Source organism: Clarias gariepinus, chromosome 21 (genome assembly GCF_024256425.1).
Source record: "Clarias gariepinus isolate MV-2021 ecotype Netherlands chromosome 21, CGAR_prim_01v2, whole genome shotgun sequence".
Classification (NCBI taxonomy): domain Eukaryota; kingdom Metazoa; phylum Chordata; class Actinopteri; order Siluriformes; family Clariidae; genus Clarias; species Clarias gariepinus.
This window is the reverse complement of record NC_071120.1, coordinates 25,654,211-25,798,389: the sequence shown is the minus strand read 5'-3', so window position 1 is coordinate 25,798,389 and position 144,179 is coordinate 25,654,211. Positions and strand designations below refer to the sequence as shown.

Sequence of the window (144,179 nt, the reverse complement as noted above, 5' to 3'; positions counted from 1 at the left end):
GATGAGTTAATGACGCCTAATTAGTTCACCGTCCTGCTCTTGTCTTTCCTCATCTGGTCTGCAAAGCAAACAAGACGGAATCATTGGACACCTGCTCTTCACAGCAGGGGTCTCGGAGAAAACCGTCATCATCATCATGACCTTCATCATCATCATCATCATCAACATAACAATAATAATAATACCCTGCCATCTCAGACATTTCCCTCAACAGCGTCTTCCTGCTGCGTCTCCTGGGAGCGATTTTCTTCCTCGTCCGACTCACCACACTGGAAATCGTCGTGTCAGCAGCTCTGTAATCTAATTCGGTTACACAGTATTCCTCCAAATAGACTCCGTCATCCTGCTGTCTGTGTGTTCTAGTCACTAAAGAAACAGTAATCGATCAGTTTGTCTTGCAGATGACATTGTGCTTTGTAGCGAGAGCAGGAAACAGGTGGAAGAAAATTTGGAGAGGTGGAGGTACGCTCTGGAAAGCAGAGAAATGAAGGTTAGCCGCAGTAAGACGGAATACATGTGTGTAAATAAGAGGAACCAAAGAGGAACGGTGAGGCTACAGGAAGCAGAGGTAAAGAAGGTGCAGGACTTTAAGTACTTAGGGTCAACGGTCCAGAGCAACGGAGAGTGTGGAAAGGGTTGAAGAGGCGGGTACAGGCAGGTTGGAATGGGAGGAGAAAAGTGTCAGGTGTGTTGTGCGATAAAAGAGTATCAGCGAGAATGAAAGGAAAGGTGTACAGGACAGTGGTGAGACCAATGATGCTCTACGGCTTAGAGACAGTGGCAGTAGAGGCAGTTGGAGGTAGCAGAGCTGAAGATGTTGAGGTTCTCTTTGGGAGTGACAAGGATGGATAGGATCAAGAATGAGTTCATCAGAGGGACAACCCATGGTGGATGATAAAGTCAGAGAGGCCAGATTGAGGTGGTTTGGACATGTTCAGAGGAAAGATTGTGAATATATTGGTAGAAGGATGCTGAGGTTTGAACTGCCAGGCAGGAGGTCTAGAGGAAGACCAAAGAGGAGATTTATGGATGCAGTGAGAGAGGACATGAAGTTAGTTGGAGTGAGAGAAGAGGATGCAGAGGATAGGGTTAGATGGAGGCAAATGATTCGCTGTGGCGACCCCTGAAAGGGAACAGACGAAAGACAAAGAAGAAGAATCGATCAGTTTGTCTGGCATGTCAGTGTTAGCACCAGAGCTACTGTATGATGCCATAAGCGTATAACAGCTTACTGTATATATGACAGATTTGACATCTGAATAACTTCTGAATGTCTCACCAGGTGGTAAAACTACAGCCAAATCTCTGATTTATTTATTTATTTATTTATTTTATTTTTTTGCTTGATATTGCTGTGATTCTGTTTGTTAGCATTTTTAGCTTTTTCTTCTTTTTTTATTACTAGTGTCAGATTTAATTTTCTTTTTTCCTTCGATGATTTGTTATGTTTTTTGGCCAACATTTTATATTTTTCTTTTTAAGTTTCTTTTAATTTCTTTAGTTTTGTTTAATAAAGGTTAGATAAAAATGTATTTTCTTATACTTTGGGTAACATTTCTTATATAGGTTTTTGTTTGCTTACAGGTGTTGATTTTATATCGTATATATGTTTTTATTGGCATTCGTGAAATGTATTCTTTCTGATTTATGTTCTGAAATGTGAACGACTGTTCTTTGATGGTTTGTTTAAATTTTTCTTTTGCTAACATTTCTTTGTTAAAATTGTTAAAAAAAAATTATTTATTTATTTTTTTACATTTTTTTATTTGTTGTTGTTTGGCAACATGTTTTATTTTATTTCTTTTTTGTTGTTTTGTTTGACAAAATAAATTTTTCTTAGATTTTTATATGTAGATTTTTTGTTTGTTTGCTAACAGTTTTTTCTATTGGTTTTGTTTAATGAAAGTTATCTTTATTTTCTCAGATTTTTGTTTGCTACTATATGTATTAATTTTCCACATTTGTTTGCTAAAATGTTAGATGTTATTTCTTTGATATTTGTTTTTTTTATTTTTAATTCTACATTTTAAAAACAATTGCTTGCTAACATTTCTTTGTTGTTTTGGCTTTATTTAATAAAAAAATCCTCAGCTTTCTGTTTGATAACATTTATTATTTAATTCTGTTTTATTTGCTAACACATTTCTGATTTCATTTAATGTTTTTTTAGCTATGCTTGATTAATTATTTGTTTATTTGTTTGCTTTTAGTTTTTTGCTTAGAACATGATTTTATTTAATGACTTTTAATGTTTGTTTGATACATTTTACATTTGTTTGTTTGTTAGCATTAAAATTACAAATATGTTATCTAATTTTCTTTTTTTTTCTTTAAGTTAAGTTTTGTTTAGTTTTTTAGATTTCTCGAATTATTTTCCTTTGGTTTTTGGTTCCGATTAAAATTTGCCATTCAAGGAGTGAGGGTGTGGGTGTGGGTGTGTGTGTGTGTGTGTGGGGGGGGGGGGGGGGCGGGGGGGGGGTTCACGTGTAGTGTGAAGTGGGCAGACTTGATGAGTCGATGCTGGATGCTGGTTTGTCTGTGGGATACAAATTGTAGCTTTCAATAGTGGAAAAGAGGTGATGTTAAACTCTTATTCTGGATCGAACAAGATACAGATTATATTGAATGTGATCATGTGGCATCAACGCCAGGAAAAGGCCAGGTTGTTATTCCTGATAGCTCTTTGTCTGAGCAGAATACATCTGTGTGTGTGTGTGTGTGTGTGAGAGAGAGAGAGAGAATACATGCTGAGTGGCAAAAAGTGACAAATGGTGCTTTGGTGGGAAAAAATATGACTTCATATAATTTCAGCTCTGTTATTGATCTGATATATAATAATGAAGGCCTGCAGTGTTAACCCTACACCCCACCACTCCACCCCAACCCCGCGAGCTTCTTTTCATTTGCTTTAGTTTTATATTTTAAAACAGAAATAAATGTAACTATTTAAAGTGTTTTGTAGTTGCAGAAGTATTTATACCCCCCAACGCCCGACCCCTCCCTTGGGGGGGTCGAATCATCCTTGCATGACACCACAGCTGCATATCTTCTGGGACGTGTCTCGAACATATTTGCACATCTGGATCCTTGTGGTTTTTGCCAGTTGTTCTTGGTATTATCACTTTGGAAGATGAAATGGAGCAGCACAAGCGTAATAAGTAAACAAAGGGGCAGACGATGCTTGAGGCAGAATAGGTTTATGGCTTTTTTGTCGTATTCACTGGTAGCTACAGTTTGTTGAAAATGTCAGAGAAATGTCTTTACTGTGAATTTTTGTCTAGGAGAAAAATGACAAACTTGTTGTCATTGCTGTTTCTTGTGGAGACATTTTCATTATTTTTTCAGTTCTTTAGACAGATTTTCAAAAGGGATAAATGTTCCATGTTAAACTTCTGAAGCCTATTAATAAGTTGTTTAAAAACTAATTTGAGTAGTTTTTGATAGTGTGTGTGTGTGTGTGTGTGTGTGAGTGTGTGTGTGTGTGTGTGTGTGTCTCAAGATAAAAAGTGGGGTAATGAGCTGAGGAGTTTGATATATGAATAAGAGTGGAAAACAAAAAAGCATTAAAAAAACACTGAAATAAAAAAAAAACATTTAACAAGGAAGGAAATTGAGAAAGGAATAAACATCAATCAGCTTAGTTATGCTTGTGAGAATGGTTTTAATACAAACCTCAAACCTTGATTGATTTATTGATTAATTAATCGCTACAGGAAACAGGAGGGAAAAAAGGTAAAAAAAAAAAATCATTAAGCAAAAAAAAAATTAGAGAGACTCATAAGAAAAAAGGCTTCAGTTTGCTACTGAGCATAAAGATTGGGACGTGCATGAAGCGATCGTGCATGGTTTCCACCGTACAAGCCTCTGGAGACAGTGTTATGACCTGGAGTTGCTTCAGTTGTTCAGGTCTAGACTAAGCAACTTTATGTGGCAATAAGATGAAGTCAGATGACGACCTGAATTTTACTGAATGACCAAGTTATCAGTTGAAAGCATGGCCATACTCCACAAAGTCCTGACCCTCACCCCATTAAAGTCTTTGGGATGTGCCGGAGAAGACTATACTGTACAGTATGTAGCGGTTTGACTCTCAGGTATAAATGATTGCAATTCTACAGTAGATAGAATGAACGCGATGGTGAATGCACACCGTAATCAAAGCTAAGGACGGTCCAGTGAAATATTGGACAGAATTCAAGACTTCACCATTACAGTGGTATAAATATGTATAAAACATAACACAGAGCCGCGTCTCACTTCATTATAGTAACAGTGTAAGGGCTGAGCGTGTTTCAGAGGCTGAACTGCTTCAATTCCAAACACAGAAGTCATAAATCGTTCTCCACCATCACAGGGGAAATGATTGAAATGGGACTCTGGAGAGGCAGATCGATGGTTTGGTTGCTTCAATGGTTTTATTGGTGCTTTAAGGTCTATTTTTAAATTTGCCAAACCATTGGTTCATTTTTTTTTTCGACACTCATGATTCATTACTTTCACCTCTTCACACTCTGATGAACTGGGAATGGTAGAACCAGAAGACGGGACGGCATTGAGTAGAGAAACAGTATATAAGCACAGAATTAGCAAATACAGAAAACTGATTCATTTATTATAACGATAGTATGGACATTCTAATGATTTCATTGTAATTATTCCAAATTATTTATTTACTTCTGGGTGGCATGGTGGCATACTGTTCCCCCGATCTTAGAAGGTTTCCTCCAGGTACTCCTGTTCCCTCCAACAGTCCAAAGACGTGCAGATTAAACTAATTGCCGTTCCCAACAGTGTGTGAGTGTGTGGAAGTGTGTGCAATGGATTAAATCCCCTGGGATAGGCTCCAGACCGTGTCCCTGTATACTGTAGGATATGCGTTATAGAGTGAGTGAGAGTGAATTTACTTCCGATCTATAATTATGGGTTGTACTTTCAATGTGGTCTTGTCAACAATAATAACAAGAGACCATACTCTTCTCGTTCCCATGTTCTTCAACTTCCTGCATCAATCACACTCCTGAAAGTTGATCCCTTATCCCTTTTTGTAGCAGACGGTTTGATTGCATGGTTCCTACCAGGCCCTGACAGCCTTTAACCCTAGAACAGTAATGGAAAGTGATGCGGAAGGCGTGGCTCGAGACATGAGAAGTCCATACTTAGACAAACAAGACAGAATGGATTTGAGAAGAAACAGAGAAAACAAGGCATAAACACGAGTTGGACAAGAACAGCAATGGCAAAAGAAAACAGAGGTTATATGCAAAAGCATACTATAAGGTACAAAAGGGCGTCAAGAAAGACAAACAAAGAAGCAACAGTGGAGCACACCGGTTATAAGAAAAGGTTTGCGAAGCCTATAGAGTTGTTGTTCATTATAAGTGGACTGATATGCCACTGATATGTGAAGTGCAGGCTAGAAAAAGTTTAAATTCAGTAACATGTAGATCCATCTTTATTAAGAACAACCTCCACCAAACATTTCTCCCAACAAAAAGAGAAATTTTGGACCGTTCATCTCACCAAAGTGTTTCACTCACTCACTCACTCATTGTCTGTACCGCTTTATCCTGTATACAGGGTCGAGAGGGACCTGGAGCCTATCCCAGGAGACTTAGGGCATGAGGTGGGGTAGAACCTAGACAGAGTGCCAATTCGTCATAGGGCACACACACACACTCACATGCTCATTTACACACTACAGGCAATTTGGGTACGGCGATTAGCCTAATCTGAATGTTTTTTTGTTTTTTTTTGGATTGTTGGAGGAAACCAGAGTACCTGGAGGAAACCCACCAAGCATGGGGAGAAAATACAAACTCCATGCACACAGACCCTGAAGTGGGAATCGAACCCGAACCATGGAGGTGCAAGGCGAGAGGACTAACTACTATGCCGTCTGATCACTACACATCAAATTGTTGTATTTTGGGTGATTTTAGATACGCATATTTTCAAACCCTTGAATAAAAAAAACTTGGAAAGCCTTAAGTATTTTTAGAGTATTGAAATATTGAAATGAGGATTATGTGACATGGTAAGAGAGATGGAATCCTCAGCCTTATTTCAACACCATGATGTTCCTGCTAGCCCTAAACAGAACTTCTCCAACTGTGCGGTTTTATTGCAAAAAAATCATGTTTTTTTAGCACAACTGGAGAAACCAGCTTGGAATGTTTTCATAAAAGTTCTTTAAAAAAAGTTTAGGATTAAAACGCTCAATTCTGTTAAACCATCAGGAGGATAATGTGTTTGTGAAGTTTCTCAGTCATCCAGGCGAGTTTATCTGGAAGTTGAATCATGTGAACTGGACTTCTTACAGTACTTGTTAGGTTAAAACGTTTTAGTTCTCATAAAAATTGCTTTTTCACTCTAAGGGAAGTTAGAATGTGGAATTTTACATTTTTGTATCCAGGATCAAGGATCTTTCCCTGCCTGAAAAAGATTGTTACGTGAACAGTGGCGAAGGTGAGAGTGATTAGAGAGTAGGGGAGGGCGAGCTGTAAGAAGACCAGTAATAGACAAAGATTAGCGAGAGTTGTTAAGATGAAATGACCTAAATCAATTTCCAGATAGAAAGATAATGTATTAAGAAATTTTTGCCAGAATTGAAGATTTGACACATTTCACCTAACACACTATATTGACCATAATGTAAAACCAAAATGTGCGACTTAATACCTGACTTGATACGACTCTGACTTGATTTTTAGCCATTTTTAAAAATAAAATTAGTATGATTTTGATGATGATGATTTTGTTCATCATCTTGATTCATCAGCCATGTTCTTTTAAGCTCAAGGTCACAACCTGTTCCAAACACAGAAATCACAAATCTTTTTCCACCTTCAGTGTGAAAATGATCGGAAATGTGACTTTGCTTCAACAGTTTTATTGGGGCTGTAAAGTCTATTTTTAAATTTTCCAAACCATTGGTTCATTTTTGTTTTTCAGACACTCTTGATTCATTATTTCCACCTCTTCACACACTACATAAGTATGTCCAGTCTGTAATATGAGGCTGATGGGATGAACTGGGAATGGTAGAACCAGAGGATTGGTTAAAATGTACTATGGCAACAACACATAAGCAAAGAATTAGCAAAAACAGAAAATTTAAAAATTCACATACTGTTACTCTGACATTCTTGTATAAAAATGTCTCGATACAGTTATGAATTCAGTGTCCAGGCTTTAAGGAACCAAAGCAGTTCTACTGTAAATCCTGATGCTCCCAGCACCATGCTTCACCACTGAAAGGAGGGTGTGCATTGCCTATTTTCTTGATTTTTCTTAAACAGTTCGACTTTTGTTTTATCTCTCAATTAAAACATGCTCTCAGAACTACTATGGAACATCTGGATTATTTTGTGAAGCTTGACTTTTTTTTTATTAACAGCGCTGAGTCCTTTGTAGTGTTCTTCCATTAACACCAATCTTGTCCATGTTTTTTTTTGATAGTAACTACATTCATAAAGGCTTTATCTGGAGGTTTATTGTTGCTACACTTGGGTTTTTTTTCACCTCTTTCAGGATTGCCTGATGTGTGATCGTTGCAGGATGCCTATTTTTATTGTGGATTGATGAACTCACAGGTCCTTAGACATCCTGTTAAAGTTGTTGGGATCATGGTATGGTTCACACTAATCAATAGTTCCTGAGAAGAACAGGTAGCTCAGTAACCAGATGTTGTGTGTCCTTATTTAAAAGGCAACGCACCTGTGCAAGCCACATTTTCAACCTAATCTCCTTAAATGAGACACCTGACTCCAATCAGGTTCTGGAGAAGTCGTTAGCGGAGAGGTTCACAGGTGTTTTCCAACCTGCTTTGTGAATGATTACTCAATATGCTTGAAAACCATTACTCTGTGTGAATGTTTTGTTTATTGAAACTGTGGTTGTCTGTAATTGTGACTTAGATGAAGATCAGACCACATTCTATAAGTAATGAATGCAAAAAAACAAAACAAAACCTTGGTTTTTCCAAAGGCGGCTTTTCCTAGCAGCTGTGTATGATGTCGTGTGTGAGCTGGCTAATAAACGTCCAACATCACAGACAAGTGGGGCAAAACACTTACAATATAGGAGGAACCCGAGAACGACAAAGCCATACAAAAGCAGAAGAATAACAAGGCACCAGGCCCAGATGGCAAAAAAGCTGAGTTGCGTCAATTTTTTCGAACAAAATTTGGAAATACTAGAATTTTAATTTTTGGTTAAAATACTACTGACTACAGACCAGAAGGTCACGGGTTCAAACCGCACCGCCACCAACTTGCACCTGTTGGGCTCTTAAGCAAGGCCCATAATCCTCAACTGCTCAGATGTATAATGAAACACTAAATGCAGTAAATATAAATCGATTAGAAACGCTTTAGTGTGTTTTCTGATGAAAAAACTTGGCTAATCATATAATTTACCAACTAGCAATTAAGCAAATTAAGTGTTTATGGGTGATAATGCTGAACTTCATATTTTCCCTTGCACTTTGTTGCTTCTATTTTGCCATTCAGTCCTGAAACACAAACTAATCAAGTGTGCATGTCTTTTATGCAGCAATAGGGCCCTCTAGTGTCCACTTACCTTCTCTACAGAAAAAGTACACCCAATTAGTTCAAACAATATAATGTTTGAATCTTTTTGACATCTCTTTTTTTATTTTATTTTTAATTTTTTTGTGAAAATGTAAATATGTACAGCACAGTTACAGTGAGATTATTATAAAAGCAAATGAATAGCTTTCAGAGCAATATTTAAATCTAAGACCAGACATTGAGAAAAGTTCAGTCCACTGTCCATCTATAGTAATGGAACGTGCATTCACTGATAGGTTTATTAGGAGCCACTGTTTATTAATTTAATCACGTGCATAAAAGGCTGTTTAAAAGCTTTGCTTCCACGCCGAGCATGAACAAAAGGAAGGAAAAAAGTGACTGAAGTGACTTTTTGGTCCCACAGTAGGGTTTGCACCGATTTGTGTAGAAAGAAGCTGCAGAAAAGCATGTCAGAACCTGACAGGCAGTTGTTAATAATCTTATTTTAAAACAAAAGTGCAGACTACTGTGTACTCTTTTTACTAAGTTTTGTAGATTCTTCTGAATTGTGCTTATTTATAGAATAAAAATTAAATGGTGACCAATTAATGGAAGAACTTGTGGCTCAGTTCTGCTCAGTTTCGCATGATGTGGTTTATATTCTATGGCTTACACACCTCAGACAAACTTTATCCATGCACACACAGCCAGCAACAAAACAAGATTAATGTTTAAATAATGAATATATACAGTAAAACCATATGTTAGAAAAGCAGTTTATTATGACTTACGATTGTATTAACACTGTTGTATTAAAGTTTTATGCATTAACATGACACATTGCATTAATGAGACAATCAACAAGTGAAAAAAACACACACAAACAAAATCGGTCTAAATCACTTTAAAACAAAAAGCTCCAAAAGCCAGGATTTGTGTCATTTACCACTTTATCCAGTGTCGATTCTGTACAACACCACTACCGAAGACCAGACATAAATTTTTTTATACTAAAGGAGAATTCTACCCTGAAACACCATTTATACTGCATATATACGTGTTTAAGAACTTCAGTGCTAATGAGTTTGTCTGACAATTGACACTATTATTGCTAGCTACAGTATTTCTAATGCTATTTAACAGGGCAGTAAGTTTAATGCATTAAGATTAATGGAGTGAATTACAAGGGAAAAAGGCATTTAGTCAAAAATCGGTAAATGTAGATTTTTTTTTTTCATAATTGCCTTTGCTTCGCAGACGATACACAAGTCTTTTATGGTGGATTATTTGCATATAATGCAGTTTCCTAACGAAAGGTCTGGCAGCAGCGGTGATAGTTTGTGACATAAACTTAAAATGAAGGCTTAGCAATAATAACAATCCTGGATTTTTATTACAACATACAAACAATAATTGCTGACAGATCTGATCAGTGTCTTCATAAATTTGACAAACAAATTGTATTTTAAAAAAATTGTTAATAAATAACATAGTGATAAAAGTATCAGAGTTATTACTATGTATCAGGGTTCTTACTATGTAGCTTTATTAACTCCAAACAAGGAAGTTTCTTACAATCTATTCAGCAGACTTACTGCCTACTTTCTGGAGAAAAACAAAAACAAACAAACAAACAAACAAAAGAAAAACAACACAACAATCTTTTCCATTATGCCTTTTTTCTCACTAAGTCTCACTAACAAGTGGTTTTCTTATGGACACACAGCTGTTTAGTCCCAATCCAGTAAGTTATCGCTACATGCATCTATACAAAATGTTCAAGTGACCTTCATTCATATTTTTTCTGAAAAAATTCTTTAGCCCAATTTAATTAATCTCAAATCTTCTTAATTGATTTTGATACAGTCCATGAATTCAACCCTTCTTAAATGTTTTATTTTTTTTGGATCAGGTAGTGTATTACAATTCTGTATGAGTCACCCAAGTAAGGATCAAAAATTCCATAGCTTATCCTTTTCTTCTAGGTAATTTCCTGTCAGATCCAGATCCATCTGCTTTGTGGAGGATGAAGCCGACTCTTCGGTTAGATGCTGGCAGTAACTCTTTGTCAGGTGGCACTGCTTTAGACTGTGAGGGGAAATAATGGCAATAGTTCAGACAGCACTTTATTCATAAAATGTTTTATATAAAGCTAATTATTTAGATTATTTATAACTCATACTCACAGTATATAGTTTATAACTATATTGTGATAAAATCTGGTTCTCAAATATGATTGGTTAGAAGGTGTTAATGCAATGGTTCTGATTTACTTTTTTTTGTTATACATATAATACACACAATGTGTTCCAAAAAAGGTGACAAAGTTTATGCAACATAGAAGTGACCAATCTTGTTTCCCTAAAAACTTTCCATTTTTCAGTGTTATACTGTCTCACTTCAAACAATAATAATTTAAAATGCAATTTATTCATATTTCTTTATGAATATTGATACTAAAATCGGAATAAAATTCTAGAAGCATACAGTACAACCTTTAAAAATTGTTACTTAAATTAAAGCATTCCGTGCAAAATTATGCCCCCCCAAAAAAAAAAAATCTGTAGTGTCCGTAACCATGTCGAATTCAAGTTGCAATATCTTAACAATTTTGCATTTTAGAATAATAAAACTGACCATTTTGATTCATACAAATCCACATTTCATACAAACTTAAATAATTCTTTTGATTGTGTAAAGCTGCTTTGCGGCAATGAAAATTGCTAAAAGCGCTATACAAATAAAATTGAATTGATTTGAATTGAATAATAAATTTTTTTAGGTTTATGACTTTTCATGTGAAATCTAAATTGGCTAAGTTTCATCTGAATGACAATTAACATCAGTGAAAAATCATAATTTAAAAAAATTACGTATTATGTATTAACCTAAATATTTGTTTTTATTTTCATCATGCAAAGAATTTATTCTACATACAGTCTTATATATACAATATTCTGAAAACTGATGTAGTTCGAATATTATAATCAGTTCTTACCTCAGTCTTTGCAATTTGCACTTATCACTTCTGAAAAATGGTTCGAGCCTCATCACTCCCGTGTTGGTCAGACGGTTTGAAGAGAGGTCCAGCTCTCGAAGTTTGGACACAGTGCTCTCAAGTGCAGTTGCTAAACTCCCACATGACTTCTCTGTAATCTTGCAGGCTACAAGTCTGTTTAGTACATGATGATATATTCAGAATTGGGAACTTGTGTTTGAAAGTTATGCTTTTGCTTAATCAATAAACCTCATTTTGGATTTTTGTATACTGTACAGTCAGGTACATATTGTTGGACCTTAACAAAGTGGTTGTTGTTTCAGCTGTCTACTACAGTATAGTGGCTTTTTTCTGAATTTTTATATGCAAACTGGTAGAATTTAAAAAACTAAAAAAAACTCATGCAACAATGAAAACAATAAAATGCTTAGCAACAATAGAGACAAATTTCAGAACTTAACCCGATCCTGTCTAATGCCCATTGTGGCTCTTCCACGTTGAGGTCAAGATTCCACAAGACCTCTTAAAGTTTGCTACGGTTTCAGGTACTGAGACATTAGCAACAGATCCTTTAAATCCTCCAAGATGGCCAAGTCCTCTTTGTTATGTTCCTTCAACCATTTCTGAATATTTATTTGCAGTGTAGCAGGGCATGTTTTCCCAAAAAGCTAAAGTGACCACTTGCCATTGCTGTAAATAAGTGTACTGTATTTGTTCTGAAACAATGTTCAGTTAGGCGCCTTTCTATCAAAGCTAGCATTAACTTTTGAAATTATTTGTCATACAGTAGCTTGTCTGTGGAATTGAGCCTGACAGGCTAGCCTCTTACCCTCTTGTGCTCTGGTGGGGAACTGTCCATGATGAATGAGCCATGTAAAGAAAAAACAGAGTACTGTACTATAGTATTGGGAAGCGAAGGAACAGCTCATGGTCTGATGCATACCACTAAATTGTATGCTGTAGGCATGTACTGTATGGCTGCAAATGGATCTGGTCCCATTTCAATAGAATAAACTGGGCATTACTATGAGCTCAGATTTAGCCAAATGCTTTAAGACTCATTAGATAAAGGATATTACGAAGGAAACTCAAGACTTTTTTAAGGAAAATAACTGAATGGCCAGGTCAATGACTTGATGGTAATCTAATTCAGATGGATTTCCTTAGGACAAAACTAAAGGCAATCAAAAGAAACTCAGCTTCTGGTTGACGTCTATGGGTTCCAGACTTCAGCCAGCCATTGGCTGCAAGGGATTTGTTCCCAAGCATTCAAAATAACATTAAATTTTGTGATCAAGGTAATTCGTCTCATACATTTGATCCAAATGGGAAAGCACAAATACACTGTGTATTTGTGCTTTCCTATTTGGATCAAATGTATGAGACGAATTCAAAGGCTGAAATCAAAAGTGATTCTAGAGTTTGTTGGGGTCCTGGGTAAAGATTTGCAGGGGACCCCTCTAACCACTATTCATCACCATTCATTTATAAGTAATAAGTAAGTTTGTCTGGCGTCTGGGGCCCCCTAATGGCCTGGGGCGCCAATCAGTTGCTGGCTTCGCTATTGAGAAGCAGCACCTCTGACTATATTCGATTGGGATGAAAACCTAAAATAAGTTAAAAATGTCCAAATATTTATGTACCTGACTGTGTTTACCAGGAGGTTCCATAAACTTTATCCTCTTTCACAGATCTGTGTGTACCTCAGTATCTCGAGCTGACAGTGTGGACTTTTCAGCCCTTTGCAGAGATCCTCCAGTCCTGCATCTCCTATGCTGTTGCGGCTCAGATCCATTTCTCTAACCGGAGAATTCGGTGTTCGGAGCGCAGATGCCACAACCTCACATGCTTTTTCTGAGAGGTCACAGTCGCAGAGTCTGCAAACATATCAGCAATTACATGACACATGCATTTACAAATGTCAGTTTGTACTTTATTCAACATTTTAAGAACTCTAAATTGCTTACACAGCCTTCTTTGATGCCCTGATGATAGGAAGTAACCTCTGACGACTGGATGCTTCTATTGTTTTGTAGTTTTGTAGATTGAAGCTTTCCATTACGTCCTCTGACATCAGTAATACAAAAGCCAGGGCTGAACATTGCTCGGGATTTAATTTCTTATCAGAGAGTTTACCAGAATTCAAACTCTCCTGGATTTCCTTCACCAAACTATTGTGGCCCATTTCATTCAAGCAATGGAATAGGTTAATCGTCTGGGTCTCAGTTCTGTCTTCCTTACGGATCTTCTCTCTGATAAACTGGACAATTTCATCACTTTGAAGGGACTTTTTTTCTAATTCAGGTAAAAGATGTCGCAGGAGCTTCCTGCTACACTCAGTAGTGAGGCCCAAAAGGAATTGTAGAAATTGGTCAAAATGCCCAATTTTGTTTTCTAAAGCCACGACTACTGCGGTCTTGAGTACGTCTGTCAGTGTCATGGTTTTTTTTTTACTTTCATGTGAAGCAAGAACATTTATGCTCTCGTTCAAAAACTTTTCCAGAACATGAATGGCAGCCAAGTGCTCCTGTACACTTAGGTGTAGGAAGCAGAAGCCTCGTTCTCTGTACAATCCAAACTCTTCCCTGAACAGCTGTGTGACCAGAGAGGAGAACTCTGATGCCTCACTGATGTCAGTCCCACATTCCTTCAGATCATCTTCATACAAGATCAAAGTCTCTTTTTTTAAGCCATGGAAAGCTAATTTCGCCAAGTTCAAGATCATATGTTTGTCACTTTGCGTTAACTCGCGCAGGTCATTGTTAATGGCTTTCTGGTACTTTCTGTTTTTTAAACCAACCTGGATGAATATATAATGTATGTACAACTGAGTCCGATTTTTTGGAAATTCACCCAATTGACTTTCTCTTATGAGTATGTCCAGGACTGTTGCCGTAATCCAGCAGAAAATTGGGATATGGCACATGATGTGCATGCTTCGAGATGACTTCACATGCTTAATCATTGTGTTGGCCATTTGAGCGTCCTTACACTTCTTGTGAAAGTACTGTTCTTTCTGTGGATCTTTGAAGCCTCTAACCTCAGTCACCCTATGTATACACTCAGATGGTATCTGATTGGTCGCAGCTGGACGAGATGTGATCCAGAGGAGAGATCTGGGCAGTAGATTACCTTTTATTAGATTTGTCAGAAGAACATCCATAGACACTGGCTCTATTATATTGCAGCACGCCCTGGTGTTTTGAAAGTCTAAGGGGATTCGACATTCATCCAGACCATCCAGGACCAGCAAAATCTTAATGCCATTCTCAACACTTTCGATATCTTTGAGCTCTGGAAAAAATCTCTGCAGCAGCTCCATCAGACTGCAGGCTACCTTCTCAAGATTGAGATCACGAAAAAATAAAGGAATGATGAGGTCGATGTCTTGATTGGCCTTATCTTCTGCCCAGTCTAGCATGAACTTCTGAACAGACACGGTTTTTCCAATCCCAGCCACACCTTTGGTTAAGACACTTCTAATACAATCATTTGGTGACTTAAAAATGTCTGTTATGTTAACAGGGGTTTCTTGAGCGCTATTATTTTTGTCAGCTTTCTCTATCATTCTTACTTCATGTTCCTCTCTGACTGCTTCACTTCCACCCTCAGTGATGTAGAGCTCTGTGTAAATGTCATGCAACACAACTTGTGTTTTTGGTAGTGCAAGTCCTTCATGAATATGTCGGAATTTCATTCGAAGTTTTTCTTTGATTTTTTCTTGACATTTGGATACTGGCTTGACTGCGAAAATGATCAAAATGGTTAATTTAACATGAGGTGTTACAATGTAATGGCTGTATCAGTTATATCATTTTACATTTACATTTTGTATAATGACATTCGCATTTACTCTCTTGTTCTAATACATTTAGGGTTTCACCAGATTCAAAGATTGGCAGATCGAGAATTACATCAGCACGTTAAAGGAATACGGCGGAGATTGTCAGTCTTAATTGCGGCACGTTTGGACCCATAACATCATTTGTATCTAACACAGTCTAATCTGTTTTATTCTACTAGGTGTCTTCAAGTCAAACCAGGACTTGTGATGAAATTTATGATGAGTGAAGACATAAAGCCCGGCTTGGAGCCAACTGCAGTCGTTCCTGTTGATATTAAGCGAGTGCAATGCTAATAAAAAATTGTAACATTTAGCAATTATTTACAGGACACACCTGATGCCAACTGAATTGTAACTCTAAGAACTTCATCTTCAGAGAAACTTCCCATCATCCTTTCAGCAACATCTTGATTGCTATCAGCTTGCAAAGTCTCAAAGCATTCTGGGTATTCGTAAGCCAAATTTCTTTTAAACTCTCGAAACTCGGAGGCGGTCATGTTACCCAGGAGTTTTTGTAGTGTCATGAGAGTATTGGGAAGTGTTGAGATCTGAAACAAATACACAAAATACATAAAATACACAAAACACAAAAAGTGAACAAGAGGATTTATTTTATATATCTTAAATCCACAATCCACTAATTGTATTTTTAGGTATTTTTGCCCAAAACTATTTACCTTCATGTATTGTTTTTCGTGTTCTCTGTGTTCCTTCACTGCACACTCCGTACAAATGGCTACCTGCTCAGTTTTACAGAACATAACCTGAGCTCGGTGGTGCTCCTGACAGAGTCTTCTTTGAACCTCACCAGTCTCCACATACATACTGTAACAAATAAAGCAATGAATGACTAATAAAAATAAGAACTTTGTTAATGCTAATTTAAAACTGTTATTTAACAAGCCTTCGTGTTTCTGCTAAACTCAATTAGCTCCCTAAGAAAAGTATTCTTATGTTCTCTTTCTTGCAAACAGTTTGACCAACCCTGCAAACTCCTGTAAAAATTTTGGTCTGATCTTTCAATTTTCACCCTGATCATTCATGCCATGCTTTCCTTTTTTTTTTTTGTTAGACCATCTTCAACAAGTGAAAGTAGGCCACAGTTTAAATGGTCAGCTTTCCAGGCATCCTGGTCCTGGCCCCACTGTTTTCACTGGCCATCCTTTACATTGGTGGGTCCCACTTCCCCCTTGTATCACCTTCCCCAAGGGCTCAACAGTAACTTCAACACGGCAGTGGTGGGGGACAATTCTCCAACCCCTAATTCCGCAACCCAGAGCCCCAACTGCCCCAATATCTACCATCCTCCACTGCAGAAAGTTTGACCAAACCTACCTGCCTTCTAGAAATTTTGACTTGTGACTGCCCTCTCCTGTAAGCCTAGGTTTCTCCTATAAAACATCTGACCAATCCTCTAATTTTTGCAGAAAGGTTGACTTCTACAACCTTTAAAAAGTGGGCAAACAAACTTGCACTTATCTTGTCTGTAAAAGGTCTTTAAAACTCGAAACCCCTTGTAAACTCTTTGTGAAGTGAAGTACTGAAGACGTTTTAGCATGATGACTTAAGTAAAGGTATTGAAATTATTCCTTAAGACATCAGGGTTGTTAACATTTTTAAGGTCTTAATTGGGCCTAAAGACCTCATTAATAGGTCTTTATGTCCTGAAGATGTGCTGTTTGTGCCCACTGGATTCCTGCCCTTTCTCTTAGAATGTTTAAACTATCCAGGCCTTTCCAATAGAACGATTGAAACCTCCTGCCCTTTACTGGGAAAATACTGATCAATCCAATCCTTTCTTCAAAAATCCTGACCAATACTTGTTCCAACCTACATAAGATTAAAGACCACCTGCTTTTGTCCTTTAGAATCTTAGTCCTGATGCAATGGGCCTAACCCTGAGCCTAACCTCTACATAGTACTTAAAATGTGCTTAGCTGTAATATTATTACTTGGCCGGTAAATTTCACTTAATAGACATGTGACCTAAACATGACAATAACTAAAATAAATAAAATAATTGCTTGTAATAAAAAAAAGAAAATGGTTCTTCAGCATCATATTAAATATTAAATACCATTCATAGCCATAGCAGACCTTTTGACAGAAGGAAAATGAAGTGGTTGGATCATTGAATCATCACTTTTCAATGAAACATGACTAGGTGAAGACCTCCTGAAAGAAAAAGTGAAAAGTAAGACCAACAACAACTTTTTAGCGTTAATTTAGAAGTAAAGCATTTATTGTGGTCTATTTGTTAATGTTTGTTGATTCCCACGCCCTGAAGGAGAGGTTTACTGTAGGTTGGACTGTTTTTTAAATAATAAAAAAATATTTTCTGCATAATAATATAAATAACATTCCTGCAAACTTTGACCATATCTATTGACTCCAGCAGAAAGTTTCGCCAATCCTATTCTTCCCCAAAACCACTAACCAATGCTGCAGAACGTTTGACCAACCCTACTCTTTCCCATAGGACATTTGTCCAATCCTTTCCTTCTCCAAAAAACAATGACTACTGCTGCAAAAGGTTTTACCAATCATAACTTACACCACAGAATTTACCAATTATACCATCTACTACAGAAAGTTTAACCAATTCTACCCTCTAACACAGAATTTCTGACCAACTATTTCATCAGCCATAGACAGTTTAACCAATTGTACCACTTGTAGAAAGTTGGGCCAATTCTACCTTCTCCCAGAAAAAGATTATGCCTCTCCAACAGGAGTTTGGCCAATTTTGCACTCTCCCTCACAAAGTTGTTTGACAATTTCTACCCTTTCCTAGAGAAAACTTAACCAATTATGCCATCACCCACAGAAAGTTCAACCAATTATACCCTCTCCAGTAGAAAGTTCAACCAATTATACCCTCTCCAGTAGAAAGTTCAACCAATTATACCCTCTCCAGTAGAAAGTTCAACCAATTATACCCTCTCCAGTAGAAAGTTCAACCAATTATACCCTCTCCAGTAGAAAGTTCAACCAATTATACCCTCTCCAGTAGAAAGTTCAACAAATTATGCCCTCTCCAGTAGAAAGTTCAACCAATTATACCCTCTCAAGTAGAAAGTTTGGCCAATTAGACCCTCTCCAGTAGAAAGTTCAACCAATTATACCCACTCCAGTAGAAAGTTTAGCCAATTATACCCTCTCCAGTAGAAAGTTCAACCAACTATACCCTCTCCAGTAGAAAGTTCAACCAATTATACCCTCTCCAGTAGAAAGTTCAACCAATTATACTCTCTCTAGTAGAAAGTTTGGCGAATTATACCCTCTTCCACTAAAATATTGACCTTCTCCCACAGAAGGTTTCTCCACTCTTCCTCAGAAAGACTGACATATCCCAACCTCTCCCACAGAAAGCATGACCAAATCACCCCCTCCTACAGAGTGTTTGATGAATTTACTCCAGGTTTGACCAATTGCATTCTCTCCCACAGATTTTTTTAATCAATCTCTTACACATCATACTAAACATTACTTAATATTCATCCCTGAAGCAGACCTTTTGCCAGAAGCAAAATGAAGTGGTTGGATCATTGAATCATCACTCTTCAATGAAACTTGACTAGGTGAAGAAGACCTCCTGAAAAAAATAATGAAAACAGGAACAGTTTACCACTTACTAACCTTGCAAAACTACACTTGACCTATTTTTCGTGTAATGCCGCTTTTATCTTTAGGGTATTTTTAGTTGCATTTTATTTGAATATAAAAAAAATACATGTTCAAATATGTCAGAAAATATCAGACCGCTTCTGGTGAGTCCCTTTGCCTTGCTCAGTCTGAACTGTCTCCTTTTTGGCACCTTGAGAGCTCTGAGGTTTCTCCATCTCTGGCTTCTTCAACTGTGTAAAAAACAGTATAAGTCTTAGTCATATTACTGCAAATCAAGATCCCTTAATGCTATTTTTACTAATTTGCTCCAATACATGGTGCAAAATTGCAGTAAATTTAGATTACAGTTAATACATATTCGTCTTTTTTCCCATTGCATTTAGTCTAGATCTAGATTTAGTAGTTCTAACACTTACCTGAACACTAGACCTGTTTCCTGTTTACTTTGTATTATTTTTTTTATTTTAAATGTCTCCTCTTGTGGTTTTCTTTCATACACTTTAGTAACTCTAACTGCTTTTAAGCATGCATAATGATTAAAATATTGTTCCCTCTATTTACTGTACTACCTGTATAAATGATAATAATAATTATTTAAATAACTAAATTTAATATTTAGTTTGTCATCCTGCCTTTAAAATACTTTTCATTAGTTTCTAAGACTGCCCTTGAAATGTTACGTGACTTTAAATGCTTTGTTTTAGCTGTTGTAGAATAAAAATACTATTTTATATAATCTTACAGAACCGTTTAATATATATTATGAAATATAAATAAAAATCCATCTGTTATGTAGTCAGACACTTGCATTGTGTATAATTAGTAGAGTAAGGTATATAGTAGGCCTGAGGTGAAAATAAACACAAGTGAAGTGAAAGTAAAATGTGCAGTAATAATTATGTAACGTTTTCTCTTTAACACTGAGAGCTAAAACCAAGAACCACTTCAGTTGAGAATTCACTCAGGCATAAGAAACTTACAGAAGCTGCTTTAGTGATCTTATTTTTGAAGGCGTTGTGTTACACGTTTGATGTTTTGTAACGTCTGACCCCCAACATCATCAAAGCACTTTCACTTTCACTTCAAACAGAGTCGCTTGTCTTTCACTTCCTGAAACGAATCTAAAGAACCGACTAAAGAATGTTCGAGAACATTCACCACCTGATTGATATTAAATCCTATAATAATTATCAAATAACAGTTTTAACAGTTATCAGTTAGCAGATGGAACATTTTTAGAAGATGGAACGAATTTTTAAACTGAATCTAAAATCGATTTAAATGACAGAATGAACCGGAAATGAATCATGAATCACTTATATAATACAATACATAATACAAGTCTAAGTACTGAACCTGTTGTTGACGGATAAAGAGTTTTACACACATTGTACACTTGCACATTTGCACACCTTCTGGACATTTTTTATTCATTTCCATCTTTATTTCCATTTATATTTGCTATTTTGTTCTTTTGTACTGATAGGTTTTATATTTCTTATAATTTGTTGAAAAATTTAATATTTTGTTCTACTTTCTTATAATTTCAGCTATTTATTTCTTTGATCAGCTATTTATTTGTCTTTTTTATTTCTTGTTAGTTGTTAATTTTTAAGGTCACAAGCGGTCGTATCAGCATTTCACTGCATATCGTACTGTGTATGACTGTAAATAAAACTTGAATTTGTAAATCAGCTTAAATTAGCTGATCAGCTTTAATGTAATCAGTGATATTATTTTAAGTTGAAGCCCACGTACATGCCTGTCTGTCTTTCTGTACATCAGAACTCTCTATTTGACTTATTAACACAAATATTGTCCAATTTTGTAAGGTTGAGTATCTAATGCCTTGGTAACACTAATATATAAAACAGAAATTCTCTTTGTGTTTTTCTGTGTGCAGTGTTTGCACAGGTATTCTCACTAAAGTAGGTAGGTGGGGCCTTTTTTGTCATAATGTATGCATGTCCAGGGGTCACTCACTGAATGTTACAGTACGCAGCGATAGGCAGAAGTGCTGATAAAATGTTGGAGCAGTGTGAGGAGCGACGGCGAGTTGACCACACACTCCATTCGCAGATAATGGCAGCGTGACAGCATCAGAATCTTCAAGCGGGCGGAGCCACGGGTAACCACTAGTATTTCGTAAAATTAATTCAAAAGGTCCCATATGTGAAAAATAAATATGTTGGGTGTAAAGGTCACATTTGTGTGTAAAATCAATAATTTGGGGAAAAAATTATTTGAAACTTAGAAAAAAAAACATGCACTAAATGTGAAAATATGTTATTACATGTAGAGCACATTAGTGAAATTGACATATGACTAATCACATAATTCATTTCATTTCATGCTTGTTTTGCATTTGTGATCCTCTGATTTGTACATTTTTGTGAAGACTACTGTAATGCACATTTATGGAAAATAGTTGTAGAAAATAACTTTTAATAGTTTTTCCCTTTCTGATTACCGAGTTGGCAAAAGGTGAAAAACCTTGTTCACTGCTACCATTAATCTTATTTGCACAAAATTCCAAAAACAATTTTACACATACACACACGCGTTTGAATGTTAATTCAAATGTTTATTTGTTTATTTTATACAAATCCTCATGCTGATCCTGATACAATAAAGATCTACTAGATCTATTTAACGTGAAAAATGGGTGTATGAATAGTGAAGTTGTTTTATGGAATATAAAATGTTTCCCTGAAAATCTGTATTGTTTTTAGGTGTTGCATAGATGGTGAACAGTATTTCCCACCACTGATGGACACATATACAGTATCACATGGGATATACATGGCCGGGGTTTCATTCCCCACCTTGTTTTTTTTCAGTTTAATGGCTTGGTAAACATCATGTGTTTCACTTGGTGTGTTTCTGGTAAATAGCGATGTACTCCTTGACATCATCAGGGGAACCCAGGACAACTGGAGCCCTCTGGTGGATGTTCTCAGGCTGGATATCCAACACGTTCATGGGTCCTGTGGTGGCCATTCCTCCAGCCTGCTCCATGATGAAGGCCATGGGGTTGCACTCATAAAGCAGCCTCAGCTAAAAGAAAATTAGACAAAATCAGGATCACAGTTCATGCATGTCAGAACAAGGAAGTACCATAGCACACTCAAATCTCTTTACCAGGGTAGATTCAAAGAACAAAACAGTTTGCAGTTCTTTTGGGAACGTAATACAGAACTAAAAACTTTATGGTTCAGATGTGCAAAGCTAATAGTGAGGGGGCTGGAGATGAATACTTATGCAATCAACATTTTTTTTTATAATAAGTGTTTTATATAAATTTAAATGTACCAAATGCTTGTACAAAAAAAAATGTTAAAAAAAAAAAAAAGGAAACAGAAATTGTTATTATAGCAAAGCTTTGTCTAAAAAAAAAAAATCTGAGAATAAATGTGTTTGTTTATAATTCAAAAAAATAAAAAGGCAAAATGATATCTGCCTCTACCTACCATTGACTGAGGTGGATACTTATGCAAATAAAAAATGTTATGTTGAAATAAAAAATATATATTTTATATGTTAGACCTATTTTGTGTGTTAATCAATTTTTTTAAACTTCCAGTGCGTGGGGTTAAATACTTTTGCAAGCCACTTTAAAGCAGCTCAAACAAGTCTCAGATTTTAACCATATATCAGACTTGGTGCTCGTAAGTTCCCTTTAATTATGCTATGATCATTATTGTTGGGAGATTTTCCCACCTTTCCCTTCGGACTCTTGACATTCGCCGGGTACAGGAAGATTCCTCCATAGACCAGCGTCCGGTGCACGTCAGCCACCATGGAGCCCACGTAGCGGCCTCCGTACGGCGCGCTGCCATCCTGCAGACGGAACAGCACGAGCTCATGACTCTCACAAACATCTCCAGGAGTACGGTTTTACATTTCATTACAAAGAGCACAAATTCCAATCTAACATAATTTTTCTCTACTAGATTCAAATAAAGTGATGGTTAGAGACGAGGAGAAAAAACTTAATTCAGTGGTTCAGTATTTTGATTTGTATCGCCACATACAGAATCATTCTTTGTACTTCTTATTTTTTAATTCATATATGTTTGCATTTAATGTTTTAGTCTGTACTTAAAGAATGACCGTTTTACCTCTGGGAATTTCTTCTTCTGTAGGTATTCCGTGACATCTGGGAAAAAATACTGAGCGTATCCCTCATTAAGACTGTAGATTTTTCCTTTCTTTTTAATCCTCACATCACGGTCCACCAGAATGAACTCCCCTATAGCCTAGTCAAGAGGGACCAAAGGGAACCAATGAATCAGACTAGCTGGGAAAAGATTATCGAAACTATTATACTGTAATCTGTAGGAACAGGATCCTTTTCTTGGTAGTCCTGGTAAAGTAAATCATCTGCTAAATGAAGAATGAAGCAGTTTCTTTCTTTCAGTGTGGTGTAAAGAAGCAGAGTTACTGTTACCACCCTGAAGACGAGCATTTTCCATTCATTCTGATGTACGTATATCATCAAATTAATCACATTTTAATATGTTTCATCGTATTTTACAATTTATAGTTATATATGGGGTTGATTTTTTTTCTTTTGAAGGTATTGAAACAGCATTTATTAAGATTGTCTTGTTTCTAAGAAACACAAAGTGTTTATTTGATGTCCTTTGTCTAAAATCTTAGACTAGTGCTGCACACCTAACTGGATAAAAATTGAAATCGCAATATAGACCTGTACAATTATTTAATCACATAATTTATTCCAGACAATACACACATAGTCTGGGATTTTTGTCAATAATTAATACTTTTTAAAATATTGTTTATGTAATAAATAAATAGTGGCAAAACTATCATCTTAATAGGATTAATTGTCAAACTATTTAGATAAGTATATTTAAATACAAAATAATGCATTAAGTAGTTAATTATTACAGGTTTAAATCTTCACTGCAATATGAGACAAAATTATTGCAATTAGATTTTTTGATGAAATCCTGAGTTTACACTGGAGACTCCTTCCATAAATGGCGAAAAAAACATCTCTTAAGGAAGAACTGCACAGTTAAAACTAGATAAACTAGATTATGTGAAAACAATAGAAATAGTAGAAGAAGTGCATTTACAGTCGATAAACCTGGGATTAGCCTTGCTTACAGTTCGACCAATCAGAAAGAAGAACTGAAAAAGTGCTGCATCAAAAATGAAAGATAAAATGAAAGTGTTTATTTTGCATTTCTGTGGGGGATGTGAGCTGTTGTAGGCATTCTTTCTAGGAATTTCATTACTTGTTTAATTTGCTTATTTAAATTATTATTATTATTATTATTATTATTATTATTATTATTATTATTATAAAAAATAATAATAAGGTTCCTGCAGAGTTTTTGAAAGATTTTCAGCTTTTTAAAGAAATTCCAAAAAAGAAATCCTATGCTAAACAAATTTTTTTTCAATAAACTAAACTTTACTAAACTTTTTTCTCTCTAAGACTATAGATATTACAGTTTAAAACATAATTAAAAAAGTGTACAGTGTCACATGGCTGTATGAGGAGACTCACAGGATCCAGCATGAAGCAGTTGACTCCTTGCCCTGTAGACAGGACCAGCATGGTGGCACTGCCATAAAGGGCGTAACCCGCGGCAACAATCTTTCTACCTGGCAGCAAGGCATCCTTCTCAGTCGGCTCACTGTCATTGTCCTAAAACATGCACACATGCACACACAGCTATTATCATAACATTCTACTGACTTTCAGCCCTCCTACGTAGCATCTAGACTATTCTTTGACTATATCTTGGAAATGTCTATATGCTTTTTTCTCCTCCATCATTTTTTTTATGCTTTCCTATTCTTATAAGCCAAGCATCTAGGTTTTGCTAGAAAAGTATAACAGTAATGAGCAGGATGCTTTGCCAAGCCTCCAGCCTTGTTGCATTAACAAGTGGTGTTCAAGTCAAACCAGGACATGTACAGAAGACATCAAGCACCGTGAACGGTGCAAACATTTTAAAGAAAGCTGTCCATCAAGTCCATGAATGATGTTCTCAGGCATGGTGGCTCGGAGCCCACTGCAGTCATTCCCAATCATTCCCATTTAGGGAACGGAACATGTGATTGTTGAATATCTACAGATGACGTGTCACCAACTTGCAAAAGAGATGCATCTGTCTGTGGGAACTGTACACATGATCAATTACCAACACCACTTGGCCATTACAGGAACTCAGCTGGAAGTTATTACCACATTCCCCATACAGTCCTGACTTTGCTTAATGCCACACTTGGATACTAGACCATGTATGAAGCCTTGCTAATTATTTGAATTTCTTGTGATATTCTGAGCGTCCTTGATAGATATTCTGTGTATGAGCTCTGGTTTGGATTTGCCCCTGAAACTACTGTGTGTATTCTGTGTGTGTGTGTGTGTGTGTGTGTGTGGCCTTGGATTGTATTTGAATTCTTGCTTTTACAACCAGATTGAAACTTTGCATGAAAAATCACTCTGTATTATGGTGTTACCAAGACTGTTTATCAGTGGAGTATGAAAGAGTGTATGTAATGACTCAGACTGCAACCGTGAACCTTCTGAAGCACGGGGTGAACCAAGTATACAAACTATGAAAACTGTGCTATGAAAAAAATACCTTTCTGTAAATGGCAAAAATAGTTCCAATAGAAGCCAGACAGTCGATGTTGGAGGAGCCGTCCAGCGGATCGAAGCAGACCACATATTTACCCTGGAAAAGAAGATAAATAACAAGAAATAAATAAGTAAAATAGTGTGATGTGGACATATACAGTAAAGCATTTTTTAAAAACCTGCTCATACTCACTCTTTGATCGGGCTCAATGATGATCGCTTTTTCATCCTCCTCACTGACCAGCACGCAGGACGTGAACGAGGACTTAATCATGTTAACGACCAGATCATTGGACAAGACATCTAGCTTCTTCACCTGGTCCCCTGTTACATTTGTGTTTCCCGCGATTCCATACCTTGTGTGAGAAAGAGAGAGAGAGAGAGAGAGAGAGAGAGAGAGATTAAAGTGGGCACAAATTGTTGCAATCTTGTGGTTTTCTTTCAAAGCAGACTCTGATCTGTTGCACAAGACCCTAAACACTGTCTCGGCTATCAGTATTAGATGTCAACAAGTGGATAATGAAGTGATTAGGTCAGCATTATCAGCTCTGTTATTTGTAGCACCGTGCAAGTAAAGAGCTGATGAAGGATAATGAACACTGAATACGTTCTGTAATCTGAAGCTATGTTAATAATTACATTAGAAAGATAATTAACTGTAAGTTGGTAACAGTAACTCTGCTTCATCAATCGGTCAGTTATTGATTATTTATTTTTAAAAGCATGTTATACTTAATTTAATTTCCTTCATATTAATGCCATCTTACATAGCACATTCATCTTTATAAACACCACATCATTTCATTTTAGTGCTTCATGATATTTACAATGAAATACTATATTTTCTGTCATTGTTTAGAAGCACAATCAATTAAATTGATTTTTGTATTTAATGGCTACTAGCAGTATTGGGGGACATTACTTCTTGAAGTAACTAATTGGATTACTGTCTTTAAAAAGTAATCAGTTACATTACAGCGTTACTTTCTGATAAAAGTAACTAGTTCGAGTACTTTTCCACTGCAGAAAATGAAAACTCCTTTGTGATTCCTCATGCATGTTGTTTTAGTCAAGACCTTTATAATTATTCTACCATCATCACTCAGCAAAGTTTGGCGCATAATCTGTTAACTACTAATACCCCTATCTCACCTACGCGGTTTCGTGCAGTGGCCGTAAGTACAGTTCATCATGATTCACCGCGAGTTTTGGCGCTGTGATTAGGTTTCCATCTTTCCCACGCGTCGGTCCTGGCGGAACCTCGTGGACATTGCAGAACTTTACGGAATGTCTCACAGTGCCTAACACTGCTTCTCATCGCGAGTCAAACCGCATAGGTGACATAGGGGTATAACAGGAGAAATAACAGATGGGGGCGGGTTATCGGGGGCGGGGCTTGTAGGATGACTTTCATATACACATCAACGGAATGATTGCTGTCTGGCTCACGGATTACAAAAATTGGCTAAATAACGGATTAAGTTTTTGAAAATATAACTAAATAGCTAAGTTCTTAAATGGCGGACCTAATGCGTTAGATTGCTAATTACATCAAAAAAGTAATCCTAGTACTCTAACACGTTACTTCGTTGCACCCAACACTGGCTACTAATCTTTAAATCTTAGCTCAAGCATATTTTGCTAAGCTAGCTAATAATTAATCAATTTGAAATATTAACTTATGCATATTTTGCTAAGCTAGCTAACGTTAAGTCCATTTGAAAGCTTAGCTTAAGAACATTCAGCTTGCTAATGGCAAGTCTATTTGAAATCTTAGTTCAAGCATATTTGGCTAAGCTAGCTAATGTTCAATCCATTTGAAATTTTAGCTTCAGCATGTTTGGTTAAGCTAGCTAATATATTTGGTTAAGCTAGCTAATGCTAATGTATAACTGATCACAGGTGGAATGCTATGCAAGTCGAATGCAGTAGCAAGTAAACATGACTAAGTAGTTTTAAAATACTTTTTTGTTTTGAGAAAATTATCCATTTAACAAGCTTAAAAATATTAATTGCAAATGTTGACTTTTTATCCACAATGAAAGATGTTGCAGCTTTAGACCGACTTTGCTTTTTGTTGTTGTTTTTTTTCTCGATCTGATGGATATTGCAGTACATTTAAAGTTTTACAAAGACTGCATTATCTGTACCTGAGTTTACAAATCTCATCACACAATAGAAGGTTACAATAAGAAAGTCAGAAAGTGGGAAGAATGTATGCAGAGAAATATGAGCAATGAGCATCCTGCTACATGTCTAAAAATGGTAGATTTTTTGTAAACAAAAAAAATCTACTGCAGAAACAAACAAATAAATAAATAAATCCGATCCGCATCAGATATACAGTACATAAGCTAATGTGTGTTTATAAAACAATAATGTGTATATAAAACAATATATACACTACTCTGCAGGACTGCATGCGCTTTTTATGAGATAAAAGGTGAAGCTTGAATGTGTTAATCAATAACAGTATTTGGCAAAGAGAAGTGCAGTCAGAAAACATCCTCAACACTAATAACATTACACGGCCCGTGAACTGGTTAACAGTCATACTGTATGTTCATTTCTGTCCATTTACTTGCTATAATAAGCTTATTGTATAACCTGAATGTATAATCATGTTGTATTAATACCAGTCTTATACATGATTGATTCAGGTGCTTCGGTCTATGTAATATTATAATGAAAAATAAAAAAGATAACAATTTATTACTTTATATTTGAATGCTAATGAAGATTGTTTTGATATGTCTGTTATTTGTGTATTACATGTTAAGTTTAGTGAGATATCACTCTCTGCTATTACACTGACATCCAAGTACGAATCAAAAGTTTGAATACACTTTCTAATTATTATTATTATTATTATTACTATTATTATTATTATTATTATTATTTTGCTTATTAATTTATTTCTAAATTCTAGAGAAGTTCATTTAGAGTTACCAGCCTCAAGAATCTCCAATTTACAAACATCAGCTCGGATTAGAGCCATTATGAAGGGTTTACAGAGCATCATTAGCAGACGATGTGCTAAATAATAACCAATTTTTAACCAACAATCATTTTTTTTTATATCAACAAAATAGTTTTGATCGGTTCCTAATTCCTAAAGCATCTCACAAAACATTGCACTATGCACAGTCCCTCCCTCACCAGCTTGTCTCTATTATTATTATTATTATTGTCTATATTATTATTGCCCTGAAGTTACTAGGACGAAACAAAATCAAAACAAACAAAAAAATCTTGACATGTTATTGAGAAACCGAAAACCCACAACGTGACTCTCTCTACACCCATGGTAAAAACCTCACTAACTCGTACTGGAGACTTTTTCAATAGATGTTAAATAAATATCTATTTATTCTGTTTGCTCGATTTAGATTACGTGGTGCATCTATTATGCAAGTCCACATGATCTTGCAGCTAATCTACAGTTAAGGCCTCTGTTACAGAAGATAAATCAGCACCTCCTGATAGCACTGTGGTCCTGTACTGTTTCCCTTTTATTAAAAACAAAAATAAAATAAAATCCATGCACCTGAATGTTTTCAGGTTTCACCAGAACTACCTTGTAAAACTTACAGGTTTGCAATTCCTGCTTTCCTGACTGCAGAAGAAATGGCTTTGATGGCCGTGCACATGGAGTTGAGAAGCGTCGTCAGCTCTCCGGTCGCTTTGGCTTTCCGTCCTTCCTCCAGGACGAACCTGGTCAGGGTGATCACGTTGGTATCGAAGGCTCCTCTGTCTGACATTGTGAGTCGAGCTACTGTACAGTATGTGCAGGTTCAGGTAGACAGAACGGCTGAATGCGAGCCTGGTGCAAGAGTTAGAGGGGCCTTTAAGGGGGGTGTGTGGGCAGGTAAACCAATCAGACGAGGGATTTACACACATCTGGTTAGGCAAGATATTGGTCTGATCAAAGTTCAGCGACTGTAGCACTAGCAGCACATTTTAATCAGTTAAGTATTGTTATGGTAATATACACACTATATTCAGCTAAAAATTAGATGACCACAATTATGAACCATTTTAGAGGCCACACTAAAATAATAAATAGAAAATATACAGGAAACACTGAGATGTGTGTGGATGTTCGTGCATTTCTGAAGCTTCCAAAAACAAAATAAGATTAAAAGGTTAAAGTTCACAGAGAGCAACCTTGCACGTCACTCAGTGTCTCTAGGACTGGGTCTGCAGTCAATGAGATAAAAGCTTTATTTGTTTAAAGTGGTTTTGTTTGTGCATTTGAAATGTGACTGACGCAAATGTATGGGTGACCACAGTGATCACAAAGCCCTAATCTAAATCTAATCATACATAGAAAGTGCAGTGCGTCTGTTTGTGAGTATTCATGAAAAAGTACACATTTTTGTACTTTGCAAAAATCTAACTAAAGCCTCTAAGGTATGAATCAGCATGGGATGGCATTTTACTGGGCTGATGAGGTTTTCAAACTGGGTGTGTTTACTGTACATGGACCGTAATGTTTCTTAAATAATGCAGCCAGGATAAAAATTAAAAAAAAGCTTATTTTAAAAGGTTATATATTTAAACTTCCTTTCTTTACTGGTTTAAGCAATGCACTCCACATATACAGTATAGAGCCACTAGTACTAAATACTAAGGATAAAGAGTTTGTAGAAATAGTTAAAAGGTTAAAGCTTAAGATAATCTGATCAGCTTTAATGTAATCAGTGATGTTATTATTTCAGGTTAAAGCCCATGTACATGTCTGTCTGTCTTTCTGCATGGGAGAACTTTCTGTCTAACTTATTAATACAAAGAATTCTTTTTTTTTTTGTAAGGTTGAGTATCTTATGCCTTACTTTTTGAAGTCATCAGCCAAATACTGTACACTTCCTGTTCGGTAATCGGAGAGTGAATGTCATGAACGGGGTGTAATGGCTGGTGTTGATCGCCGTGGGCGGAAGGAGCAGGCATAAAGCAGAGGGGTTGTGTAACCAAAAAAAAGAGTCTTTTAATGATGGTAAACACAAAAGTATAAATAAAGACACAAAAACAAAAGAACAACCAAACTCAAACAATACTTAACTTTGTGCTAACAAGGACTCTGTGGCAGGACACAGGCTGAAGCACGAATAACACACATCCTGTGGCGTAACACAGGCAGAAGGACGAACACACATCCTGTGGCGTAACACAGGCAGAAGGACGAACACACATCCTGTGGCGTAACACAGGCAGAAGGACGAAAACACATCCTGTGGCGTAACACAGGCAGAAGGACGAAACATGGAAAAGAACACACAAACTACGCGTGGAGCTGAAACTGGACACAACAAGACAAGACACGTAGAGACTAGGGGGGACACGTAGAGACTAGGGGGGACACGTAGAGACTAGAGACAAGACTAGGGCTAAAGACATGGCAATCAGCTAGGCACTCCCAGGCTAGGCTAGGCAAGGCGAGGCGGCACTCCCAGGCTAGGCTAGGCGAGGCGAGGCGGCACTCCCAGGCTAGGCTAGGCGGCACTCCCAGGCTAGGCTAGGCGAGGCGAGGCGGCACTCCCAGGCTAGGCTAGGCGAGGCGAGGCGGCACTCCCAGGCTAGGCTAGGCGAGGCGAGGGCACTCCCAGGCTAGGCGAGGCGAGGCGGCACTCTAAGGCACTTGAGGCGGCACTCCCAGGCTAGGCTAGGCGAGGCGAGGCGGCACTCCCAGGCTGGGCTAGGCGAGGCGGGACTCCCAGGCTAGTCGAGGCGAGGCGGCACTCCCAGACTAGGCGAGGCGGCACTCGGGGCGGCACTCCCAGGCTAGGCGAGGCGAGGCGGCACTCCCAGGCTAGGCGGGGCGAAGCGGCACTCGCAGGCAAGGCGAGGCAAGGCGGCACTCCCAGGCTAGGAGAGGCGAGGGCCACTCCCAGGCTAGGCGAGGCGGCACTCCCAGGCTAGGCGAGGCGAGGCGGCACTCCCAGGCTAGGCGAGGCGGCACTCCCGGGCTAGTCGAGGCGGCACTCCCGGGCTAGGCGAGGCGGCACTCGAGGTGGCACTCCCAGGCTAGGGGAGGCGAGGCGGCACTCCCAGGCTAGGCGAGGCGAGGCGACACTCCCAGGCTAGGGGAGGCGAGGCGGCACTCCCAGGCTAGGCGAGGCGAGGCGACACTCCCAGGCTAGGCGAGGCGAGGCGGCACTCCCAGGCTAGGCGAGGCGAGGCGGCACTCCCAGGCTAGGCGAGGCGGCACTCCCAGACTAGGCGAGGCGGCACTCGAGGCGGCACTCCCAGGCTAGGCGAGGCGAGGCGGCACTCCCAGGCGAGGCGAGGCGGCACTCCCACGCTAGGCGAGGCGGCACTCCCACGCTAGGCGAGGCGGCACTCCCACGCTAGGCGAGGCGAGGCGGCACTCCCAGGCTGGGCAAGGCGAGGCGGCATTCCCAGGCTAGGCGAAGTGAGGCGGCACTCCCAGGCTAGGCGAAGTGAGGCGGCACTCCCAGGCTAGGCGAAGCGGCACTCCCAGGCGAGGCGAGGCTGCACTCCTAGGCGAGGCGAGGCTGCACTCCCAGGCGAGGCGAGGCGAGGCGGCACTCCCAGGCTAGGCGAGGCGAGGCGGCACTCCCAGGCTAGGCTAGGCGGCACTCCCAGGCTAGGCGAGGCGGCACTCCCAGGCTAGGCTAGGCGAGGCGGCACTCCCAGGCTAGGCGAGGCGAGGCGGCACTCCCAGGCTAGGCTAGGCGAGGCGAGGCGGCACTCCCAGGCTAGGCGAGGCGGCACTCGAGGCGGCACTCCCAGGCTAGGCGGGGCGAAGCGGCACTCGCAGGCAAGGCGAGGCAAGGCGGCACTCCCAGGCTAGGAGAGGCGAGGGGCACTCCCAGGCTAGGCGAGGCGGCAATCCCAGGCTAGGCGAGGCGAGGCGGCACTCCCAGGCTAGGCGAGGCGGCACGCCCGGGCGCGTCGAGGCGGCACTCCCGGGCTAGGCGAGGCGGCACTCGAGGTGGCACTCCCAGGCTAGGGGAGGCGAGGCGGCACTCCCAGGCTAGGCTAGGCGAGGCGAGGCGGCACTCCCAGGCTAGGCGAGGCGGCACTCCCACGCTAGGCGAGGCGGCACTCCCACGCGAGGCGAGGCGGCACTCCCACGCTAGGCGAGGCGGCACTCCCACGCGAGGCGAGGCGGCACTCCCAGGCTAGGCGAGGCGGCAATCCCAGGCGAGGCGAGGCGGCACTCCCGGGCTAGTCGAGGCGGCACTCCCAGGCTAGGCGAGGCGGCACTCGAGGTGGCACTCCCAGGCTAGGCGAGGCGAGGCGGCACTCCCAGGCGAGGCGAGGCGGCACTCCCAGGCTAGGCGAGGCGAGGCGACACTCCCAGGCTAGGCGAGGCGAGGCGGCACTCCCAGGCTAGGCGAGGCGGCACTCCCAGGCTAGGCGAGGCGGACTCGAGGCGGCACTCCCAGGCTAGGCGAGGCGAGGCGGCACTCCCAGGCTAGGCGAGGAGAGGCGGCACTCCCAGGCTAGGCTAGGCGGCACTCCCAGGCTAGGCTAGGCGGCACTCCCAGGCTAGGCTAGGCGAGGCGGCACTCCCAGGCTAGGCTAGGCGAGGCGAGGCGGCACTCCCAGGCTAGGCGAGGCGGCACTCCCAGGCTAGGCGAAGCGAGGCGGCACTCCCAGGCTAGGCGAAGCGGCACTCCCAGGCGAGGCGAGGCGGCACTCCCAGGCGAGGCGAGGCGGCACTCCCGGGCTAGTCGAGGCGGCACTCCCAGGCTAGGCGAGGCGGCACTCGAGGCGGCACTCCCAGGCTAGGCGAGGCGAGGCGGCACTCCCAGGCGAGGCGAGGCGGCACTCCCAGGCTAAGCCAGGCGAGGCGGCACTCCCAGGCCAAGCCAGGCGAGGCGGCACTCCCAGGCTAGGCGAGGCGGCACTCCCAGACTAGGCGAGGCGGCACTCGAGGCGGCACTCCCAGGCTAGGCGAGGCGGCACTCCCAGGCTAGGCGTGGCGAGGCGGCACTCCCAGGCTAGGCGAGGCGAGGCGGCACTCCCAGGCTAGGCGAGGAGAGGCGGCACTCCCAGGCTAGGCTAGGCGGCACTCTCAGGCGAGGCGAGGCGGCACTCCCGGGCTAGTCGAGGCGGCACTCCCAGGCTAGGCGAGGCGGCACTCGAGGCGGCACTCCCAGGCGAGGCGGCACTAAAAGGCGAGGCGAGGCGGCACTAAGAGGCGAGGCGAGGCGGCACTAAGAGGCGAGGCGAGGCGGCACTCCCACGCTAGGCGAGGCGGCACTCCCAGGCTAGGCGAGGCGACACTCCCAGGCTAGGCGAGGCGAGGCGGCACTCCCAGGCTAGGCGAGGCGGCACTCTAAGGCACTCGAGGCGGCACTCCCAGGCTAGGCGAGGCGAGGCGGCACTCCCAGGCAAAGCGAGGTGAGGCGGCACTCCCAGGCTAGGCGAGGCGGCACTCTAAGGCTAAGCTAGGCGGCACTAAAAAAGCTAGGCGGCACTCCAAAGCTAGGAGAGGCGGCACTCTAAGGCTCGACGCACTGGGACACTAGGGAGGCAGAAAACACTGAACAGCTAGAGACACAAAGGGGCTATGGCTAGAAGCATGTTAGTTAGCTCAACAAAGATTTTAGCTTAACACACTCCTAGCCAAACACACACCTAGCTACTTACCTGACTCTAGCTAAACACATAAGAACACAGAAGGACGAAAACCACAGTACTTACATACACTTAGGACAGGACTTAGAATCAGCTCCACTAACACAAACACACAGAACATACACAGAAACATTGCCAATATGAGAGCCCAAGTCAACACAACTTAAATCAAAATATAACCTAAACAAAGAACAAGACAAACCAAAACAAAATGCCCACACAAATGACAGTGGTTAAACCCAAAAATGCTCGACCCAGCATTAGCTAAACAGCTATTAGCTAAATAGCTATACAGCTATTTATAGTTAGATTAATGGCTACCTCGGCTCAGGTGTGCACTCGCATCACCTAACCGAGGTGCCTTCTGGGAAACTGAGTCAGCCAACAAAAACTACAACTAAAAAACAGCGACCTCTGGTGGTGGACCCTTACAGTGAATCACAGATGAGAAATTGAAAAAGTAGTCGGATAACGATGAAGTTTTGTCTTAAAACGACTACAATGCGTTAAAAATCACTTATACCACTTCAGCACTGTTATTTCAGCGGTGAAAATATGAACTTATCCCAGTAAAAATATTCAATTTAGCTGTTCTAATTAATATCTATTGGTGCAGGTGTTTGTTTACATTGAGCCACTAGCGCATTGGAAGATTATTTTAAATTAGATTATGAAATCTGGCACGTAACTGTTGATAACATTGTTTTTACTCAACATTTTGATTTCATGGTGCAGGTTAAATTTCAGGCAGATATCCAAGTCCTGCAAAAGTCTTATTAAATTCTGTCCAGCGGTCGATTTAAGACACGCCCACAGTTTGACGCATGTGCAGTACGCCGTCAAAACTTGCGGCTTATAATTATTTGTTGGCTGACTCATAACTGCTCATAACTTCACTTCTACTCAATAAGTTTTGATTTCATTTGAACAGGTTTACCTTCATGCAAATACTGAAGTACTGGCAAATTTTTATTCAATTCTGTTCAGCCAGTTAAGCGTGATGCTTTAACACAATCTGGCTGGACAGACAAACTTGCAGACAGACAAAATTTTTCATTTTTTCTTTTTCGGGTCCTCCAATGTATGAAACTTAAAGATATCATTGAAAGAGTGAGCTCTGTCCAATGTACAGACAAAACCTTTTTTTTATTTATATACAGTAGATCATGCATGCATGTGTGTTTTTAGACTCACCTGTACATCAAGCAATGATTATTCTTCTTCTTCTTCTTTTAATTCATCTTAAAACTTTTTGGGGAATTTGGACACTTAAACTTAACACTTATCCTTTATTTTTATTTATTTATTTTTTTGCTCTATGATTTGATTTACTGCCTTGTTGCTAATTGTATATATTTATACATTTCTTGAGCATTTTGTATTGATGTAAATGTCGCAGATGTGTTTTAAAGACTTTATTGTTCCTTTAAGAAGCCAGAGGAATGTAAATCTCCTCCACACTCTTTGCTAGCTTCTCCTTTGCTAGCGTTGGTTGCTAGGGGCGCTTGTTGCTAGGAACCCAGGCGCGCGCTTGGCTTAAATGTCACTCATACTCCACAGTGCTGTCTCGCGCGACACTGAACCGGGCTTCTTTCTATCTGAAGCTAAGCTAACCGTGAGTACTGATATAAGTCAGTTTGACGCGTTATAAACGACTTATTAACGGAAAAGTAACGATATTACATTAGGAGAAAGGAAACAGGACAGATATTTTGGACGTCATACTGCGTTAGATGCATCCCGTGCGCTCTGTAACGGGGAAAAGTGAACTAGAATTAGCTAAACATATCTATCTAACTTATTTAGTTTAGTAAATATATTTATTTTTATTCATAAGACACATTTGTTTTTTTTTAGACGCATTAGGAGTGAAATTTACGAGCTGCTTTTGTAAACCTGTTTGTGGAATCTCTTCCTTCCGCTTGTGTGAGCCGTTTCCATAGTAACGCCAACACCACTAACCTTGGGGGGCTGATGGGACCCTAAAAACTTGTGCTTTTTTAAAATTAGTTTTGGTATTATATTTTCGATATTTTAATTCATAACCAATAGAAGGACAGAGTAATTATTATGTTATTAAGTAAGTATTTAAACTAGGCTATTTATTATTAATAATATTAACATTCTATTTTTATATAATTTTTCATATATTTTTAAGAATTGTATATATTTTTTATAACTTTTTATATTATTATTTGTATTTATTTATTATTTTTTAAAATTATGAATATATGTAAGCCAGTGTGGGGTTTATCCCCCCTACATTTTTATACACTACAAATCATACCGTTATCATTTTTATATATTGTTTTTATATTTACATTTATGTATCTAACTGTCATTGAATATAGTAAGAAGAAAAATCATGTAGAATTAATTTTGACCAAAGCGTTCTTTTAATACTAGGCAAAATCAGTCCAGTCGTTAGTAAGTTTATATATTTCTTAAATTTTTATATTATTATTCAAAACATTTTTATTATAATTATTAATATATGTAAAGCCAGTGTGGGGTTTATCCCCCCTCCTACATCTTTATACACTACAAGTCATACCGCTATCATTATATATTTTTATATTCACATTTATGTATCAACCTGTCATTGAATATAGTAAAAAGAAAAAACATGTAGAATTAACATTTGACCAAAGCGTTCTTTTAATAGTGGCAAAATCAGTTCTTTCCTCAAAAAACATCAACTGGGCTTCAATAAAAAAAAAGAAAACAATGGCAAATGAAACCAAAAAAAAGTACATATTCACACAATCAAGAATTGTGAGTTATTACTCATTTTGTTATCATCACCTAACCATTTATGTACTCTCTGATAGATAGGTCATGGAAGACACCAACCATGATGGTGCTGATGACACTGATGAACTACTTTGTACGGGTAAGAAGTGTTAATCCAAAAAAGTCATTCTAATTTCAGAGCCTTCTCATGACTTTCACTGGTTTTTGTATAAAAGTGCGGGATTTTGGTTCATGTCTTCAGTAAAGGTGCATTATTTAAAATTGTGAGGTAGTGATTATCATTGTGGCCTGAATTGAATTGAATTGAACTGCATTCTTACAGTAGTACTTCTTTTGTTTTTGCTCACTTTTCTCAGAGGTGATCAGTGATTTCGGAGTCGGGGCATCTCCTCTCCACCGAGACCACTGCGATTTCCTCCTGGATGCCATTGACGCTCAACTCAGTCGTCTACAGGTTAGAGAGACACTGCTGTCCGTCTGGTTCTTAATGAATAGTTAATCATAGTTAGAAATCAGTCCAAACTATGAACAAATGTCTGAATTAAATAAAAACTGCATTTGTGCATCTTGTTAATGTATTAAGCATGATATAGTTATTATCAAAGGTTAAGTATTCGACAAATTAACCTTTAAATAAATACAAAATAATTGGAAAGATAAATGTAAAATATTTTGTGTCCTTAGAGTTGCAGTTATGTCCAGGCAAATGGAGGAAATGGAAAACGAGAAGATATTCTTGGTTTAGGTGAAGTCAGACAAGGTATAATGCCGGCCATGTGTTGTTCTTTTACGACTCTCTCTCCACATTCAGATTAGCAAGTGGCACAACGATAGACAAAAATCAAATTTCTACGTTGCTTTTATTCAATTCAGTGCAAATTTGAAGGCAGGGTTTCAACCTCAGAGTTTTATCCTATTTTATGATTTGAGTACATTCTTTTAAGAAAAAAATTAAATGATGAAAAATTATGACAAAAAAAAAATAATTTTGTGCATTTTTGTTTCTATACAACTAATGTTGATTTTGTCAGCTATTTTAGTCTTAGCCTTAAGATAAATGTCCCTTGCGTTCTTTTTTTTTTATTTTTTATCGTATTTAGTTATTCTTATCCTATTTTTGTGTAGTCAGGTTTCGGTAGAAAGTCTGGAAATTTTAGGCTAGATTTAGTCAGAGTGTCACAAGTGCTGTATGTGGGCTTTAGATAAGGCATAATGGCAGAGGTGAGTTACTCGGAAGTCTTTTAATGAAGAAAACAGAACATGAACCCAATACTCTTACTTTGGAGCTAAGAATGAACAAAACAATGAAACTGGGCAAAAACCAAAAGAGCAGTAAGACATGGGACTAAACAAAACAGGAACTAAAGAAATTGGCTTTTACGCCGAAGCATGGTTTAAATACACAACATCTTAATCCAAAACAAAACAGGTCAGTACTTTTTACAGGAACTCAACCAAATTAAAGCTACACAGACCAGGAGCTAAACAGACAGGGAGCTAAACCTGACAGGAGCTAAAAATGATAGGAGCTAACCAAAACAGAAGATACACAGACCAGGAGATACACAGAACTGTATAAAATAACAGCACTTTAACAAAACAATATCTCACAATATCTTAAATATGTACATTTTAGGTTTCTGAACCACTAAAAATGAACTAGGGAAATGTAAAGAGTTTTGTACTGTAGCCAAAGTGTGTTCTGTGACCTCATTCTTGGGTGCTATAGATTGCAGTGGTGCAAAGCTGGTGTTGATTAAAAGCTAATCTTGTTCTTCTTTTGGCTTCCCGTTAGGGGTCGCCAAAGTGGACCATTTGTCTCCATCTAACTCTGTCTACCACATCTTCCTTCGTCACTCCAGCCTCCCGCATTTCCTCCGTCACCACATCCATTAACCTCCTCTTGGGTCTTCCTCTTCTCCTCCTGCCTGGCAGTTCCACCTCTAACATTCATCTTACAATATTCCCCTCATCCCACCTCTGCACACGTCCAAAACATCTTAACCTGCCCTCTCGGACTTTCTGGTCTCACTACCACCCTGTAAACCTTAAACTTTTGTAAAGAGCTTTTTTTTAACTCTTTGGTATCAGTCATCATACCCAGCACATGGTCATTATATCTAAGATTGGGACAACCTCTGGTATTCATAGAGTGCAGTTCCATGAAATGCACAATGACTAACATTCCCACCTCTTTCATGATGTAAATCATCACTTTTTTTGTGTTTTTACACCTGAATAAATTATTTATTTAAAGCAAAACAAAAAAACAAAAAAAAATCTAAATCTTAAATGCCTTAAATTATTTTTTACACAATTCAATTAGTCGCCGTCTGCAGTTCGCGTCTCACTTGACATATACAGTAGTTTCAGGTTATGTCACCATATATGGCATATGATTAAACTTTATAAAGATGTTATGAAAAAATGCATGTGTAAAAACAAAAAAAAGAGCGTCTTAACTAGTTGCTAGCTTATTTCTCTTTAAAAATATTCAAACACCTTTTGGCCATGAAATCAGTGTTAAAGTTTGGAAAACACTGTTATTTGCAACCATAGACATTTGTCTTAATTTTTTTTTTCATTTCCTTTATGATTTGCTCCAGTGTTTCTTGACAGAAGCACATCTGCGAGTAAAGACACCGGTCTCGGCACAGATAAAGCAAGCTCCGCTCCTGAAGGGTTGAACTCAGATCATGCAGATCTGACCGCAGGTGATCTCAGAGATGTCTGTAGATTCCAGACGGGTATCTGATACAGTACAAGCTGTTATCCTGAAGTGCTGTCTGGTTTTATTTCCCGCAGTGGAGCTCAGCAGGAGTGGCATGGAGCTCGGTGGACGTCAGGGGGAGGAGTGTGAGGAGCGGGTAGGGGTGGGTACTGCTGCTCTGAAAGACTCCAAGAGGGATCAGTGTCTGTGGAGACTGGAGAGACTGCTGGGAGCTGGCACTGGGGTATAATCATCATCATCATCATGATCTTTAATAAAATCGAACACAAACAATATTTTTGAACAGTTAAACCTTGGATTGCAAGCACAATTCATTCCAGAAGCATGCTTGTATATCAAAACACTTGTAAATCAAGGCAAAAGCAAACAAATAACTATCCAAAAAGAATTCATACAAAATATTAAGTAAAAATAAAACAAATTCACCTGCATGCACATTACCTTTGAAAAAAGTAAAAATGAATCCCGACAGATAAGTTGTTCCATTAGTGTTTGTGTGTGTGTTTGTGTGTGTGAAGCTAAAATAAGACAAGAGTAAGATTGACTCCCTTCCCTCTCTCTCCTCTCGTCTTACATAGTAGCCCATCCTCCCCTTTTATTTTTCTTTTATTAGAATTGCAACAGAGCAGTGTTTCTGAGTGTTTGGAGGAGACACACACACACACTTACAAAATCAGTGCTTTTTGACACAGAGAAAGAAACAGGATCTTTAACAAGGAAGATCTCTACAAAACACATGCAAAATAAAAGATGCTTTTATGCGCATACATGGGGTCACAGTTTTATATTAAACAGTACACACGCACACGGATGTTGACTATATGAGTGGCGCACAAGCACTGAGTCCGAGCATGGGAGACGATTACCCACAATTCCACAGCGCGAGAGACAGAAGAACCAATGACTCAGTTGTGATCATGTAAAGCAAGCGCGCTACATGATACTTGATGATACTTGGTACTCGTTTTTTTTGCTCGTCTTTCGGAACACTCACAAACCAAGTTGCTCGCAATCCACAGTTCTGCTGTACTTTTACAAATCTAGTTACAAGGGATGATTAATTAAATAAATAAATAAACAGATGATCAAAAGCTGCTTATGATCTTATAAACTGAAGGGTGTTGATTTGTTTTCTATAACAGCAGCTCTGACAGTAGTTCAGTCTGCAAATCACAGGTTTATAATAAAGCGCTTCGTCTAATACTGTACATTTGCTTCAATGTCAGACGCACAACATAACACAATGTTCAGTACCAGTCAAAAGTTTGGACACACCTTCTAATGCAGTGTTTTTTTAATTAGTGGTTTATTTTTTTTACAATTTAGAACAATACTGGACATTTTAAAAATATGAAATAGCTGCATTTATAAAACCCATCAAGCACCATCAACTCTTAGACTAAACTTTGTAATGGGAACAGGGTCTCAGCCTTGGAACAGCTTGATTAATTTCCTCTAGTGTTTTTTTTCCTTTTGTAATATTTAAACGAAGCAGGTAACGAGAAAGGAGGAGGCCGACGAGGAGGACAGTGTGCGCACTGAGGATTTCAGCGCTAGATTCATACAGGAAATGCTCGAACCCACTAAGCTGAACACAGCTGAATCTAGTAAGATGAATTTGCTGTGATGTATGGGGGATTGTTTTTTTTAGAGGTTTCTGATGATGTTCAGAGAAGCACAAACAAGTGAAAAAGGTGGTGCTGAGCTTGTTTCTGGGAGGCGGGGCTTATTTATGGGCTGAACAACTGTAAAAGAAAGTTTAGAAGATCTATAAAAGTGCAACATTGCACATCTTTTAAAGTTTATTAAGTATGTTTACACTTGATTGTTGATTATTATAAACACTTTGGAACATTACACATGGCACCTTTTAATAAACCTTTTTTCAAAGTTTGCCTAGGTTTGGGTTTATTGTAGTGCGCTTATTCTTAGCTTTAGATAAAAAAGTTTTCTAAATTCCTGCTAAAATAAATATCATTTTACAACAAACTTTGTTGGATTTTTTTCCCCCTAGTTTTAGACTTTGATGTTCCAGATTCTGTGAGTATCAGCAGCGATACCACACTCCTCACCGAACCTCGGGTATCAAGCAGCCGGAACACAGAGCAGAACCCCAGTCTGCTTTCTTATAAATCTCCCAGCAGACAACTAGCAGGTATCTCAAACCTCTCGTGGTTAGACTCTTCATTACTGTACTGACTGTTACTTTAATTAAGGTAGTTAAAATGAATGTGCGTGTTAATGTGTTTTGTGTGTCCTTGGTATAATTATGAGCCTAAATATGTATTGGTACATATAAACATTTTGTACTACTCACAGACCTCACAGGCTGCACTTCACACTTTTTCCGCTTGTAGGCGTTCCACTGAAGTGTTTTGACCTGGTCAGTATAGACAGCGATCTGGACTCTGTGTGTACGGAGCAAGTACGAGAACACCTCCAGGGTACTCTCGCCAACAGGATAGGTACTGTGTGTGTGTGGAAGTGGGAAGTGGGCTCGTATTCCAAAACACTCATAAATCAAATCAGATTTTCCCATAAGAAATAATGGGAACTCAAATTATTCATTCCACAGCCCAAAAAAATAAATAAACATAAAAATAATGAACACAAAATATAAAGTAAAAATAAAACAAATTAACCTGCACTTTACCTCTAAAAAAGAGTAAAAATAAATCCCGACAGATAAGTGTTTCCGTTTTTTAAGTGTTTCCACAGGCACTGCGTGTGTGTGTGTGTGTGTGTGTGTGTGTGTGTGTGAATCTAAAGTAAGCGGATAGGAGGAATCAGCCCCTCCCGTCCCCTCCTTCTCATCTTACACAGTAAAATAAAAAACAAAAAGCAAACCTGCACTTTACCTTTGAAAATAATCCCTTTATAAAGCAAATATAAATCGCTTTAGACATTATGTGTATGTAGATGGATTATTACAGTATCAATAAAAAGAAATTAACAACAATTGTCCTACTTATTGTTGTATCCAAGAAACACCTAATTTCTTGTGTGCTGATCATAAAGATTTGCGAGGACTGAAAGAGATTTTTAAATTTCATATTGGGCCTCAGCTTTCTTAACTTTGGGAATGGCTGCTCTAGTGTAATTTTTAATTTTTTATTATTTATATGATGTGACATGTGCCGTCAATGCAAATGCTTTTCTGTAAATTTTTATTACAGCACAGGAAGGGCTCTTAGACAATCGATCAGGTGAAGAAAGAACGAGCGCAAAAACCACACAGCAAGCAGAAAGTCAAACAGTCAGGTATATTCTGCAAAGTGTTTAATAACACCTTATCAAGCAAATAAATAAATATAAAACCTAAATGAATTAATCTGAATCCCAAGCAAAGATATTTCTCGCTCTCTTTCTCTCTCTCTCTGTTAGCTCTGAAGACGAGCCAACCACTGTGAGTGTAAGGTGTTACAGAGTGCCGAGATCTCCAGCCAGCTTCCAGCGAAGAGAGAAAAGGACCCAAGGCAGGAGGAACGACACCTCCACCAGCTCTACAGCCTCCACAGCTGTGAGGCGCTGCACAGAACACGCTTACTACTTCTTCACATCCAGTTCACTTTATATGTCATATATCCTGAAAATAAAAAAATCTGAACTTCAATATTTGGGATTTTTTTATTTGGTGTAGATTTCCTACTATAAGTGTGTGTCTGTTTTAGAGCAAAGCGAAGACTGAGGACAAAATCAAATCAGAACTTATCTGCGTGGGATTGTCGCTTGCGGATCTTAAGAAGGAAAAAGAGGTAGGTATGCTCTCTCTCTCACACACACACACACACACACACATACACACACACACACACATACACTTACTCACTCATCATCTATACCGCTTTATCTTGTATACCCTCCAGACGGGTTTGGATAGCCGTTTGGACCCTATCCCAGGATTACACACTCATACTGTATTCACACACTACAGGCAATTTGGGAACACCAATTAGATCTTTGGACTGTGGGAGGAAACTTATCTTAATCCTAGAAACCATAAGATAACCTTTTGCTTATTTGATTGTATTTTATTTTAAATAAAAGCAGTAGCTGATTGTCCCCATTCCTTTCCTCGCATGGACATTTGGATACTTGTGTTGACATTTGGCAAGCATGCAAACTCTATACACACAGAGGTGGGAATTGAACCCAGATCCTGGAGGTGCTAGGCGACAGTGCTAACCATTACACCACCGTGGCTCAGTGTGTTAAGGCTCTGAGTTACTGATCCGACGGTCGGCGTTTCCCAAGGTTGCCGGTTTGGGGTCCTTGAGCAAGGCCCTTAACCCTGTCTTCTCCAGAGGCACTGTAAAAAAGGCTGCGCTCTGACCCCTGCCTACTAACAAAGGCTGCGATATGCAAAGAATCAAGAATTTCACTGTGCAGTAATGTATATGTGACGAATAAAGGCTAAACTTAACTTAAAAATCCTACAGTGTTACTGCTGTGGTTTGAAATCAGACCTGGCCTGCGCTGATCTGATTCCTTAAAGTTATTCTTTGTAAAAATTCCTACGTCACATTCATTTGATGTCCAGCATGGCTGACGATGAGGTCAGTTTAGCGCCCCTAGTGGCTGTAACGGCATAGACATTTCAAAATAAAGTGATTGGGTTGGACACTAGGTAAGAGAACTCATAAGATTTGTTGAGATCTTGATTCACTCGTTTACAGAACTAGCAGTGATCCAAAAAAAATAAAAATAATCTTAGCTTTATATTTAGATATTACTCTAATTGCCACTAGAGGGCACTAAAGTGGAACGTGATCAGAAAAAGAAACACTGGTCATGTATAAAGTGACAATTAATTTATTAATTAAGATAATCTTGTCAGATAAGTAGCCAACAACTGTACATTTTAAGTGTGTGTGTGTGTGTGTGTGTGTCCTCCAGACAGCTGCACATGGAGTGGAGAGATTGAGACAGGAGGTCGAGGAGGCTGAGAAAGAGCAACACACGCTGCATCTTAGTGTCGCACACACCAGGACACACACTGAGCTCCTTAGGTACACATCAAGTCCACACACACTTACACACACACACTTCAATAGATTATGCCATTGATCATTTACTGTCTGCTGCAAAATGCTGCAAAGAGCAGCAGTCTTTGGTGTTACTTTTGAAAGTGTGTGTGTGCGTGTGTGTGTGTGTGTGTGTGTGTGTGTGTGTGTGTGTGTGTGTTTTAGGAGCGAGCTGCAAAAACTCCAAGCTCAGCGGGACTCTTACGCTCAGGAGGTCAAGGCTCTGCAGGAGAGCCAGGCTGCACTCCAGAGACACATAACTAATGTTCACCAGGATTCCAGGGTACACACACACACACACACACACACCAGCTTCATTCACTGAGATTTTACTAAGAACATGGACTTTATTAAGCTATCTTATTATTTTTTTTCATTCCTTCCATCTCTAGCATGTGCACTCCGGGTGTGCGTCCGCGCTGGAGAGGGAGGAGATGGACCGGCTTCTGGACAACGCCAAATCCGAGCTGTTCTCTGAGCAGCGGCGTTTCAGACACACGCTGGACTCCATGCAAGATGTAAAAAATAAAATAAATAACACAAACTCATAAACTCAGAGCAAGATTCTTGTCGTGTTCTTGACTTCCTTTCTGTTGTTTATTTACCTGATTTTCCTACTCGCTTAGAGATTGGAGGAAGTGACCCAGGAGCTGGAGCAGAAGCAGGAAGAGAACAGGAAGCTCAGAGACAAATGCACTCAACTGAAGGAAAAGCTGAGCACAACCACCAAAACAAGACAGGAGCTACAGGAAGTAGGTTCCCTCCATTTCTCAGGCGTGCCCCTGTCTTGTATTTGGTTTGTCAGCTGTGTGTGTTTGTCCGTCTGTGTGTGTGTTTGTCAGTGTGTACGGAGAGAACGAGTGGAGCAGGAGGGTCGGATTGGGGCTCTGGAGAAGATTGTTGCGCAGAAGGAGCTGGTTCTCCTGGCCACGCAGCAGGAGAAGAGTCATCTGGAGATGGAGATCAGGACTGTCCGAGAGGAGCACAGGGCGAAGCTGACGGCAGCGCTGGAGCATGCTCAAAAGCAAAAGGTGTTCACACTAACAGAGGGGATAATCTGGATTTGTATCTTGTGTCAAATGTACTTTATATTATGCTTTAAAGAATAAGACTTTTTTTTTTTTTTTTGCAAATACAGGTATTCCCCAACTTACGAACAAGTTCCGCTTTGGGAGCATGTTCGTAAGTCAGATTTGTTCTTAAGTCCAACAAAGTGAGGTTTATACACCGTTGACACGAATATACAATGTAAAGCATACCAATCATACCAGAGACTAAATCACTGTCTCCTTTCTCCACACTGACATCATGTGGCCTAAAACCGTAACCGGTTGACGTGACAGGTTGAATAAAGTTAAAGTATATTAAAATATTTATTACATTTATTAACACTCATAGACCAAATTACTTGACATTTTATACATTCACTTAATTACACACTGAAAACATTGTATATTATCCTCCTGAGACCTGGCAAATAATTTTTGTCCTCTGTGGGGGACATGATACTGTGGCCTTTATTTCAAACACCATGCATGCAGTGTGTTTGTGTCCATATGTACTGCAAAGAGTATGTACTTGACTTTTTATTGATGTCACAAACGTGGGGGTGTGGCCAACAGATCACATGTTGTGTCTTGCTAAAATAGTGGCAATTGCAGCAAGCACATTCTATGGCAGTAAGGGATTTAAATTATTACATTTTTAAAAACAGTGGGTAGTTATTTTTTTTTATGATATATTTTATAAGGGGTTTTAACTATATTATATCACATTTTTATAAGGGTATGTTCATTTTAAGCCTTTGAAAATACATGCATTACTTTATGTCCTTTGTAGGGGAAAGCGGGACGGGCTTTTTCAAATTTCAACCATTGCCCTGTCTAGGGCAATACATACACTAGGCTTTATATGTATTGGGCAGGAAAGACAAGGGTGCCCATTACTGCCAAGTATCCAGGGACAGATTCGTTAAACTTTGCCAGTCCATCAAATGACCTTATCTTTCTAGATGACCAGAAAAAAAAGGATGCTTTCTGGAAGGTCAGGTCTCGACCAAGATCCCTGAAAGCTGGTATAGATGAGCAAATGATTCCTTTTACAGGCCAGTGTGCCAGTTTGTAATTGGGAAACCAAAACTCACAATTCGCAGGGCCTTTGTGTTCGCCAGTTCCAGTGGTTTGATGCTTGATTTTGAAGTCTACAGGGGTCGAAATACATTTCAAGACAAGCAGGTGGACACTGGAGGAAATGCTGCTGTTTCCATGGCAGAGTCGCTACCAGAAGGATCCCACCTATACCTATACTGGTATTTTACCTTTATCGAAGTGCTGGATCTCTTAAAGGAAAAACGCACTTCTGGCAACAGGGACTATTATGTAAAATCGAATTTTTTTTTTTTTTTCAATATGTAAGTCTAAAATGTCCAGTGACAATGAGCTTCAGCAACAGGAGAAAGGTGCATCTGAGATGATAGTCAAGAAACCCTCAGAGTTGCTATAACAAGATGGCTGGACAACAAGAAAGTTCTCTTGGCATCTTCCATCCATGGAATAGAGCCCCAAGATATCTGGCCAAGATGGTCAACATTGGTCAACACAAGCTCCATGTTACTGTGTCAAACTGCACAAGGAAATGGACTGTCCACAACCATCCTACATTTCTTTGATCTGGCTGCCACAAACAGTTGGATCCAGTATAGATCAGACCACCAGGCCTCTGGGAGACTCGCAAAAGACCAGACTTTTTGTATTCATATGTTATATTTGTTTTGATGTTCATCAAACAAGGAAAGCTAGAACAGAAATTAATTGAATCATATTGGTTATCACTGACTTCATTGTACTTCTATCAACAAAAAAGGACCCAGTGTACATTACAAGGGACATGTAATAACTAAAAAATAAATTTAAATGTTTTTTAAAAAAAATCTGTGAGACATGTTTCTGACATCTCACAGACTTATGTTCTATTAAAAAAATCAAAATGTGAAAACCTTTTTTCTTCCGTGTCTCAGGAGGAATTGTAAATATTGGTATCTGTTGCACTGCAAGGTGTATTTTTTGTTTGATAAGCATGAGCTACTTGCGCAAAATACGAATGTTTGTAGAACGATCGTATTTGTTGAAATTTGTTCGTAAGTCGGGGACTACATGTACTTTATTTATTTCTCCACATGTCTCTTTCAGGAAGTGGAAGTGGAGCAGCTCAGGACTCAGATGACTCTCACGCAAGCAGAAGAGTTACAGCGGGTAATACCAACACACACACACACACACTAACACACACACACACACACACAATGGTAGCCATCACTATTAACATCAAACTAATGCAGTGTGTGTGTGTGTGTGTACAGGTCCGTATTCAGGTGCACGAGTTAAAAGAGGCTGCGCTCAGAGAGCAAGCTGTAGCACACACACGCCACACCGAGTCCTTACATACCCGCATCCAGGTCAGAGGTCACCGTCATACAGTGCATACACACAATATAGAACTACTATTATACAATTATAGAACACATTTATATAACATACAGTAAATTCTCTCCCTTTCTCCTATCTGTCTGTTCTTTTCTCTAATCTCTCTCTTCTCTGTCAGATGAAAGACGAAGAAGTGACCAGGTTACAGGAGTCTCTAAAGCAGCAGCAGGAGGAAATGAGAAGGAGAGAGGAGGAGCTGAGAGGAGAAACTCAGGAGCAGGTTCTCCACAGTTGATTATTTTCCTAGAACAGCTTGATAACATCTATATATTATATCTATATTAGTGTTTTATTGGCTTTATACCACAGCAGTCTTTCAGCAAATGTAGCTTTTACTACAGATGCAACGACTGCAGTTTTCTCTGCCTGATATTGATTTGCGCTTTTTAGTAATAATAATATATCCCTTTAAACGCAAGAGGCACAGATACGTGCCGGCAACACAGCACAGGTCAGTGATGATTAAATAATATATATGCATGTGTTTATGTGGAAGTCTTGCCAGTGTGTGTTAATGGGGAGGCTTCAGACTTTAAACAGTGTATTTGGGTTTTCGGATATGTCAGGAAGAACAAAAGTTATTGTTACTTTTATAACTAGTAAATTTTACCACTAAGAAAATAAGGGATGACATTGCAAAAATGTAGAACTTTCAAAATGAGAATATTATTATTATTATTATTATTATTATTATTATAATTTTGGTCACAGAAACAACCAAAAACAACCATAAAAAAACACGTGATTATGTGTATCTGTTATTCTTTTGCCTCTGTGACCCATTTTTACATTTTGTTTTTTGCTCAGTCATGTTTGTATAGTTGGTTAAAATTTGATAAAATTCTGTTCATTATATTGCCTACAGTAGGTTGTGCTGAAAAAAAGGATAAATCACTTTGTACTGCACAATTCTGAGCCCTAAATATGTTTATTAAAAAAAAACAGCAAAACAAAAAAAATGGCTTAAATGCTCTTTTTATAATTTTCATATTTGATGGCATACATTTTTTTTTTTCTAACGTAAATGAAAACTTTAGTTATATGCAGAGGTGGACGGTATGTCACGTACCCTACTTTACTTGAGTAATTAAAAAAAACAAAAAAACTTTTACTTTTACTCCACTACATCATACAGCAAATACCTGTACTTCTACTTAACCATTTTTCTGCATGGCGCTGCGTTACCTAACCTCAGTGGTGTGTAGTATTTAAAGCAGGATTTTCCCTTAAGATGGTTTGGCACCCTGTCCACGGTGTACCCCGCTTCGTGCCCCAAGTCTCCTGGGATTCAGGATAAAGCGGGAAAAACAATGAGAATTTCGCCATCTGCTGACTATTATGTGCATGACTTGCATTTCCTTCGAGACAATACGCCTAATAACGCAATAGGTGTTTAAAGTCAGAAGTGCGGCTCTTTGCAACAGTACGTGTGTGTGTGCAGGTGAGGAGGGGGGAGGAGCAGAGGGCGGAGTCTTTGCGAGAGCTGCAGGTCAGACTGGAGAAGCAGATGCAGGAGGTGGAGAGGAGAGGCAGAGCGGAGGTGGAGAGGGAGAAGAGAAGCACGCTGGCTCTGCAGAATAAAGTGCTGGAGCTGCAGAAGGTAAGAACGAGGACACACACACACTCCGACCAGGATACAGACTCAGCAACTCAATCACAAACTCAATCTTACACACGCTGTCTTCCTCTTTCTTTCCTCCTTCACTCCTAATTCAATTCTCTCTCTCACTCACACACACGCACACACTCTCTCTCTCACAATTCAACTCACTTCTATTCTATCTCTTTCTCAGACTGTGGATGAGTTAGACAGTGCAGCATCCAAGCAGACGGCCGTGATCAGAGCTCTGAGAGACGAGCACCAGACAGAGTTATTCAAATTGCGCAGACGGCTGCTGCAGGTGGGTGTAGGCCGTCAAGAGCAACAAACATCACGCTCCGTGTCTTTACACGCACACACCATCATCTCTCCTCTTTGAATTGCTAACAGGAGGCTGAAAGTGAAGCCGTGCGTCTGAGAGAGTGTGTGAAGCGGAGCGAGCAGGAGCTGCAGGCCATGAGAGCACAGCTTGCAGAGAGTGAGCGTCTCCAGCAGGGGGCGGCGATGAAACATGAACAGCAGGACGCCAGCTGGGCTCAGGATATACACACTGAGTGTGTGTGTCTGCACGAGCTGCTGGTTCAGAATGGCTGCAATGCGGACAACACACACCTCACACACAGGTACCTATACGGGTTCTACAGTCGTGTCTTCAGGAAGGGAGAGTACGGCGTGTTCTGTAACTGTTTGACTTGGATAATAAAACCTTTTCTTTCGCCTTTATTATGATAATAAATTATGATTGCTAAATGACGACATATAAAATGTGCTCTGCTTTTAAAAATAAGTTGGATACAAGAAAATAATCTAGAATTTAAATCCTATACTTTTAATAAATACACTGCCTGACCAAAAAAAAAAAAAAAGTCAACAACTAAGGAAATCTGAAATAACTGGAACTGGGTGAAGAACACTTTAAGCTTGTGGAAAAAAGCATGACTGGAGATCACTTAAACACTTAGTGAAGTTGTCTGGTGAAAAAATTAACAGTAAAAAACAGAGTTACTGTATGTTTAATAGTGAAAGTAAGGGCATTTCCACACACACTCACACACACACAATGTGATGAGAACTCACAGGATTATTGGGACTGAACAGCTGTGTGTCCAAAACAAAACCACTTGTTAGTAAGACTTAACAGAAAAAAATAGGCCTCAGTTTGCTATGGAGAATAAAGATTAGACGTTGGAGCGATGGAAAAAGGTCATGTGATCTGATGAGTCCAGATTGATTTTATTCCAGTGCGATGGGCGTGTCAGGGTAAATATTCAATTCAATTCAATTCAATTTTATTTGTATCGCACTTTTAACAATTGTCATTGTTGCAAAGCAGCTTTACACAATTAAAAGAATTATTTAAGTCTGTATGGAATATACGTGTGCATGAATCAAAATGAGCAGATTGTCCAAATGGGGAAGTGCTTGAAGCGATCATGCATAGTGTCCACTGTACAAGCCTCTGGCGTTCGGCTAACAAACATGTTACTGTCTCTGTAGTGTAACGTTAGGTTGGCAAACACATAATACTCTCTCTGTAGTGTAGCTTTCGGCTAACAAACACATATTACTCTCTCTGTAGTGTAGCTTTCGGCTAATAAACACATATTATTGTCTCTGTAGTGCAACGTTCGGCTAACAAACACATATTATTGTCTCTGTAGTGCAACGTTCGGCTAACAAACACATATAACTCTCTCTGTAGTGTAGCTTTCGGCTAACAAACACATCTGTAACTTTCAGATAACAAACACATATTACTGTCTCTGTACTGTAACTTTCAGATAACAAACACATATTACTCTTTCTGTAGTGTAGCATTCGGCTAGCAAACACATATTACTATCTATGTAGTTGCGCTTAGCTAGCAAACATATATTACTGTCTCTGTACAATGTTACATTCGACTAGCAAACACATACTGCATTACTGTCTCTGTAGTGTAGCGTTCATTCTAAACATGTGTCTAACTCTATAAATAGTGTTTAAGGTTTTACAGAAAAAAAAGGTATATTTATTGAGTTTAAGCAGTGGAGACACATGTGTGTGTGTGTGTGTGTGTGTGTAAGATTTGCTCACAAGCACCCAAAGGCTGCAGCATGCATTTGTAAACCACTCAACACACCCAGCAAACCACAGCGATGAGGTACGAGCCGAGGTACAGAAACGTTTTCGAGTTTCGATGATAGCTGCTTTTCTGGTTAATCAGACACCTGTCTCGCTTCTTGTTTTTTTTTTCTGTTTTTTTTTTTGTTATCATTTGTCATTCTTTGCAAACACTTTTCATTTTAAATAGATTCCTGACTCTCTAACTTTTTTTAAATACTTTATACTCCATCACTTAAAATACTTTAATCTATTGAAGGTGAAACATTATTTCACCTTCAGCTGTATGGTTTAGAAAAGCATTTAACCAAACCCAGATCTAGTATTCATTTTAATTACAGTGGAACCATAGATTACGAGCATAATTCGTTCCAGAAGCGGCTCGTATTCCAAAACACTTATAAATCAAATAGAATTTTCCCATAAGAAATAATAGAAACTAAAATAAAATTTTCCACACCCCAAAAAAATAAATACATAAAAATAATGAATACAAAATATAAAGTAGAAATAAAACAAATTAACCTGCACTTTACCTTAAAAAAAATACAAATAAGATAAGTGTTTCCGTTTTTGCTCGCAGTGTGTGTGTGTGTGTGTTTGTGAATTTAGTGAAGGAATTAGCCTCCCTCTTTTCATCTAACACAGTAAACCTTTCTCCTCTCTTATTTGAATTTCACACACACACACACAAACACACACCCACACACACACACACATTAACGGAAAGACTGTTTTGTCGGATAGCGCATACTAACGGAATCACTGCTGTAAAGTGATTAGAGAAAGTAAAAGACGCGCACTAAGACCCAAAAGGGGAGATGATTACCCAAAAATTCAGCAGCGCAAGAGAGAAAAAAACCGTTAGCTCAGTTGTGATCACATGACGCTTGGCGTCAAAACAAGAACAAGAACATGCGTGATACATGATATTCGGTACTCGTAAACCGAGACTTTTTCAAACCTCGTTTTTTAAGTCAAAATTTATTAAAAATCTTTGCTCATCTTGCGGAACACTCACAAACCGTGTTACTCGCAATCAAAGGTTTCACTGTATTAATGGCATAATAACAGGTATTAATTATACAGAATTTACTTATATGTTGAATGAATTACAAGATAGTAATGGGTTAACAGGTTGGATATATTAGAGAGCAACTGAATAGTTATTTCTCAAAGCTGATGTGTCGATGTAAACCAACTCAAACAAGCACTACATATAGACAAGTTCATCAACTTAATGAGGTTCAGGTGAAAGTCATTACAACCATGTGACTATTGTAGTGTGGGCTGGAAAAAAAGAGAGTCAGGAACAAGCTTTAACATAAAAGTCTCACAAAACAAAAGTTAAGAGTCCTCCTGAGGAAGCCTTTCTGAATGTCTTTGAGAACTTGCCACAGTTTCTGCTTTCAGTTTCTGCAGCTTTCTTTTACATTATTTAAAAAAAGGGTCTTCTACTACATAATACGTTACTTTCTTTTTCTGATGATTTGTAATAACACAAATAACACTAAGCTATAAAATAATTTAACAACAGCACGTCTAACAGTACAAAACCTAAACTAGACAAGGCTTTCAGGTTGCTGCAGAAAAAAAAGACAGAGTGGATTTTTACACCATGGACAATTTATCATCCGGTTTATATGAGAAATAGTGTGTTTGGGTTTGTGTGTTTGTGTTTGTGTGTGTGCTGTAGCGGTACAGTGAGTGAGGCGGTGCAGGTGCTGCAGTCTCTCAGGAAGTCCCTCCAACACCTCATCAGCAACCTGCAGAATCACATCAGCTCACTGACACGTGCCAAACAACAGCTCAGTGCTGATAAAGTGGGTAAACACACACACACACACAGACACACATACACACATTGCTCTCACATGTCTCCGTACTATACTGCTTGTGTGTGTGTGTGTGTGTGTGTGTGTGTTTCAGGACGAGGAGCTGCGTGTGCAAAGGGAGCAGTTAACTGCTGAGAAGGAAAAAGCCATAAACACATTAAGGGAAAAACTCATCCAGGTGTGAAGCTGCCCTCTCAGAACCCAACTGATTTAATGTTAGCTACCAATCCCAGGATGTATATAGTTTGAATAGAAAATTTGCGTAGCCTATTTTAAAATGTTTTATTCTTTACTCCAGGTGAGACCTGGAAACTCACTGCCTATCTGCATTTTTGCTCTCACAGCTAAAGCAGCAGTCTAGCCAGAAATGTGTAGATATAGCATGTACAGATAGTCTCCAACTTGTGAACGAGTTCCGTTCCGGGGGCATGTTCGTAATTCTGATTTGTTCTTAAGTCCGACAAAGTGAGTTTTATACACCTTTAATATGAATATATAATGTAAAGCATACCAGTCCACTTGACTAAATCTCTGACCCCTTTCTCCATTGCCATCTTGTGACCAAAATCCACAATCACGCCTAAGGAAATAAATCTCACAGTGAAATTTTGTCTCTGCGCCTTTAAATCGCGAGGGGAATTGCCAGACGCCATTTTGTCTCTTAGCTGTTCTCCACTGTATTGGACCGTGAATTCTGTTTTGCTGAGGATTCTCGCAAATTAGGATTATTCAGCATCAGGACAGCTGTACAGGACAGACATTTTCTATCATCGTGCTTCCAGGCTGATTTAATGAAACCGACAAGGCCGACTCATTTCTCCCACACATACACACACACACATACAATATACCATTATTATAGACTTTAGACATTTTATACATTCACTTACACACTGAAAATGTTGTATATAATTGTAAATATTGGTATCTGGTGCACTGCAGTATCTTTTTTTTGTACAATACATTTTTGAACTAGAAGTACAGTAGAACCCGTGGTCCATTCGTATCTGTGGAAATGCGTAACTTAAATGTTTGTAAGTTGGGGACTACCAGTACTTTTTTCTTGTATCTGCAAAAAATGGAAGGGAAAGTTTACCAGACTCTAGTGAGACCATCAATGTTGTACAGTTTGGAGAGGAGAAATGCCCATGAGGAGGTTTATGGGTGTGGTGAAGGAGGACATGCAGGAGATTGGAGTGACAATGGAAGATGTAAACAGAGTTAGATTGAGACAAATGGTTTGCTGTGGCGATCCCTAACGTGAGCAACCGAAAGTAGAAGTTCTTCTGACACAAAAGTCTGGATCCAGGGACATACATGGCTCTTATATGAAAAATTGATTTTAAACCAAAAAACTGCTTTAAAATGAACAACAGGATATCAAATATTTAAATTCAACTTTTATTTGTCCCAAACAAACAAAAATGAAACGCTTTTTACGACTGTAAAAGTAAATAAAATCCACAGATTTGAACTAAAAATAAAGTTCACATGTAAGTCAAATTTACACTAAGGATAAAATTTTCACAAATTAACATATAAAGACTGAAATAAGAATAGAATTAGCAAAGAAAATCTTTCGCGCTTCGGCACTCTTTTTATCTGGATATTCTTTGGACCTAGATATATCCAACCCATTGTACCCTGTTGTAACCAGTAGTCTCTGTTTCTAAGCTTTAGACTTTTGATGTATCACTGCTTGTCTTTTAAATAATTTGTTTTACTGAGTGTGTGTGTTTGTGTGTGTTTTGTTGTCCAGGATCACATCGAGGAGCTGAGCAGTCTGAGCAGGGTGCATCTGCATGATGATGACGAGCGTGAAGGCGTGGCTGCGCGTCTGCGCAGACAGCTCCGGGCTAAGGACGAAGAGCTGCGTCAGGTGCAGAGGAGCATGGCGCAGTGGAAGGAGAAAACCGCGGCACGCCTCGCACGCAAGTTCGAACAGGAGGTCACGTCCGAGCTGGAGAGGTTCGGACACTTTATACACACACTTACAGATATATTTCCTGACCTAATCCTAAATCAGAAAAATCACCAAAAGTCTGCACCAAATGTTCACTTCGTAAGAGTCTACACACACTTTCAGATCTCTTAACAGAAATACACAAATATTTATAGACGCTGTGTAAAAGTGTGATGCTAGACTTACAGTCATGTGAAAAAATTAGGACACCCTTTGAAAGCATGTGGTTTTTTGTAACATTTTTAATAAATGGTTATTTCATCTCCGTTTCAACAATACAGAGAGATTAAAGTAATCCAACTAAACAAAGAAAACTGAAGAAAAGTCTTTTCAAGATCTTCTGTAAATGTCATTCTACAAAAATGCCTATTCTAACTGAGGAAAAAGATAGGACACCCTCACATGTATTCCCGATTTAAATTGGCTCAGATCTCACACAGGTATATCACACCAGGTGCACATAATTAGTAGATCGTTACTCTGCATGTTGAATGAGGCTTGCCCTATTTAAACCTCAGACATTTAGTTTGGTGTGCTCCTGACTGTTGAAGTGAGAGTGAGCACCATGGTGAGAACAAAAGAGCTGTCAGAGGACTTCAGAAAAAAGATTGTAGCAGCCTATGAGTCTGGGAAGGGATTTAAAAAGATCTCAAAAGATTTTGAAATCAGCCATTCCACTGTCCGGAAGATAGTCTACAAGTGGAGGGCTTTCAAAACAACTGCCAACATGCCCAGGACTGGTCGCCCCAGCAAGTTCACCCCAAGAGCAGACCGCAAGATGCTAAAAGAGGTCTCCAAAAACCCTAAAGTGTCATCTCGAGAACTACAGCAGGCTCTGACTACTGTTGATGTAGAAGTACATGCCTCTACAATCAGAAAGAGACTGTACAAGTTTAACTTGCATGGGAGGTGTGCAAGGAGGAAACCTTTGCTTTCCAAGAGAAACATCGAAGCCAGACTGACATTTGCCAGAGATAAAGTTGACAAAGACCAGGACTTCTGGAATAATGTTCTTTGGACAGATGAGTCCAAAATTGAATTATTTGGACACAACAGCAGAGGACATGTTTGGCGTAAACCAAACACAGCATTCCAAGAAAAGAACCTCATACCAACTGTGAAGCATGGAGGTGGAAGTGTCATGGTTTGGGGCTGCTTTGCTGCAGCAGGACCTGGTCAGCTCACCATCATAGAATCCACGATGAATTCTACTGTGTATCAGAAGGTGCTTGAAGAACATGTGAGACCATCAGTTAGAAAATTAAAGCTGAAGCGGAACTGGACCATGCAACATGACAATGACCCAAAACATACTAGTAAATCAACCAAAGATTGGCTGAAAAAGAAGAAATGGAGAGTCCTGGAATGGCCAAGTCAAAGTCCAGATTTGAATCCCATTGAGATGCTGTGGGGTGACTTGAAAAGGGCTGTACGCGCAAGAAACCCCTCAAACATCTCACAGCTGAAAAAGTTCTGCATTGAGGAGTGGGGTAAAATTTCCTCAGACCGATGTCGAAGACTGGTTGATGGCTACAAGAACCGTCTCACTGCAGTTATTTCAGCCAAAGGAGGTAACACTCGCTATTAGGGGCAAGGGTGTCCTATCTTTTTCCTCAGTTAGAATAGGCATTTTTGTAGAATGACATTTACAGAAGATCTTGAAAAGACTTTTCTTCAGTTTTCTTTGTTTAGTTGGATTACTTTAATCTATCTGTATTGTTGAAACGGAGATGAAATAACCATTTATTAAAAATGTTACAAAAAACCACATGCTTTCAAAGGGTGTCCTAATTTTTTCACATGACTGTATATGACATCATTAAAGCTGATGTTCCAGGTGCTTAAGGTGTGTTTTGTTGCCTGCAGATGGAAAGTAGACTGGTTGAGGAAAAGGTAATAGAGATACTCCTGCGCAGATTGTTGTAGCTTAGAGGCTCGGCGTGTCAGTGTGCTGATCCAGGATCAGATCTCAAATGATTTTTTTTTAATTTACAGCAAGATACTAAACAAAAAAATAAAAAAAGTAAACAGTTGTATGAGGATATTAAATAAGATATATTAAGAAAAACAACTTTTGGAACTTAAAAAAATTATATAAATAAAAATAATGAAATACCACTTATTATGGCAAATCAAATTAAACATAAATAGTATGTAGCATTGAATATGTAATAAAAATAAAAGCAAAACTTTACTCTACTGTATATAAAGTGAATGATGATAGAATTAAAATATTAATTTCACTAGGAAAACACTTACATTTTCAGTTTTTTATTTATTATTATTTATTGTTTAGTCAAGAATACTGTACTATGAATACTGTACTTTTATACTTTCACAAAATTGTCTTTTTTTATATTAAATCGAACATAAATTCAACAATTTTAAGGATTTCTCTGAAATGTTCTGCCAATTTGTGATGGGGTATACAAATGTAAAAATGTATGATGTCAGAAGATTATCTAAAATTTGGTTCTTAATAGAGAGAAAACTAAATATTTTAAGGACTTAAATTCATTAATTAGAATAACACATAATTTTTGCTAAGAAAATTTACATATACAGTGCCATGCAAATGTCTTGAGTCACCAATCATACAGTATTAAATTTAAACTAATCATGTAGATAAAATAATAAAAAAAAATGGTTGTTTATGTTACAACCTCAACAGCAACCTCATTTCCCCTCTCGTCTGTCCCAACCATATTGAAGATATTGGGATATATAAATATATCATAGTACCAAGTGGGTATAAATTCCAGTGTTTTATTTTCTAATGTCGTATTAAAAAATCTATTTTATTTAATAGTTATTATTAATACATTTAAAGAGTCGATGATATACAGTAGATGTTTATGGCTGTCATTTGTTCCAGAATCTGTGATTAAAAGCGATACTCATTGTTCTTGTTGGTTTAATGGGGAACTGATCCTTGATCAGCACTCTGGGAAGATTGGTTCGTCTATTAGAAGTCTTTCTGCAGTTACTAAAACACTAATACAACCTAGAGTTGAAGAATCTAATTCCTTTAACTTTCCAATAAAATAAGTTTAGGTCTTTACTGTAGCTTAGATTTTAGACTGACAGTTTGTGTTAGAACTGGTGTTTGCTTACCATCAACATTATAATAAAAATAACATTATAAGCGTTTGGTTTCTTAATATGGTTGCATCGAAATCAGTATGTTGCTATGCTAATGAACAGACAACACAAAATGAGAGCGATCTGGACATATTTTTGAAATAATAATGAAAACTATATATCAAGACGACAAACTACAGCGCCTTTATATAATCCGAGTAATATAATAAAAGTTCTTAAACCTCAAACTGAGTAAAAGTACTTAAATGTTTGAAAATATTCTGATTCTGAATTCAATCAGAAATGTTAATGATTATTTATCAATCCATCAGTTGCCTAAAAGAGTAACCAGTTATAAATGTATTAACTAATAATGTTTGTTTTGCATCATGTTTCTCACATACATGTACCATAGAATCTCACACATAAACGCACTTAAAGCTCATGTGTCATTTGTCATTTTAGATCATTTTAAATAGAAGAAATGTTCTACTATTAGAAAATAGATTGTAGTAGATGAACTGCAAGTGCATGCCAATATACAAAAAAAATATATATAAATAAATAAATAATAAAATCAAAGCATACTATGTGTTAGATGTACAAGATGCTGATGTTTTTTTGCTCAGGAAAGCCTGCAGACAAAAATCAGAGCAACATCGGAGGCTGGAGCAGCTGGAGGAAGAGATGAGACACCTGACTGCGGTAAAATCACTCATTAGACCATGTTATCTGTAAAAGATAAAATATTTTAATGGATTTTTAGGCGCAGATTTAGAACACCTATTTCAACTTTTGATTATTTAAGATTGTTACTTTTACTGAAAAGAATACAGCAGCAGACAAAAGAAAAGAAATGTGTTGGAAAAAACAGTCACATAAAATAGAACCAAGTCATGATATTCTAGGAAAATAATCAATAACGACATGCTGTGATTAAGCGACTCGAGTTTTCAATAACAGCCGGTCTACAAGGAATGTTTTTCAGGATTTTTTAAAAATTAATGTTTGTTGCGTTTGAGATTCAATTGGAAACCATTTTTTAAGGTTTTTTTTATATTTTCGTTTATTTAGAATTAAAGATGACCTATTATACAAATTTTACTTTTAAGTAATTTGTAGACATTCAGAAAAAACTATTCTCACAGGCTGGAGTTTATAAAAGCTGTTTAGTTTTTGACCTCAAAAACACGACCTGTAAAAGTCTTGACACCCCCTTTTCGTCCCTGGTCTTTCCTCATTTTTATTTCTTTCTAAATTGTAAAACAAGACTGAAGGCGTCCAAAATACAGTATGCAATAATCTCTTTTGAGTAGTTGATGTTGAGATGTGTGTCTAGTACTTATATTCTGTATTGAATATTCACAATTTGCAATCAATATGCAATATTTAGGGTTTACTTTGCTTACTGTTCTCTTCTGATTTCAACTTGAGTCAATATTAAGTTGTATGATAAGCTATTAAAGCTATAAAAAATGTGTTTCTATAAACTTTAGAAAATGTGTTTTAATACTGATATTTTAGCTACAATGGTGTGACATACAGTATTTGTCTTACGCACTTATTAGAAACCATTCTTTGAACTATAAATTTTGAGCTTTTCCCTGGTAGCTATCTGTGGTCTGATACTCTCTTGTGATAAGTAAGTTAAGTGTTCTGGACATGTTTGAGGGACTCTAGGCCAAGCTATGATGTTCAATTATGTTATTCTGGGATGTAAAGTTCAAAACAGGGAACGTTAACACTCGAACAGGCGACGCAAGCTCTGAGTTACAGAGCCGCAAAATAGACGAGCCAGTCGTGTTCTAATACTTAAATGTCCTGATAATATAAAGAGTACGTATATCTTTACAAGAGGCGGAAGGGTTTCTGTCAGATTTGTGTTGGTATAAAGTCTGGGTTGAGTCACAGCCAATTCAGTTCAATTTTATTTATACAGTAATTTTAAACATAGACATCTTTTAAAACACATTCTGTAGATACATTAAGAAGAAAATAAACGTATAAATGTTTACATTTATAGCTGGATATTTGATTCTGTATGAGGGAAAATAACTTCAGCACTAATTTTAGTTGACTTCAATTATAATGTATTTTTTTATTATTTGCTCAATAATTCCAGAGCTCGAGTGAAATCGCAAACGTCTCCACGTCCTCTGCGTCCTCAGCTCACGTCCCAGACGCCGCTATGAGCAGCCACGATCTGGACTCGTACAAACTACTGCGGCACCTCCAGAGCCGCATCCGGCTGCTTCAGGCGGACACACAGAGCCAGACACACACTTACACACTCAGCGCTGCGCGTCTACACCGAGACCGGGGGAACAGGGAACGGGAGTTGGCTGGATCCTATCTGGAGACAGTATGTGACATCATACATGGCGTTTGATAAACAGTACCAAACCTCATTTATACTACCTGCTAAAATTGATTTTAACTATAACAATAGTTAATAATGCCTTTTTTTCCCCTCTAGATTTCTCAAGCACGGGACAGCAGTGTGACGCGACAGCGCTCTGATTTAAAAACAGCCCTAAAACCTGACCTTTAACCCTGTATTACATTTTTTTTTATTTTAAAATTTTTTTTTATTAAGTGTGATTCTGAGAACATTATAAAAATTATGTGATTTTACACCTTTCTGTTTTTTCGTCCCAGAATTACATACAGAGTCAGCCAACAAAAAAATTATACACACTTCAGGAAAAGAAAAACTTTTCTAAATATTTTAATACTGAATTTATTTATGTAAGCTGTATATTGATATACTGTATATATTAATTTTTAATTATAATGATATAATATTATTAATATTATACGAATACAGTATAATATACTGTACGTCATACTCTTTTTCTTTTCATGAAGTGTGCGTAGATTTCTTTGGCTGACTCTGTATATAAATAAAATTAATATAATAATTATATTTTAAAAAATTGATTTATTCAGTAGAAGACCAAGATGAAACCGCATGGTTTGCATTTTATTTAGAATTCATTTATTTATTTAGAATGAAAGGACTTATTAATCAAATTTAACTTTTTTGTCATGTTTAGACATACACATGTGTGTGTGTGTGTGCACGCAAACAAACAACGTTCCTTGCTTTTTGTCCTTTTTCAATTTGGTTTTTATAGGCTGGGGTTTAAACAAGCTGATTAAATTTTTTTTCCCCTAATCTGACCAGTCAAAAATTTGAACACACCTCCTAATTCCATGGCCTTTCCTGATTTTTTTTGTTTTCTTACACAATAAAATACACAATAATCTCCTTTAAACAGTTGATATTGAGATGTATCTGCTACTTCTGCTCTGTAAAGCTTTATAATCTGAGGTGCTGGTTGTTAATTGGTGATTTATGAGGCTGGTGACTCTAAATGAACTTCTCCTCTGCAGCAGAGCTCAGTTTTGGTCTCACTTTCCTGGGAAGGTCTTCATGAGGGACATTTTCATCATCATGGTGCTTGATAGGTTTTGACAATACTGTTCTTGCAAGAACTGTTCCAGAAACAACTGACTCTTATTGTTACTTAATTACCGAATGCCGGCTGTGTTATTCCATAGGAAACTTCAGGATTGTTCTAGAAGGTTGAAAATAAATCCAGACCTTTGACTGGTTCTGTAAGGAGAGCCCCTCCCTTGCATGTTTCTTTAAAGGGGCGTGGCTCAGGAGTAACTCATTTACATACACACTGAAATGGCGCATTCGGAAAAGGAGTGAAATAAAGGTATAAAAAACAATGTGACCTAATGTATGTTAACAAATAGTTAACAAATATTAAGAAGATTCTTAAACAAAAGAAGAGTGCAAGAGGACCTTTACAGACGATCAAGAATGTTAAATTTCCCTCAACAAATGTGCAACTAGCATGCGCAGGAAGAATCTATTTATTCCAACAAAGGGGAGGAAACAACTAGATGTGGAGGAAACAACTAGATGAAATGCTTTCACAGCTGATATTCACCTATTGAGTGGATTATCAAAGGTTAATTCCGATCAGGTCGTATTAAAGTGGTTACATGATGCAGATTTATTCTGATTAAGGTGTAGCTTATAGATATGAATCGAAAATGGTTAGTTAAAAAAAAAAATCAGCCCAAAAAAATTTATACACACTTCACACAATATTAATAATATTCATATTATCATATTATATATATATATATATATATATATATATACACACACACTATACAGTATAACAAAATCATAAAATTTTCATACATAATATATAATGTACAAGCATTTATGTAAAGCAAAAAATAAAGCAAAAAAATAAGATTAAATTAGTGATGAATTTAATAAATTTAGTATTAAAATATTTAGACAAGTTTTTCTTTTCCTAAAATGTGTATAAATTTTTTTGGCTGACTTTGTGTGTGTATATAATTATAATAAATTACTTTTTAATTCTGCATTACGTTTACATTTTTCCCTCTATGTACTGTATCTTTTACATCGACTGTTTATTGTTGATTATTTTACACGTTGTTTGTTTTAAAAAATTATAATAAAAACACATTCCCAACTTTAAGTTCATTCTTAGTTTTATTGAAAAACAAAAATTAAACAGGTGCGACTTAACACATCTTTGTACATTCAAAAAAGCTGAAAAGCCAACAGAATCAAGAACAGACGCAATGTCTTTATTTGGACGTATAACAGAACGCTCCAGGTTTGGCGTGGTGATGTTTCTCAGTATGAAATCCGATACTATATAATGCTGTATATATAATGATGGGAATTTCATGAGCGCAGAAACGGCGTGAAAGTCACGACTTGTGTGCAGACGTGTGAGAAAGTGTATTAATCCACTGCCTTGTCGAGACATCGAACATTGGTGCTTTATTCTCTAATGAATTTTAATATCTAACACCAGCTGTCAAATTCGATCTGTTTAACATTAACTTTATAAAAATAATTGCTCGCAACTAAAGAAAGTTTTTAATCTTTAGTTCACTCTTAAATCACAGGTTAATACGAGTCGATGCGGTCGTTACGGATGTTATAGCTAATAAAGAAGCACTTTGTTCACTGCGAACTGTTGCGCTTATGTGAACGAGGATGACACGAACATTTCTGTCAGGAGATTAAGGAGCGATTTTAAAATTAGTAGTCTCCTGAGTATGGAGAATTATTATTATTTAAAAAACAACAATAACTTAAAGGCTGTCCATAGGGGGAAACAAATCGATGTGAAAAGGCCCTGAACTTCAAAGGAAGAAGTCTCCAGTATCACCGCCTCGTACCAACCTACGGTAAAACTGTAACTTTTTTTTTTTATTAATAATAATAAAACTAATAATACAGCTGTTTTTTCCTGAAAGAGAAAAAAAAACGTGACAGTTAAACAAACGACTGTAAACGAGAACATGAACACAATTTTCCACAAAATTTATTGTATCTATAAATGAATGGAAAAAAAGATGATGTCATTCTTTTAAAATAAGAGTATGTGAGGAACAGAACAGCTCAGGAAGTAAAAGGGGAAGCTATAAATCTGCTTCGATCAACCCGCCGTAGTTGGTTAGTTTCCTGTTTCGGCATTGACACCTGGCGTGAGAGGTGATTCACTTTTGTACGAGTCAAGCTTATTATTATTTTTTATTTTTATGAACAGTTAACAAGAAATTGGCGCGACTGGCGTCATGACGACCTGAAAGCGTGAATACTGGTTAATATCCTACGTCACATAGAATCACTGGAAGGGTTGGCAATGAACAGCCATGATGTCACACGGTGATGCATGTACATCGTACTGTATCTGCGGTACGTGTATGAGAGACGTGTACGGTATCTGCTAACCAAAGACAGGCCCAGTATAATATGATGCATGAGACATTGGTACCAAAAAGACAACCCTCGCGTTCCACCTCCGTAGTGCAAAACTAAGAGCTCGACTTGCTGGCGTTTTGGCAGAACTCTAAGCTCTCCGGTCGAACCTCTGGAGAGGAAGTCTCTATACACTCTATAGCTCCATGTCCTCCTCTGTGGAGCCGGAAACCGAGACAGGGCTGAATAGGTGCTCATCCGGCGGCACTTTGATGTTTACGGGTGTCTGGGTCGGTGTCTGTTTGGACGCTGGCTGCTGTTTGCACTGCTGTCTCTGGAGAGAGTCCTTCAGCTGCTGAGTGAGCGGGTCCTCCAGGGGGCGCCACAGCACCAGCTCCATACACGAACGGCTCCTGCATGGGGCGAGGGACACATCAGACGTTTTTTTTTTTTTGACAATAAAACAATGCAAAGTTTTGTTTTCTGTCTTTGATCTTGACTTACATGTTCCACATACTGTACACTCCCAACTGTCACTATATGAGCGGGATTTAATGACCTATTATTTAGAAAATCCTTAGAACAGACCGTTTTGGTTTTATAGGTTTAAAGAGATTAAAAAAATAAAAAAAAACTCTAAATCAAGGCCGGTGAGTTTATAGCTGCTAAAACAGGAACTAACTTTTCTTATTTCTTTACAACATTAAACATAAATATAAAATGAACCTTGAGGACATCATTCTTTAAGCATTTTTTTTTTTTAAATAATAATTTTGGAACACGTCCCCAGTGTCAGCGTTTCATAACAGTAAGAATTATAACTTAAGAGAATTAAAGAGAATTTTTTTTTTGTCATGTTATCTAAAAACAAAAACGAACAAACAAAAACTGGCAAACAGAGAGTCCGGTTTCTAAGGCCTGTTTGTAAGTAAGAACAGAACAGAAACTTCCTTTTTTTTTTAAAGCATTAAATGTAATTATAAATGGAAAAACTGGACGTCATTCTTTAATCATTATTAAAATAAATAAATCAATAAATAAACAAATTCTGTGGTATAAGAATAATAAGGACGTCAGGGTGGGTTAGGGTTAGCTCTTTCAGATACTGACCATGTGAATTCCACATTATATGGACACACACAACCTGCTCCAGATTAATCAGTGTGAATGTGAGAGATTTGGTCGGAAATCAGTATACCAAGTAATAACAATAATAATAATATCATAAAAAAATGTAACATTTTAAAATGTTAAAAACACATATATATTTTTTTAACTCCATAAAAAATATGTTGTTTTTTGGACACTCACACTGATTGTGCTACTGTGTGAGGGAGGATGTCGGCGATGCCGTGCTGTAGGCCCTCCCTCAGGCTCTCGGACAGCACGAGCACGGGTCTGCGCTGGACCGGCTCCACGTCCAGATCCTCATCGCTGTCATCCTCCAGAGTGATTCTGAACACACACACACACATGCACAAACACACACAAGCAGCATCGGCGTGAAATCCAGTCCTCAGCTAGTTTGTATGCATAAAGAAAAACAGAGCAACACGATTATTAAAACGTTATTAAAATCTGACTGGAGCTGATTTAGCTGCTGAAGTGCGTCAATAATACAGCGTTAAAAGAACAAGTTCATGAACGTCACTTTCTTCTGAATAAGTTTCTAATATAAAACTCACTTGCGATCTCAACAAAAAATCTGAACGCTGAATTTACTGGTAAAGGTTTTGATTCTGGAATGTACATTACCAGTCAAAAGTTTTAAAACCCCTTCTAAATCATGACATTTTTCTTTCTTTCTACATTATCGTCAAAAACAATGCTGACGTTATTTATCAAAAATCTACAATAATCTCAAACAGTTGATATTGAGATGTTTCTGCTACTCCTGCTCTGTGCTGTTTGTTAATTGGTGATTTCTGAGGCTGGTGACTCTAAATGAATTTCTTCTCTACAGCAGATATATGTTTTGGTCTTGCTTCCCTGGGAAGGTCTTCATGAGACCTTCAAGGTTTCATCATCAAGGTGCTTGATGGGTTTTACAAATGCACTCGACACAATACTGTTCCTGAATTTCTTAAATGACCTTCACGTCTTAAAATAACAACTGACTGTTTTTCTTGTTGTTACTTAATGCCATCCAGTATGTAGTATTGTTCTAGAATGCTAGAATTTAGAATATAAATAACTAAAAAAACAACAACAACAAAATGGAATGAAAAGGTGTGTCCACACTTTTGACTGGTACTGAACATACATACAAAGAACTACAAAAGGCGGATTTCTTTCCTTCTATGGAGATCTTATGCAACTGATAAAAAGTGTGCATTTAAGCCGCTGAGAAACTAATGCTCTTTCGGATCTGAACATCCCGGCTTCAAGTAAGACCTGGTGGTTTTATTATTACTATTTTTTTTTTCAGAATATAATGTAATGACGCAGGGTGTAGATACTGTACATACTATATAACGGGCCTAGAAAGTGATGGTTGAAAAGTTGGGTTGCCAGATCATGCAGTGCTCGCGATCGCCATCAAGCAAATTATTATCCAATTTAATCCAATTTGAGATGAAAGAAAAGGGGCGGTGCTTCCAGGGTGTCAGGTAATAACTGGTGCGTCCAAAACACCTCTGTCAATCAGTCCTCGTTCACACTCCTACACTTCTTTTTTTCAGACAATTTCTGCTGAGTTATTTATTTATTTTTTATAAAGCGTACTCCAATGTTACAGTGTTAATGTGTCACTTCTGGGCAAAATAATACGTAAAGGATCTTTTAACACTTGTATTTCCTAAAACATAAGTGTGTGGCTGATTCAGATAACGATTTAAATAAAAACACCCTGATTATCGACTACGGTTAAACAAACACCACAAATAAAAAAGTAAATAAATAAATCTTCAAGTCATGCAGTTGGGAATAATTATTAATTCTTGGATTGTTGGAGATATTTGTGCTGTCTAGTCGGACTCTCAACTGTGTGTTTAAGAGATTCTCTGTTCGACAGATTTAGTTTTTTATCATTTTATCTATTTTTATTTCCTGACTGAGAACTGGTACTGAATTCTTTACTCCGCTCAGGCGTCTCATGTGTCTCACCTGTCCTCGATCTCCTGCAGCTTCCTCTGCGCCTCCTCCACCTCCATACAGGAGCTCTCTGTCTCCGCCCTTTTTATCTATTTTTATTTCCTGACTGAGAACTGGTACTGAATTCTTTACTCCGCTCAGGCGTCTCATGTGTCTCACCTGTCCTCGATCTCCTGCAGCTTCCTCTGCGCCGCCTCCACCTCCATACAGGAGCCCTCTGTCTCCGCCCTGGTGGACGCAGGCGAAGCACTCTGACTGTACTGTATCTGTACTGTGTTGTTCGATGACGAGGAGATGGCCGGAGCAGAGTGCTGAATCGTCGGAGAAACTGTCGCACAGCCCCTCAACCACCTCGGGTCTGATCGGGAGCTTGTGTCCTCTAAGGGATCGGATTCGCCCTCGTCCATCATCTTCGGCCTTTTTGCGGTGCAGTCTCTAAAAAAAAAAAAAGATTCATACCAAAAAAATTATAATAATAAAATGTATGTGAATCCATATATTGTACAGTACTGAACTGCTGTGTCTCCCTCAGTGGTAGAATATAAAATCCCAATGTCACCCTCCATATGTACTGTAACTCATAACACAAGCGTGTTGGTATCAGTACTGTAGGGTAAACGCAGTAATAATTCACCAAGCTGCGTTTTCCTCTACAGTTGCTTTGTGTTCTCTCTACAGTACTAAAAAAATTTATCAGTATTATATTTTCGTAATTTTTATTACTATTTATATTTTTAGTAATCAGTATTATATTTTATATGGAAATTTAGCTGAATTTAAATTAATATTTACGTTACAAAATTAGTAAATTATATTGTTGTTAATAGTTTAGCATTAAAATGCATGAAAAAAAAAAAGACATTAAAAAATTGAGAAAGATATTTCTGTGAAATAGTGCGGGTTTCCACGAACAATATCTAGTTGGGTTTTGATGAAAAAAAATTGCAAACTCCGAACCTTGTCTCTGTGCGGGGGTCGACTGTACAAGTGTCTATTGTGTTACTACCCTTGCTAGTGTATGTTTGAAATTTCTTTCAAGATCACCAAAATTAATAAGAAAGCATCTACTGTATCTATAAACATTTCTCATATTCAAACAATATTCCACCTAAAAAAATTTTTTTTTAAGTTTCAGAAAAATAATTGTACGGCAGAAAACTAATTAGCACATCAAATAATCGCCTACTTTTCAGACCAACATGCACAAAAAAATTCTGTACCACTTACTATTTGTATACAAACATTGGCTAGATATCATAAAATAGTTTGTCGCTCTCTTTTACTTTTTCTGGTTTTCTGTTAGTTTCACCTTTCCTGGGTTATTCCGAAGGAGAATTGTGACATATTATTTGGACGTGGCCGTGCGTCCACCGAGTTTAGTGGCGATATCGCTGCTCATGGAATGTCTCCTGTATAATCAGAAATCAGTAACAGTTTGATCAGAATGAACTGTAACATTTCAGTCAGTTTTATTTATATAGCGCTTTTTACAATAGTTACTATCGAGTTTAGTAAAATAAAAAAAATTCTTTTAATTCTGTAAAGCTGTTTTACGATAGTTTTAACTATAGTTAAAATAAAAAAATGAGAATGAAATGTGTGAATCAAAATGATCAGAGTGTCCCTGATGAACAAGAGACACAGGGGACACCCTGAGATTCATCAATAAAGTTAGAATTAATAGAGTAGTAAAGCTCTGTGACGTCACTTCGAACCTCGGACATGTTTATACTAGAGAATTTCCTAACTTTGCACATACAGAATATGTTGTTTTGTCAAACATGATTTTTCCAACTTGCAGTTTATGCAGATTTATTCAGTTACACAAAGACTTTAATACGTTCACAGTAAATTGACCACAGACATTGTTTATTTTGCTGAACAGTGTGTAGTTAATAGGCAATATTTAAAATAAAACAAACCAGAAAGCAAGTGTTCGATGCATTACAGTACTGTGTATTAACAAGTGCCCTAACAAACAAAAAGGAAGCTGATGGATTTTGTAAGCAAAAAAAAAAAAAGCAGGTTACCTTATGGAACTGCACAAAACTGTATGACTAAGACGTCCTCAAAGAATCGTCACACCAAATACTCACTTTGTTTCATGAATCAAACTACTCCAGATATGCCGCGCGCCGTAACCCGGGTAATACCACTGTTCACGCCATAAAAAATGAACACCATATCCCAGCGGACTGTGACAAAAATTAAGACATGTTTTCGATTTTATTTTTTTTTTAATCACATTTTAGTCTCGTCTTTTTTCGTCAGCGATATCGCAAGCTGATTCCGTTACTGTCACTGATCATTGATATCTGTGACGTCTCATCAGATCAAATTTTTCATTACTGTGCGGACATAAAACCCTGCCCACAATGCCTGTGTGACCAATTAGAGCGCAGTACGGTGCCATTTCCCAAAGAACAAGACGCACAGGGAATACATACTCGTCATCTGTCCTTCTCCTGTGCTTCCTCAGACTTCTCCTCTCACAGCTACTGAAACAAAAAACAAAACAGAATATTCATTAAACTTTTATACAAACAACAGCTTAGAAAGATATATAAAGAATCTGCTTCTGGGCTTAGAGAAGAGAGTAATGTCTGCAGTGTGTCTTTTAGGGGCACATACTGTGTGTAGGAGATTGTATAATCAGACTATCCTCTACTTACGAGCGAGTTTCGTTCCAGGAGCATGTTCGTAAGTCGAATTTGTTCTTAAGTCCAACAAAGTGAGTCTTATACAGTACGCCTTTGACATGAATATACAATATAAAGCATACCAATCCGCTTGACTAAGTGGCCGCACCCGGGGGGGCTCATGTTCAGCGGGAGAGATCGTCGTCATTAGAGCGTGCAGGAGCGCTACCTCCGCTACCTATGCTCCATCCTACCACTTTGCCCGCCTTTCCCCAGCCGTGTGACCGCATGCTAGTTGGGCATTGCCAACGGACCTGAACGTGCACACCTTTACTCTCTTTCCTTCCCTTTAACCCTTTCCTTCCCCATTTATTCCCCCAAAAAGTATCCTTTTCCCATAAGACCTCGCCTTGTGTCATGTCTTTTGATCAGATCAGTTTCTGTTTGTAGGAAAAAATACAAATATTAAACACGGAACAAAGAAAAATGTAAAAATTAGGTTCTGTTTTAAAATTTTTTAAATTATGTATTATTTTCAACAACACATTAGCTGCGTGCTGTGAGTAGGTAATTATGTACCAATAATTTAAAAAAAGAGCCCGGAGTAACGACTCAGACCCACATCTCTGACACTCACGAGTTGGTCATGGAGCTTCCCGGCAGGTGGAGCGAGCCGCCAGTTTGTCCCTTTGAGATGCTCATATCAGGAACGGTGAAGTGTGGAAAGGAAGTGTACATGGAAGGAAAGTACCTCAGATCCCCGCTCCCAGAACTGGCACTCTGCATTCTGTCTGTCTGTTTGTCTGTAAACAATAACAACAACAACAATCAATAAAGCTCAATAATAAATCACACAACTGGGCAGTAGGATGATCCATTATATTTATGAATAGATAAATCAAGACACAATACACCTTTCTGAGACTCTACAGGTATTTAAATTAATGAACTACGTAATTGCGTTAGGATAAAATAACATCTTCCTACTGAAATTTTATTTTTAAATGTAATAGAATAATATTTAAAAGTGTAGCAAGATGAGTATTTTCAGCTTGTCCTTGCTAATAGTCAGAGGTGGAAAGTAATGAATTACATTTACTTGCATTACTGTAATTGTGTAGATTTTTTGTGTACTTCTACTTTTAAAAGTAGTTTTTAAAATCTGTAATTTTACTTTTACTTTGTTTTTGTATTGTACTTTACTACATTTTAAATCATATTCACTACTGAGTAAAAAATAAATGAATGAAAATGAAAAATAATACAAATAATACAACGGAAAAGAAAAAAAATTGCACCCCGGAAACCTCTGCACTGATTGATCGATAAAAAACAAACGCACCAAATTCACAAGAACGATGGAGACAAAACAAATATCAATAATACAGACACAGCTGAAAGTAAAATGGCAACAAATTCTTTTAAGTGACCAATTTGATTTTAAGCACAACAAAGGGAACAGATTTATTATGCAAAGGTGTTCTATCGCCCACCCCCACCGTTAAAAAAAAAAAGTAACTCAGTAACTTTTACTCTGAGTAAATTACTTTTTACTTTTAATTGAGTAGATTTTTATGATAGTAACTTTACTTGTACTTCAGTAAATGTTCACTAAAGTAACAGTACTTTTACTTAAGTACTAAATTTTATTACTCTTTTCACCTCTGCTAATAATGCTACCTCTACAGAAACCTCTAATTTTTCGAGGCGGAGCTTTATGAGTAAAAATGTGGGAGGAGTCAATGAGAGAAGGGGGAAAAAAACATTATTCATATCTTATTCATGTCCACACCAAAAACCCTAACACACTGTCTGAGCCTTCCTTACCTAATATACTGTTCAAGTCAAACTGGGACTAAAAAAAATAGTTAAAAAAAATAATAATAATAACATTTACAGAACAATTTAAGCACAGTATTTGAACATATTTATATAAACAAAAAGAAGGTTTCATCTGTAGACTGGTCAGAACTCGCTCTTTCAACGATATGCGTCAAACTGTGCGTGTGTCATAAATCGACCACTGGACAGCATGTAATGAAACTTTTGCAGTACTTGTATATCTGTCTGAATATCGGTGATTCACTCTCCGATTATCGAACAAGGATTGTATTTGGCTGACTTATTGTAAACAAGGCGTAAGATACTCAAACTTACAAAATTTTACTTCTTTGTATCAATAAGTTAGAGAGAGTTCTGCCTAACAGAAAGACAGACAGGCAGCTTTAAAGCTTATTTTAGCTTTAACCTTATACTCGAACATATCGCGTGAGTGTAACGATATTTCGATATATCGCCCTGCACTCAGCTGTGAGAATGAGCAAGCAGCAAAAAGACAGCCGTAAGAGTTCTTTATTAATGAAAAAATGCACTTTATTACAGATATCTCAGCTAATACTGCATTTAATAAACATGATAAATTATTATTTCAGCCAAATTATGACTATTACCCCAGATTTGTAGCTGAAGTAGTGATAATAATACTCTGCAGCGCCTCACAAATACAGTGTTTAAAGTCGAAAACTTACAAATCTTTCTGTAATTTGACAAATAATCATAATGCCGTAAAAAACTATAGTATCTAAGTCATTAATTCGAGCTATAAACTCCTACCTGAGTGGAATTCCACAGAGACGACGCTGAAGCTAACTACTTAGCCACTACGTTCAAAACACTCACAGGCGTCTGCGCGTGAACACCCGAGAGCACGCGATAACGTTCTAGAACGCGCGCGACCTCATGGGATTTGTAGTCACGGTAAATGACGGTTTGTAGTTCACTTCCGGGTTTAGGCAAACATGAGAAAACATTTACAATTCAAACACCTGAATATTATGTGTTTTTATTATTATTATTATTATTATTATTATTAGAAGTGGTGATCCTTACTGCGATAAGATTGTATTTTATTTACTTTTAAATGTATTTTAAGCTTGTTATATGACAAGCTTTGTTAGTTTGTTAGTTTTTGTTTGTTTGTAGGCGCAATCCTGCACAACATAGGCATGAAGTTTAAAAAGGGCAGCAAGTAATCACAAAACAGTAAAGGAACACCACGGGTTAAAACTAAAAGTTAATACCACAAAAGAAGAACAAATGTCATAAAATGATTATTATAATAATACATGTATCATTATTATATGACTATTATTAATGAATTCATTAATTAATTCATCTACTATACAGTATATCCTGGGTCGCAGGGGGCCTGGAGCCTATCACAGAAGACTTAGGGTCCAAAATTCATCACAGGGCACACACATATACACACACACTACGGGCAATTTGGGAATGCCAGTTAGACTAATCTGCATGGCCTTATGCTGTGCAAGGAACCCAGAGTACACGGAGGAAACCCACTCGGGAGAACATGCAAACTCCATGCACAATCAAACCTGGACCCTGGAGGTGAAAGGCGACAGTGCTAAGCACAAACTGAATAAAAACAAGAATATTGTTGCAATTCCAGTGTCAGGAGCAGAGTTACTGAAAGAACGACTAGTGTCTAAAATGGCGGATTTCACTTTCAGCTGCTCTTACTTTGACTTTTCTTATGAAACCATTGTGCATGTGTTTTAGACATCTGATTGTACAGAATCATTTTGGGATATTCTTGTTTTTATCCAGATTTTTTTTACCTGAGTTTAGTTTTTCTACAAGGAGAAGGATTCATATTTTATAATAAATTTAATCTTTATACTTGCTTTATACTTTATACTTTTTTTATTTATTAAATTAAATTTAATAATAACTCTTTCTTATATTTAAAAATGACACTATAAGTTATTTAACAAGTATTAAGTTTTCAAAAAAAGCAAAAACCTGGGGTAAAATATGGGATATTTGTTTAGTTTGTACTTCTGGTGCTCCTTCACATTTCTTTTTCCATGGTGTTATTTTAAATCTTTTGTTTAAATCTATTTGTTTTTAATCTTCTGTTAGTTTATATGTTATTGTTTTAGACAATATAGGTAAGGTTTGTGCTTCACTTCCGAGTAAGACAAACAAATTTAATATTAAACTACACAAAAGAATGATATATTAATTTATTAATGATTATCCTGATGTTTAATAACAACAAGCATAACATTAAAGCGAAAACCCCGCTAATAAAGAGCGCTTATTTGCACTTCCGGTAATATAAACCCCGCCCCCTTGTTTTGATACTTTGTAACATGCTGAAATTAAAAAGTGCAGTCTGAAGCAGTAAATCACTCAGAGTTACTGCGTCCATTCACAGAACTTCATCCCTGACAGCACGGTGAGTTTGACGGATAAGGTGTGTGTGTGTGTGTGTGTGTGTGATTTCCTGGGTGCAGTGAATAAAACATGTCGTGTGTTTATTTTGTAGCTGAACACAGATGAAGATGATTCTCTGCTTTATAGCCGCTCTAATTACTATAACTGCAGCAGATACATCATGCGGTAATCATCATCATCATCATCATCTCTCTCTCTCTCTTAATACTTATAACTTATAGTTCAAAGCATGTTTCAGCATGTTGTTAAAGCTATCTAATAATTAAACAATAACTATATTATAAGTCTAATTATAACAAGAACTATATAACTAAAATGATATATTATTATATAACTAAAAAAGCAACTGAGAATAAGTTAATATAATTTAACCATATTAACTATAATATTACTCTATTAATAATTATAAATATATTAATAACTAATATAACTATATTAAAAACTATAACTATATTAATAACAATAACTACATAAATAACTATAATATAACTCTATGAATAACAATAATGAAACTGTATTAATAACTACAATATAACTACACTAATCAGTATAATATTAGCCAACAAAGTTCGTTTCTGTAACACAAATTTAGGTGTGAAAATGAAACTAATTTTAATTGATTAATTCACTTGGTAATATTTAAGCAGTTGGAATATATGCATTAACAGATTAAAAATATATAATTATTATTATATAAATAATATATTATGATGATTATTATTATTATACAAATCATTTTACAAAATATTATACAAAAGCAATATTAAAAAGAAACTAAAAATACATAAATTACTACTCTTAGTACTACTATCACTACTACTACTAATAATTATTATTATTATTTATTTATTAGATTTTTTTAATGTTCCTTCTGGTGGTCCCACATAGGCCAGGGAAAGTTCAAAATTACATCATCGTGGACATTTTTCGATGTACTTTGCTCTCTGAGTTTATTTAGCAGTGTTTGTAGAGACAGCCACATGTTACAGAGAGATAGATACTGTACAGAGACTTGTGGAGGGCCATGAACCGCTTGATATTTATCCACTTCTTTTCGTGATGCATGAGCTTCGGATAGTTTCTTATTGTATGTTGCTTGACATCACAAGATAGATAGATAGATAGATAGATAGATAGAACAAAAGCTACAATATATAGAAGAAGCATATAAATAAAGCATAGTATTCATAGTCACAGTAATAATAATTTAAAGAAAAAAGGCAAAAATTAATAATACTAATAAGTGAAATTCATTGGACAGTTTCATGGAAAGACGATTTCATCATCGTGGACATTTTTCTATGTACTTTGCTCTCTGAGTTTATTTAGCAGTGTTTGTAGAGACGGCCACATGTTTCAGAGAGAGAGGAGAGATACTGTACAGAGCCTTGTGGAAGGTCATGAACCATTTATCAAGTTTTTTTTTCGTGATGCATGAGCTTCGGAAAAGTTTCTTACTGTATTTCGAAATCCTGACACACAAGGGTCAAATGTTTTTCAGCGCAGTATGTCATGTGTTGCACATCTGTGAAAACACTCACTCTCTCACTCACTCATCGTCTATACCGCTTTGTCCTGTATACAGGGCCGGGTTGCAGGGCGACTTAGGGCATGAGGCAGGGTACTCACCTCTGCCAATCCAGTCCATCGCAGGGCACATATGCAATTAGCCTAATCTGCATGTCTTTGAACTGTGTGAGGAAACCGTTGTACACGGAGGAAACCCACCAAGCACGGGGAGAACATGCAAACTCCGTGCACACAGACCCCGAGGTGACCCGGATCCTGGAGGTGCAAGGTGACACATCTGATAAAAAAAATAATAAGAGAGGGGAAAATGCGTGTGCATGAAGGAGTGCACAAAGTAGGGCTTTTAAAATCAATAATTTCCAATAATGTTCCAAATTTGGAACAGGAATATTAGTGGGGAAAAAAGGAAGAAAATATTGAAAACATTTTGGTGGCCTCACATAGTCCAGGGAAAGTTTAAAATTACATAACTGTGAAAAAAATTTTATGTATACTTTGCTCTCTGAGTTTATTTAGAAGTGTTTGTAGAGACAGCCACATGTTACAGAGAGGGAGGAGAGATACTGTACTGAGACTTGTGGAGGGTCATGAACCGCTTGGTATTTATCCATTTTTTTTCGTGATCCATGAGCTTCGGGGAGGTTCTTACTGTATTGCAAAATCCTGATACAAAACATGAGTGCACAAAGTAGGGCTTTTGAAATCAATCATTTCCAGTAATGTTCCAAGTTAAAATTAAATCTGAATTAAAACTAACAGCATTGTGTTTGAAACTGAGGGGAAATTAAAGGAAGGAAGTCCTGAAAAAATAAAATTAAATGCTATACTATAACACTATTGTTATGACTACTACTACTTAAAATAAAATAATAAAAAAAATAAAAATAAAAATAATAATAATAATAATACTGACCAGTGCAGTTACGGAAACCCCACGCATTTTAAATGTCTTTTAACCTAAAATGAGAAAATTATAATTACAGATTTAAAACATTCTTATTATAGGATATAAGGTACACTGGGTTTTTCGAATGACAGACCTGTAAAGAAAAGTAGCTTTTTGGATATGAGAAATAATTTTTTATATGAAATTAATTATTTATTATGAATTAATTATTTATTATTATTATTTTAAACGATTTTTTATTGTTGTCACTGTATGTTGGCACACTCTCCTAGCAGGCTCGGATCACGAAACTCTCCTGCTGCAGCTGAATCAGGATCTGCTGCGCGCCACTGAAAACCAGGAGTCGCTTCCCAACCCGAGCATACACATCGCCCTGCGTCTCTCCACTCGGCACAACCTGCTCAAAGAGACGCAGTACCTCAACCAGCTTAAGACCAAGTTCTTTGAGGACATTGAGAGGTGTTCTTTTATTTTGTCTCTCAATTTCAGTCCAGTCCCTGTACCTGAGCAGTTTTAGATGCATGTTTTTTGTTTGTTAAGCCACGAACAAGTGACTTATGAATAATTTAAGCATAAAACATCATCTAACCTAAGGCATGGACCAGTGAGAAACAGGTGCAGATAATAACAGATTAGTACACTGGTGAACAGACGAGCGGGGAAACGAGGTCGCTGCTGAGGTGTTACATAAACAATCAATTTTTTATTTTTGTAATCTTTAATCTTTAATCTTTAATCCTAATTGTATCTTTAGGCATTTTGCAGCCTGTCACAGTAAAATACTTGTTCCATCATATTACTTTAATGTAATATGAAGAAATGAGGTGGGCTCAGACTTTTGCATGACAGATCAGTGTTAAAGTGTAATTCAGTATGAAAGCTATCTTATTCATCACCATACCTGATATCCTAACATCCTCATCCTTACGTAGCACTAAATATCACTTTTTATTTTTTATCTCTCTTCATGTCAGAACTCTAAACAGGAATGAGCCTGTGGTGGGCCGCCTCGCCCTCTACGTGATGGCGTTAAAATCTTCCTGTGATGACCTACACAATGCATCACTCACGGTGGGTGGAAAGAGCCAACCTTTGCTCACACATTTGAAGAAACAGCTAGAGCTGGAAAAGGAACACATTGCATGTGAGTTGATTCTCTTGTTCTTTCTGTTTTTACTTCTTCTTGTGTCAGACATACAGTATATATACTGATTATAGACAATAAAAGGGATAAAATTTTACAGGGTATATAAATAAAAATAGGAATGCCTTTGCCGGGTATTAAAAATGTAAAAACAGGAAATAAAATGAGAAATTGAACCAAAGAGCATAGAGCATGGACAGCAGCTTCTGCACATTATGCAACCCATACCACGGTTTAACTGAACTGAACCCTGGAGATTCCTGAGCTCAAACTGCTCAAACAACTGTTACGTAGGTCTTAGTAAATACAGGGTTTAAAGTCCTATTAGTAGCTCGGCTGTACCTGATAAACCCCACAATTTGACCTGCTAAGTGAGTACATGAGGTACCATTTGTAATCTTGTGAACTGTTTGTGTGTTTGTATTTTCCCCCCAGCCGGAAATCGGCCCCTGACCAACTACTACCAGTACTCCCTGGGAATTCTGGCTCTGTGTTTAAGCGGGGTGAGAGTGAACCCGCATGTCGGTCACAAGCTTATCCACGCCTCCCTGAAGAGCCTTTTCATACACGGTGACTCCGAAAGTGTGGGTGAGTTCACCCACACTTTTTTAATCACTGTATACACATTTTGTTTAGATTCTACTGTATATTTGGAGGGTTGACCCGAAAAGAAAAATGTACTATAAAGGCTTTAAATGTGCTGCTCTCTCTGACTCTTCCCAGACACGGTTGCGATGGCAGGCATGGCCCTGCAGTGTCTCAAAGAAGCTGACGCAGTTCAACCGAATGAGGAGCTGGACAAGGCCCTGGAAAAGATCAAACAGAAGCTTGTGAACTCTCAGCGAGATGATGGCCACCTGGGCAATGAGTTCAGCACTGGCCTGGCTGTACAGGTGAGACTCATGGTGATCCTAATAGATCAGACTTTTGCAAAGTGCTCATCTGGGGGCTGGCTGTTTAAAGAACAGGAATCCAAAATATGCAAATCTCAGTGAAGGTGGTGTGTGCCTGTAGAAGGTGTAGCCTCTGTGTTTGATAGTCCCACTGTAGAAAGTGTGGCCTCTGTCTCTGATAGTCCCACTAATGGAGGTGTGATTTCTTCGTATGTCAGATTCATTAATGACACCTCCATTAATGAATCTGACATAGAAAGAAATCACACCTCCATTAGTGGGACTATCAGAGACAGAGGCCACACTTTCTACAGTGGCTTCTCTGTGTATCAGTCCCACTAATAGTGGTGTGGCCTCTGTGTCTGATTTTTCAACTGTAAGAAACGTAGCTTTGTTGCATTTTAGTCCCACCAATGGAGGTGCTAGCTGTAGGAGGTGTGGTCTCTGGGTCTGATGGTCCTGCTTTAGGAGGTCTGGCCTCTGTGTCTTGAAGTCCCCTTATAGGAGGTATGGCCTCTTTGCCTTATAGTTTAGCTGTAGAAGGTGTGGCCTCGTGTCTGATAGTCCTGCTGTAGGACATGTTTCCTATGTGGCCGATAGTCCTGCTGTAGGAGGTGCGGCCTCTGTGTCTTGAAGTCACTCTGTAGGAGGTGTGGTCTCTTTGTCTGATAGTCCTGCTGTAGGAGGTGTGGCCTCTGTGTCTGATAGTCCTGCTGTAAGAGGTGCGGCCTCTGTGTCTTGAAGTCACCTTATAGGAGGTATGGCCTCGTTGCCTAATAGTTTATCTGTAGGAGGTGTGGCCGCTGTGTCTGATAGTCCTGCTGTAGGACATGTTTCCTATGTGGCCGATAGTCCTGCTGTAGAAGGTGCGGCCTCTGTGTCTTGAAGTCACCCTGTAGGAGGTGTGGCCTCTTTGTCTGATAGTCCTGCTTTAGGAGGCGTGGCTTCTGTGTCTTAAAGTCACTCTGTAGGAAGTGTGGCCTCTGTGTCTGATAGTCCTGCTGTAGGAGGTGTGGCCTCTGTGTCTTAAAGTCCCTCTGTAGGAAGTATTGCCTCTTTGTCTCATTGTCTAGCTGTAGGAGATGTGGCCTAGCTGACTTCTGTGCATGTCAGTCCCATTAACGGATTTGTGACCGCTGTGTCTGAGGCATGACTTTCAGTCCCAGTAAGGAAAGTGTGGAAGTATCCACCCATTTCCAGCTCAACTCAGAACTCTTAGTCTAACCTCACAATTGTCTCTTCATCTTACAACTTTCTCGACGTTCAGCAACATGGTTGCACACAACTTAAGCTTCAAACCTAGCAGTGCTTCCTACCTTCATGAGCGTCCTTGTTACGTCCCGCTTTGAAGCATGAACACACAGAGCATTAAAGAGTGAACTGCAGATTATATGTTAGTTCCAGAGTTTGTAGCGAAGAAGTAAGAAGTGCAGGTCTAATGTGATAAGACAACCAAGAACCTTGAGTGAAGGTAAGCCACAGAGAAGTCATTATCACTATTTTTCTGTTTTAGGCATTACTGGCGATGGGCAATAAAGTAGATGAGTGCGATAAATCTATGAAGGCTTTGTGGTCTGCTGCCAGAAATGGTTCCTACCACAACCCCATGGCAATCTCTCAGACCTTGCCCGCTCTCCAACAACGCTCGTATCTCAACCTGAAGAACAAGTTATGTCTCAATGAGGATGGTTCGTACAGCGAATACACTCAGTTTAGTTATACCAGTAGGAACATATCACAAAGTAAAAGCCGAAACATTACAGATAAACTGTTTCAGTATGTTATCATTTGGCATTTTTTCTCTACAGTTGTACAATTGTTTAAAAAAATGTAGCTACTTTGTACCAAACAAAACACTGGGCTCGTGACGATATTTTAAAATGTCCACAACGTAGTGTTGAAATTTGCTGATGCTATGTTTTTTTTCTTTTTCTTGCACAGACACTCTGACTCTGGGTCCTACTCCAGTTGTCCTGCCAGGCCAGACAGTTACTGTGCAGGTGGAGATCGAGGTCATAAAAGCAGACGGCTCGTCATCAAGTTTTCAGATCAGAGTTCCCAGCGGCACCTCGCTGCTCGAGACTATGACACTGCTTCAGCAAAAGCGGAACGACTTCAAGTCAGTCTTGTTTTTTCGGCCGTTCAACCACAATGGAACAAAAATGCTCAAAAATTCTAATTGCAGTAACATCAGAACCAGTACAGTTGATGAAAAATCTTATGTAATTTTTTATTTTTAAACGGACATTAAAATATTATTTAATGTTAAAAAAATTCAACAAAAGCTAAAAAAATTGTGCCTTCAAAATTCAAAATTAACTTTTGCGATAAAAATTCCCTACGACAATTGTAAACATTTAGCTAGTTTATGAAGATGAAACAGTTTGCTAGGGAGCTAGCAGCATCGCATGAGCTTATGAGCATATGCTAGCTGACTATCTTTAAGAATTTATTACAACCTGAATAAAGCTATATAAGCTGTTAAAAAGAAAGTACTATACTAAGAAATATAAATTTAAGATTTGAAAATTAAATTAACTTTATTGATCCCAAAGGGACCATGCTTTGAGTTGTTACAGTTGCTCACTGTTCAAAAAGAAAGGAAAACAGGAACAACTCAATCACTCGCTCACTCATCATCTATACCGCTTTAGCCTGTATACAGGGTCGCGGGTGGCCTGGAGCCTATCCCAGGAGACTTAGGGCATGAGGTGCGGTATACCCTGGATTTTACAATCCAACGCAGGGCACGCAAATATACACAAACACACTCACACACACATTATGGGCAATTTGGGACAGTCAATTAACTTAATCGGCATGTCTTTGAACAGTGGGAAGACTCTGAGCAAACCCACCAAGCCTGGCGGAGGAACATGCAAACTCTATGCGCTCAGGCCTGAAGTGGGAATCGAGCCCTGACCCTGTAGGTGCAATGCGACAGTGCTAACTTCTAAGCTACTGTGCTGCATTTAAAGGAACCACATCAACACAATTTCCTATTGAGGAAAAAACTATGAAAAAGCGATACAAGTGAGGATCACAGTTTACAGCTGTGTTATACAGCAGCGTCAACGTGAAGTGAAATGGCATGAGAAACGTGGTGTATAATAGTAGCCAAGGGATGAGTGTAAGAAATAGGACTAATTGCAAGTGTACTAACACAGTGCCGTAATTGTACAGTGAGTATTACATGTGAATATCGGTAGTAAATTGATTTAAATTTAAAATTCAAGTATTTTACATTTTGCAAAAGGTCAAGTTTAGTTTTAGAGAGAAGAGTTGTGTAGTTTATTGCATCTTCTACAGTTGCTAACAGGATAAAGACTCTTATTATCTAAAGTGACTAAATTCTGTGACTAAAGTTAAATCTATTTCCACCCTAAAAACTTTGTTAACTTTGAATTATCTATGAATTAAAGTCCCTGAACAAAGAAGCTGTAAGTACGAGGTGAAAGGCTCAGCTGACTGCATGTTGAAGCTGATATTTCGCTTCCAGTGGTTGACTCACTGATATGATCATCTGTGTGAAGGCCATTTTGTAAGTTTGGTTTTACATACTGTGTGTTCTTTTCTGCTGTAGGTTTAAGACGGAGGACAGTCTGTGGGGGCCGTTCCTTAGTGTACTGAACGGAGAACAGGCACGACAGAGCGACCGGAGATACTGGCACATTGCCTCAGACGGGAAATCACTGAGTCAGGGTAAGGCACACACACACTTACACACATACATAGATTTCTTTTGTAGAATTTTGTAGAATTTTGGGGAAAATAATGAATCTAATCCATGGAATAAGGCTGTAACATATTAAATTAGAGTGGAGACTGTAAGCCAGAACTTCTCGTCCAACATCAGCGTCTGACCTCACAAATGCGCTTCTGGAAGAATGGTCAAAAAATTCCCAAAAACACACTCCTAGACCTTGTGGGTAGCCGTCCCAGAAGAGTTTAGCCTGTTATAGCTGCAAAGGGGGCGGGGCCAACATCTCATTAAACACTATGGACTGAGAATTGGATGTTACTCAAGTTCATATGCATGTGAAGGCAGGCGATATATAATATTATATTGACGAAAGTATACCCTCTATATACACACGCTAAACATTGTTTACAGTAGTGCAGGCAGGTAAAAATGTTGCAAAATCATATGAATATACTGTTTCTATATACATAAAGATTGTTGACACATACAGTATGACATGTAGAAGCAATGATATCTGCGATGAATTATTACAAAACATCTACACACTTTAAGCTGTCAGAACACTGTTGCTAGGCAACTAGGGTATGGTAACTGCAAACGTCCGGTGCTAGCATTCTTTTCAGTCGGGATGTAGGTTAGCTTTTAAGTCTTACAGTATACAGAAGACGTAAAGGTGGTGTGACAATTAGGCCTTGTTCACACGGGCGTAAAATTTTTGGATTAACGAACGCGCTCTGAACGTCCTAGATGTTTATGTTGCGTTTTGTAGTGGCGATCGATTGACTTCTGCACCGGCGTTCGTTTGTCTCTGTCTAACGTCAGCCTGCAGCCCAAATTGTAGTTTGTGTGTTAACCTGTGGGGGCAGTGTGTCGGGAACTGGATATGAAAACCCGCCGCTACTGGGTTCACTCTCTGACTGCACGACGTCGGATTAAAGGAATTTTTTTTTGTGGTTTATGAAGAAATGCGAAAAATTCCGCGTATGTTTTTCAACAATTTATTTTATTTTATTTTGCCTTTTCCCGCATTTTCCTATTTATAGCGTAGGATTATGGGATATTTCCGGTCCTCCGAAGCGTAAAATGAACAAAAGGCCTTATAACACTAGAAGCGTTTTCCTTGCGTTTGTTGTGATTTGAACGGCAAGAAAAATCTGCATGCAACGTTTTTTTTGATGCCGTATAAACGCACAGCCGGACAAACGCACGTCACCAAAGCCCGTGTAAACACTTTCATTGACTCCTATGTGTAGAAAACAGTATGCGCTTGATCCGCGCTCACCGGAGCCTATGCCAGGAGGCTTAGGGTATAAGGCAGGGTACACCCTGGACAGGGTGCCAATCTATCGCAGGGCACAGACACTCACACACCCATTCACACACTACGGGCAAATTGTGGGAGAAAACCCACCAAGCTTTATTTTGTTTCTTATAAAAGCACGGGGAAATATGCAAACTCCTTGCACACAGAGACGGGAATCGAGCCTGGCCGGGAATCGAACCCGGACCCTGGAGATGCAAGGCGACAGTGCTAACCGCTACTCCACCATACCGCCTAAACTGTTTTAATAAAGATGTATTTTTACTTATAGCTCACTTAAGTTTCTTATAACATCCTTACAGGCTACATTATTTGAATGTAGAGTTAGCTTACGTTAAGTGAAATCTGATTATCTCTGGAAAACAATGAATACACACCTTGTTTCCTGGAAAAACTGTCACTTGTTGTTAACACCTTGAATTACAAACTTATAAAATTAGTAAAATTATTTTTATTATTATTATTATTATTATTATACAAAATGAATTTATGGCCATTTAAGACTTTTGTATACTCTAAATTAATTGGTTAATTTAACAACTTTTGTTTCCAGGCGTAAAGGACTACAAGATTGAAGCAGCTCAGAAAATCACCTTCAAGAACACAGTCTACTGATCTGGGTCCAAAACGAGACATAGGAACTTTAAATGAGAATGATTTTAGTAATTTTTAGTGCTCTTCTGTTATAGAACAGGTAGTTACATTCAGCTAATCTGACATGTTGTGCAGCATCCCGAGTGCTGATATTCAGTATGTAAGCACTGTGTCATGTCTCTGTGTGAATCACACCACTTTTGTCTGTGTTTGTTACAAATAAAATTCCAACTCTAGCGTTATTACACTGAAATTTTTTACTAGGTTTACAACTGGCCAGCTTCCCTTCCTGTTTACAAAGCAAAAATAATCGCAGTATTTTCTCCTGTTATGTCAGTTACTCAGTATTAGTTTATCGTTTATAAAACTGTTGTATAAAAGCAACAGCACACTCACAGTCCTGCCTTTGAACTGAATACCTCTGACTCGTGCCTACAGAAGGATCGCAGGTGTGCTGATATTCACTTCAACTGCACAGCTGTGAATGTGATATTGCATAGTTACAGTATATACAGTAGTGTGATTATTGGAACAATTGTTAAAACAAATTTTAGTGTCAGAATATGTCATAATTTCTGTTTTGATGATTTGTGTTTGGGAAAGTCAACAGATAATTATAAATAAAAACAAGATCAAAAAGGTTACTGAAAAAAAAAACTTTTTTCTTTTTGATTTGCAGATAAAAGTTAAACAAATGTGCATACATTTTTAAAGCAATTTAACAATTATGGCTAAAAAGTTGTTTGTTCCTTCCTGACATTTGAATACATCAAATAAATAAAGCAAATAAAATGCAATGTTTGTGTAAGTTTTATTCTTGTACATGTACATGTAAATGAATTATATATGAATTAGACTGGCCAAATTCTCCTTGATTTAAATATTTTGTTTATGGATCTGACTATGTATTGCTATATAAAATTATTTAAGCAAATTATCTAATATAAGGGGCGATTAAGTCAAACCAGGACTGAACTTTCTGGATGAAATTTCTGGTGAATGAAGTTGTAAAAAGTGATTGACATTTATCTTATTTATCTTAGATGTAGTAAAACATCTCAACAGCGCAAACGTTATAAAGAAGGCCGTACGCCCGAGTAATGACGATCACGGCCGAGGTGGTTCGGAGCTCACTGCAGTCCTTCAGCGAGTGGAACGCCTGATCCTTGAAAATCGATGGCGGCCAATTTCTGAAGAAATGCATCTGTCTGTGGGAACTTTACACACAATCATTCACCAACATCATTTGCACATTAAAGGAACTTGGCTGGGAGTTATTGCCCCGTACAGTTCTGACCTCACTCGAAGCCATTTCCATAAGGAGTTCCTGGGGGGCCAGCATTTCAGATGTGAGACAGGCAGCTGATTTCTAAAGTCCAAGCACTAGTGAAATTGCATAAATTTAGCAGGGGATTGTATAGAGAAATAAAAGGGAGTTTTTAGTCTTTTAACTATGTACTGTTTATCTGTGCAATCAAAATTCCAGATTTGACTTGAAAAATAAAAATGTTAAATTGATTTTTTAAAACAACATGCAATAATATTAATAATAATAATAATGTTTGTATATAAATTATTATAATAATTATATATATATATATATATATATATATATATATTTTTTTTTTATTTTTTATATGTAATGTTTTTTTATTAGGACTTTAATTTTGACTGGGGATGTTTTTCACTAAATCCCGCCCCCTTTCCTATGATTGGCTAGATGTATATAGTCTTACTGATCTAGCTTGGTATTTTTAAACATGCATTAATGTTAATTTATTTTAGCTTTGTTCATTTTAAGACACAGAATATTTCCTTAGTAACCGCTATGCTATGCTAGCCACGTCTCTCTTATCCATCTCGTTTTCACGGCTGCTAAACTGGCGTTCGTACGGGCCAATTAGCGGACAGCTTGTGATTCTATTGGACAATTGACGCGAGGGAGGCGGGATCTGTTTTGCAGTACGTATTCACGCTTTACGCATTAGCCCCGCCCCCTTGCTCGTCTACAGGCATTTGTATGCTGATGTGTTCGTAGTGGAAATATGGATCATTCTTTAGGAGAATCAAAAATATGAACTCGAGCTGTGCTCTTGACGTGAGTATAACTTCATATTGATTACTATGTAGTTACGTTAATAAACGGTAATAATGAATCGTTGTGTATTGCTAGTCTAGCTAGCTCGGTTTAGCGTATTGCTCCTGGGCCGAAACCCATACGACGGCATCGTGGATAAGTAGTGCACTAGGTAGGTTGCTACAGTCGTGATATTTGGCGCTACATAGCCCACGTACGTAGTGAGGCAAGAGCGATTTGGGACGCAGCCCACTTCCTGTATAGTCTTAATGTAAATGTGTATTTTAATGATATTTTTAAAACTAATACACGTTATTATTCTAAATTATGAACCATGCATAATATAGAATATGTTTAGTAAATATAATATACTTGTATATCTAACAGAAAAGTCATGTTAGTAGTAAAGAAGGAGTCCAGTTACAGTATAGGGTCACTGCACTGCAGAGGTGTAGTGTTATTTTCTTTACCTAAATCATCATTAGTTCAGCTTTATAAATGATATCTATACATGCAATTGTTAATTTTAAAACAAAAAAATATATATGCATAACGCTGTCTGTCATGTTAAGTGTCTGCTTTAATTTCTGTGTACTCTGTATATCTAGTACCTTTTATGTTCCTTTTATGTTTTAACACTGTAAAAGCTAATTAAAGGTGAACTTTTATTTGTGCAGTCTTTAATAAACTTCAGAAATTTTAAAATCAGCTCAGAGAAGAAACCTCAGTTTTAATCGGACACCCTGTTTTAGAGAAAACAGTAAATATGTGTACTTTCAGTATTCGACTAATCAGGATGATGAGTTGCCTGTCAGTTCAGAAAGCCCCGCCTCTTGAATGATCATGGCTTTTGAGCCTTAACGACGTATTTGTGTTGTCTTATCAAATCATCTTCTATACCTCTTATACTGTACATAGTCGGGGGGAGGGGGGGAGGGGGGGGAGCCTATCCCAGAATACTTCATGCACAATGACATCATAGGGCACACACACACTCACACACACACTCACACACACACATGCAATACGGGCAATTTGGGAACACCAATTAACTGTGGGAGGAAACCGGAGTACCTGATCCCTAATCGTTTTGAAACACCACTGACCCAAACAGAGTGAACCTACTACTCCTGGAGATACCAGGCTGATGCGTAGATCAGATGGACGGAGAAAGCTCCTGTTCCAGCTCTATTATCTAAAAATCTGTTTAATATAAGGTTTTTGTACAAAAGACGTGTCAAATATTTAATTGATAAGAACAGATACAACACTTTATCTTAGCCAAAAGTCCGAGAAGTGTTACGCAGTGAAAGGATTAGTCTCAAAGCAAGTCATCTGGAAAATGACAAATTAACCCCGTTTGCCTCCTCTTAGTTTGTTGTTTTTTGTCACTTTGTTTGTTTAAACACTTGTGTGAGTTTCAGAGAGCCAATTTGTACAAAAAACAAACCAGTGTTTCCTACACTTTTACTTCTTTTTCACCAAAGCGAACCAGGTGCTAGTTCATGTCAGGTGCTAGCGCGGGGTCAATAGCAAACCTTCCTAAGAACTGGCTTGTTTTTCCATGAGCTAGAGAGTCAGTTACATCACTGTATACGTCCATGTATGTCTCTACTTTCCCAGCAATGCTAACAGTGATGTTAGCGGTAAAACAGCCCCTGATGTGGGCGGCGCGATAAAGCCGTCTTTTTTAGGCTGAGCTCCAAACTAGCTCCAGTACCTGTTTATTTCGCTACCATGAAAGCGGTGTAACGAGAGGCAGTAAATGCAGCCGCCGTAAAAAAAAAAACTATAAGAAAGGCATACTGTCAGTCATACACGCTCTGTAGAGAGGCGCAGTTTCACATGGTGAACAGGCTCGTCTTTAAAAACCAAGGAGGATTAACTCTTAAAACTTAATCAGCACGGAGGCCAACACAGCATTGGTCAATGACCAGTTAAAAAAAACTAAACAAAACAAGGAAGTCTTGCTGGTGTGTATCGATGCTGGGTTTTTATATATTTTATGTGGAATCGGAGTTATTATTACTTAGAAAATGCTTATACTATTATAATGGTTATTCAGTCACAGAATCACTGATGAACAAAATGAAGGCGGCTTTATTCATGTACATTACAGCATAGTTAAACTCTTTTTCTTCTCTGCGTGTTCCCTCTCAGTACTGCTTTGGTTGGAATCCTGTTACATTTCCACCATCTATAGATCATTTCACATATCACAATATCAATTGCATATGGATGGTGGTGATGAACCATCTGGGGCTTGAGCCTCCATCCTTCTGATCAGGAACACTAATGTACAGTACATGTTGTTCACTCGTTCCTCAGACTTTTCACCCTACAAAGTGCACTTCGCAGGGTACTTCAGGCCAATCGGAATGCGCCTTAAGAAACAGCCATCTGATTCTTGGTGAACATTGCAGCGCACAGCTATGCTAGGTAGATTTTTACACGCTAATAATTTGTGTCAAGTTCATGTGTGAAAATAATTCCTCATGCTTCCAAAATCTTTATATTTTCTAGCAAATTTGTGTATTTTTTCTGGTTAGTCTCACTTACAAGTAGTTTTATAATGGACACTATTGAAAATATGAAAATGAAAATATTTTTTTAATTTATCTATTTATAGATTGATTTATTTCTCGTTACAGATTTCATCATCTGAGGTCAATGGAGGCACTGTGGGAAATCCATCCAAGAAGATAAAGCCACGGTTTCCTCACGGTTATGTTTCTCTACGAGTTCTTGAAGCCCAGGATGGACGGTAAACAGTGAAAAGTCCGCAGTCGAAGCGTGCGAGTTAAACCCTGATTGACACCCGTTAAGTCGAACCCCAAGCCGCCGAGATGTTCTCCGCTCTGAAGAAGCTGGTCGGTTCGGAGACTCCTATCCAGCCGCGGGAGAAGAACATTCCCGCGGGACTGCAGTCGATGAATCAGAGTCTGCAGAGACGGTTCGCCAAAGGCGTTCAGTACAACAGTGAGTTTTTTTTTTCCTCTAATATGATAACGACACACAGTATTTTATAAAATTGTGTGTGGAGCAGTTGAGTCGAGGTGTGGAAAGGATTTGGGGCAGATTATCTCTGCTGAGGGAACGGTTCACCCTGAGGCCGAGCTGGACAAAAATGTGGGTCGGCCTTTGTGTGAGAAGCAGACATTTTTTATTATTATTTTTTTTTCAATGATTACACCGATTATAGTGCTGCGCATCATTCTTGTCATATGCCTCGCACAGGATTCATAAAAACACTTCTGGTGTGTCGTTATAGGGAAACAATTAAGGTCAGGTGTGACATGAAGTATTAAAAGTCTCTAACAACATTCGAAATGCTCAAAAGAAGAAGCAGCGATATTTTTGTAAAATACAGGAATTTTGTGAGTACTTTGCGGAAGAATTGGTTTTTATGAGAGGCTTTTGATTGTGCAGAATAACAGAACTCAGTTATGACTAGTCAATTGCTTTATTTACACAAATCAAGGTAGAAAGTTTTTTTTTATTACACCAGAGCCACGATCAGACTGACTATTCGATTCACGTCTGAAACGCCGGCCTCCCAAGAACTCCAGAAACATGTGGATATTACTTGGAGCGAGGTTAGGACTGTTTGGGAATGTGGCAATAACTCCCTGCTAAGTTCCTGTAACGTGCAAGTGGTGTTAGTGAATGATTGTGTGTACAGTTCCCATAGACAGATGCGTCTCCTCTGCAATTCAGTGACAAGGTATCTGTTGAATTTTCAAGGATCAGGTGTTCCACTCGCTGAATGTTGCACACACGTGGTCACAGTATTATAGTAAACAAACAGTACACGTGTGCACGGATGTTGATTATTCCAGTAAGAAACGCGCACTAAGACCCAGCATGAGAGATGATTACCCACAATTTTGCAGCGCAAGAGAAAGAGAAAACGTTGGCTCATTTGTGATCACGTGACGCTCGGCATCAAAACAAGAAGTGCAGGCCTGATACATGATACTTGCAAACCAAGACTTGTTCGTTTTCTAAGTCCAAATTTATAAAAAATCTTTGAACGTCTTGCGGAACACTCGCAAACCGCGTTACTCACAATCCGAGGTTTAACTGTAGTTAAAACACAAGGGGGTGTAAACAAATGAATTGCATTCCAGGAGCACGTTCATAAGTTAAATTTGTTCGTAAGTCAGGGACAAACTGAATCTTATACAAATTGATGCAAATATTTGACACAAATATACAATATAAAGCATACCAATCCACTTGACTGAATCTGTCCTCGTTCCCAACACAGCTGTTCAGTAATGTGGCCAAAAAAACGTAACCGCGCCTTTGTAACTCAAATGTTCGTAAGTCGGGTACTACCTGTACTTTTAAATACTGGCCATCATCACGCTTTCTTACACACTGTTCAGGGTTAAATTCTGATCCCTAACGAATATGCATTTGCACAGTGAATCAAAAACGCATGTCACATGTTAGATATATGGATAGTATTAAACCTGAGTCAGGATGGCCATGGGATTAAAATCTGTTTGGTGTTTGTGTGTGTGTGGTGTAGTGAAGATCGTGATCCGCGGGGACAGGAACACAGGGAAGAGCACACTGTGGCAGCGCCTGCAGGGAGGGAAGTTCCAGGAGGAGTACATCCCCACACAGGAGATCCAGGTCACCAGCATCCACTGGAACTATAAGAGTAAGTGTTTGATCCGGCATCATTAAAGTTAAACTTTATGTTTAAATATTTCATTCAGTCAAAGCACAATTAAGGTATAAAACTAACACCCATTTATACACATCTGTACAATACTTACACAAGTCCGAAAATGTTTTTTTTTTTTTTTATCTTCCTATCCATTATCCTTAGATGTTGCAATTTACACAGTCTCAGAAAAGATAAAGCGCTAATAAATATTTTACACCTTTAAAAAAATAAATAAATTCTATTGACGGTGTATTTAACAAACCTATAAAAAAAAAAAAATCCTGAAATTATGCACATTGTTTTTGTTTTCTAGTTCCTTATTTCTCATTTATGTCCAATTAAAAATAAATAATATTCTTATTTTTTAATTATTGTAGATTTTCAAGAAGTTTTAGATCAAACCTTAATAACACAAAAAACAAATCACTTGAAAACTCCCTTTGTATGCTGATTATATCTATTCCTGTTTGGTCAAAGTCCAAGCTCGGCCAGTGACATCATTATAAGTACATGTACATTGCAGAAGTCTTGGGTACATATAAGTAAGTGCTATACAGCAAGGACGTCTCTAAAACCTTTTTTGTTTCTGCATTGAAAAAAACGTCTATAAAAAGCAGTAATTAATGAAGCAAGTCAATAATCGTTGTGACAAGCCTTTGCTTGAAGTACGGTCCCAGGTACAAGTTGTGCAGGAAATAAGCTGCTTAGTTTTAATGAGTCCTTCTGAACACTTGGTCGCACCTGCAACTTTTTTTTTTTTGTTTTTTTTGTTTTTACATGCAGCAAAACCCTTTTGCTTCGTTTCTATATGTCTAAAAAGTCAGCCTTTTTACATAATATACAGATATGTTTTTAGGACTGACTTAATAATAAAGTTATAAAAGAAGCTAACATGTGTAACAAAGTTTGTACTAAACCAAAAAAAAAAGTGACCTAAGACTTTTGCACATACAGTGGTACCTCGGCATACGAACGCCCCACCTCACAAATCTTCGCCAAATAAGAACTAAGATTTCGCAAGCAATTTGCCCTGGCGTACGAAGCATTTTTGGCATACGAGCGACCGAGTCGAACCGAACGCCAGCTAAGTTTCCATATGTCCCGGAGCCGTTCAAAACTTGTTTACATCAGTAGAAAGCCAAGCGAGTGCATTTATATATTTGTTTTGTGGGTTTTTTACATTTTGTGCAAGATTTGGTGAACTCATAGTAGCATGGGGTCCCAAGAATGTTGGGACCCCACTTTCAGTTTTGGTTTTTAAAGAGCCAGGAGGAATCATAAATTAAGATCAAGCAAGGTTTAATGTCTGTTTATTGCATATTTTACTTCATTTACATGTCTGTTCTGAATGCTTTAATTGTTTTCATATGCAAAAAACATGATTATAGTGTTGGAAATGGGTAAAATTTTTGGTAAATCATTTGGGTAGCTGGAACGGATTATCTGCAGTTACATTATTTCCTATGAGACAAATTCATTTGTCACATACACAGTCATACACAGTACGATATTTAGTGAAATGCTTAAACGACCGCCCGTGACCTTAAAAATGTAAAAACAATTAACAAGAAATAAACAGTGTAAAAAAAAAAAGAATAAGTTTAGCTATAGAAGCCTAGCTGTAGAAAATAGAACAAAAGATAAAAAAATATATAAAAAAATTATATATACAAAATATAAAAAAACTTATCTATACAATGTTGAAAAAAATATAACGATGAATTTGAATGGGAATAAATGGAAATAAATGGAAAATATCCAGGAAAAAAGACAAAAGCGAAGTAAAAAAGGTCGGAGCAGTCGTGACGGCAGCTGACCTCACCAGCGACATTTTGGATCCCAAGATACATTAAGATACATTTTAATGTATGAATTTCACCTTAGGAACTTTTCTCCGGCGACGGATTAAATTCATATGCCGAGGTATTGCTGTAGTTAGTAATGTTTGTTATATGCATAAGCAGGCGTGTGACGAATTAAATGGAAACCCAACAAGTCAAGATTCAACACGTCTTTGAACTGTCCTGGAACAATATACAACATTTATCCAAAACGATTTTTCCCTGATTAGTGTTTACATAACGGTAGAACGAGTTTTCCTTTAAAAACCAATAACATTGTAGAGTCTGCTTATGACCAGTGATTTATAATATATATTATATATGTTTCATATTTATTCTTTGGCTTTTTTTGTGCAATTATTATCTGCTTTAGGCACCAAACCAGGTAAAGAAACACTCTTGGGTGTTTATTTGTATCCTTTATTAAATTAAATTAGATTAGATTAGATTAGATCAGTAGCTTCTAGACAGATCACTGAGATAAGAAGACAAACAAAATGAATACAACACGTACCCCGATGTGTAGCGGTGTGAGTTACATGTTACAGTAGATGGTGTACGGTGTGCTAGAACCCGTCTCCTCATACGCATTTATCAGTCTTAACAGTTTCGTGCACTGCATCTGCTTTGGTTTGCATTTCGTAACCCAGAGTGAATCGGACACAGACGGAGGAGTGACTCAGCCCTCTGGAGAAGATGCAAGGCCTAACCGACGTGCACGAAAGCGCAAGCTTGTGCTCACTTTCATTTCACACTTTTGAGTTGATATAAATGCTGCAGGCGGTTTCAATCAGTGGTACAATTCGTCAGATATCATTCGCTGAATTAATGCGCATGCTTCAAGAATGAAGCGACTAATACTAACTTTCCTGTTAACTTGCAAAAAAATAAAATGCACTAATACCAACAATCTACCTACACGATGTAATCCTAGCATGGTTCAGAAACACAGCTTTAAATATATCAAGAGGAACTGGAGCATCTTTTGCCTGTACATATAACCTGATTGTAGACATAAAGATTAGCACAAGGTGGTCATCGCGAGCAGCAAACGAATGCTAGTCAAGGAAGAAATGTCTACAGACACCGCTAGGTGAAAGGAATGACGCATTTCCCTGTGCTCGATATAGCTATCTAATGCACTTTATTTAAAACCAACTAGGTAGTGATATCTGGTAGACGATAGTAGAAGTACATGAACATGCACAAGTTTGAATCTTATGGCTGAGGAGCTAAATTGGATAAATTTACAGCATCAGTCATTCGCTGAATTTTCCTTAGAACCTAACTAATAACTGTTTGCGGAAACCTGTGCAATTTCTTCGCTTGTATGAATTACAGTACGTATAGAGGTGTAACATCAGTATTTTAAATTCTAGCTCTGAGGTAGAGACAGCAGTACAGTACTGTACAGTATACAGGTTTATCTTTACATTTTTTTTTATTATTATTTAAGGGTAATGTGTTAAGCTTAATGAGTTTGAAATGAAAGTGTTTTGAGGGCATATTTAGGGTTTAAAATGCCTAGCAATACCTTTTCCCTTTTCCCCTCACATGTGCAATATCTGTATATAGAATTATGTTTAGTGTGCAACTAGAGATGTTTTTTTTTTGTCTAATTTATTACTCTTTTCCTTTTCTCCTGGAAAATAAGCAACAGTAAGCAAGAATGAGCAATTTCCCTCTGGGATTAATAAATTTCTTTGAATCTTGAATCTCAAACTATAAAAATAGGCTTTTTTTTGACAACATCCAAAATTCATATTTTTTTTTACAATTCACAAACTTGCAATTATTTGTGCTTAAAACAATCAAGCAAAAAAGGCATCATGGATCTCGTGCTGTATATCGTGTCTATAATTTAGCGGCAGCAACTTCTCTCTCACTCAGCATGAACTCTAGAAAGGTAGAGAGGGTCTAGGGAAGGTAAAGAGGTGTGATGTGTAAACATGAGAGAATTCCCCTGATTCCTGTGGTGTCGTCTTCGCAGCTACTGACGACGTGGTGAAAGTGGAGGTGTGGGACGTCGTGGATAAAGGTGAGGCTAAAAGAATCTGCATGCTCTTTCGATTTCTTTCCTGCATTTTTTGGGGGGATTAAAAAAAAAAAGTTGAGAGATTATGTTGTTTAACATTAGTTGTTTAGTTGAAAAACAAAAAAAAAATACTGAATTCAAAAAATCTCTACAGGTATGTGCCGATAATCGCTTAGACAGTAAATCGAGATACGTCTTTGCTTAGACATTGAGTCTCAAATTTACATGCACTGCAATAATAATCTAATAAAAACGCTCTTAGTCTGAAATTAAGCAGTTTTAAACTAGATAATAAACAATTAATTGATTTCAGAGCAGTTATTGTTTAGTTTAGTTGTTAAGTCATGTCCGACTCTTCGTGACCCCATGGACCATAGGTTGCCGGACTGTCCTAGATGCTGTCTGTGGGGTTTTCTTGACCAGGATACTGGATGTGGGCTGCCTTTCATTCTCTAGAGCATCATCCACGGGAACACCAATTAACCTAATCTGCATATCTTTGGACTGTGGAAGGAAACCGGAGAGCCTGGAGGAAACCCACCAAGCATAGGGAGAACATGCGAGCTCCATGCAGGCGTTAGAACCAACCACAATTACCTCGAGATAAAGCAACATATTACCACCTCGAATGCAAACATATATAAATTAAAAAATGATTTGAAAAAATCCATCAGTCATGGCGGAGTCAGTACAGTGATAGATGAACTACCCCAGAAAAGAATCACAATATATCACTTAATTAGTTTTTTCCCTGTTGAAAACCTGTTGATTATCGAATTCAGATGTTTCAATAAATCACGCCCCTGATCTCTAGTGAAGGACAATTTTAACGCTTCAGTATACCGAGACATCTTGGACAATGCTACGCTTCCGTGCAACTTTGTAGCAACAGTTTGTTGAAGGCCCTTTTCTATTAGAACATGACTTCGCCCCAGTGCACAAAGCAAGGACTATAAACACATGGTGTGGAAGAACTCGACTGGCCCCAACACAGAGCCTTGACCTCAACCCCATTAAGCACCTTTGGGATGAACTGGAACAGAGACTGCGAAGAGCCAGGTCTTCTCTTCCAACATCAGTGCCTGGCCTCATAAACGCTCTTCAGAATAAATGGACCATGGAAACACTCCAAAATCTTGTGGAAACTGTTATAGCTGCAAAATGGGGACCGACTCCATATCGAAGCAGGTGTATTTGGATACAGTGTCATTGCAGGTTTGGACAAATGCGTCATCTCCAGTGAAGATTTTTAGTGACGCAAAATTGGATTAACTCGAACGCAAAATTTGTAAAAGTTAGTTGTTTATTCATTTGGACTCACGATAACGCCGTAGCTTAGCCAATAAACGGTGATATAAAAATCTTATCGGCACATACCTGCATACTTCCAGACTATATACAGTACGGTCACTGTGTTTATCTTTATGTCCAGTCTTTTGGAGACAAACTTACCTTCTGCATGCTCGTATTACACCCATCCCCATTGCCATGCTTTCATCAGATGCATTATTAAAGCACGGCCCGGTTTAACCGAGCCGCTCGGCCCACGCACGCCGACTCGCCGTGTGTATTAATGTTGTCTCTCTTGCTCTGCTCTCACTGTGCACCCAGGCCAAAAAATCCCACTTCCTGAAGGTGTAGGTGAGAAACCACTTCTGCATAGAGATTGTTAGACCTTAGGTCTTAGTTATGTGTGTGTGTTTATCTAACGGGTGTGTGTCAGTGCGTTTGCTGTGTGTGTGTGTGTGTATGTGCATATGTGTAATCTCGGTGCAAACACAGCTGCCACGTTTCACTCATTGCATTAAGTTTTGGATTAAGGTGGATTGAGCTAAATGTGACGTAAGGCATAAAGAGTATTATAAGGCAACCGCTCTGATTAAGGAGACTGAACATGCTTTTTAACCTGAAGCTCAAATCGTTTTTATAAAAAATAAATAAATAAATAAAAGAATACACATACTTACACTGAGTTTTTTTTTTTTTTTTTATTGTCCCGAGTCAGTTGATCAGCTGAGATGTTTGGTGTCTGTTAGCATCTTCATGGAGTCACAAGACTAATCACACAAATACGAACTCTCTCATCATCTATACCGCTTTATCCTGTATAAAGTCACTGGGGCCTGAAGCCTATCCCAGGGGATTTGAGCCACGATGCTAGGTACACCCTGGACGAGGTCACACACATTAACACACTATGGGCAATTAGCCTAATCTGCATGTCTTCAGATTCAACCTTCCAAGCATCAAGACGAGAACATGCAAGTTCCATGCTCGCACAGCGACCCCGAGGCGGAAATCGAACCCAGACCATTAAGGTGCGAGACGACAGCACTAACCACTAAGCCACCATGCTGCCTAACAATCATTCTTGGAAAGGATGCCCTTCCTGCTGCAACCATCCCATTTTTTTTTTATCCACGGCACATTATCCAGTGGCTGGAGTTTGGCCACTGGGTGAGAATCAAACCCGCGCCTTCTATTTGGCATGTGGAGCTAGAAACCTACCACTGAGCCACTAATGCTCCATCTGAGAGAGCAGATATTACAACAGATGGTTATAAATAATCGATTCACACAGGATACAACAGCCGGACTTCCTCTATTATTGTTTCGCAACTTGACCAAGTAGCTTCTTCAGGCTGAGAAAGGGTTAGGATAGGGACCAAAGGGTTTCTTTTTTTTTTCCTCGATTAGCCTCACTAAGCAGCAAGCTGTTTACTCTAAATCCTGCGGGTTGTTAAAAGATGGAAATGCTTGCACTTTCACTAAGTGATTTCCGTTGGCCTTATCTTCTCATATCGTCCAATCCAAATGAGATCTTCAGCATCGTCTGGATTCGGACCTGCTCTCTCTCTTTTTCTCAGTAAGGTTACGGTCACTCAGCAACTTTTGATCAATGTTACATTTACATTATTTTGGTGGACTATTATCCAGATAGTTGAGGGGCTCATTTAAGGGCCCAACAGTGGCAACTTAGTGATAGTGAGGTTTAACCACGTGACCTTCCAGTCAGGACTCCCAACGCCTTAACCCATGCTCCCTGCCTAGATCTAATAATAATAAAATAAACAATTCACGCTTTGACTCTCAGACTCCAAATTACATCTCAGCTGATCGACTAAAATCACAAAGAATTAAAAGCTTCAGGTTTTTGCCGAGCCATTCCATCAAGTTTTGGTTTTCATCACAGCTTGATATGGCTATTGAATGATGCTCACTGTCCTGTTCTTTTTTGTGTGTGTGTATTTCCGCTGAGTGTCTGCTAACACTGACTGTTTCTGCTTAATGGACTTGTTTTGTCTCATCCGTCTTGTTTTTGTCTGTGTAGGCAGGGGTAAAAAGCGAGGAGACACCCTGAAGCTAGAGAATGATCCTCAGGAGGTAAAATGAATCACTCGTAACAACAGGGCTGTTAATCATGATTACTGTCAGGGGGGGACATTAACTAATCTAATATGCTACTGCTCCTTGCTGTTTAATTTCTGTATTTCCACTTTTTTTTACTTTTAATACATAAATATGAGGGTGAGTCAAAAATTATCCACACTCTTGTTATATTAATAGTTTATCAGCGTTTTTCCGTTCAAGGCTACCGTCTCCCCGGTCACTGCTGTTCAGGTGTGAAATTAATAGATCAGTTCTGTTTATTTGTAACTGCGGTGCAAGCAAAAATGGTGCCCCGCTTAAGGTTTGCCCGAAAGAAGAGCCGCGTGCAATAATTTTTTTAATTTATTGATTTTTTCGTGGTGTGAGGGGGTACCCGTTGCCGAAACAGCTCACAGAAGAGTATTAACCGATGCGAGTACGGAACAGAAACATCATCAATCGCCGACTGGGAAAAAGTTCAAAAATCAAAACCATTAGGTGGAAAATTCATCAACACTTACAGCTTTCTGGGATTTGTATTGGAACACTATCAGGGCAAAAAATGTCCAACAAATTAACAGTGCTCGTTACAGTGAGACGGTTTTTAAAGAGTTAAAGAATAAATTTCGGATTAAACACAGAGGACTGATTTTGAAGGGCGTCATAATCTCGTGACGATGCACGTCTGCACGCTTCTAATTGAGTCTTCGTTTTAAGGTGTTAACGCATCCTCAGTATAGTCCTGATCTCACTCTATTAGACTTTTTGACGCTTTTGGTTCCCTGAAAGCAAAACTACGAGGACAAAGATTCACTTCTGATGAAGAAGTGCAGACAGCGGCGCACTCGTGGCTTTAAAACATTTTTTTATGAGGAAATACGAAAGCTTGTTGACAGACGGACAAAGTGTCTTGAAAAGCAAGTCGAAAAATGAGGTATTTGTCGTTTCTAAAGGTTAATTAAAATAAATTGACCAGATCTGCCAGAGTGCAGATCATTTTTGACTCACCTGGAATTTAAATCTATTATTGTGTGCTTTCAGTGTATTCTTAAAATATGAGTAAGCTATGTTGGGAATAAAAGACTTGGGCCTGTAGTGTTCTAGGAAAATAATCAACAATGTTTGGTGTAATGTTACTGAAATAACCTAAGAGTTGATTATATGTCTACAATTGCATGTTTGAAATAGTTTTCTTTGTTCTGCTTAAATCACAAAATTTCAGATTAATAATTACAGATGTTTTTTCTGTTCATAATTATACATAGTGCATTTCATATTGTGGAAGATAAAAATCTCCTTCTCTTAGAAACCATCGTATTAACATTGTTACTTCAGAAAAGTGAATTAATCAACAGCATCTGACCAATCAGAACTAAACATTCAATGATTCTGTGTGTTGGGATTGTAATAAAATGTACAGTATATGTATTATAATCTATTTTAAAACGGTATGTTATTTTGCCTCAATGTATGTGTGTGTTTGTGTATATGTGTGTGTGTGTGTTTCCAGGCTGAGAACGAGATGGCCCTGGACGCTGAGTTTTTGGACGTCTATAAGAACTGTAACGGCGTCATCATGATGTTCGACATCACAAAGCAATGGTAAAAAATAAATTATATATATATATATATTTTAAAAATATTTGTTAGATAGTGTTCATTATTGTGTCATGTCATTTCGTTTTTAATTATAATTTTAATGTTATAAAGTAACTGAGTTCCCAATTATGTACATCATTTACACATTAAACGTTATTACACATTAAATAATAATTAAATAGGTTACTGAGACCTGCTTGAAAAGTTTAAGAAATGGATCAACAGGTTAATATCATTCAGAATCCAAGATAAACAGAATCTCAGGATTGTGAACCATAGGAACGCTTTCTAGGTTTTCTAACGTTTTCTACAGATGAGCGATTAATTCCAAGTAAGACCTTGGAAATGCTAAAGTCGTGTAGTACTTGTGGTCATCGCGTTGTGTTCTCCACAGTCCTCCTATAAAGCTCTGAGGATGCATGGAAATGGATTTTACAAACAGGGACACATGGTTGTCTTCATTTCAATCACTTTTCTTTTCTTCTTCGCAGGACTTATAACTACATTTTGCGCGAGCTGCCCAGAGTGCCGACCCACGTGCCGGTGTGTGTGCTGGGGAATCATCGAGACATGGGCGAGCACAGGGTCATCCTTCCTGATGACATCAGAGACTTCATCAACAGCCTTAACAGGTATGGATGAGACGCCAGGACCAAGAGTGATGTGTGTTTATTCTTTATTACCTTAAAAGGCTTGTTATGTTTAATATCTATAAGAAAATGTATCGTTACATACATGCTCTTTTTTTGTATTGGTATTAATGTGAGGTTTTTTCATTGGCGTAATACTTTATATAATGCGAGTTCTTAAGGCGAATTAAGGCATTTACCGCGATAGGAAATAATGAAACTGCAGATAAATCGTTCCAGCCACCCAAATATGTTACTAATATTACAATTTCCAAGACTATAATCATATTTTTATTTAGCATATAAAAACTCAATTTTTCAAAAACATTTAGAAAAGACACAAAGTAAATTATGAAATAAATAGACATGAAACCTCATTTAGCCTTCATTTCTGATTCCTCTTGGCACCAACTACTTTAAAAACCAAAAAAAAGTGAAAGCGGCTCCCTTTTCTTCTTGCTACCTACTTTGGCACTCATGGTTTTGTGTTCATTAAATCTTGCACAAAATGCCCAAAAAAATATGTAAACTCGCTTTTTACGTTTCGAACGGCTCCCAGGCGTACCCACAACTTAGCCAGCGTTCGGTTCGGGTTCGGTCGCTCACGTGTCGAAAATGCGTCATATCCCGAGGCATATTTTAGTTCTTAAGGCGAAAATTCCTAAGGCGGAGCGCTTGTATGTCAAGGTAATACTTGTATACTGGAGATACACTTACAACTATGATTTCTTGCTTTTTTTTCTTGTGGTTAGAAACCAGACAGAATCATTGTATCATTCCTTTTCACACACTCACTCACACCTTGGGACAAGTTTAACGTAGACAGTCCACCACAATCCATAAAATGTTTTTATTTTTTGGAGGTTGGAATAAACCAGAGATTCTGGAGGAAACTGCAGACAGACAGGAACTCCATCTCAGGAGCAAAGCACGGACTCTGGAGGTGCTGGGACGCTTAAGGCCGAATCCGCTAGTCGGTTTTAGTCGGAGGTTAAAGTGATGTAGCGTAACACCTCGACATGATGAAATAACATGCAAGAGATCCATGTTAAGATTAAGATCTTGTGGATTGTCGAGAAACCAGAGTGGATTCATTCTTTCTAACTTTTCTAATGCTTTCCGCCTTTTAAAACCGTGATTTATAAGTTTAGATGATGTGCTTCGCATCGAGTGCATCATTATCGGATCGGATCAGAGGACGTACGAACTGTTTTATGACTTTGCTCTTCTTCCCAAACAGGCCACTGGGTTCTTCCTACATCCACTACGCCGAGTCTTCCATGAAAAATGGCTTCGGCCTCAAATACCTGCACCGATTTTTCAACATTCCTTTCCTGCAGCTCCAGGTGAGTGATTCTCAAACTCCAGCAGCGACGCACAGAGACACCCAATCGCTCCCAGACCGACTCCGTAGTCTCCAGAGGATCGATTCGGGTTCATTGTTGTGCCGCTCACTTAATATTTTATCCGTGTGTGTGTGTGTGTACGAGAGTCTTGAGTGTCTCAAGTGTCTAGCAGTAATTAGATCAGCGGTGTCAGACTGCAGCCCTGGAGCGCGGCGTCGAGTCTAACCAACTCATCATCATCTCGTTACAGTGCACTTTATTACTGGGGCAAACTTTCAAACTTTAAACTGTACACGCTACAAAGTCTCCAGGTCGCAGGTTTACGTCTTTACGCGTGTTTGTTAGATTGTAATGTAATCAGACAGACCGCAGCCGTACCTTCACCTCTTAGCTCTGAGTGGCGTCAGTCGTAGTAAGTTGAGCGAGTTGATGTTTATTAACACTTGGTTGAATTTAAAAACAATTTTATCTGTATTGAATAACGTTTTTTCTAATGCGTTGTTATTGTCGTATCCATGGTAACGGCTCGTTCGCAAGGATTCAAAGGTGTAGCGTAATTTTAGCCTTGATTGGAAAAAAACATGAGGCTATTTCAACTGATTTTTTTCTATGTTGGAATCAGAATATAGCGGTTCACATTTATTTTATTGAGTATACATGGAGTTATTATTAGAAACCAGGAAATTCGGTGATTTAAATAGTGACGAGGTCAGACCAAGGTCAGATATCTGAAATAGTTCGTCTTCATTAGCTTCCGGCCTGCCTGGTCAAGTTTCTAAAATCTTAAAAAAATTTTCATGATCAGTTTGTCCGTCTGTTCGTCTTGAATACTTTGTTTTGGTTTTGTGTAACTCGTATCATGATTAGTTGTGTTATTTTTTTTCGCCCGCAGAGAGAGACGCTCTTACGGCAGCTGGAGACCAACCAACTGGACATCGATGCCACGCTGGAGGAGCTGACGGTCCAGCAGGAGACCGAGGATCAAAATTACGAAATGTAAAACTTTTTCGCACGTCTTTAACACACGAATAAATCATCGCTAATCCCCTGTAGTCTGTACTGTGTACCTTAATGGAACTCATGGTGTTTCTCAGAGGGGTGGACTGTAGGATTAGCGGATGTTTGGATGGGACGTGTAAAGGAATAAACAGATATTGATGTATTGAGGAAACTTTACAAACCATTTTCATTAAAGCTATGTTTGTTTTTTTTGTTTTTCTTGGGTATGGTTTCAAATTGGTCTTTGATCTTTGCTTCATTAAATTAACACTGCAATACGAATACTTTCCAAAAATAACCAATCTAGATGTTATGAATCTAATCCTTAACCGTCATCCTCGCAGATTCCTAGAGATGATGGAAGCGCGCGCTAAAGGCTACAGATCTCCCGGAGACGCTAACGGTCAGAGCCCGTCGTCCGGCTCGCAGTCCCCCGTCGTCCCAGCAGGCGCCAGCTCCACGGGCAGCTCCAGCCCCGGCACTCCGCAGCAACCCCCTGTCGCGGGGCAAAACCCGCAGTTACCCTCCACCTCGCCGCCTGTGGACGCTCAGATTCCCATCGCACCCGCTCTTCCCCCCGTCCCCGCCCCCGCTCCATCTCCGTCTCCGGCACAGCAGCCGCAGAAGCGCAGCTTCATCTCCAGGCTGTTCGGCTCGACCGCCTCTCCAGAGGCGCCCACTGCTGGCCAGGGTGAGTGTTGCACATGACCCGCGTCGTCGTTAACGTAGGTGTTTGTCAAGATACTAAATCATAAAGTTACCCAACAGTGAGTACTTTATTTACAACAGAAGAAAACCATTCTAGAATCCCAGCATTATATTATCATTAATAGTTATTTAACCAAACATAAAAAAGAAATACTCTGGACTTGTTGATATGTTTCGGTTGTTCTGTAAGAAGACTTTTAACATTTGGACAAAGGACAAAGTGTCCAGAACGGTTCCTGACTTTCTTCTTTATACATTTCTGGATAAAATGAGCTTAAGACAATTAAATACAACACACACACAGACTTTCTACACAATGTCCTATTTGGAGAGTTCCCCTGGGGCTTGATGATCCAAGATCCATGGACTCATTCACAGGATTAGGACTCGTGAACATCACGAGTGGAGGCTCACATGACTTTTTGGGGGGGGTGTAAACTTTATAACCCCTCAGCATCAGCAGAAAGCTATGTAAAGATGGTATTAATATTAACTGTGGAGAAAATTACAGTAAAATAAGAGAAACTTAAGGAAACCAGACATTAAGTAAAAGTCAGATTATTATTTATTTTGGAGATTTAGATCTTTCTTCATTGCTTTTGCATAAATCAGAGGTTTATGAAGCGTCCCCAAACCCTGGTATATTAATTAATTTATTTATTTATTTATTTATTTATTTATCCCCCTGCTCTGACTCTTGGTTTAGAGGCGGAGCCGGCACCTTCCCGAGCCACGCCCACAGTACAGAGTGTAGACGACTTTGTTCCTGATGAAGGACTGGATAAGAGTTTCTTAGAAGACAGCGTCCCCTCCAGCACCAAACACAGCATGAACACCGGGATCACCGCCGACAGTGACAGGTACAGTACAGCGTATACACACACACACACACACACACACACACACACACACACACACACACATATGCTTGGTTAGCTTTATGATCATTTGATTGGGTACTTACCCAAAATATCAATGATTCCAGCACTAAAGATCTCTTTTGTTGTTTTTTGTTTTTCCCGACAACTTCTAAGGCATTGCATTTGTTAGTTTGTCTTGTTTGAATATTCCGAGAAAGGTAAAAAAAAAGAAAAAAAATATGCAGAATGATTAAGAATTTATTTGGGTATTTTAAGCAGCTCCATGTTGTTAGCAATAAAAAGCAAAACCAATCTCTGTGATATTATTGTCTTCTCTGCACTTGTCAAAATATCAAAGCAGAAAATAACAATAAATAAACAATAAGCAATAAAATTGTTTATTTCCAAACCAAACCACAAATTTTTCCAGTTTGCTTAAGGAGTTGACTTGGTGCTTGGTTCCGTTTCCCTTTTTGTTCCCTTTTCTCCCAGTGATGGAGAAGGTCGAGGAGGGAACCCCATGGTGGCAGGGTTTCAGGACGACCTGGACCCCGACGATGCCGCTCCCATGCAGCAGCCCAGATCCTCCGTCCCCAGCAAAGACCTGAACATCACATTATCCAGCGACGACGAAGAGGATGCAACCAAACCCGTCGTGGCTAAGGACGAAGATCTGGATATCCACCTGGACAGCCATCTGTAAGCTCAGTGCTGATGATTTATCATCATCTGTCATTGATAGAATTGATTATTGAAAATAATTTTGGATTAACGATCGAATGCTCTGTTCCTGCAGAGACGATTTGAGCTCTTTAGCGCTGGAGGACAAACCCAAACCCGCCAAGCCCGTGCCTTCGGTCCAGCCTCAGATGATGACAGAGCCTTCGATCCTGACGCCGACTCCTGTGCACCTCCTACACACTCCACATGCACACTCGCCCCCGAAGCAGGGTAAAGGCAAAGCGGCTCCTCATCAGGACGACTCGTCCGATACGGACGCCGAGGCCCCCGTGGCTCAGCAGATGCTCTCGTTCGTCATGGACGACCCCGACTTCCAGAGTGATGAGGAGCAAGTGCAGAAAGACAAAAAGGTAAACAGAGAGGTCTTTCAATTATGTTAATGAAGTTGATTGTTTTTCCAATAACAGCACAACCTGAAGTGTTTTATTCGTCTTTAACAACAACTTGTCTCTAACTTTTTTTTTTTAACAAGAAGGACGTCTTCTCCGCCCGGTCTGACCTTCCCGACCTCTCGGATGACGAACTCGTCCCTGCTGAGGCCCCGAAGTCCTCCGTGCGCTCCTTCAAACACAAGAACGACAGCGACCTTTTCGGCCTGGGCTTCGAGGAGAAAAGCGTCAAGAGCAAAGACAGCAGTGACGAACAAGACGGCAAGTCCATGATTAACCAAACTGTTTCATTTCCTATTTTTTTTCATATGAAGAGGAAAATATAAGGTGATTTTTTTTTTTTTTTTTTTTTTTGCAGAAAAAGAAAGCAAACATTCCATGAAAGAAAAGAAGAAAAAGAAGAAGAAGAGTAAAGAGGTGAAAGGAATAAATGGCATAAGTAGAAGCAGATTTGTTTTCTAACCTGACTACAAAAAAAAAAGAATTATGTTAAAAGAATTGCTTAATGTGCTTTTATATAAACATCAGGTGTAGATTGAATACGATCGGGAATAGGGTTCGGAAGATATGTTTTGATTTTACTGTAATTTTTTTGTAAATACTGCAAAAAACTAAATGTTCCGGCAATATTACAAATGTATTTTTATTGAAGTGCCATATTTACTGTTCTCATGTCAGCATATTTTGCTTCCAAACAGCCGGACTTCCATGTATTTTTAATGTCGTTTTGAGAAATAATTCTCCAGGCTTCCTGATTGAGATGATTAGATCAGGCCGGGGATTAGTATACTGGTGATGCTGAATGCTGAGTGGTTGGAACAGATGAGGGGGGAAATGAGGTCGCTGCACAAAATAAGAGCCAAAACAACAACAACAATAACAACAAAAAGTCCTTCAGGAAGCCTGGAGAACTATTCCTCAAGACTAGAAAAAAAAAATCCAAGAAAGTCTGGAGCTTTGGAAGCGAAAGATAAATAAATGGGGGGGTCAAGACTTTTGCACAGTGTGGGAATTTTTGGTGAAATCTGTCAAAATGCTTGAAGTAGCTAATAAGACCAGTGCTAAAACATTATAACTGTTTATAGCTTTAACTAAGAATTGTAAATTGTAGCTTTAATACAATTTTATTCCACATTTTATTATTATTATTATCAAGTCAGGATTTTAGTCATTTATATTTTCTTTTTACTAAAGTTAGTACCTGTCGTTCACGAGTTTGTAGAAATAGTTAAAGGGTTAAGGCTAAAAGTAAGCTTTAATCTTAACATACATATTTTGTCTTAAGACGACTCTAGCATGTTCAAATTCACTTATACCATTTCAGCGCTGTTATTTCAGCCAAAGTAAAAATATGAACTAATCCCAGTAAAAATATTCACTCAGTTTAGCTTTTCTAATTAATTGGTGCAGGTGTTTGTTTACATTAAGCAAGTAACTTATTAGTAGCTTATTTTAAAGTAGATTATTAAATCTCGCACGGTTCATAACATCGCTTTTGATTTCACTTATGGTGCAGGTTAAACTTCAGGCAGAGATCTAAGAACAGTCCTGCAAAAGTTTCATTAAATTAAAATGAATTTACGTAAGAGCGGTCGATTAAAAATGCCTTCGCAGTTTGACGTATGCACAGTGCGCTGGCAAAACCTTGTAACCTGGCACATAACTGCTCGTAACTTCAGATATACTAAAGATTTCATTTATAAATGAAATGAATGATATACTAAAAAGTTCATTTATAGTCCAGGTTTAACTTCAGGTTTAACTAAGTAAAAGTTTAATTCAATTCTGTCCACATCGTTTTGCATAATGCTGTGACAAAATCTGACTGGACGGACATACAGAGACAGATATCATTGAAAGAGCAAATTCTGACCAATGTACAGACAAAAGCTTTTTTTAAAAACAATATAGACGGTTTAATTTTTGTGTATTTCAATTGCGATTTTAAAGTCGTACAGTTCTAATCGATGTGCATGTTTCGCTAACTGTAATGCACATATTAATGAACAGAATTTCAACCACTTTTGTACACCGTAATGTATATAAACTATTTATACTATTGACACACCTGATAATCGAGCCTCATAAACAAATCTAAAATCAAAGAATTCTTTTAAGATTTTTTTTTTTGCTCTTTGTTTGACCTTGTCTGTCCATCCACGTCCTGTTTCCACTCAGGATGAAGAGAAGAGCAGCAAGAAGAAGAAACACAAGAAGAAGGAACGCGAGGAGCCTGAAGGAGCCGGAGATGACAAGGAGAAGAAAAAGAAAAAGTCCCGGAGCAAGAAAGCAGGCGATCTGGTCGATCTGGAGGCCTTCCTGGCTGGAGGAGAGGCAGTGGAGAAGAGAGAGGAGGGAGATTATGAGGAGCTCTAGACTGAATTTTTAAACATGCACTACTAGCCTCGACATGTCATTGGCATTTCAGCAGCGCAGTTCTCAACGTGTTCTGGTGTGTGTGTGTCAAACAGAGTGAGAGTGATGTGATGATGCTAAAAACACGCTCTCGGTCGCGTATCGTTACCACCACGGAGGATGGAAAAGGGGGAGCTTCCTCCCTGCTCCTCCGGCTGCAATAAGTGGAGAAGCCATTGAGATCTCCTGCATCCTGCATGTAACTTCATTTCCAGGGTGAAGATTCGACAGGCTCCTCCCTTCTCTTTTTTTAATCGCATTTGTTCGCCTTTTTGTTTTTCGCATTCACTCCAGAAGCGAGCCACTTGCCATGGAGTTATTAGCTGTATTTTGTAGGCATGTGCCGATAATGGGGTTTACGGTATAATCATGATATTGATGTCAGTCACCTGAGGTTTCTGTCTTTGAACTGATTAAAACGCAGTCAAAGCAATCCCACAATTCTGTTCATCAGAGGAGAATTCCACTGATCATTTTAAATTTGTTACACAAAGCACTGCCGTTTGATGCAAACATTTCAGTACTTGGTATTTAAAAGCCAACCTGTATGTGGTAATTACAAGCGACTTACCTAGTGTTAAATAATGACTAGTGCGAAAAGTATCAGGGTTCATATATGCCATAAATATTCACAAATGAAAATTAAATAATGTGAATGATCTGTGATATTAAAGGCCTTTTAACATTTCATTAGTTCAGCAGTTGCAATCAATAAACCCTCAGCAAACAAGATCATTGAGGACTATAACAAATAAAAATGTAGTGTCTTTCTGCTATAGGAAAATAATCAGTGATGAATATGTGTAATGTGGCCCAGTGTGAGCCTACAGTAAACATGAATACTCAGCATTCTCCTAAAGTTAAAGCGGTCTTAGTATTGAGTCCTGAGGTACACCTGCTGTTTTTTCCCAGCACTAATTATTAATTACTACATATTTAAACTTCCTCATTAAAAATGACCAAAATTTGCATTTTTAAAAAAGTAAATGTATACATCATTAAGTTTGTGGAGATTACAAGCGATTTATCTAGTGTTACATAATGACGAGGAAAAACAGTATCAGGATTCAATAATGCCATAAATATTGACTGATGAAAGTTGGATAATGTAGCTCTCAAATGATCCATGATAAAGTTCTTTTAACATTTCATTATTTAACGGTTGCGATCAATAAACCCTCAGCAAACAATAAAATTGAGGACTAAGTATTTTTATTTCTAAGTAAGAAATAAAAATATTGTGCTTGCTGTTATAGGGGGAAAAAATCAGTGATGAATATGTGTAATGTGGCCCAGCGTGAGTGGAGTAAAGATGAATATTCAGCATTCTCCTGAAAGTAAAGCGGTCTTAGTATTGAGTCCTGAGGGACACCTGCTGTTTTTTCCCCAGCACTAATTATTAATCAGTTAAACTTCCTCATTAAAATAACCAAAATTGGCATTTTTTAAAACAGAAATGTATACATTATTAAGTTTTACATTGTACAACACCAAGAACTGTAACACAGAAGCAAGTTGTATTATACTTGACCAAAGCTCATTGCTGAATTTCTAACTTCTTAATAGATTAAAATACATTTAATAAAGATGTCAAGCAAAGCAACTTGCCTGCTCATAGCACTAACAGCAAACAATTTGGCGCTTTCCTACCTTGAAATGACTTATAGTGTACTTGTAAGGTAGAAGTTATTTGCTTTCGATCAATATAAGCCTGGTTTAAATATACAGCTCACTGCTTTGAGGAGATCCCAATGTCACTTCTATCGTTAGTAACATTAGCTGCAAGATTGTCGCAAACAAAAAACAAACATCAAAGCATCCGGGTAAAATAATATAATTCCCATGCTCGGACTTCTGTTAAATGCGTCATTACTATGTACTAGGATATCCGACATGCAAAATGTTTTTTTTTTTTCTTTTTTTCAAAAGTTTCACAAATGTTTTTAGGAAATCCTGGCTAGTTCCCACAATCCTGCTTAGCTAATAAATTTCCACCACAATATTGTGATAATATTGGTGAAATAAAATGTTAAATATCGGCACATGCCTATTCTGTCGTAAACGCATGACTCTTTTAGCGTCGGTGTTAGGGCATGGCTTAGCGTTCCTTTCTGTACATTTAGTTCTGGGTGTATAATGTAGATGATGTGTGCTGTGTACTGTACTTTGTGGATGTGTATACTTATTATTTTTCTTCCGTTTCCAGAATTTCGTTTTTTCTAACGATTCGACTCGCAAGTTCACAAATATTGGAAACGTAGGTCTGTTTTTGTATAGGAATTGTTCATTCAAAAAAAAAAAAAAGTTCAAACTTTTTGTCCAAAGTTGGCAATTGCTAATATGATTCATATCTGGATAAACAGCGCTTCTTTAGATTTTCACTTGTAGCCATGAGGCTTAAGTGGCTAACAAGTAATTAAAGCAAAAAAGTTAAAATCACTCATAATTTAAGCTAACGTCCAAATCCGAACATACAAATTAGGCCACGCCTCCAGCGTCATTTTGATCGACGTCGGGTTGTGATCAAGAAGTAAGAAAGCGATCCGCTACAAGATGTAGCCACTTTTTTTTTATAGATAACGCTGAACGATCATGTAGCTAGAGGTAGCTAGAAGGTAACTAGCTCATTTGTTATCAACTTTAGTGCAAAACTAAAGGGACAAACGTGTGTAAGCGTGTAAATCATGTTTTCGGCTGGACTTCTTTCAGAATTCACTCAGGTCTGTCTCCATTCTGAAATAGCTCCGGAGGTCTTCAGACGTCCGGGTCACGTTCAATAGTTAATAATAGTAAGTCAAGGCAACTGCGTTTCCTAGATATAAATATATATTTTGTCACTGAACTAATGAGTAGAGATATAACGTTTTGCTTCGACCTCCAAGACACAATTTTGATGTGATGTTTACTTAAAGACAGAGTCGATGTGACTTCGAGAACGTAAAATTCTTCCATGATATGATTGTGTCTTTAATGGAAATCGTTAAATTAAGAGTCATTTACTTCTTATCTCAGTTCTAGTTCCACTGATATACACGTTCAGCGCATATATTGTTTGTTTTTTCTCTCACAAACTAGCTGAAGCTAATGGAAGTCAATCTCCTAAATTTCTTGTAAATACAAATTTGCATTTATATTGTTTTGCATTCGAACTTCGTCATTAACATCTATTTCAGTAAAATTCCATCGCACAGTTTTTACATGCAAAAGCAGCAGCAACACAAACACCAAACAATGGAGGATTAACCTCAATGTCCACTAGATGGCACCACTGTCAGTCACATTCCCATGTCCGACTCTAATGTTTCATGTTTAAACCCACTGATTTTTTTTTTGGTTTCTTCCTAAAACTGTCATTATGTCATGAGCTGTACATCCAGTCTAAAAGTCTTCGTAGTTCATAAATCTAGAAAATCCTGCGAGAGGCTGTATAAGAGGACTTTAAAATTCAAAACACTAACTGTAAAAAATCGAGAAGAGACAATTACGAGGGGCGTTCAAGTCAAAGCAGGACTTTTGTTTTTGATTGTGCAGAATAACAGAAAACTCCCTTTTATTTCTCTATACAATCCCCTGCTACACTTATCACTAGTGCTTGGACGCCATTACCGAAGAAAGTTTTCTTAGTACGCCAGAGCCATGATCACTCCGGACTGCCTGTCTCCTTCACGTCTGGCTTCCGAGGAACTTGAACATCTGGGAGGAATGGCTTGGAGCGAGGCGTATGATCATCTTTAAATATGATTCACTGCGACTAACGGTCTCACTTGAAATCTCCTGTAAATGTCCATCTAATGTACACCTTCAAGTCCTGGATTGACTTGAACGCACCTTGTAAACGCATTTCTTTGTTTACTCTGTCGCATGGTGCTATTCTCCCCCTGCTGTTTACATTGGTATCACACCACACCATGGTGTTCATTTCTGAGAAACGTCCACGAACAACACTCCGAATGCAGGGTGTGTGTGTGTGTGTGTGTGTGTGTGTGTGTGTACATGTTTGGCAGCCATCTTGCACATCATCATCCTATAATTTAAGCGAGTCCTATTTAGGCTTTAATCTTATTTATAAAGCGGAAATGAGAATTTAGGTGGTTTTACGACTTCCATTATTTCGTAAGCTATACTGCTTCTCAAAAGTTTGGTTCAATTTTTTTGACATGTGATATCTGATCAAATCGCCTGAAGGCAAACATTAAACACACACCTCTCGCCCACTGCAGCTCCTCTAAAGAAGGGCTGAACTTGACTTCAACGCATTAACGATGACACACTGTAGGTAGGAAATAATACGGAAATAAAAAGACACTTCAGTTCCAAAGACATCCGCTTTTCAGACCTTGTTATGCTGTTGTGAGTTTTGCTTTCTCAGATACATTATGCATTGCTGATGACCAGTGGAAACAATTTCTTCTTATTATTATTATTGTTATTATTATTGCTTTATTTTCATAAATGCTTGAGACCAAACCCTGTTAAGTGCAATGAACACATTTCCTTTCGTGTTTCTTCCCCTCCTTACTTGTTTTCTTTGCCACTTTTTTGTTCCTTGTGTTGATTTCTGATTGCTCTGTACAGCAGTTTAAGAGACTTGAGAGAGAAAACTGTGCTACTCCATCGTTCATACGGCTGTAATTAACTCTGTTCGAGACTCTTAAGAAAAAATGATTTAGGAATTACAGAACACACACACAAACAAACAAACGGCTCCGGCTTTCGTCAGAAACAAACAGCACTTTTAAACAGACACACACTCTAACTCAGACACTGGCTTCCTGTCCGACTTCATACAACTTTAAAACTGTGTGTGAGTGTGTGTGTGAAAACGAAACGCAAATATAGCACGGACCTTTCTCCATCACGCCTGCTTCCTGTTTCTTTATTTTTTGACTGTGATACATGGTTTAGTGTGTGAGAGCTTTACGTATTAGATTCAGGAATTATGAGGCACGCGCACACACTGTCTAATAATACAAAAAAGGAAAGAAGTTATTTCTCAGCATCATATTGCATTTTACGAATCTCAATAAACTGAAACAATACTATAAAAAAAAGATGAGATGAAAAAAAAATAATGAGACTGAAAGTCATTCAGGAAATAATTACTTGAAGTTAATGTCCTCTTACAGCATGTTTCCCCAAAAGCACATATAAAAATCACCTGACTGTAGCAGGTCTTAGTTTTTTGTAAACATACCATCAGATAAACAACATAACTTTTTTCAGCCTGATATAATTTATTGAACAAAAATGAAGCCGAAAAAGCTTAAAAAAAGAAATTATAATTCTGTCCACACAACCTATGTTTTAAAAATATCTTTGTTCACATTAAAACACAAAACGCCCTGTTAATGCTGGCAGGAGCTTCCCGAATCAACAGGGGGCCAATCAGAAGCCTAGACAGAACATCATTACGGGGTCTCGTCCAAAACCGCCATCGCTGCTGCGAGGTCTGTGTCTTTGGAGTTTTGCATGTAGCGGGAGTGAGCTTCATGGTACATTCGGGCACTTCTGTCCGTTAACGTAATGTGCGAGTAGCTACGTGTGTATGTACATTTATATAAAAAGTCCAACAAGCAACATTAACACAGTCACTAGTTTACTGTACGCAAGCCTGTCATTGCTGCTGTCACATCATGCAGACTAGCACACAGACAATGACATCATCGGCACACGAGGTGACGTTACAGCGAGCCAAAATCTCAGTTTTCCCTGTCCACACAACCCCACTGAAAATAGGTGGGAAAAACATTGAAGACAGTTGCCACTCTTTCCAGGAGTGGACGTCCCAGCGCATCTCACCCCAAGGTCAGACGGTCCAATGCTCAGACAAATACAACGAATGGACCAAATCGATGAGACAGGAAATAATTACTTTTATTGAATCATGGGGTACTTATTATTGTTTACATCATTTTATTTTATAATTTTATTATTTTTGGCTTCATTTAGCTTCAATAATGGCATGGTGAGAAAGTTATATGTTGTTCATCTGGGGGTTGTATTTGATTTATTTAAAAAAAAATGTTTTTACATAAAAAAATGCCTTAAATTAAAAGAGGGAGCACTAACTTTTACACCGGATTGTATATATCGTGCCAGAGCTGATGGGAAAGCTACAACATAACCAAACAAGCATTTCAAATCAAAACGTCTCCTTACAAGCATTTCAGAGCACTTTATGTAAACGTTTAAGGTACAGGGACATTTTCTACTTTTTGTAACTACAGGGTTAACAAATGTTATTTGGTCATAATCTGAGATAATAATCTCTTCTCGTAAAAGTACACACACACTCTCATTTTTTAACTTTATATACAAAGTAGACGTCAACTATTGGAATAGATTGTTCCTCTCTGCATGGAACACACTCCTGAAACAAGAAAACAGTTATGTTATTACATATTTATTTTTAATATACAGTTTAATAATTGAAGAAGTTTATTTAAACAAAACAAAAAAAGGTCAATAAATATTAGCACAGGATTTAAGTACTTTAAGAATGTATTATGTGTTATATTATGTATAATGACACAATCCCTGACCCGACTGACGAGTTCTACAGTAAGTGAGTCAATTATGATCGAATTTAAGATTTTAAGGCTTTACAACAAACAGGGGCGTACAAACTTTTGCACACACAACAACAGCTAGTATATTTGTTTCTTTTCATCGAGAACCAGAATTAATGTTTGCAGGGGAAAGAAATAGGATATAACGTAGAAATAGTGTTACTACTGTACTTTTTTATGTTAAGTTCAACAAACTGCGTAAAATTGACAAATGTTAACTTTATGGTCATTTCAGTGAATGTACTGTATATGTATATACTCCTTAAAGAAGTGTGAAAAAGTTGGATAAGACTAACATAAAAAACGCTTTGTGCCAATAACGTCAATTCGAAATGCACTAATGTAAATGTAGGCTATACTTGTCTACTTCCCTAAAAAAGGAAGTGAACTATGGTTATTTAAAGCCTGAGGCGAATCCTCTATGTATAGAAAAAAAAAACAATGTCATATTTGTGGTTTCTAGGCTTCATAAAGCAGTGATTCCTGTTAAACGTTGCACCACTCGGTCCTGCAGCACAGATGAGTTGAAATTACAGCAACCAGGAGCCCTGCGAGCGACAACCAGCGCACGACGCTCCAGACCAAATCCATCGGACCTGCACAAAAATACAACTTTAATTCAAGTTCTCCTCACTTCACTTAGGACTCAAAATCTTCAAAACAATTCAGTCTTTTTTTGACCTTTAAAAGTAACAACGCAAAGTCGCGAGTCCGCGCGGATTTGTTCGTGGAAATATCCTTTTTTTTACTGGCGTTTTTTAAAATATACAATTTTTCATGCCTTTAACGCTAAACTATTAACAACAATATAATTCACTGATTTTGTCACATAAATATTAATGTACAGTATATTCAGCTTAATGTTTCCTATAAAATATAATACTGTATACAGTACATTCTTTAGTACTGTAGAGAAAACACAAAGCAACCGTAGAGGAAAACAACATGGATTGTAATGGTGAATTATTACCGTATTTACCCTACAGCACTCTCTCACTCATCTTCTATACCGCTTTATTCTGTATTCAGGGTCACGGGGACATGGAGCCTATCCCAGGAGGCTTAGGACACGAGGGGGTACACCCTGGATGGGGTGCCAGTTCATCGCAGGGCACACACACACTCACACACGACGAGCAATTTGGAAACGCCCATTAGCCTAACCTGCATGTCTTTGGACTGTGGAAGGAAACCGAAGTACCTGAAGGAAACGCACCAGGCACGGGGGAGAACTTGCGATGCACACAGAGACGGGACTCGAGGGAAACGAACCCGGACCCTGGATGTGCAAGACGACAGTGTTAACCACTACACCAACCACAACCAACTTGTAGGAATAACAGTACATATAGGTGTAACATCTGTATATTTTTACATTCTGTACAGTATACGGGTTTTTATTTTAAGGGTAATGTATTCAGCTAAATTTGAAATGAAATGAACGTTGGAGGCATAATTAGGGTTTAAACTATAATAACAGGCTTTTTTTTTTTTTACCATGTTAAAAATCTGTGTTTTTTTTTTTCTAGGAACATAACCGCCCAGGAAGCCTGAAGCCTGAAACCTGTCCCAGGGCACACGGTGGGGTAGATCCTGGGTACACCCTGAATGGATGCCCAGTCCATTACAGAGCTCAAGAACACACACTACAGGCAATTTGGAAACACCTATTAGCCTAGTATTTGGACTGTGGGAGGAAACCGTAGCCCCCGGAGGAAACTCATCAAGCATTGGGAGAACATGCACACAAACACACAGACCCGAGTCGGGACAGGAACCCTCTCTGGGTTATTTTAAAAACAATTTTAGTCCTTTTTGTAGTAAAAAGTAAAACTTTATATATTTTTTATATAAAAGGAGTTATTTCTACTCTCTTGTTCTCTTCATCATAGATCTGATATTAAGGTGTTAAATCTTCCCTGCTGCTATCATTCTGTCTCCTCTTGCATCTGTTCTTGAAGGTGCTAACGCTCCCACGCTCACCTTCTCTCTTTATGTCTCTCTCTCTCTCCCTCTCTTTCCCCCTCTCCCCATAACACCTCCTGATTGGTATCTGGACGGACAGCTCTCTAACTTCCACTCCTTTGTTGTTCAGGATCTCACCAGGACGTTTACAATGGTTTATGTTCTTTGTAGTAACAGATGTCAATGGCACAGGCGTTTGGTCAAACATATAAAAACCCATCTTTTGCTGTTAAAAAACGGCTACCTTTCTGACAGACAACGTGTGTGTATGTGTGTGTGTGTGTGTGTGTGTGTGTGGTGTTTAACTGATTCTCTCCTGAAAAGCTTACGAAGCGGAGCGGACTGACCGAGCGACTCGCTTGTTTTACTACAAAACTTTAAAACTTTTACAACCTACTAATCATACATAATGATTGCATAATATGTCAAATTTTAAGGACATTTTTATTAATGAATGTTATAAGTAAATAAATAAATAAATACAATTTTGGACCCTTTTGAACCCAAACATGTAGGTGAAGCCACAATGTAAAAAAAAAAAAATTGAGAATAAAATGTCACAAATTGGGTAAAGAACACATCTTTTATAATCATTAAAGCTGTCAGTCATTTCGAAAACCCCCGAATCCGTCGTTTTGATCGTGTCTCTGCTGAGAGGATTTGTGCGCATGAATCATACCTTCAGTTCTCTCCTTTTCGAAATATGTCAAAGCTGTGCTTGAACTGTTCTCTTGGCCGTTGCGAAAATGCTAACAGTGCGGAAATTTTTTTTTGTCTCCTTCCTTCCTTTTCTTGTTAGATTTTCTTTATTTTTTTCCCTACGTTCCTCCTTTTTCTTCTTTGATTTGCATTCCTTATCTTTTAAATCTTTCCTATACAGTATTTCTATTATCTGCTTATTAATAATATTTTCTCCCTGATTTATATACTTTCTTTCTGTTTCTTTTTTTCCTTTCTGATTTATTTTCTTTTTTATATTTTTTCCTAGTTTCCTTATATTCAAGTCAAGTGAAATCGGCTTTATTGTCACGTCAACCATTTACAGTACAGTTAGTACACAGTAAAACGAAACAACGTTCCTCCAGGACTAAGGTGCTACATACTGTACAACATAAATTTACAACATAAATTAACAGAAAAACAAACTAGCTAACTTAAAGAACTAATTAGTTTTTATACAGAAGAGACAACAGAGACGACATAAAGTGTGCGTGCAAATGCGCAAACGAGAGCGACAATGTGACGAACATGACATTACAATACTCTGTGGAGTTGAAGTAATGAAGTAATGAATATTGTGCATCTGGATGTGAGGCCCGAATGCTTCGGAATCTTTTTCCAGATGGCAGGACTTCAAGGCTCTACAATCCTTTTTTTTTCTATTATGGCTACTTAATTCACAGTTTTTAACATCTGAACTAAACACCACCCTTGATGTGAGACCCCACAACTATGTCTCAAGCCTCCCAGAATACTCCTGTGTCTTCAAAACAAACAGAAAGTGTCCCAGGCTTATTTATCTTATGTTCTCACAGATTCAAAGTAAAAAATAAAGAGACGGAAGGGTTTTTTTTTCTTACACAGATTACAGTCTCCAGACACAGGGTCGCAGCTTTTATCGCGGCAAGGACACGTCTGTGCGCAGTTTACCCCAAAGTGGCCGGACTCACAAGTCAGGTTACAACTGAAATAAGATAAAGCAAAAGAAAAGAAATAGTCAGAGAAAAGGCTTGCACTTTAGCCAAGGATGCGTCTACATTAGCCAGACCCTCATAATAAGAATGTATGTGGGGAAATTAGCTTTGCTTTCATGGACAGTGTAGGACATCAGAAATATCTCCAATCTGACAATATAATAATATCTGCACCTGATATATATATATATATATAATATACGTGAACTACTTCTGTGATTTGTTCACGTCTACGAATGTTTCTTAATACGAGGTCCATAGTTCTGTATGTGGGTTTTGGGACTGGCATCCGGTAGGTAACGCCCCTTTCACCATCCAGAAGTGGGCGGGACATGTTTCAGAGAATACAGAAGATAAAGCAATGTCTAAATAGTCTGACATATAATTTCTTGGTCTAAAACCAGACATTGCTCCATTGTGACACCAGGCTCTATTTTGGGAGGAAGAAAGTGTGGAGGAGAATATACAGCGCTCTTGTGAAACACCACAAGTCACCACAAAGCATTACAGAATACCCACAAAGGCAGTATTATTTGAAAACAACTCCTCACCCATATACTGGACTGTTAGGGTGGTTTTGGGATGCATCAAAAGCATTACAGAATCACAAAACCAGTTTAATATGTTTAGCTAAAATCACAAGCTTCTTTTCTATGGTTCCAATACCTCACCAGTATATCGCTTTTATCAGCATTACTTTCAGTTTAACCTTCTCAGCCCTAAACTTTGTGCTTCTTCTTCCCTTTATTCTTTATTACCAGCTATAGTACCTAGAACTGAACAGTAAAGTTGACCTACCTACAGTAGTTAATGAGAGGGAGTTAGCTGAGTAAGAGAGGAAATGAGGCCAGGGATACCTTAGTGTTTGTGGAATTTAACTACGGTCCGGAAAGTGCCAGGTTCAAAACCCACCACCACCACCACCAAGTTTACCCTATTGGGCCCTTGAGCAAGGCCCTTACTGCTAAGATGTATAAAGAGATATAAATGTAAGTCACTCTGGATAAGGGTGTCTGCCAAATGCCATAAATGTAAATGAAGCTCTCACAATTTGAAACTAAGGAAACTCAACTATTCCGTAAGTATTAGCTATGGTAAATTCAGGAACTAGACTACCAAGCTACTGTAGTAGGGGAGAATTGTTTATCAAAAATTGTAAGTGACAGGAGACGTAGAATTAGCTATTGGTTATTCAGAGACTCGGTTAAGGAGTCAGAATTAGCTACTGGAAATTTGGACACTCGTATAGGAGGTGGGAATTATATACTGGGCGTTGGGAGATCTAACTGGTAGATTAGCTTTTGGGAATTCAAAGAAAGTAAAACTTTGCTATTACAAATTCAGAGAATTAACTATTGGACATTGTGAGGACAAGCCAGTGGGTATTAATTAGCTGGTGGAAAGTAAGAGACCCAGGCAGTGGGTAAGAATTATCTATATATGAAAAAAAAAACATCTAAGGGGTGAGAATTAGCTATTCAACACTGGGGGAGCCTTACGCACCATTGAGAAGGGCGTAACACACTCGGAGGACAGCGCTATCCGCTCCTTCCGCTTGCGTTAGCTCACAGGCACCCCTGATTGGCTGTAGGGCCGTCATTAATGTGGGAGCACTAAGTACCTCTAATCCCCTCCCTCTGAGAGAGCTCGGCCAATCAGCTCTCTCTAGACCTCCGGCTGGATGAGATGATAGGGCGAGCACTTTACCACTGCGGCACTTTGAGGCATTAATAATCTTTTTCAAGGTCAGGGCAGTCATTTAACCATTTAACTGCATATCCTATTGTGTATGTGACAAAAAAAAAAATGACACTTACAAAGTCCCATAAAAGCCCGGATCACATAGGCACTGTCCTGTAGCGAAGTGACATTCTCCATTAAAGCAATGGCTGCAGTCATTCTCGCAGTTCTCCCCATAAGTGCCATTGTAACAGCGAACCTCACAGCTAAGTATAGACAGAGAGATGTTATAATTTAATTCTCCCAGTTAATCAACCAAATTAAATAAATAAATAAAAAAACATCAACAAAAAACAGCATTTGCAACAGCAAAATATTAGTTTGTACCGATCTCCGATCCAGCCGGGATTACAGTGGGAACACTTCCCATCAATGCGGTTGCAGTAATGGCCGTCTTTACAGGGTGGACACTCGTCTTGGCAGTTCTCTCCAAAAAAGCCTGGTGCACACATCTGATCACATTTGGTGCCATTCCAGCCTCTCTCGCATGTAACACACCGTCCTTCTGTGACCTTACATGGTTGCTGACCCTTACAGTGACCACATCTGCAAAAAAGAGGAGATTTAGAATGTCACACTGGCAAAAAGAAAACCCAAATCCAGCTGGTCCAATGTTGTTCTATTAGTCTCAGTCATGCAGCCATATGTTCTAATGCATTCAACCTTAAATGTGCAAGCAAAAACAATATTGGGAATTAAAATTGTAGCTGTTCTCCTTACTTGTTCCCGCAGTTCTGCCCATAGAACCCAGCAGGACATGGCTCCCTACAGAATTTGCCCCTGTAGCCCGGTTTGCAGGTGCAGGAGCCGTCAGCCTGGTTGCATTTTCCATGCACGCACTGACAATAGCGTTCACAATTCGTACCCCACAGACGGTCACGGCATTGGCATCGACCGGTGAACTGCTCGCATGGTGAGTTATTGCAGGCACACTGGGCACCACAGTTGCGGCCATACCACCCCGGAGCGCAAAGGCAGCGTCCTGTGGCCTGGTCACACACTGAGTTCAAGCTGCAGTGGCATTTTTTGCTGCAGTGCGGGCCCCAAAATCCAGTATGGCACGTGCACTTGCCAGTTTCCTGATCACATGTGCCATGAGGGTGACACGTGCATTCGCCTTTGCAGTCAGGACCCCAGAATTGTGCAGGACACTCTGTAGGGAAAGGAAGATGTTTTAATTTAACCACAATGTATATACCACCTTGAATGCATTAGAAAATATGGCTGCATGACTGAGACTAATAGAACAACATTGGACCAGCTGGATTTGGGTTTTCTTTTTGCCAGTGTGACATTTTAAATCTCCTTTTTTTTGCAGATGTGGTCACTGTAAGGGTCAGCAACCATGTAAGGTCACAGAAGGACGGTGTGTTACATGCGAGAGAGGCTGGAATGGCACCAAATGTGATCAGATGTGTTTGAACTTAAATTTTAAAACACTTTTTTACACCATATGGCCCTTTCCATATCTTTCATTGAGCGCACTTAGAGAGTGACTTTAAGGATTGTACTCTTGAGCCCATACTCAAACATTTTAGCAAACAGACATTTCAAAAAGTGTCATTTCAACATGTTTCAGTCAACATAATCACAAAATAATTTACTTATTGTATACATTATTTAATCGAAGAATGGATCAAAAACTTTAAGAACTTAAACACTAAACAGACTTATTTTTGCTCTGTTAGAATGGATTTGGATGCTACTGAGAACATCTATGCCATCAATTTTTCACATCATTTGTGAGAATGCTAAAACTGTTGTGTAGGTAGAAAGTTGTAACACTCTCTTACTGGTGTCACAGCTCACTCCGAAATATCCATGACGGCAACGGCACTTATTCGGTCGGACGCACACCTCGTTCTCCTTGCAAGTGAAATTGCCTTTACAGAGAGCTGGCGACAAAAGTAAAGTTAATTTAGCATTATTATAGATGTTGGGACAATGCTGATATTACATTGTTAGAATTACTATGATGAAATGATATTTCGAACATCATTAACATGATGATGGGATAACATTACACAAATACATCAACACAATGTTGCAAAAAAGCTTTAAAACAAACGTTATACAAAACCTCGAGCTCCCACTGCGGTAAGAGCGCTGCATGATTACCAACGGAACACGTTATTAATGCTAGAAAATGCAAATACAGAATGCAACATGTTCCACTAAAAATACCAGCTATCAGAAATGTTAAATTGGAAAAAGCTTAACGTCAGTGATCTGGGAAAGTACAGTATACATGATGCATGACAATATTTTAGAAAGGAAATTAAACAGAGAGGTAATGTTACAACACTAAGAGATGCATTACATGAGATACACATGCTGTGTGTGGTGAGCTGTTGTGTCCGTCCCAATCTACGATCGGAATTGTAAACCCTTTTAAGAATTTTTAATGCACCATGGATCTGGTCGGACGTTGTGTGAATGGATGTTTAGTGGCATACCTGTAAATGCCTCAAATTAAATTAAAAAATTATGTTGTTGTAATCGCAACGTTGTGTTCAGGTCATTCATTAAACGTTATTTTAGTTAGATTTTATCAAAGTCATTTTAAAAAACAAATGTTGTTCTGTTGGTGATCGCTGTGGCAATGTTGTTGAAACCTCATTACAATGTTCATCCAAAATTACGGCTCCCGTTTGGGCGGTGGTGGAGGGGGGGGTGCTAGGGCACTCTGAAATGGTCTGGTTAGGTGCTTCATGGTGAGCCAGAAAAACAGATCCTCCATTAAAGGTTTGTTGGGAGAATTTAATACACTATCTATACCACTAATCCTAATTTATGCCCACATATGTACATGCCAAGTTAGGCTTGCTTGTAAATAAAGAAATGTTCTTACGTGTTGAACACTCGTCTCCTTGTTCTGCCCATCCACTGCAACACCCAAACCCTGAAGACCTAGAGACAAAAAGAACTATATGAAGATCCTAGATATTGGAGGAAATTCTGCTTACAATATACAGTGCCGACAGAAAGTGTAGTTTTCCACGTTTTATGTTTCACACTTATCTTAAAACGGATTAAAAAAAAAATTCTAATCATTCTACAAACAATAATTTTCAATCACAAAGTAAAAAACAGATGTTTATAGATTTTTGTTACTTTATTTAAAAAAAGAGACTGGAAGATCCTACTGTATTTACATACAAGACCTTTTGTTATGACACTTACAATTAAGCTTTGGTGCATTCTATTCCTATCAGTCGTCCTAGGGATGCTTCTATAACTATAATGGACTTCATGTGCCTGACTGTCTTCATTAAACATAATAGGGAAAGACAAACACCTGTCTGTTGATCGTGCATGTCAGAGTGAAAACAAATACATGAGGTCAAGAGAATTATCTGTACACCTGCGAGACAAGATTGTGTCAAGACACAGAAGGAAACAAGAAACATTCTGGAGCACTAACAGTCTTTCCAGATCTGGCCGCCAAACCAAACTGAGTAATCAGGGATGAAGAGACTTGGTCAGACAGGAAACCAAGAACCTAAGCATCACTATAAATGAGATCCTGAGTTCTCCTGTGGAGACGGAAAACACTTACAGAAGGACAGCCAGCACCGTAGCCCCAATCAGGCATCTATGGTACAGAGCCAGCCAGAAGCCGTTCCACACATGACAGCAAGCTGGGAGTTTACCAAAAACCACCCGAAGGACTCTCAAACCATTAAAAACTAAATTCTCTAGTCTGAGAACACATAGATTGCTTCATGCTGTTAAATGTTTGTTCTGCGACTATAACTGAAAGATTGGTCAGTATAGAGGAAAAAATGTATGCAGATAAAATAAACAGCTATCCTGCATGAAAAACCTTATCCAGAGTGCACGTTAACTCAGGCTGGGATGAAGATTTATAGTTCAACAAGACCATGAGCCAGTGACTTTAACACAACTCTTTCTGTGAAATGCTGATGTGGCCCAGTTAAACCAGACTTGAACCCAGATGTTGCTGCTTCTGTTTGCACATTTGCACGTGCACTTTATGTTGTCTTGTCTGATCTTTTGTATAGTAATGTACTATAGAATAGTTTTTAATCATTTATAGTGTAAATTTGGTTTGTCTTAGATAGTCAGCTCATTAGGGGTCCTAGTTAGATAGGTAGTTTCTGTTAATTTATGTTGCATGTACAGTATATATCACCTTGATCCTGGAGGAACACCACTTTGTTTCATTGTGTACTGAACGGTATATGGACTGTAAATGACAATAAAAGCCCACTTGACTTGACTTGACTTGCTGTGTGGTTGGAACAGACGAGAGGAGAAGTCTGATTGCTGCTGAGGTTGGTACATAAACAATCACAGAACTATACATATTAAGACAACTGTGGTATTTATAATGTAAGGAGAGCAGATCTTTCAAGCCACAGCTTAACCGGCGCGTTCACGCACACCTGCATGTCAGGGGTTCACTCTAGTGCAGATCGTCTTATTCTATGCTTCGTAGCTTTAACATACCAAAAAAACGATTTTCATATAATTGATATTGTGTTAAAACCAGTTTGTCTTGTACGTCCCGAAACCATGGTACTAATTAATGCAGTCACGTGAAACGCCACTATGAGATAAAACACGGGTCCTTAGAGCAAACATATCCGCAGCAGTATGAGGTGAGGGCGTGTAAAATACCCGAACAGAGAGCCCAGTGGTATCAAATCAAAACATTGAGTAAAAGTGATGTTGTAAACAGTTATGTGCCGGATTTACTTTAAACAGGGAGTCTACGATGAAAGAAGTACAACTTACTGTGAACACGTATCTCCCTGTAAGATACTTAACCTTACAAAATTTTATTTTAAGTTCTGCAGTACAGAAAGACAGACAGACATGTACGTGAGCTTCAACCTACAATAATAATGACAGCTGTGCATGCTTCCTGCTGTTACTGCTTTTCATTAAAGTGATTGGTCATCCATGACCTAAAACATAACTACTGTGGGTTGCTATGAATAATGTAGACTCCCTGGCTGTGCTTCAGTGAATTATAATTATTTTATCATTAGAATAATAATAGATGGGAGGGAAAAAAAATTCAATAAATCTGTGTATCTTCACATTTCCAAATGCACAAAAAGTGCATGCTGGTAAAAAAAAAAAAAAAAGTATATACACTCACCCTGGTACCCTGCACACATTCCGACCATTGGGATTAAGTTCTTGGCTGAAAGTAGGACAAAAGAGTAGAAACAAAAGCAAAAGCACGGCTGCCAAAGTGCTCCTCGTTTCCATTGTATAAGCGAAAGCAGCAGCATCCTTCCGTGCGCACCACATGCACCTGAAAAACGTGTATATGCAAAACTCCAAAATAGTTTTTACGCCAGCAAAGAAACTCCAAACAGCTCCCAAGTTTTTAAACATCAGAAAAGGAAAGAAAGAAATCCCACAATGTTTTTCAACCGCTCCTTCTGTACAATCCAGTTTCATTTCCTCCCAAGGCTTCATATGTCAGACAGAAGATGTATCTGGCCAGAGCAACAACTCAGTGTGTTTGGTCGGGGAAGTGTGTGGGTATGTGTGTGTCTTGTACCCAGGACTGCCTCCCAACAATGAACTCGCAAACACACACACAGTGATGTTATACAAAAAAGACTATTTCTACAGTATATACACTTACAAGTAGGTAGGATGTCTAAAAAAGGTCCAAAAACATTTTAAAAGGTTGATAATACTCCTGTCCTGCAGGAACTCATTAAAGAGTCCAAAAGTCCAAAGCACAGAGTGGGTAAGAGTCATTGCTCAATATGGTTCAATTTTTAATTCATTGTTCAATATGTTCAATTTTAAAGTATTCAGATTTATTTGTATTATAAATTGTGCAACGTCAGAATAAACTTTTTTTAAAGATTTATTTTTTTTGTAAGTTTATTTAACTTTTTAGTGAAATTGCCAACCAAACTAAATATTTTTACATTGCATTTTAGTTGACACCCAGTTCGAAATCTTAAGTTGACTTGACTTGAGCTCTAATTCAAATATTTAAGTCAGCTCAAGAAGTATTGGTTTCTACAAGCTCAACTTTTCAACTCTTCTAAATGTAAGTCGACTCTTTCCATTGCAGTTTCTGCTTCAGTTACTTATTTAACTCAATTAGTAGATCCATTAATGCAGTTTGTTCAAGCAATTGTTTTTCTATTAAACAAGGTCATCTAACACCAATAATTAGAACACAAACAATAAAACATAGTGAAAACTAATGGAAGTTAAAACAATTATTTGTATAAAACAGGAGAATACAGCTTCTATGTAGTTTACAGGTCAATAAAATACCTGGATAACACAGATGCTTATCAGTCGCTTACTGGGTTTTTAATATTGAAATATCACAACCATTTTTGAAAACTAGCGAAGATTAACTGTTTTTCGTAATTTCCCCCCAATGTGTCAGAAAGTCCATCGTAACAAGAGTTCAAGATTCAAGATTAAAAAATTTATTGTCACTACAGGGGTATAGCAAAATTCAAAATCAATATTCTCTCATATACACATTATGTGTATATAATAATAATAATAATAATAATAATAATAATAATAATAATAATAAACAATTAGATCACAAATCATAAATTATTATTTATAAACATTTTCAAAATGTCATCATTCTTCACAAGACAGCAGTGGATGAAATTCGTCTAAAGATGCAGATTGTGGTATAACTGAGCTAATGGAGCTACAGTAGATACTCCAGGTAATAGGTGTGTTATTATTTATACAGTATGTGTGTATTTTTGAAGTTTAAATTTAGCAGCATCTAACTCCCTAATGGAGTATAGAAAGTTTATCAGTACGAGAAAAGATGGACATGTACTGTAAAATATTACAGTATCTAGCAGGGCATCTCTTCACATTGGTCACCGACTACGCTCCTCTACAGTGGATGGTAACGGCTAAAGACACCAACCCTCACATCAGGACTTTTTATTTTATATTTTGTACAGAGCCGAAACACAGCATGACCCCGTGGACAGTCTCTCCAGACGCCATGCTCTGATAGCAGGCTCAGAGCCAGTGACTAACAAAACGCTATGTAATGTTTTTTTTTTTTTTTTTTTGATAAAGTATTGCTTAACAGAGACTGACACACATCTAAATGTATTTCTGGTATTTCTAACTCATGTGAAGGTCATGATGTGTCATCGCTTGCTCAATAAGGGTAACAAGAAAAATTGATGTTCTGTTTCTCTTGTCATGATGTAAAACTATCATGTCATTTTTTTTTACTTCAATAGAATATAAAAATTTTTAAAGTTGTAAAATACTTAAGACCAATTCTGCATTAAAATCTCAGACTGGCCAGCATTGTGACTCTTCAATTTATGAACAGAGACATTTCTAAGCAAGTACTATTAAACGTCTCATGACTCCACCGTCGACAGATAATGGACCTGAGTAAGAAGCTGTTAGGTCAGGGACTTTAGAAGTTGGAGCCGTTTTGGAGGAAGACCTCACGAAGGAAGAGGCCGAGACTAAGGAAATGGAGTTGGTGTTCCAATTTTGGCAGATTCATGTTTTCCGTTAATTGACAGTGTACACAAACTTACATTTAATAAAATATTATTATAAGCTATGTTTATAGTCTTAAAGACCTACTTTAAAACTACACAATTTACTTTAACTCAATCCAATGTCACTAAAAACAATATCACAATAAAACAAAAAAGTGCTACTGGACAAACCTTTTTTTTTTTTTTTTTTCCGTAAATGAAACGAAACTTAAATGAAATAGTTACAAACCAGAGTGCGAAGGCTATCACATGTTTCATGCGTAACACCTGCTGACCCGCTTTTTAAACTGCTGCTTATGCACCATAAGTTAGTGTTATCTATGTGTGTATTCAGAGACACTCATGTGTCACTATAATTGACGTAAGAGTAAATCTCTCCCCCTCAAAGCTGGTCAGACTTCTTTAGACTTTATAGACTCTTGTCTAAAAACGGCTACAGCGAGGCCTGGGCAAGCAATCAAAAATTTATCAATAGCCAAATTCAGAATCTCTTAAATGTCCCAAGTGGAAAAAAAAAGTATACTATATATATTAAATGCTAGCATGTCACTAAGCACTGTACTAAGTGCATTTAAGTTGCAATTAAATTGTACAAAAGCACAATTTTAAGTGTATTAAAGTGGAACAACTTAAAGTATACTCAGTGCACTTAACCTATATGGCTGTATATGTACTAATGTACATACCTGACAGTAATTAATGAAATTAAAGTATACCTTTAAATGTATTATAAGTACATTACAGCAAATTTTACCATGTAACAAATACAGTACACATAATATACTGTACCATAAATATATTCTTATTGCAACAGTAGCATGCTGTTACTGTATACTTCTGGCCAATTCCAAGTACAACAAAAATGACACTTTGTGGATAATAAAAATAAACGTTTATTATATCATACAGTACGCACAGTCTTCTATAATACTGTATTGCAAATGTGTTACCTCTACAAAGCAGTTTAGGACCATTTGCAAATGTTGAAATGCATTTTCTATACTATAAAAGAAATTATGTAAAATGTATTTAGTAATGTGTAATGACAAGACAGATTTTATTCACGAGTTCAACAGATTTAACTTGCACAAGGTTACAAGTAATAATAATAATAATAATAATAATCAGCACTATAGTTTATTTGTCTTAAAAAAAACTCCAGGTTTCACAAACACACAAACAAAAATTTTAACCATTGTCTAAACAAAGATAAGCATTAGTACTGGATTATACTGTATTAGTTCAAACCTGGTGTGTTGATTCTAGACTCTAGACAGAAACTCTGAGAACAAGCTGAGAGCTACAGAACATTATACTAGATTTATAGGATTACATTTCTAGATACATAAGGTTTAGCAACAACACACTAGACAATACATTCTTTAAACTAAAGAATAGTTTAAATTAAGTACATAGTTTAAAACTAGTTTAAACTATGTACTTAATTACAAACTACCTAACAAAATCTTGAAATGTAAGGTACATGCCGAGGAAAAATAAACTAACTATAAGAACTAACGCACGCAATGATGAAGCTTCCAGCTGTGACATTTAAACTAAAAGCATTGTGGCATCTCGTCAGTAAGTGAAGTAACTGTAAATAGGATTGTAAATGGGCTATTTTCATTAGTTTTTTCAATTTCGACATTAACATCTTTCGATCTCTTTTCAAAATAACGTCATTGCTTCAATGATTTGTCTAGGCCCACATTACACGTATCAATTTTGTGCTATATTGTTAAATGTTACGGAAAAATATCAAACTTAATCAAAAGATTATTGTGTATGTGGGTTTAAATTTCTAGGTATTTGTAATTTTATTTCAACAATAACGCCTGTATATGTCTAACCCCTCCAACTTTATTTATGGAGCCCCGTAAAAAAAATCTCAGTATTTATCCAGGCTTGTGACCAGAAAAGTGCTGGCTCATGGGGGAAAATCTTCATTAGTGTGAAGGGTTTCTATGTCAGGTTCAGCAACTGAATATAAAACTCAGTAATTCTCTCCATGGCTGTTTAACACGCACGTGTAACCCTGTCGGTTTGCTTCTTCTTCTATTATTTTTTAGCGGTTAGCAGCCAGCTTTTGGGTACATTACTGACACTCATTGGACTGGATCGGTAACACGCCGGGTCGAGGACCAAATTTGACATTACTGCCACCTGCTGGACAAAATCGGTAAGGCTGAAGTCAAGTTTTGCCCTTCAAACAAAAAAGCCATATTATCCCCCTTTAAATAAATAAATAAATTATATATATATATATATATAATTGAATATAGTTGAACTTTATTTAAACTTTTTTTTTTAAAGATAATTTTTTTAATTGGAGGGAGGAAAAAACAATCCACCTTAAAAAAAGCTAGGGAAAAAAAAAAATCCACCTTAAAAAATGTGAGGGAAAAAATGGCCAAACAGGGTGCAAAAAATATTGGAGGAAATATATAGCATAAATTTTTTAAGGTGGATTTTTTTCCCTAGCTTTTTTTTAAGGTGGATTGTTTTTTCCTCCCTCCAATTAAAAAAATTATTAAAAAAAAAAAGTTTGAATAGAATTCAACTGTAAATCGATAAGCTTGTGGGAAACTACAATTGTGATTGAAACTGGAATTTCATTATAATTGCAAAGTCTACCATTAAGGAGTTAATAATGTTATACGTCTGTGTTTAATAAGCAAGATGAATTGATTTATCAAGCACAAGGACTGGCATCTGAATATTGATGAAAATTCCTCAAACAGGCCCATTTGCATCCATTATATAAAAAGTTTGTCAACAAGACAAGTGCCGGATCGGTTGCTGGATGTTGGCCAAGAGGTAAAAAGTACAGAAAAATGAAACCTAAACTTTTTTAAACTAACATGTAACACTGTGACATATAAAACATTTGATGTGCATGTTTATTAACACGTTTACAGTCACTAATAGTGCACATATGGTTTGCATATAAGGTACTGTATATGGTGTTCAAAATCGAGCAAACTGAGTAAGTGCAAGGAGGTTTTATCACACACCAGGAATATTTTTTTTATAATGTCAGCAAAAATGGCTCGCGAGTCTCTGTGCAAGGGTGAGAAGAGCAGTCTCTGATCATGCAGTGAATTTGAGAAAATTGATTTAGTTATGCATCACAGTTGTTTTGCGTTCGCATCACCACACTGTCTCCACACACACTTACATCAGTCTCAAAACACCATGAGTGCAAATTAGTCTTGAAAATCGCATGCATTAGAAGGCTCACGTGTTCACAGCGGCTTAACCCGAGCACTTAATGTCAAGTTGACCTTAAACTCCATGAATTTTTTTTTATATATATAATCCCCCTGCTACACTAATGCACTTATGCAAGTGTTTCACTAGTGCCTCCCAGGAACTCCTTTAATGACCCAAACATGTAGAAATAGCTTGGAGTGAAGTCAGGACTGTACAGGGATGTGGCAATAACTCCCAGGCAAAAATTCTTTCTTGATTTAATTGCTGCCAAGTGTGGCAAAATCAGTTATACAGTAAGTACTATATCATGTAGGGCCTGGCAGATTTGGATTATTTTTACCTCGTGAACAAATAAAATCATCATTTAAAACCTGCATTTCATGTTTACTCGGGTTATCGTTGTGTAATATAAAAATTTGTTTGATCTGAATTATTTAACAAATTTTCACCCAAAAAATCAGAAAGGGGGCAAATACTTAATCACAGTACGGTACGTGTTTAGGAGCCATCTTGCACATCTCCCCATAATTAAAAGTGGGTACAAATCAGGCTTTAAGCTTCTTTATAGATATAAATAGCACATGAAGGTATAATTTGAAAAATTAGTTTAAAAGAAATCTTTCAAAAGTAAAAGTAATATCAGCTTTGGGTCAGTTTCTTGACACATGATGTCTGATCAGATTAAACACACACCTCTTAACTGTTGTAGCTCCTTTGAACAAGGGCTGAACTTGACTTTAATGCATAAATATAATCACACTGTAGATGGGAAATAATAATTTTATTTTGGTTTGAATTTTTTCAAGCAGCTTCGGCCTTTTTTTTTATCAGGAACACAAACTATTTTTACACCTGTCCGCCTTCATACAACTTTAAAACTGTATGGTGTGTGTGTGTGTGTGTGTGTGTGTGTGTGTGTGTGTGAAAATGAAATGCACATATAGCACGGACTGTCCTCCATCACGCTTGCTTCCTGTTCCTTTATTTTTGACTGTGGTACACGAATGTGTGAAAGCTCTACTTATTAGATTCAGGAATCAAACAGACTGTCTAATAATAGAAACCAGTGAAAAAGAAAGAAAAGAGCTGTTATTTTTCATCATTTTTAATTGAAATAAACAGATTTACATTCCACGAAACACATTTATTCATCCTGAACACCACCAGTTGCTGATTTTTTCCTTCGTTACTCTCCATAAACAATGTCTACTTACAGTATGTTTACTCAAAAGCACATTATACACTTTATAAAGTGGGGAAAAAAAACCCATTGGCTTGATGATTAGATTTTTCGATCAGATCTGAAAGCTGATTCGGTTTTGTGTGAAAGCGAGACTCGGCATTCAGGACTGGAACATTTCTACTTTTTTTAACATTTCATGCAAGCGTCAGTGTTTCTAACCAGTTACAGGAAGCTTGTGGCTTCTTACTATATATCTGTCTATGAGTATACCGTGCCAGAGCTGACAGGGAAGCTACAGTATAACCAATTTTTTTACAACAATGATGGGCAGAAAAGCATTTCTGAGCACTTTATGTAAAACTTTAAAGTACATGATACGGGCTACAAAAGACCGCAATGCATTCTGTTCTTTCCAGCTAAGAACATCCATCCATGCATTCCTCCATCCCTCCATCCATCCATCCCTCCATCCATCCATCCATCCATCCATCCATCCATCCATTCCTCCATCCGTGACCGAGCTAACTACCAGATATGGGAGGGAAAAAATAGATTATGTAATGAATCTGAATTCTTCCTTCATATATCGCCTTCATACAGACTGCAAAATAGATTTGTACTACAGATGCATTGGTCGATCATCCAGTGACCTGAATTATCCATTTTTTTTAGTTTAATCAGCCATGAATGAGAATCACCCCATCGGCCTCATTATCAACCGAGCGTTGCAACAGAAACACATTTTTTTTTTTAAACGGATCTGCCTTTTTCTTCAAACATGAGTTAATGAGCGAATTAATCTCAACATCCACTCATTGCACACGCTTATTACACCAGGCCCAAAGCACCACTGGCGCTTATTAGTGTGGAAAATCGTGTGCGCTCGAAGCCCCACTGCTACTTAACCAACATTCTCACTGTCAAGAGTTTTAACACTTTAAAGGCGTTTAAGGCTTTAAAACATTGCTGTTTCTTTGTAATCCTACAGGTGGCGCACTCTGAACCATTCCCACTATGTTCGTGATCAGAGTTAAATATTTGATAAGTTGGTTTAGAAATATATCTAATAAGCAGATGACAGAGACATGCGCTGCTCAGTAACAATGTAGCTTTTTTGTTTTATTCTGTTTGAAGTTAAATGTTACACTCTTGTCTTTGAAGTGTCTATTGTTTAAATGCTGCGCTTGGTTTTTTAATAGAACAGGCTACATATAATTACTCGTGTAAAAGTAATTTGAAAAGTCATTGAACAGAAGGTGAAATATAAAACCTTTGAGTTATGACTATGTTATAGATCTTAAAATTGTAAAAAAAAAAATTGTTTTAAAATAAAATCGTGATATTCACAGAATCGCATCATAATAATATCGTATCGGATAATCCCTGGAGATTCACATTGGCTAATCTGAGAGTCATAATCTGAGATAACGATCTCCAATCCTAAAGGTACACACACATCCACAAGCACATTCACATATACATTTTTAAACTTTATGCACAAAGTATAAGTTAAATATTGTAATAGATTGTTAGTCCTAACAACATCTCTGCATTAAAAGTCTTCTGTTTTCCTTCTGTACAGTTTCCTACTGCATGCATCACTCCTGAAACAAGATAATTACATTTATGCAATTACAGATTCAATTAAAACATCTTAATTTATGACAAAAAAATTACATGATCATATTATTTATTCAAACTACTATATTTAAAGTGAGAAGACTAATGTCATAAGGAACGGCCTACATTTAATTATATGATTTTACATGATTTGTTTTTTACATGAATTACATAATTATACTTTATTCATTACATAACATAATTATATGCTACATAATTATGTTACATAATTTTTTTAATGAAAAAAACCTAAAGGTTGGTTAAAAGTTAGCACCAAGATTTATGAAGCTTAAAAAAAAATCACTAAAGTGTGAAAAAGTTGGATATAAATAAAAAATATAATAGTTATAAAATCCTCCAATCGGCCTTTTTTCCATCCGAGGGAGAAAAAACATCACTGTATCTTTATAATCTTACAGGTGGCGCAATCCCACATATTCATCCCGTGTGGTAGGAGTGAATTTTTTGCTTCTAAGTATGTAATTTTTTTTTTTTGCCTTTTGTTTAATTAGATTAAAAATTAAATGTTAAATTCTTGTATTTGAAGTTAGTTTGTATTGTTTAAATGCTGTTTTTCTAAGCGAGAAAACTAATGTTAAGAAATAGCTACATTTAATTACATGATAATATTAATTACACACTATGCAAACTTTTGACATATTTGGTTAATTTTTTAAATGAAAGGAAAGTTTTTTGTAAAAGACAAGTTAAGATTTAAGGCTTATCAACAAAAAGGGGGCGTATAAACTTTTGCACAGATACCAATGCCTAATTGTTTTTCTAAATTTATTATTATTTATCAAGAAATTAACCATATTAATATTAAAATTAAAAAAAGTCTATTTTTTCATCAATTTACTGCTGAGAAAGTGTTTCTTTTTTTTCAACTATATGTGTAAAATTAACTTGGGGTGCACAAACTTTTGCATAGGTCAGATTTGATAAAAAAAAAGTCAACTAGATCTGCACAGATATGAGCGTATACTTGCAAAGACATGTATATTTTTTAAAGCTGCGGCGTCAGCATCAGGAGCCGGAATTTACCTTTTCTTTGGTCCCTGAAAGAGAAGTGAAATAAAGTTATTTAAAGCTTGAGGTGAATTCGCTCTCAGTATAGAAACAGAACGATGTCGTAGTTGTGGTCAAATCAAGAGAGAGTTCCTGGCAGACGTTGCGACACTCACCTCTGCAGCACACATGAGTAGAAATTACAGCTACAAGGAGTCCTGCTAAGAACAGCCAGCGCATGACGCTCCAGACAAAATCCATCGAATCTGCACAAAAATACACAATAAATAAAGAAATCCAGAATGTGTTTATAATACAAGTACTCGAAACCTTCCTCAGGACTTGAAATCCTCTAAACAAATCTCACAATGTGGTCTTTTCTTTTTCGAACATTAAAAATGGGCAAGATCTTTTAAAAAACACCTAGAACTGTATTTAAAATCAGAGAAAAGCAACACTCACTCATTCTCTATACCACTTTTACAGGGTTCTACAGTGTCAAAGGAAGCCTGTAGGCTACCCCAGGGCACTCGAGGTGGGGTACACCCTGGACAGAGTGTCAGTCCACTACAGGGCATAAACATGACCACACGCTTACACACTACAGGCAATCTGGAAATGCGGAAAGTCTACACTGCATGTCTTTGGACTGTGGCAGGAAACTGGATATCCTGCAGGAGACCCACCAAGCACCAAGGGGAGAGCATGCAAACTCGAAACACGCACACAGACCCGAAGCGAGAATCGAACCCTCGACCCTCACCTTCTCTGGATTGATAATAATAATAATAATAATAATTATTATTATTATTATTATTATTATTATTATTGAGTGAAATTATTTTTTTGTAATAAAAGCAAAACAAACAAAAAACAAAATATTTTTTTACTGTAGCCTCCAAATTTCAATTTATTTATTAAACGGGTTTTTTTTCATATATCTGTTTATTTTTCCTTCAATCATATTATTTATGTAAAATTTAACAGATTTTTATTTATACTGTATATTACATATAAATACATTATATAAAAGGATTTTTTATTAATTTTTGCAGTTAAATTCACGTTTTTTAAGCCATAAGCAGTTTTCAACAAAAGCAACAAATTAGTTTTCAAAAACTAACACTTCAATAAAAATCCACCTTTTATTTAAAAGTATGATTTTTTATGATGAACTTAAATCATCATTATTAATTAATTAATTAATTAATTAATTAATTATTTTTTAATTTATTTATTTAATTGTTGGTTTGAAAAATCCATATCTTTTACCTTTGTGCTTATTTTATTGGAGTCCACTGCACGTAACTACAACTACTTGTTCCTGTTCGTGTTTTGATTAACAGGTTAGAGAATGACAGAAAGCTACATGTTACACAATCTAACGATCAATTGAATTATTATTAAGGCGTATATAACACGTAAGTGATACACTGTTTTCTTATTGCTGTGTGTATCACCAACTGTTTGTCAGCACCAAGAGAATATTTATAGCTTTTTGATATCTATTCGTCATCCTGTGCTTGATATTGGGCCTGTAAATGTGAGAAATGTACTTTACGCAAATATTGCATTGCATGTATATCTTAACACTTTCTCTACTTCCTGTCTCTTGTCAGTAATTCACTTTTGTCGCCAAGTTATTTAAAAAAAATTCCATTACATCATTATTTATTTTCAGCGGTATCTGCTTAGCTATTTGTTTGAATAATAAAATAGTTCAAAGAAAAGCATTAATTTGTAATTTTTTGTGTCATGGATATAGTTGGATATAGTCACAAAATTTCGCACTCGATCAAAATATTATGGTACAAAATCAAACCATTCAAAATTTAGTGAATGACATAATTTTACAGCATACCGTTCATAATTGTGATATAGTTCTTTATGTGTGTAAAATATTATTATTATTATTTTTTTAAATATTATAAAGTTTGAGCTTTTTAAAAATAAAATATAATAAATGTATAATTTATATCGAATATAGATACAAATATTCAAAGATATAAGAACCATAAGAATTTTATTAATTTGACTTCTGTGATTAATGATATACTTTCTATCTATTTATCTATCTAACATTTTCTTATCATTTAATCTAATCTAATCTAAATTAATATAATCTAATATATGTTGCAATTCAGATTAGTGTAATTGCTAATTTAGCGATTTTTTTTTACTTTCCATTTTTAAAAAACTTAAATGTTCATGTTTCTTTCTTTTTGTAGATAGTATAGAAGTAATCATCTGTAAAATATAAAAAAAATTATATTTTAAATAAATTATTTTAAATTAAGATACTTTAATCATTCTTCTTACTCTGCGTTTTTTCATTTCACTGAATATTCTTGAAACCATTTGCATTAATAATAAGAACGGGATGCTAAAAAGAAAACAGGAAGTTTGACCAGACTTACTATATATCCTCTGCTCGTTCAGCTTGATGATGACGTTTGGGCTTTTCACGAGTCCACACCAGTAAACCCCATCACCCTGAGGCAGACTCTTCACAGAGACGGTAAAGAAGCCACCATGCTCAGTCACGCTCAGTTGATCGTTGTCCATTTGCGAACTGAAGGAGAAACCTGTGCAGCAGCTGTGATTGTTTGCATCTTGTTTACACCAAACTCTCTGCAGTCCTTTATTCTCGGGTGTGTATTCACATTTCAGCGTCTGCACGGCGTAACACTCTGTTACTATGGAAAAGAAGACAGTGTGACGCAGGGAGAAATGTCTCACAGGCCTGAGATCATTACCGTTTGATATTTTTATTGTGCAAGTAGTGAGAGAAACATGAAACATCCAAAATTGAGACAGGATGAGGAATCCATCACAGTGAAAGTTTTGGTTTCTTGGCCATTTTTTAATCTAAAATTCTAATCCGATTAATTTCCTTTCTGAAATTCACTTTTGTATTGCTCTTGCTTTCCCTTTCTTCTCCCTTTTTATTTCCTCCACTTCCCATTCTTTCATTTCCTTTCCTTTTCTTTCCCTTCTCTTCCTTTCTTTTGCATTTCTCTACACTTGATTTACTTGAGATACACATTTCTCTTACAATTTCTATTTTACATCCTTTGCTTTTTTCTTTTAAATTTAGTTTTTAAGTAAAAAAACATTAAGTATTTGATTGTAATTAAATGTGAAACAGAATCAGACACAGATACGCCCTATTGACACTGAGCGCATGTCTAATAATAACGCTAAGAACTTGTGCTACCACGGCGAAACTCAAATACAGAAGTTACAATGTTGAAAAAAAACATATTGTTGTTACACACTTTTCAATTATCAAAACATCTCAATTTATGTGAAATATAATAAACAGATAATCACACATTCATGCCTGTTTGTTTTTTTTCCTTTCCTATTTTTTTGCAATTGTTTAAAGAAAAGAATGTAAAAAAGAGTATTCACTTCATTTTTTTTTAAAGGACAATATATATATATATATATATATATATATATATATATATATATATATATATATGGGGTAAATGGTGTAAGCTGATTATTTTTTATTATTATTATTTCTCTAGTTCTCTATTTTTTACATTATTTATATCTAACACACCTACATAAGCTGACACATATTTGGTTAGTATGATTCATTTCCACTTCCTTACCATGAACGTAAGCAGCTGTCCAGAATGGTTTCAGATACTGTATGACCATGTACTACGCACAAATTTAAATTGTTTAAAGCTCGAATAACAAAAAAACGTTTATGTTTATTTCAAAATATAAAGATTATTTTGGAAATTAGACTAGTTGAACATTAAATTTATGAACTACAACAACAATAACAACAACAAAAATCTTTACTACCTACAGAACATACCTACTTATATCATGAACACTTTTCAAATACTGTTATTTTTATATTTATTATATTTCTATTGGTATTTTATTTTTCTTTCACCAAACTATGATGTCATCTATAATACTTATTTTTTTAATCTATATTTTAAAAAAATCCTTTTGCTTTTGTTGTTTTTTAAAAATCCTTTTGATCTTTTGAAACCAGAGTTTTTGATCTTCAAAGCAGAGTATAATACATGCTCGCTTACCTGCAGAGATGAATATCAGTGTGGACGTTAACAGAAACATTTCCTCGCTGAATATAAACACACACACTGAACAGAAATGTTCTGTTCTTGGCTGAGAGCGATTAGGAAATGAACATGGCAGGAAGTAGCCACAGCCTCAAACCTTACACTTTCTTCCTCCTTTAGCCCTTGTGGTATAGATGACCTGCTGCAGCGTCTCGCTGCGAAAGCTTGTGAATAAAGGAACCGCTTGCTAATACAGTATGTCTCACAAGAAGATTATTATTATGTAATGAATATATAAGACCATTAGGCCTGGTTCTGGACATACAAATTTTGGTTTAAAATTTGAATTAAAATGCCAATAAAAGAAGAATATTTAAGCTAAAAAGAATAAAATATATATAGTTATATGTGCTAAATAGAAATGTAGATAAAGTTTAAGTTATTTTAGGATTGCTGTTGTTTTTTTTTTTCACTTTACCTTTGGCCCTATTTGCGTAACAATTGCAGACAGCTGACCGTTAAACTGTGTTCGATAATAATAATATTATCATGATAAAATAAATTATATATATATATATATATATATATATATATATATATATTTTTTTTTTTTTTTTTTTTTTTATATATTTTTTATAATAAAAATGCAAAATAATTCCTTAACTGGAATTTTAACTTGTTCCAGTATAACAATGACCCTCAACACAAATCCAGACACAACCTAGTGAAAAGCCTTCCCAAAAGAGCGGGGTTATTACAGTACTGTATAGCAAGAAAGGTAGACAAAATCAGGAATAATACATATAACAAGGACATTATGTGTGTAAGTGTGATTGTCAAAGTTTTATACAGTGTTGGTGCTGATTTTATTTATTTTTTCTATGGTATACGATTAATACAAAAAAAATGTGTCCTCCAAAAAAGCTTTTGAAGTTTATACAACATGGAAGTGACCAATCTTGAAGTTGCTAACTTCAGCCATTTTGGAGAAATGATTTTATGTGTGTCCCAAAAATTGAAAATTTTCAGCGTTATGCTTGCACTTCAAACAAGCATCATTTAAAATGCTAATTATTGATATGTCTTTATGAGTATTGATACTAAAATTGGTGTAACCTTGTAGAAACATATAAACTATAAAAATTGTTGCTTAAATTAAAGCATTCTGTTAACAATTAAGGATTCCCAAAAAAAAAATAATAATAAAAAACTGTATTGTTCGTAATCATGGCAAATTCATGTTGCAATATCTTAACAATTTTACATTTTAGAATAATACACTTTTTCAGGTTTATGTCTTTTCATGTGAAATTTAAATCTACCAAGTTTCGTCTGAATGACAGTTAAGATTATTGAAAGATTTTAATAAAAAAAAGTTACAGACACTACATTAAAGGGCATGAAATTGTATTTAACAAGCTTTGTATATTATGTTTTATTATTTTTTTATTAACAGGGCCAATAAGCTACAAAACATCACTTTCTTCTATAGTCAAGGCAAAAAGTTTACATACACCAAGACTTAAGACATTCAACGTATTTTTTACAACTCTACACATACTATCATATAACATATTTCCTGTTTTTGCCCAGTTAAAGCTCATACTTTATTTCCATGCAAGGTCATTTAACAATTAAAGCAAAAAAACTCATTCCATCTTTTATTTACTATAACAGATTTTTTGTTTAATTACAGTATTTTAGAAAAAAAAAGATCACCATTTCAGAAGGGTCAAATTATTGGGCTGCATCAAGCAAAGAGATTTGCAATTACTGGAACTGGGTTAAGAACACATCGACACTATATTAAAACCTGGACGGATAGTGCTCAACCATCAACTTTGTGGAAGAAACGTAGTCTAAAAAAAAAAAAAAACATTAAGGGAGATCACTTAAACACTTGGTGAAAAATCAGCAGTAAAAACAGAACTTTTTAATGTTTAATAGTTAAAGTACGAGCATTTCCATACACACACAATGTGATGTGAACTCAGAGAACTGGGAATAAACAGATTTGTGTCCATAAGAAGACCACATATTAGTGAGACTCATCAAAAAAAGGCTTCAGTTTATAAAGGTGGGACTTTACAGCGATGGAAATAGGAGACAGTGTTATGATCTGGGGTCACTTTAGTCGCTCAGGTCTAGACTCAACAACGTTATGTGGCACATTGTGGGCTATATTCACCTAAGGGAATGAACTGAATGAACTAAATTTCTCATTCTTTTAAACAAATTGAAAATGCTTTTGTACAGCTATCTGCTCTTTCCTGCATTATCAGCTGTTTAAGTCAAGTTTATTAAATTTATTATATTGCTTCTCTTCTGAATAGTCTCACCCCACAAAACGTCAAAGCATCAGTTCATTATATACATCATTACACAAAATGGGTGAATGGTTGTGATAATCTGTCGAGCATTTTTTTTCCATTTTTGAAATTTCATGTTTTTGGTCCCGAATTTATGAAACGCTCTTAGGCGACTCTTGACTCCACCAATGGAGAAGAATGTTAGATCAACTAGAAATCACCCAGTTCTCTAAAATGCCTGGCTGAAATTAATGCGGGACGTGAGGACGTCACAGCAGACGGCTGCAGAGGATGGATAAGACATAACACATGATGCAAAAGAGAATCTGTGGCTTGACAGACAGGTAAGTCAGGAAGTGGAGAATATTTTGTCATACTTCACTGCATTTACACTTCTGCACAAGGAATATTTCCCATGTTTCTGTTTCTAATTTAGTATTTGTGTTCTTTGTGCTGGACAGTGCTGTAGAACAGTCTTGTGTTTTTCTTTTCTGTATTGCAATGACATCATTTGTCAAAAAAAAAAATACAGTGCAATCAGTAAAAAGGAGAAAAGATAAATCTTACACTGAAACTAATATGTATATGCCGTACAAAGTGTTGCTTATAAGGGCATTATTTTAATCATCAAACCTTCATCATCATTAAAGCATAGTTTAGATTCTAATGGCACTGTTGTGTTCATTAGAGGTGCAATGCCTAATCGACTAAAATTGATAATCAAAGATTGTCAAACAATTGTCAGTTACTTAAAGTCATCATCTAGCTAAATAAATTTCTATGACTCAATATGGACCAATATTAATGGACCTCTTTAAACAATATCTTTACATTTCATACACTGGAGGACCCGAAACCAGTCTCAGAAAATTTTCTGTCTGTCTGTCTGTGTGTCCAAATGGAATTTGTCTCAGCATCATGCAAAACTGTCTGGAAAGAATCTAATGAAACTTTTGCCGTACTTAGATATCTGCCTGAAGTATAACGATTACATAAGTAAAATCTAAATGTTGAGTAAAAGTGATGTTATGAACAGTTATGTGCCGGATTTAATAATTTACTTTAAAATAAACTATTACTTAGCTACTGTCTTAATGTAAACAAACACCTGCAGCAATAGAAATTATAGAAAAGCTAAACTGAATATTTTTACTACAGGATTATACTGAAGTAGTACAAGTGAATTTTAAAATGCTGGAATCGTTTTGAGACAAAACTTAATCTTTATTTCTCATCTGTGATTCACTTTTAGATTACCGAACAGGGAGTGTATTCGTCTGAAGATACTCAACCTTACAGGATGTGATTTTTTTGTATTATCAAGTTAGACAGAGAGTTCTCTCATACAGACAGACAGACAGACAGACAGACATGTACATGGGCTTTAACCTTAAATTATAATAATATCACTGATTACATTAAAGCTCATTAGATTATTTTTAGCTGTGACCTTTTAACTATTTCTACAAACTCTTTAACAATCAACATTAACTCTAGTTAATGGTACAATCTCTGTTTGATTCTTATATATATATATATATATATAGAGAGAGAGAGAGAGAGAGAGAGAGAGAAATAAACACAGCAGAAATCAAGAAATTAAGAGAGTAAGAAGAAGCAGGTGTAAAGACTTCCTCATATTCCTGGCCACCCTTATGCTTCACTGGTTAAGATGTTTTAGGGTAAAGTGCTAGATAGTGGGGTAAAACATCCTTGTTTTTAACGCACCGTTTAGCAAATGACAATACAATCAAGTCAAGTCAAGTCTTGTAGGCTTTTATTGTCATTTCAACCATATACAGTTCAGTACACAGTGAAACAAAACAACATTTTGTCCAGGACTGAGGTGCTACATACTGTACATGCAACAACATAAATTAACAACACACTTTACCGGAACCAACTAGCTAACTAAGAAATCTACATTTGGCAGATGCTCTTATCCAGAGCGACTTACATTTTCTTACATCTCATTATACATCTGAGCAGTTAAGGGTTAAGGGCCTTGCTCAAGGGCCCAACAGTGGCAACTTGGTGGTTGTGGGGTTTGAACCTGCGATCTTCCGAACCGTAGTGTAATGCCTTAACCACTGAGCTACCCCTGACCTAATTAGCTGACTGGCTCACATATGACAGATTTACATTTACGAGTTAACTTAAACTATCTATTTCTATATAAAACAGAGACAACAATAAACAACAGACAACAAAGTGCACGTGCCAATGTATTTATCAGTCCAGTGTATTGAGGAGATGGATGGCTTGTGGGTAAAAACTGTTACATAGTCTGGATGTGAGTGCCCGAATGCTTCGGTACCTTTTTTCAGATGGCAGGAGGGTGAAGAGTGAGTGAGAGTGTCTGATCATGTGTGTGTGTGTGTTTCTCTTTCTTGCGCTGCGGAGTGTGTGCTCGCCTTTAGTGTGTGTGTTTGCACACACACAAACACACACGCACAGTAAAGGTGAGAGAGAGAGAGTGTGTGTGTGAGAACCGGCTCAGTGTCAAATTACGCGCGCGCACACACACATAACGCATGCACTTAAAGACAGAAAGGGAGTTTTTAGCCTCTAATAAGACTTTCTTTTGCTTTACACGCGTGCACACACGTGTTATAAGGAACAGTAAACGCGTGCTGTACACATGCACTTTCAAACACAAAATAAAATATGTTTTACACATGCACACGTGGTCACAGTGGTATAGTAAACAGTACACACATACACGCATGTTGATTATACCAGTAAGAGCAGCAGGGGAGATGATTACCCCCAATTCCGCAGCGCATGAGAGAAAAACCGTTGGCTCAGTTGTGATCACGTGATGCTCGGCGTCAAAACAAGAAGCGCATGCGTAATACATGGTATTTAGTACTCTTAAACCAAGACTTGGTTGTTTTTCAAGTCACAATTTATTAAAAATCTTTGCTCATCTTGTTACTCGCAATCCGAGGTTTC

The 144,179-nt window shown here is 37.7% G+C and overlaps 8 protein-coding genes and 1 non-coding gene across 18 annotated transcripts; 3 read left to right on the top strand and 6 right to left on the bottom strand.

The window, feature by feature from the left end:
* Positions 1–9,764: 9,764 nt before the first annotated feature.
* On the bottom strand, positions 9,765–20,019 carry LOC128509089 (NACHT, LRR and PYD domains-containing protein 12-like; the record flags this gene model as incomplete). Its single annotated transcript, XM_053480656.1, has 10 exons — positions 9,765–10,619; positions 11,530–11,703; positions 13,233–13,406; positions 13,497–15,273; positions 15,708–15,921; positions 16,051–16,198; positions 17,471–17,548; positions 18,888–18,968; positions 19,136–19,230; positions 19,981–20,019. Coding segments are annotated over 10 exons (2,916 nt in total), but the record flags the coding sequence as incomplete, so codon positions are not given.
* A 1,557-nt stretch (positions 20,020–21,576) lies between these two features.
* On the bottom strand, positions 21,577–29,457 carry LOC128509845 (fructose-1,6-bisphosphatase 1-like). The gene is made up of 7 exons (XM_053481703.1): positions 29,217–29,457; positions 25,819–25,981; positions 25,630–25,722; positions 24,543–24,683; positions 23,122–23,259; positions 22,721–22,840; positions 21,577–22,057 (listed from the first exon to the last, which is right to left on the bottom strand). Exons 1-7 carry the CDS (start codon positions 29,384–29,386, stop codon positions 21,869–21,871), a joined length of 1,014 nt encoding a protein of 337 aa, XP_053337678.1. The 5' UTR covers positions 29,387–29,457; the 3' UTR covers positions 21,577–21,868.
* A 6,348-nt stretch (positions 29,458–35,805) lies between these two features.
* Positions 35,806–61,505, top strand: si:ch211-102c2.8 (trichohyalin). The gene is made up of 30 exons (XM_053480654.1): positions 35,806–35,850; positions 37,071–37,128; positions 37,346–37,443; positions 37,674–37,749; positions 39,596–39,703; positions 39,795–39,943; positions 41,216–41,327; positions 41,735–41,875; positions 42,078–42,185; positions 42,897–42,981; positions 43,105–43,240; positions 43,392–43,475; positions 44,617–44,729; positions 44,910–45,027; positions 45,137–45,262; positions 45,371–45,496; positions 45,587–45,775; positions 47,933–47,995; positions 48,103–48,198; positions 48,345–48,446; positions 49,668–49,826; positions 50,020–50,127; positions 50,217–50,449; positions 53,626–53,752; positions 53,859–53,942; positions 55,524–55,732; positions 57,594–57,620; positions 59,438–59,513; positions 60,931–61,170; positions 61,285–61,505. The coding sequence occupies exons 2-30, from the start codon at positions 37,074–37,076 to the stop codon at positions 61,357–61,359; spliced, it is 3,423 nt and encodes a 1,140-aa protein (XP_053336629.1). The 5' UTR covers positions 35,806–35,850; positions 37,071–37,073; the 3' UTR covers positions 61,360–61,505.
* Positions 61,506–63,957: 2,452 nt separating this feature from the next.
* ccdc117 (coiled-coil domain containing 117) lies at positions 63,958–73,017 on the bottom strand. 4 transcript variants are annotated; one of them, XM_053480448.1, is made up of 6 exons: positions 72,927–73,017; positions 70,951–71,116; positions 70,122–70,172; positions 67,834–68,109; positions 65,893–66,036; positions 63,958–64,994 (listed from the first exon to the last, which is right to left on the bottom strand). In XM_053480448.1, exons 2-6 carry the CDS (start codon positions 71,097–71,099, stop codon positions 64,778–64,780), a joined length of 837 nt encoding a protein of 278 aa, XP_053336423.1. In that variant the 5' UTR covers positions 71,100–71,116; positions 72,927–73,017; the 3' UTR covers positions 63,958–64,777. The 4 variants fall into 4 exon arrangements, with proteins under 4 accessions (XP_053336423.1, XP_053336425.1, XP_053336426.1 ...); XM_053480450.1 differs by having other exon boundaries at positions 70,122–70,169; XM_053480451.1 differs by having other exon boundaries at positions 70,122–70,169; positions 71,065–71,116.
* Positions 73,018–74,471: 1,454 nt separating this feature from the next.
* tcn2 (transcobalamin II) lies at positions 74,472–84,941 on the top strand. Of its 3 annotated transcripts, none has more exons than XM_053480401.1 (10): positions 74,472–74,574; positions 74,665–74,738; positions 77,286–77,469; positions 77,985–78,154; positions 78,590–78,742; positions 78,878–79,047; positions 80,561–80,735; positions 80,989–81,166; positions 82,631–82,749; positions 84,625–84,941. In XM_053480401.1, the coding sequence occupies exons 2-10, from the start codon at positions 74,675–74,677 to the stop codon at positions 84,684–84,686; spliced, it is 1,275 nt and encodes a 424-aa protein (XP_053336376.1). In that variant the 5' UTR covers positions 74,472–74,574; positions 74,665–74,674; the 3' UTR covers positions 84,687–84,941. The 3 variants fall into 3 exon arrangements, with proteins under 3 accessions (XP_053336376.1, XP_053336377.1, XP_053336375.1); XM_053480402.1 differs by having other exon boundaries at positions 77,283–77,469; positions 78,590–78,724; XM_053480400.1 differs by having other exon boundaries at positions 77,283–77,469.
* A 1,711-nt stretch (positions 84,942–86,652) lies between these two features.
* Positions 86,653–113,212, top strand: rabl6b (RAB, member RAS oncogene family-like 6b). 5 transcript variants are annotated; one of them, XM_053480897.1, is made up of 18 exons: positions 86,661–86,763; positions 89,071–89,181; positions 89,394–89,721; positions 91,280–91,414; positions 95,255–95,302; positions 96,911–96,940; positions 98,631–98,683; positions 100,179–100,270; positions 100,759–100,899; positions 102,137–102,242; positions 103,135–103,238; positions 103,586–103,932; positions 104,656–104,809; positions 105,302–105,508; positions 105,606–105,900; positions 106,026–106,200; positions 106,298–106,356; positions 108,118–113,212. In XM_053480897.1, exons 3-18 carry the CDS (start codon positions 89,589–89,591, stop codon positions 108,313–108,315), a joined length of 2,277 nt encoding a protein of 758 aa, XP_053336872.1. In that variant the 5' UTR covers positions 86,661–86,763; positions 89,071–89,181; positions 89,394–89,588; the 3' UTR covers positions 108,316–113,212. The 5 variants fall into 5 exon arrangements, with proteins under 5 accessions (XP_053336871.1, XP_053336874.1, XP_053336872.1 ...); XM_053480895.1 differs by having other exon boundaries at positions 106,023–106,200; XM_053480896.1 differs by lacking the exon at positions 89,071–89,181 and having other exon boundaries at positions 86,653–86,763; positions 106,023–106,200.
* LOC128509890 (U2 spliceosomal RNA) lies at positions 87,857–88,043 on the bottom strand. Its single transcript, XR_008356084.1, has one exon. It is a non-coding gene; the product is annotated as a U2 spliceosomal RNA (small nuclear RNA).
* A 745-nt stretch (positions 113,213–113,957) lies between the features above and the next one.
* On the bottom strand, positions 113,958–125,798 carry LOC128509474 (scavenger receptor class F member 2-like). The gene is made up of 8 exons (XM_053481229.1): positions 125,454–125,798; positions 123,174–123,232; positions 122,116–122,217; positions 121,043–121,475; positions 120,650–120,868; positions 120,400–120,528; positions 118,469–118,572; positions 113,958–115,519 (listed from the first exon to the last, which is right to left on the bottom strand). Exons 1-8 carry the CDS (start codon positions 125,777–125,779, stop codon positions 115,410–115,412), a joined length of 1,482 nt encoding a protein of 493 aa, XP_053337204.1. The 5' UTR covers positions 125,780–125,798; the 3' UTR covers positions 113,958–115,409.
* A 6,343-nt stretch (positions 125,799–132,141) lies between these two features.
* si:ch211-102c2.4 (uncharacterized protein LOC568178 homolog) lies at positions 132,142–139,091 on the bottom strand. The gene is made up of 5 exons (XM_053480459.1): positions 138,931–139,091; positions 137,281–137,559; positions 135,040–135,129; positions 134,900–134,913; positions 132,142–133,839 (listed from the first exon to the last, which is right to left on the bottom strand). Exons 1-5 carry the CDS (start codon positions 138,968–138,970, stop codon positions 133,834–133,836), a joined length of 429 nt encoding a protein of 142 aa, XP_053336434.1. The 5' UTR covers positions 138,971–139,091; the 3' UTR covers positions 132,142–133,833.
* Between the last annotated feature and the right edge of the window lie 5,088 nt (positions 139,092–144,179).

Excerpts from the sequence above, each read along its gene's own strand:
- LOC128509845 (XM_053481703.1), bottom strand. The coding sequence starts at position 29,386 with ATGTCAGACAGAGGAGCCTTCGATACCAACGTGATCACCCTGACCAGG. Across the intron at positions 25,723-25,818 it reads TCATTGAGCCCGATCAAAGA|GGTAAATATGTGGTCTGCTT; the intron begins GTGAGTATGAGC and ends CTTCTTTTCCAG. Across the intron at positions 23,260-24,542 it reads ACTGCTTCATGCTGGATCCT|GCTATAGGGGAGTTCATTCT; the intron begins GTGAGTCTCCTC and ends CCTCTTGACTAG.
- si:ch211-102c2.8 (XM_053480654.1), top strand. The coding sequence starts at position 37,074 with ATGGAAGACACCAACCATGATGGTGCTGATGACACTGATGAACTACTT. Across the intron at positions 42,186-42,896 it reads TACTCTCGCCAACAGGATAG|CACAGGAAGGGCTCTTAGAC; the intron begins GTACTGTGTGTG and ends TTTTTATTACAG. Across the intron at positions 53,943-55,523 it reads TAAGGGAAAAACTCATCCAG|GATCACATCGAGGAGCTGAG; the intron begins GTGTGAAGCTGC and ends TTTGTTGTCCAG.
- ccdc117 (XM_053480448.1), bottom strand. The coding sequence starts at position 71,099 with ATGCAGAGTGCCAGTTCTGGGAGCGGGGATCTGAGGTACTTTCCTTCC. Across the intron at positions 68,110-70,121 it reads AGGAGAAGGACAGATGACGA|AGACTGCACCGCAAAAAGGC; the intron begins GTATGTATTCCC and ends TTTTTTTTTTAG. Across the intron at positions 66,037-67,833 it reads CTGCAGGAGATCGAGGACAG|AATCACTCTGGAGGATGACA; the intron begins GTGAGACACATG and ends GTGTGTGTTCAG.
- tcn2 (XM_053480400.1), top strand. The coding sequence starts at position 74,675 with ATGAAGATGATTCTCTGCTTTATAGCCGCTCTAATTACTATAACTGCA. Across the intron at positions 74,739-77,282 it reads TGCAGCAGATACATCATGCG|CAGGCTCGGATCACGAAACT; the intron begins GTAATCATCATC and ends ACACTCTCCTAG. Across the intron at positions 82,750-84,624 it reads CGGGAAATCACTGAGTCAGG|GCGTAAAGGACTACAAGATT; the intron begins GTAAGGCACACA and ends TTTTGTTTCCAG.
- rabl6b (XM_053480896.1), top strand. The coding sequence starts at position 89,589 with ATGTTCTCCGCTCTGAAGAAGCTGGTCGGTTCGGAGACTCCTATCCAG. Across the intron at positions 102,243-103,134 it reads TTCCTTTCCTGCAGCTCCAG|AGAGAGACGCTCTTACGGCA; the intron begins GTGAGTGATTCT and ends TTTCGCCCGCAG. Across the intron at positions 103,933-104,655 it reads GGCGCCCACTGCTGGCCAGG|AGGCGGAGCCGGCACCTTCC; the intron begins GTGAGTGTTGCA and ends CTCTTGGTTTAG.
- LOC128509474 (XM_053481229.1), bottom strand. The coding sequence starts at position 125,779 with ATGAAGCCTTGGGAGGAAATGAAACTGGATTGTACAGAAGGAGCGGTT. Across the intron at positions 123,233-125,453 it reads AATGTGTGCAGGGTACCAGG|GTCTTCAGGGTTTGGGTGTT; the intron begins GTGAGTGTATAT and ends TTTTGTCTCTAG. Across the intron at positions 118,573-120,399 it reads CCGGGCTTTTATGGGACTTT|TTGTAACCTGACTTGTGAGT; the intron begins GTAAGTGTCATT and ends ATCTTATTTCAG.
- si:ch211-102c2.4 (XM_053480459.1), bottom strand. The coding sequence starts at position 138,970 with ATGTTTCTGTTAACGTCCACACTGATATTCATCTCTGCAG. Across the intron at positions 137,560-138,930 it reads ACTGATATTCATCTCTGCAG|TAACAGAGTGTTACGCCGTG; the intron begins GTAAGCGAGCAT and ends TCTTTTCCATAG. Across the intron at positions 135,130-137,280 it reads GAACGAGCAGAGGATATATA|ATTCGATGGATTTTGTCTGG; the intron begins GTAAGTCTGGTC and ends ATTTTTGTGCAG.